Source organism: Hyla sarda, chromosome 11, assembly GCF_029499605.1.
Source record: "Hyla sarda isolate aHylSar1 chromosome 11, aHylSar1.hap1, whole genome shotgun sequence".
NCBI lineage: Eukaryota > Metazoa > Chordata > Amphibia > Anura > Hylidae > Hyla > Hyla sarda.
In genome coordinates this window covers 47038227-47182405 of record NC_079199.1, presented here as the reverse complement: position 1 = coordinate 47182405, position 144179 = coordinate 47038227, and the positions used below count along the sequence as shown (strand labels likewise).

The window sequence follows — 144179 nt, the reverse complement described above, 5'->3', positions numbered from 1 at the left end:
GCCTTGACGTGGCGAGTGGGCTTGTACTTTTTGATCAAAAATGTATACTAACAACCTGTTAGTTTCGATATTATGCTGAGAAGCAATCAGATCATTATACAAGATTGTAGATGTGCACCATGTCTGTTTTTCTACCCTAATTCAGATTTGTAAATGACTTCTATTTAAAAATCTTAATCCTTCCAGTACTTATCAGCTGTTATATGCTTCACAGGAAGTTCTTTTCTTTTTGAATTTCCTTTCTGTCTGACCACAGTGCTCTCTGCCATGTCAGGAACTGTCCAGAGCAGGATAGGTTTGCTCTGGGGTTTTGATATTACTCTGGAATGTTCCTAAAATGGACAGAGGTGTCAGCAGAGAGCACTGTGGTCAGACAGAAAGGAAATTCAAAAAGAATAGAACTTCCTGTGGAGCAAATAACAGCTGATAAGTACTGGAAGAATTAAAGAGGTATTCCAGGAAAAAACTTTTTTTTATATATCAACTGGTTCCAGAAAGTTAAACAGATTTGTAAATTACTTCTATTAAAAAATCTTAATCCTTTCAGTACTTATGAGCTTCTGAAGTTAAGGTTGTTCTTTTCTGTCTAAGTAATCTCTGATGACACGTGTCTCGGGAAACGCCCAGTTTAGAAGCAAATTACCATAGCAAACCTCTTCTAAACTGGGCGGTTCCCGAGACACGTGTCATCAGAGATTACTTAGACAGAAAAGAACAACCTAAACTTCAGAAGCTCATAAGTACTGAAAGGATTAAGATTTTTTAATAGAAGTAATTTGCAAATCTGTTTAACTTTCTCGAGCCAGTTGATATATAAAAAAAAAGTTTTTTCCTGGATAACCCCTTTAAGTTTTTTAAATAGAAGTAACTTACAAATCTGTTTAACTTTCTGTCACCAGTTGATTTCGAAAAAATGTTTTCCAGTGGAGTACCCCTGTACTGCAATATGAACAAACTTTAAAAAAAAGCCCCAAACCTGAAGTTTTCTGCTTGCTGCTCCTTGTTAATTCCACACACCTTGTCCTCACATCACAAGCATTAAAACAAGTGCATACAAGTGCAATTTTATATATATCAACTGGCTCCAGAAAGTTAGACAGATTTGTAAATTACTTCTAATAAAAAATATTAATCATTTCAGTACTTATGAGCTGCTGAAATTGAGTTGTTATTTTCTGTCTAAGTGCTCTCTGATGACACGTGTCTCGGGAACCGCCCAGTTTAGAAGCAAATTCCCATAGCAAACCTCTTCTACTCTGTGCAGTTCCCGAGACAAGCAGAGATGTCAGCAGAGAGCACTGTTTCCAGACAGAAAACAACAACTCAACTTCAGCAGCTGATAATTATTGAAAGGATTAAGATTTTTTAATAGAAGTTATTTACAAATCTGTTTAACTTTCTGAAGCCAGTTGATATTAAAAAAATAGTTTTTTTCCTGGAATACCCCTTTAAATACTGTAGCTGTAGTCATATCTATGTAGAAGAAATAAATGTGTGGCCATATTGTTTATGCGTCATGGTAACGCTTAAAGGGGTTGTAAAGGGTCTATTTTCCCCACAAGCCCCAGAATCAGTGGTACCTTTATCCTTGCACTGTTTCTGGTATTGTGGTTAAAGGGGTATTCCAGGATTTTTTTTTATTTGACTATGCTACAGGGGCTGTAAAGTTAGTGTAGTTCATAATATAGTGTCTGTACCTGTGTGTGACAGTTTTCTCACAATTCTTCTGTGATTTTCACTCCAATATTTATTTTTAACAGCATACAAAATGACTGTTGTCTCAGATTTTTCCCAGGTTGCAATGTGGCCGAGATCTGACTCACTAGTCAGCTGATGACAGGGAGCCTGTCTGCTTCAATGGGTGGAGGGATCGCTTGGTGGGAGAGAGATCAATCTGCAACTAATGCAACAGCTGTAGTCAACTCGGCAACTCACCACTGCTGCATAACGAACTTGACTTTAATCCAAGAAGTAAGTTACGTGCCTTCCTGGCACTTCTTCAAGCCAAGCAGGCCTGGTGGCTTGAAGAAGTGTCAGGAAGGCACAAAACTGCGCCATTCCACAAGTGCCCCCTGCCCCCATCCTTTCCCTCCCCAGCCATGATGTGTGTTATGACTTACTTCTTGGATTACAGTCAAGTTCGTTATGCAGCAGTGGTGAATTGCCGAGTTTCTCTTTGATTCTTTTGTTACCAATTTTATTTCTGTATATAACAATTCATTTATGTTCATGGCTCACTCTTTTTTGCTACAGGTCTCTTTACTCGGGACTCCAGCCACAAACATCCCCATATAATAGGGGGGGGGGGGGAATACTCAAAATACTAGAAGTCCAGATCCAGCAACTCTACGCTCATACAGAGCTCCCAGCCCTTCATACATAATAGAGCTAGAACTCATTTTTTAAGACATCCACCAAGACCAACAATAGTCATTTATCATGACCCCTCTGCGGTTTCCAAAGAGCTTCAGCAACTTCCACTCCAATGTCCAATCAAATGGCGATTCCAGACTTCAGTTTCTCCAATCACAATCACTTAACCTCCTTCCTCTTCTTTATCATAAACTAACCTCTTTCCTTTATAAATACTAAATGTTCAACTAAAATTAGCCTGAGAAACTGGATTACGAGACTCTGTTACTAATCTAATATTTTCCTTAATCATTTAAAGTTATGTGGCCATCCTGGAATATCCCCTTCGGTTACACTTTATTTCAACAATCTTTACCTACAGCTTCATTACAAGACAGTAACTAAATGATACATGAATTTCATACTATTATTATAGTTCATAAACATAAATCTATTTTTTTCAATATTAATTACAGTGTTTATTGTTTGCATCGACAAATCAACATGATGCCACTTCTGTGTCTTCATCTAAGTATACCAATTACGGTACTTACCTTATTTATGTCTTATACATTCAGTATGTTTCTAATGATACTTTTTTGTAACTGGTCATCAAGCAGTATTTTAGAAGCATTGCTTCCTCATAGTATTCTATTCAATTTTATATTGAAAAAATTACTCCAATTTTTGTATGTAATATTGTGCCCCCTAGGAGAACATATTTACTATTGTAAACCCGACATGTTTTGTCAGGTTGTGTTCCAGAATCGCGCCAGAAATTCTGTCTGCACCAAAATGTGCACCAAAATTGAAAAAAATAAAATAAATTAACTCTCCATTTTACTGAGAAAACCTGAAAAGGGGCCTGGCTGTCAGGGAAAGGAGGTGTGGTCCCCGACATTTTCGAAAAATCCCAACATATTTACTGAAGTTTCCACAGAAAATGTTTTGGATTTGAGCTGAGGAAAAAAGCAAAACATAGGGAAAAGTCTTGGTAAAAATGTGTACCTACCATGGAAAAACATCTGTCGGGGGAAAAAAAAACACAAATAAAATTATGTTCCACTCTTAGTAATCAGGGTCATTATGTAGCACCTTTTTGATAGGAGGAATTAATGAGTTTAAGCTAAAGGTTTTATACCTATGGATATATACAGATAATATACATATTTGTTTTCCTGTTTTTATCTGTAATGTAGTTTAGCAGAAACGTTTCAGGATATAATTCAGTACTGAAAGAGTTAAAACATATTCCAAACCAGCACATTTAAAAGGCTAAAGCTAAATCAATCAATGCGGCTTCATGGCAAATGAAATCTTCCCATCCAAATGCAGTCCAGGCTCTGCTTTCAAAGTCATGCTATCTGCCAGACAATCTGTAAGAATAGGAGTAAACTGGGAAGCTAATCTAGAGTTAATCTATGTTATTGACTGACAGCCATGTTGCAGCAGGCCCTTGTGGCTGTCATGCATTAAATGCATCACTAATCCAACAAGGTGTGGTGCCTAGACCTTTAATTGAATCACTCAGTTGTACAGGGTGGAAGCTTTCAGCTACATTAGCTTATGCAGGTTGCCATATGTACTGTAGTTGTGGCCAGTGAAGCAACACCGGAGGAAAATTCCTTCCTGGTACAAAACCACTGACGCCAAGCATGACAAATCCTCCACAACGCTAACTGCTAACTCTAAAACATGTTGACATCTATTAGTCTATATTTAATCTCATCATGCACATGTTCCAGTGATGTGACGACAATAATACTTTTGTACCTGGCACGTGTAATTCCGATTACTAAAAGTGGCATGTCTTCTGTCCAGAAACATTATGGTGCCCAGATATGGATGCGAGAATGTTTTCTTAGCATAGAAGGCTAATAAATAAGAAGATATTTATCCGACTGAAGCGGAAGCTGCCATAATAAGGTTGGGTGGCCTACAACCATGGCCCATGTGTTTTCATACACTGTAAGGTAAACTATGGAATTGGCAATGTTAACAGTCCTTCTAGTGACATAAAAAAAAGTATATACAAAACAAACTGTGCAGTATACAAATTATTTTAAGTAAAAGTATAAAGTCAAGCATCTGTTCTTTAGAGCATGAGGTGGTAATGTGGATAAGACAAAGTGACAATTGATCAAAGCCCCCCCCCCCACCCCATGACAACAAGTACTTGGGGCACATGCCTGGGATGCTCCCATAGATGCAATGCATAAAAAAAAATCTTCAGAGGAACCCTTTTACTATCGTTACATTTTGTTATGTTGAAGCCTAGTGCTAAAATGAAAAACAAAATTCAAGCCCCCCCCCCATGATTCTGCACTCCATACTCCGTAATGACAAAGAAAAGGACTGCTAGAAATCTGGGTTCACTCAATTCCTTTACTCATTACTTAATTGAAACCCCTTTGGCAGCGATTATGCCACAAGGTTTTCACTGTCTGTTTATTTGAATGGGACGTACGGTGGAAGCCATTTTCAGGTCTTTCCAAAGTTGTTCCATTGGGTCCAAGTCAGGGTTTTCCCTAAGCCGCTTCTGTGCAGTCTTGGCTGTGTTCTTAGGGTTATTGTCTTGTTGAAAGGTGAACCTTTCGCCCAGCCTGGAGTTCAGAGCACTTTTGTTATGATTCGGCAGGCTGGATGTGGATCCTCTGTGTCAGCGAGGGATTGGCGTGGACCGTGTCGGTGGACCGGTTCTAGGTTGCTACTGTTATTCACCAGAGCCCACCGCAAAGTGGGATGGTCTTGCTGCGGCGGTAGCAACCAGGTCGTATCCACCGGCAACGGCTCAACCTCTCTGACTGCTGAGAAGGCGTGGGACAGAAGGACTAGGCAGAGGCAAGGTCAGATGTAGCAGAAGGTCGGGGCAGGCAGCAAGGTTCATGGTCAATGGCGATAGCAAGAGGTCAGGAACACTGGTAAGGCAAACACTATAAACGCTTTCTCTGGCACAAGGCAACAAGATCCGGCAAGGCAGTGAAGGGGAAGTGAGGTTATATGAGCAGGGAGCAGGTGGAGGCTAATTAGACTGATTGGGCCAGGCACCAATCATTGGTGCACTGGCCCTTTAAACATTAGAGAGCTGGCGCGCGCGCGCCCTAAGGAGCGGAGCCGCGCGCCAGGACGTGACGGCCGGGGACCGGTACAGGTTAGTGACTTGGGATGCGATTCGCGAGCGGGCGCGTCCCGCTATGCGAATCGCATCCCCGCCTGCAGTGTCAGTGCAGCGCTCCCGGTCAGCGGGTCTGACCGGGACGCTGCAGAGAGAGGAACGCCGCGAGCGCTCCGGGGAGGAGCAGGGGCCCGGAGCGCTCGGCGTAACAACTTTGGATCAGGTTTCAATTATCTCTGCACTTGGCTCAATTCAGCTTTCCCTTCACCCTGACCTGTCTCCCTGTCCCAGACACTGACAAACACCCCCATAGCATAATGCTGTTTCCACCATGCTTTGCTGTAGGGGTTGTGTTGGGCAAGTGATGAGCAGTTTATCACATTTGTCTCATATGTTTATATTATGTTTGTGTAGCAACAACCACTTATTGTGTTGTGGTATTTTAGTGACATGATTAGTTCATGTTTCTTTTCATGAGTTTCTGTATTTTTGCGATGGAAGCCATGAAAAATGGCTACTTAAGCCGGAAATGAGTAGGCGTTACAAGTCTTGTGTGATAAGCATAAGGCTATCCTTCATAAAAGATAGTGCCATATATATAGACCTTCTGGAAATAACAGCAATAGGCAATAAGTTTTTCATTGGAATTTACCAGATTATTTTATTCATTTCTATTCTGCATTCAAAAAAAATAAGTGCTGGGATCTGCTTGAATATTATAGAATTCTTTTATGTATTAGTTTTTATATGTATCTCACAAAATATATTGTAAAGGTCATTACATTTGACCTTTTAACCCTTTCCCGACCCAGGACAAACTTGTATGTCCTGGGTCCTTTCCCTTTCTGTAATAGCACTGATCACTGTAGCCCCGTGCTATTAACCCTTTAGACGCGGCGTTCAAAGTTGATCCAAAGTGAAAGCTAATAAGTGCCGGTTAGCTAAGTGGGCTGTTCGGGACCGCCGCGGCAAAATTGCGTGGTCCCGAACAGCTGGAGGACACGAGGTGGGTGCCTTACCTTCCTCCTCCATGTCTGATTGCCGAATGACTACTCTGTGCCTGAGATCCAGGCATGAGCAGTCAAGCAGGTGAAACACTGATTAATGCTATGCTATGGCATAGCATTGAACAGTATGAGAGATCAATGTACTGCATGTTATAGTCCCCTATGGGAGCTATAACATTGCAAAAAAGAAGTAATTTTTTTTAAATAAAGATCATTTAACCCCTTCCCTAATAAAAATAAGAATCACCCCCCTTTTCCCATAAAAAAAAAACTGTGTAAATTAAAATGAAAATAAACATATGTGGTATTGCTGCTTGCAGAAATTTCCGAATAATAAAAATATATTATTAATTAAACTGCACGTTCAATGGCGTATGAGCAAAAAAATTCCAAAGTCCGAAATAGCGTATTTTTGGTCACTTTTTACATCATGAAGAGATGAATAAAAAGCTATCAAAAAGTCCAATGAATACAAAAATGATACCGCTAAAAACTTCAGATCATGGCGCAAAAAATTAGTCCTCATACTGCCCCGTACGTGGAAAAATAAAAAAGTTATAGGGGTCAGAAGATGACAATTTTAAACATATAAATATTCCTGCATGTAGTTACCGTATATGTCGGCGTATAAGACGACTTGGCGTATAAGACGACCCCCAACTTTTACAGTTAAAATATAGAGTTTGGGATATACTTGCCATATAAGACTACCCCTCCTACCGCGATGTACGGCACCTTGTAGTTTCCCCCACATTAGGTAGGCATCATGTTCCCCCACATTAGGTAGGCAGTATAGTTCCCCCCACATTAGATAGGCAGTATAGTTCCCCACACATTAGGTAGGCAGTATAGTTCCCCCCCACATTAAGTTGGCAGTTCCCTCACATTAAGTTGCCAGTTCCCCCGCATAAGGTTGCCAGTTCCCCCACATTAGGTTGCCAGCTCCCCCACATTAGGTCGGCAGTTCCCCCACATTAGGTCGGCAGTTCCCCCACATTAGGTCAGCAGTTCCCCCACAATAGTAGGCAGCTCCCCCACAATAGGTCGGGAGTTACCCCACATTAGGTCAGCAGTTACCCCACATTAGTAGACAGCTCCCCCACATGAGTAGCAGTTCTCCCACAATAGTAGGCAGCTCCCCCACATTTGTAGGCAGCTCCCCCCACATTTGTAGGCAGCTCCCCCCACATTAGGTCAGCAGCTCCGCCCCACATTTGTAGGCAATTCCCCCACATTAGGTCAGCATTTCCCCCACAATAGTAGGTAGTTCCCCCACAATAGTAGGAAGCTCCCCCCACATCTATAGGCAGCTGCCCCCACATTTGTAGGCAGCTCCCCACACATTTGTAGGCAGCTCCCCCCACATTTGTAGGCAGCTCCCCCCACATTAGGTCAGCAGTTCCCCCACAATAGTAGGCAGCTCCCCCACATTAGATTGGCAGCTCCCCCAACAGACATACAGCTTCCAGCCATATACAGTGTATGGCTGCAGGCTGTATGTCTGTATTGGTCTGCCCCCACAGTGTTCCGATCACCGCTCCTCCGACCCGGGTCACCATCTACTGCTATGACCTATGGACCATAGCAGTAGGTGCCGGGACCGGGGAGCAGTGGCCGGATCACTTAAGATAGCACGGCCGGTCACTCACCAGGCCCTGGTTGGCAAGTGTCCTCCTGCGGTCCTCCTGGTCCTGCGCTCCTCTGCCTCTATGGTTGTAGGCACGGGACATCACTGACGTCCCGTGCGTACAACCATAGAGACGGAGGACCGGACCGCAAGAGGACCGAAGGAGGATCGCAGGAGGACGCGCGCCGACCGGGTAATGGTAAGTGACCCGCGGAAATCCTTATGTCCCGAAAAGATTTTTCGGGACACAGGGATGTTCAGCACAGGAATACCTATGATTATCTGCCCGGGCCGGCTCCCGTGTGTGGCTGCAGGCGGGGGCCGACCAGAGCAGGTAAAAACTAATACTGTATACTAAAAACCAGGGGGCCTCCAGCTGTTGTAAAACTACAACTCCCAGCATGCCCGGACAGCCTTTGCCGTGCTGGGAGTTGTAGTTTCACAACAGCTGGAGGCACCCTGGTTTTTAGTATACAGTATTAGTTTTTACTTGCTCTGGCCGGCAGATAATCAGAAGTTTTCCTATCCCGGACCTCAATACCCGGCGTATAAGATGACCCCCGACTTTTCAGAAGAAAATTCGGGGTTAAAAAGTCGTCTTATACGCCGGGATATACGGTATGATTTTTTCCAGAAGTACCACAAAATCAAACCTGTATAAGTAGGGTATCATTTTAATTGTATGGACCTACAGAATAAGGAGAAGGTGTAATTTGTACTGAAAAATGTACTACGTAGAAACGGAAGCCCCCAAAATTCACAAAATGGTGCTTTTTCTTCAATTTTGTCAAATAGGGATTTTGTTTCCCGTTTTGCCGTAGATTTTTGGATAAAATTACTAATGTATTTACAAAGTAGAATTGGTGGCACAAAAAATAAGCCATTACATGGATTTTAAGTGCAAAATTGAAAGAGTTATGATTTTTTTAAAGGTGAGGAGGAAAAAACGAAAGTGCAAAAACGGAAAAACCCCTGGTTATGAAGGGGTTAATTATAAGGCTTTATTTGCAACAGACTTGAAACCCTCTTTAAGTTTGCCCTTTATATGTATTGCATTTACATGATGAAGTGTTATGGGTAGATGTATTTTAATGCATTTTGGTGGGATTTTTTAAGCAGATGAGGATTGGGACGAATATCACTCATTAGCAGAGTCAGGGGAGTGGAGAGTGCCATTTGCCTGTTTCTTTAGTTTTCTGTATGTCATTTATGGGGCTCTAGGGATCGTATTTTTGGATAGACAGTAAGTAGGGGATAGTGCTTAGGGGTCCGGAAGACAAATATGCCTTCAGGCTATGCTTGTTTTTATAGATGAATATCAGCAGTTAAACAATAACCTCCTCTAATAGAATTGATATTTTAGGATTTCTGAAAATACTGATAAAAGAGGTTAGTGGAGTCTAATATTTAACATACAAAGGGAACATTTGAGAGTAGATCAGGGCAGTGCATCTACTACCTGAATATGCTTGAGTACTTCTACCACCTATTAACAGTTTTCATAAAATCCAGCAATGTTCAGCCCTGAAGCACCTTGTTCAGACCTAATATTACACTAATTCAGCTGTATTTAAGCCGTATACTGTGACCTTGCCCCTAGAAATTACAACTACAAAGTAGTTACCAGGCATGTTTAACTTATATACAGGTGCCCAAAATTGGACACAATATAAATGTGGTCTGACTAGTTATGTGTACAGAGGCAAAACTATGTTCTTGACACAAGCCTCTATGCCTTTCTTCATACATCCCATGACTTTATTTGCCTTGGCTGCTGCTTTCCAGTCACTAAAGTTGAGTTTACTGTCCACCAGTACCCTAAAGTCCTTTTCGATAGTAGTTTAAAGGGGTAATCCACCCATGGACATCTTATCCCCAATTCAAAGGATAGAGGATAAGATGTCTGATCAATGGGGTCCGGCCGCTGGGACACCCACGACCTCCAGGCGGCACCACGGCATTCTGAACATTTTTGTTCAGAACACTGGGTTCCATCGGCCGTGGTCATGATATTACACCTTGTCCCCTCCATTCATGTCTATAGAAGGGGGCATGACGAGCAACCACAGCCATCACACCAACTCCCATATACATGAATCGAAGCGTGTGGCCTGACGTCATGACCGGGGCAATCCGGGGCCAGCCGAACCCAGCGTTGTAAACAAAATTGTTGACAATATTGCTCCCCCCCGCGATTAGACTTCAGACTAACATGTCCAGGGCAGAGTACCCCTTTAACCTAATGTTCTAATGTTATATTATTTAGCAGATAACTGTACATTTTGTTTCTGGCCCAGGTGCATAACCATAATTTGCCATATCTGTGTTCAATCCTCCAGCTTCCCTATATCCCTCTGTAATATTATGTCCCCTTACGTGCTACAGCAGCACAGGTGGGGTTTTCTCTACAATGATACATTGTAACAAAAATGTTGGATTTTAGCGGAGAAAAAAATCCTGCATGTCAGGATCTAAAGGAACCTCAACGTAAATGGGACCTGTTGGGAATCCATTTGTGTCCAGTAAACATAGCCTTAGGTCAACAAAAATTGTGAGGAATTGAAAAACCCAGGGACATATCTATATAAACCTTCTGCAAATAACGTCAAAAGGCAATACGTTTTTCATTGGAATTTATCAGATTATTTAATTCATTTCTATTCTGCATTCAAAAAAATAAGTGCTGGGATCTGCTTCAATATTATAGAATTCCTTTTTGCTTTGTATTAGTTTTTATATGTATCTCTCAAATTACATTGTAAAGGTCATAACATTTGACCTTTTAATTATTAAGCTTCATTTGCAACAGACTTGAAACCCTCTTATATGTATTGTAGTTACATGATGAAGTGTTATGGGTAGATGTATTTTAATGCATTTTGGTGGGATTTTTGAAGCAGATGAGGATTGGGACGAATATCACTCATTAGCAGAGTCAGGGGAGTGGAGAGTGCCATTTGCCTGTTTCTTTAGTTTTCTGTATGTCATTTATGGGGCTCTAGGGATCGTATTTTTGGATTGACAGTAAGTAGGGGATAGTGCTTAGGGGTCAGGAAGACAAATATGCCTTCAGGCTATGCTTGTTTTTATAGATGAAGATCAGCAGTTAAACAATAACCTCCTCTAATAGAATTGATATTTTAGGATTTCTGAAAATACTGATAAAAGAGGACAGTGGAGTCTAATATTTAACATACGAAGGAAACATTTGAGAGTAGATCAGGGCAGTGCATCTACTACCTGAATATGCTTGAGTACTTCTACCACCTATTAACAGTTTTCATAAAATCCAGCAATGATCAGCCCTGAAGCACCTTGTTCAGACCTAATATTACACTAATTCAGCTGTATTTAAGCCGTATACTGTGACCTTGCCCCTAGAAATTACAACTACAAAGTAGTTACCAGGCATGTTTAACTTATATACAGGTGTCCAAAATTGGACACAATATAAATGTGGTCTGACTAGTTATGTGTACAGAGGCAAAACTATGTTCTTGACACAAGCCTCTATGCCTTTCTTCATACATCCCATGACTTTATTTGCCTTGGCTGCTGCTTTCCAGTCACTAAAGTTGAGTTTACTGTCCACCAGTACCCTAAAGTCCTTTTCGATACCCTAAAGTCCTTTAGTAGTTTAAAGGGGTAATCCACCCATGGACATCTTATCCCCTATTCAAAGGCTAGAGGATAAGATGTCTGATCAATGGGGTCTGGCCGCTGGGACACCCACGGCATTCTGAACATTTTTGTTCAGAACACTGGGTCCAGTAGGCGGTGGTGGTGATATTACACCTTGCCCCCTCCATTCATGTCCATAGGAGGGGGCGTGATGAGCAACCACAGCCATCACACCCCCTACCATATACATGAATTGAAGGCGCGTGGCCTGACTTCATGACCGGGACCAGCCGAACCCAGCGTTGTAATAAACAAAATTGTTCAGAATACTGCCCAGGTGGGGTTAAGTAGCACAAACCCCCCCAAGCGCACAGTGATTTTTTCTGTCCTTCAGGACAGTGGGTCTAGCGGTGAGCACCCATCACTTTTCAGGCTATTTTTCCATAGATATATAACATTTTAGGCAGTCTGTGTTCAGAGTTGCCATGCTCTAATTTTTTTTTTAAGTGAACACACTCCACTAGGGTTGTGGGGACGTCTTTTGTGGAGAGAAGAACTCTGGAGACCTCTGGAGTTTATCTCCACTGCAGCCTTCTGGAGTTCTGAATTAACTTTTATCTCCCATTATAGGATGGATTCAAGATTAGCTAAAATACTCGTCTTTTGTGTGGACTGTATTAGGTTCTGCCAGGCAGGAGAGCCCTTTCATGGGGTCATCTTCTTCCTATTTCCCCATCTGTGCTGCTGGTAGGACATAAGAGAATCATTCATTTCTAATGATAATTCTTTTTTCTGTTCAGCAGCACACAAATATTCCAACCTAGTTTTAGTATAGTTTTTGTTATGACACAGTGAGCTGAGGGTAATCTCCCGCTTTAAGGATCTAGGGTAATTGGTTCAACTCTTTTTTGTTAGCTTGGGCTCATAAAACATTCCACCATCCTACCAGTCCACGGGTGTGTGTTTAGGGGAGCGGGTTAAAAGTATGCCCGTTGTTGGGGTATAACACAATAAACCTTTTCTTACCTGCAGCACTCCTGTGGTGGCTCCGGTCCTGCACGGGTCCCCTGAATTGATCGTCTTTCTGAGCCGCAGCGACCTGGGTGCTTTCTGGGCACCCAGGTCGCTGCTTTATTTTGTTATACCCCACACAATTGGCATACTTTTGGGGAAAAAAACTGCTGCTAATAACCCCTTAATAAACCATCTGGAACTGTCCCCCCAAACAGAGTAAGTTCATTGATCCTCACTCTCTGCTTCCGACTTCTGAGCCAGTTGCTAACCCATTTACATATATGCTCCCCTAGTCCAAGCATCCTCATTTTATGTACTAACCCTTTGTGTGGCACAGTATTAAATGCCATAAAAAAAGGGCAGGTACACAACATCCACAGCTTCACCCCATTCCAATCTATAGCTGACCTCTTCATAGAACTGGATCAGATTAGTCTGACAGGACCAATGGTGCATACACCCATGTTGGGCCTGAGTTAGAAGGTCATTTTTATTAAGATGTTCCAGAATAGCATCTCAAACCTTCAAAAATCTTACCCACAACAGATGTTAAAATTACAGATCTATCCTGTTTCTGTGTCGGGGGGTAGTTGCTGTTGGTTTTTCCAGTTTAATGTTATTGCACTTGCATCTTAGTTAAAGGGGTACTCTGCTCCTAGACATCTTATCCCTTATCCAAAGGATAGGGGATAAGATGTCAGATCGCAGGGGTACCGCTGCTAGGGATCCCCGGGATCTCGGCTGCGGCACCCCGCTATCATTACTGCACAGAGCAGACTCGTAACGTAATGACCAGAGCATCGTTACGTCGTTACGTGCGTAATGACAGAGCATCGTTACGTCATGGCTCTGCCCCCTCGTGACGTAACGGCCCGCCCCCTCAATACAAGTCTATGGGAGGGGGCGTGGTGGCCATCACACCCCCTCCCATAGACTTGTATTGAGGGGCCGGAGCATCGTTATGTCACAGCTCTGCCCCCTCGTGACGTAACGCCCCCCCATACAAGTCTATGGGAGTGGGCGTGATGGCCCCCAAGCCCCCTCCCATAGACTTGTATTGAGGGGGCAGGCTGTTACGTAATGAGGGGGCAGAGCCGTGACGTAATGATGTTCCGGCCCCTGTATCACTGGTCATTACGCACAGAGCATGTCTGCTCTGTGCAGCAATGATAGCAGGGTGCCGCAGCCGAGATCCCGGGGATCCCCAGCAGCGGGACCTCGGCGATCTGACATCTTATCCCCTATCCTTTGGATAGGGGATAAGATGTCTAGAGGCGCAGTACCCCTTTAAGTAATGTTCAGCCTTGATATTTGTCTTTGGATCCTAGAGCCTTTCTGCAGTTTGTGTCAGTTTTTTAGAATGAAGGTCTCATCAGGGATATTTTCAGGGTCCATAAAGGTCAGTGGTGTCTGGTGTTAGAATGTATGTTCAGTTATAGATTCAGGGAAAGCTATTTATGTTTTTTTTCTTGTACTTTGTCTCTGGCCATAGTCTGTCTACTTCAGTTCCTGATTGCCATCTTCATCATTCATTTTCTGTCATCTATTCAAGCTCCTATTCTTGTTATGCGTTACTTGGTTCTTCATATATTTGTTTCTGTGACTGCCTAATTGTTACATATTTGTCCTATTGTACATTTTTGGAAGAATCTGAGTACTGAGAGCCACGGATATGAGTCAGGAAAGGTGATTGCTATAGGTAGAGACCAGTTCTTTTGTCTTTTTGACCAGCAAGCATCATTGCAAGTATTCCTAATTCTCTGACCATTCATGGACATATTAGATGTTGTGGAGATTTGTCCATGTTGTTCAAGCACACTTGAAGTCCATAAGCAACTAATGGTCAAAAGAGCATTTGTCTAATGTGCTACCTATAGAGAAGAATGGGCAAAGAATGTGTGAGTTGTTCTAAAGTAACTACAGGTATTCACCCAATGTATATTATTGGCAGGGAGTCCACAAATTGTTAAAAAGTTACTGGGGTAGATTAAATAATAATCTGTACTTAAGTTATTTAAAGTGTTTAGTATGGGCCATCAATATCAGGTGGGTGGGGATCTTACTCTCAGCACCTCCCCCGAACAGCTGATTTTAATGGCTGCAGGGCTCTGGCAGCTTCTTCATTGTTTGCAAGTCACAGCTCTTTACATTTTCTAATAGTTATTACTGCTACTGCAGATCGATCCTATTTACTTAAATGGGGCAGTGCTTCGGAGAGATGCAGTACCAGGAGCAATGGCTCCAGCTGCTAAATTGGTAGAACTGTGACTGGTAAACAGAAGCCACAGTGCTTCCCAGTGCACCACAGCTTCTTCAGGTAGATGATTGGTGTCAGGAGAAGAATCCCCAATGATCTGATATAGATGACATAACCTAAGAACAAAGCATAACTCACAGGCATACTCTTTAAAGCATCCCTTTAATGACTGCCCCTGCGCAATGATTTCTGTTTAAACTTCCTGCCAACTTCTGATCCCATGACTCCCTCTCAGACACATTTGCCGGAGATCCCATACAAGTGTATGGGGCTTTTGGCAAATCTGTCTCCAGAGCCTGCTAGTATTGGAACAAGTCATGGGATCAGAAATCGTCATTAGAGGTAAGCTTTCAATGAATGTGTAGTTTTGGGGCTAGAAATGTTGTGGTGTATGGTTTAATTACTAAATAAAAGAACTGTTTAGCTTCCTACATATGCATTTTACAGCTCTCATAACTCAATTTAGTAAGCTTAATGACCTCCCTTGGTGGCAACTACAGGCATCTAGGATTTTATCAATTATAAGTAGAGATGAGCTATATATAAAGGAAGTACAGAAAAATGCGGGGGGTTCTGTATCCAAGCGCTTCTGTTAAGTAGAGTCAATTAAGTAGAGTCAGTAGGCCAATAGGTACACAGGATGTTTTTATTTAATTCGTACATAAAAAGTACAACTGGACAACGCGTTTCGGCGTGCTCTCACGCCTTCCTCAGGTCCACAATATAAATTTTGTGGCGTCCTCTGAATGGGTACCTGTGTCCTGGCGGCAACCAGTTGCAAGAGTCAGATCAATACCACAATGGTAATGATAAAAACAACAGATTAAGGTGCAAAAGATGAGCATCTCATACAGTTCGGTATATGTGGGGGGGGGGAAGAGTTATAGGGATCAGAAGATCCCCTTTAGGACAATTTAAGCATACTAATTTTAATACAAAAAGTTATCATTTTTTAAAAGTAGTAAAATAAAACAAAATCCACATAATTTGGGTATTGTTTAAATCGTATGGACATACACAATAAAGATATTGTGTATTTTTTACCGAAAAGTGCACTGCATAGAAATGGAATCCCCCGAAATTTACAAAATGAAATTTCCTTTTTTTATTTTGCCCCACAAATATTTTTTGTTTCACTGTAGATTTGTTAGTAAAATAAGTGATGTCATTACGAAGTACAATTGGTGGTGCATAAAACAAGCCCTCATATGGGTCTGTAGTTGAAAAAATGTAAAGTATTATGGCTATTAGAAGACGAGGAGGAAAAAAACTAAAGTACAAAAAGGTAATTGCCTGTGTTCTGGCCAAAACGCCTCAAACTTTGTCTTACCTGTTTACATGGATGTATATCACTTTTAAAGAAATTTAAATAAAGCTTTACATTTACCGAAGCTTCACGTTGCTGTAGATTTTTCTTGGAAACCTGCTTGGTTGAACTTTAGCAAATCCTCGGTATCCGTGCGGGTGGAGCATCAGAATGGGTGAGAGCCAGTGTGCACAGATTGTTTTGCTTATACAGTGATCCCTCAACTTACAATGGCCTCAACATACAATAGTTTCAACATACAATGGTCTTTTCTGGACCATTGTAAGTTGAAACCAGACTCATACAATGCTACAGACAGTCCAGATCTGTGAAACATGTCAATAGCCGGAAGAACCGACCAATCAGAATGGGCATTTTACTGGTAAAACCCCTGTATTACTGAAGTGCATGCACTGACTGGTGTCTGGTAGCGCCCCCTACAATACAGGGAGATACAACATGTTCTGTACATTTTACCTGTCCCAGGGTTAGCTGCTCCTTTGGACACCAGGTGAGGGCGACTCCATGTTACTTTTTTAGGACATTGTGTGTTCTGTACAGGACCCTGAAGAAGCTCCTGTCCTCTACATAGACCAGTGTTTCCCAAGTAGGGTGCCCCCAGCTGTTGCAAAACTACAACTCCCAGCATGCCCGGACAGCCTTTGGCTGTCCGGGCATGCTGGGAGTTGTAGCTTTGCAACAGCTGGAGGCTCCCTGCTTGGGAAACACTGACCTAGACCGTGATTTACGGCTCCCAGCAGCTCTTTCTTACTTTTATATGTAAGGACTTGCTTTATCTGTATTAGTTAACTATTTATTTTTCTTTAACTTTTTCCTATTTTTGGATGACATTTTGGAGGCTTCAGAACCAATTACCAGGTTTCCATAGAGTTCTGGTCTCAACATACAATGATTTCAACATACAATGGTCGTCCCAGAACCAATTAATATTGTAACTTGAGGGACCACTGTACAGATATAGTAGGGAATTGATCAGCACAGAATTTTGTGAAATGACTGATACTCTGAATGTCATGACCATAACCTGAGTATAACTACCATGGAAGCAGGGATAACTACTGCTAAAGGGCTCAGCAGACGTCAGAGTTTTGATATGGGGCCCCAAGGTTCCTTGTTACGTCCCTGATCATATATTTTTAGTTTAGCAGATATCACAAGAACATCACTGCCATATATTAGCGTTGTGTAATTTTCCGCTGGTCTCTCCTTCACATTATTCATTCCCCACGCTCAATATTTGATCTTGTTTTCATCTTTTTTCTTTAATATCCCGCTATATTTTTTCTTCCACAGTAAGAATGATTTGTTTACTCATAGAACAGTTTCCACAGGCTGACTCAATGACTGAATAGCTTTAATTTAGAAACACTTGACATCCTTGAGGAAAGCAATGACAGATGAGGGAAGACCAGCACATTAAAGGGGTACGTCAGTGGAAAACCTTTTTGTTTTAAATTAACTGATGCCAGAAAGTTAAAGGGGTACTCCGGCGCTTAGACATCTTATCCCCTATCCAAAGGATAGGGGATAAGATGCCTGATCGCGGGGGGGGGGGTTCCCGCCGCTGGGGACCCCGGTGATCTTGCACGCCGCACCCCATTAAAATCAGTCCCCGAAGCGTGTTCGCTCTGGGTCTGATTACTGTCGATCACGAGGACGGAGCATTGTGATGTCACAACTCCGCCCCCGTGTGACGTCATGGCTCCGCCCCTCAATGCAAAATTCTTAATCCTTCCAGTACTTATCAGCTTCTGTATAAGAGGAAATCATTTTCATAATTTATACAGAGGAAATTTCACATTTATACAGAAGAAATTATTTTCTTTTTGGGTTTCTTTTCTTTCACGACCACAGTGCTCTCTGCTGACACCTCTGTCCATGTCAGGAACTGTAAAGAGCAGGAAAAAATGCCGATAGCAAACATATGCTGTTCTGGACAGTTCCTAAAATGGACAGAAGTGTTAGCAGAGAGCAATATGGTTGTGACAGAAAAGAAATCCAAAAAGATTTTATAAAAATTCCTCTGTATTATACAGCAGCGGATAAGTACTGGCAGGATTAAGAATTTTTAATAGAAGTAATTTACAAATCTGTTTAACTTTCTGGCACCAGTTGATATGAAAAAAAAAGTTTCCCACCAGAGTACCCTTTTAATAGCCTATCGCTGATATCACCGCTGTCATAGGTTTGCAGGAAAATAAAACAATGGACATAAATGTTATGGACATAGAAATGATTCCCATCTAGGCCGAGCTCACAGACAGCAGTGCATAAAATCAGAGGGACAGAAGTGCATTCCATGGAAAGGCCGTAAATTATCAGCCATTAATGTAGAGGCCCAGCTGCAGCTGCGAACACTCTTGTGCGGCCATGTTTTTATAGGATCAATCTGCTGTTCTAAGGCCTGAAATAAATAATGCATAGCAGCACTCAAGTTCTGTGAAGTTCTCTTTTTAATTATGTATGGGGAATTGTTAAATAAAAAGTGACAGATTGAATTCAACTACTGAAATTCAAATAATATTTCCCTTTAATTTTAAGCTATAGTGGAAAATAGAACATTTAGAGACTTTTCTTTCTGCCAGATTGTTAAAGGGTTCACTCATACACTTAGGCTGACATTTATCATTGACTTTAGACTGGGTTTTGTGCCTAGAAAAGGCGCAAAAAAGGCACAAGCAGGGTTTATTTACGCCTTTTTTACGCCTTTTTACACCTTTCCTGATATAAACTGGGAGATTGAGATCTGTGATTCTCATAAAGGAAACAGGTTTCTGACTATAGCTAAAGACAGTTATCTGTCCCAAATGGTGCAGGGTCTGACCAGAGGGGGCGCCCTACTGGACTTAATATTAACCAACAGACCTGACAGAGTAATTAATGTGCAGGTAAAAGGACACCTAGGAAACAGTGATCATAATATAATACATTATAACTTGTTCTTCAATAAAGGAAACTCTCGAGGGGCCACAAATACAATGAACTTTAGGAAGGCAAAGTCCGATCAACTCAGAGAAGCCCTTAACAATATAAAATGGGATAATGTTCTCAAAAACAAGAATACTGACACTAAATGGGAGACTTTAAAAAAAAAAAAAAGAAAGACTAATTGCCAAAGAGAGTAAAACCAACCCAAAATGTTTTTTTTTTGGGCTGGGAAGTGGCAGATGAGGTTCAGCATGGATAAATGTAAGGTAATGCACATGGGGAGGAAAAATCCGGGCTGGGATCATGTATTAAATGGGAGAACACTTGGGACGACTGACATGGAAAAGGACTTAGGAGTCTTAGTTAATAGTAAATTTTGCTGTAGTGACCAGTGTCGGGCAGCTGCTGCCAAGGCAAGTAAAATCATGGGGTGCATCAATAGGGGAATAGATGCCCACGACAAGGAAATTATTCTACCGCTGTACAAATCACTAGTCAGACCACACATAGAATACTGTGTACAGTACTGGGCACCAGTGTACAAGAAAGATATAGTGGAGCTGGAGAGGGTTCAAAGACAGGCAACCAGAGTAATACGGGGAATGGGAGGACTACAGTACCCAGAAAGATTATCAGAATTAGGGTTATTTAGTTTAGAAAAAAGAAGGCTTAGGGGCGACCTAATAACTATGTATAAATATATCAGGGGACAGTACAGAGATCTCTCCCATGATCTATTTATACCCAGGACTGTATCTATAACAAGGGGGCATCCTCTATATCTAGAGGAAAGAAGGTTTCTACACCAGCACAGACGGGGGTTCTTTACTGTAAGAGCAGTGAGACTATGGAATTCTCTCCTGGAGGAGGTGGTCATGCTGAACTCTGTAAAAGAATTTAAAAGGGGTCTGAATGCATTTTTGGAGAATAATAACATCGCTAGTTATGTATATTAGATTCACAGGGACAGAACGTTGATCCAGGGATTTATTCTGATGCCATATTTGGAGTCGGGAAGGAATTTTTACCTCTAGTATGACTTTTTTTTTGCCTTCCTCTGGATCAACTCAGTAGGGACTCATTAGGGTTATAGGTTGAACTTGATGGACTCTTTTTTCAACCTTATGAACTATGTTACTATGTTACATTTCCTGTGTGTTAAGACGGGGACTAGAAAGTAGAAATTAACTAAACAAGGACAGCGAATGCCAAAATGGCAGCAGCAGGGGATCGCTGAAATTAGTTCTGTTTTTTTAACCCAGTGTACTCTTTTTTTTTAAATTTTATGCCACAGTCACTTTAGAACTTTCTGGGATCTATATTATCAGTTATATGGATTAACACTCAATTTTTGCCAGGATCTGATATAATAAAGAATTGGTAAAATTAATTTTTTAACAATTAGATAGAAAGATAGATAGATAGATAGAGTAGAAAACTCAGTTACTAATTCTAATACGTTTTTAAGGGAAATCTTAACTAAACACATGACCAGCTATAACTTTAGCTTTGCTGTTAAAGGGGGAATATTTATCTTTGTTCCAGGGTGGGCTTTGCCTTTCTTTACCAATGTGGTATTCATTGACAGCAAAATACATTTAACAGGGACTACAAAGGGCTGTAGTATGTTGCGCTTGTGTAAATGAATTCACTTTACATGGGCAATAATAACAAACAATGCCTGGTATAACTAAAAAGACATTTATTTTGGCAGCTGGGGACCTTCTCAGCTCTAATGGAAACAGTGCTACATTTGAGCAGCTTTACTTTCCTGATGAATCTAATCTGCTGTAAAATATTTTCTTAACATTAAATCAGTAGTTTCTTTCTTTAAGCCCAGGCTTAATGTAAGGACCTCAGAAATGACATTATGTAAATACAATGTGTGTTTTTAAGGATTTATGTAAGTCTTATAGAAAGGACTAAATGTGACATTGGTGACCCTTTCCTCTAGCTTGAAGCCATGGACTGGTATTTCTGTACCAAAATACTAAAACTCTACATAGAAAAAATAAAACATTTTTATTCACGCAACAGTACAGGCAATGGACGATAAGTTATAGTACCATCCTTACATTTTTAGTGATTTTTATGGCAAGATTGGTTTATTTGATGGTTTGTAGGGCTTATTTATCAGATAGAGTTGAAAGAAAAAGTAAGTCAACCTGTTGGAATTGTCCAGATTTATGCATGGATTATTGAAAAAAAAACTCTCTAAGTCGTAATCATTTTTTTTCCACTTGATTCCATCGGAGTCACAGAGACTTGTCAAAAGTTTTGATCGGTGGGGGTCTCAGTGCTGAGACTCCCACTGATCAGAAGAATGAGTGGTGAGAAGTGAGCAGTAGCACAATTTACACCCCGGCTAACAGGGATCTCTGGACAGCCCTGTAGACTTATAAGGGCTGCAGAATGGACATTGCTGTGAGCCAGAATTATAAAGCCGGTTTTTAGTAAGTATAAAGCAGCCTAATTTATTTATTCAGGTATGCCAAGAATATGCCAAGAATATGCCAAGAATATGCCAAGCCCCTAGTGCACTGTGTGTTCAGCTTTACAAGCATATTCCTGGTGACATTTGTATTTAAACATACAAATTATTTGTGGGTTATTAGATTGCATTTAGCTATAATTTCAAATCAACTGGTACCAGAAAGTTATACAGATTTGTAAATTACTTCTATTTAAAAATCTTAACCTCTCCAGTACTTATCAGCTGCTGTATACTACATATAAATTTGTGAAGTTCTTCCCAGTCTGACAACAGTGCTCTCTGCTGACACCACTGTCTGTGTCAGGAACTGTCCAGAGCAGGAGAGGTTTGCTATGGGGATTTGCTTCTACTCTGGACAGTTTCTGACATGGACAGAGGTGTCAGCAGAGAGCACTGTGGACAGACAAAATTACAAATTTCTCTGTAGTATATCTGGAGCATAAGGGTTAAGATTTTTAAATAGAAGTAATTTACAAATCTGTATACCTGTCTGGTACCAGTTGATTTGAAATCTTTTTTTTTCCCACTGGAGTTCCCCTTTAAGTCATATCTCATGGCCATTCCAGAACACAAAGCTTCTGTTTTGAAGTTTGCACTTTGTGATAGAAAGCCACAGTAATCCTAAGGACTTGATGTCTGGTCTGGTACACATATATAGTAGAAAATCCTGGGGAACTGGTACAGAAAAGGACTTGGACATACAAGTAGGTAAAACACTGAACTATAGAAACTAGTGCCAGGCTGTTGCTGCCAAGACAAATATAGAAAAAAGAGCATATGAGCATTTCTTTTACATGTATTTATATTACTAGACTACATGGATTGTGTGCAGATTTTTTTGGTCTCTGTGTATAAGAAAGTATGGCCTTGGGTGAACTTATATGTAAAAATACATCAAAGGCTACTTAAGCGATCTTCTTACTTTTGTACTATAATTGCCCTCTTACACATGACCAGACACCACTGAACTTTTTTGTGGACACTTTTTTTTTGTATTTTATTTTATAGAAGCCTTTTTATATATTCCTAAAACATATAAATAATATATGAAAATAGATCTGCCTTTGTAGTACTATTATTTTAGTATATGAAACCTACAGTTTTAGGTCAAAGTCTGGATGTAGTGTGAAAACTGATACAAAATTTACTTTATTTATTTTAATTTAGTTATCATTTCCCTCTCCCAGATTATAGGGTGGAATCAAACTCCTTTATACAAGGCATTATGATCCTCAATTTTCAAACTTTGGCATTAAATTCTAGAATATATTTATAACCATGCTTAAAGGGGTACTCTACTGGCCAGCATTTGGAACATGTAGTTCTGAACGCTGTGTGCGAGCTGCAGGGGTCAACCACGCCCCTTGTGATGTCAGCCACGCCCCTCAATGCAAGTCTATGGGAGGGGGCGTGATGGCTGCGTGGCCGACCCCTGTAGCATGCACGCAGCGCTCGGAACTTAATTTTCCTAGCGCTGGCCAGTGGAGTACCCCTTTAAGTCTCTACTGGCCGAATTGTAAGCTTCACCATTCTATTAAATGTGTTCATCTCTTGGAGCACTGATAGCAGGTTCTCTGGTGTGCTCCAAATTAAGATGTACTATTAAATTTAAAAAGGAGAACGAAAAGTAAAATTAATTTATTTCAGTATCTGTGCAAATTGATTGGAAGGAGCAGCATCATTCCCGCAAGTGCAATTTATTTTAGGTAAAGTAAGTGCACACCAGACAGGTTGAAGATATCAGGGATCTAATTGTCCAGAATGATTAAATTGGTTTATTCATTATTTATTCCTCAGTTTGAACCTAATGAAAGCCTCTAGTCTATTGGAGACTATAATAAGGCTAATTAAAATATTTACCTAGTAACATTGCTGATTGATAGTTATAAATCTTGAGCACTGGCTGGAAAGGATACTTGGTAGAGCAAAAACTGTGCACCTAGAGGGCTACTGATTTATTGTGCAGGTTTTATACAGTGAAACTACATAGTGGTGTGTGGTGATAGTAGTTTCACTCCTTTAAAGCTCAGACTGTGAATATATTCTTTGCAAAAGGCAAGTCCCTTTAATTCTCCTTTCCTGATTAGAAAGAACTGTAGTGCTCAGCAAAGTCGCAAATTCATGGGTGTCAATGTCTTTGTTATATTGAAAACTAGAAGAGTACCTGCAGTTGTCTGGTCTTCCTACCTAAACCTTGTGGGAGAGAAAAATCAACAATGGCGTGCTTGTCCCAATATGCCTTCCTCATATCCTGACCTCCTTTCCTGTCTTTAGGTGGGGCTGAGCTGTTATGAAGAGATTGTAGGACAAAAATAAAAGGGTCCTGGCTTTGTGGTGGCATGGCTTGTGGGAGGAGAGTGGCTGCAAGCCGGACTGACACATTCTTGACACCAAAAGAGGGATCCCTGAGCATTCCAGGGCAATAAATCTTAAATAACCTTTAAGGGGTAACTCCCTGGCGGGGAAAACTCTTACTAGAAACCCCCCATAAAATAGTAATGTTTATTATATATTGTTTAAAAAATATACCGTCCACAAACAAATGTTAAAATTGTCAGCTGTATATAAGTGGTTAATCTGGGAGAATGATTTAACTTCTCCACTCTGGGTAAGATGTGCTGTCCATTATGCACACACTATTCTTGTGTGCTAATGACTGCGCACTGGATATCGCAGCACTCAATCCCCACTAGTATGTGCCACTATGCCACTGGATTAAAACACGAACTGTTAGCCTCCCCGACGTTTCGCTGATGGATCAGCTTTGTCAAGGGCTATGAGTACCTCATAGTCAAGGGCTATAAGTAGCCTCATAGCCCTTGGCAAAGCTGATCCGTCAGCGAAAGGTCGGGGAGGCTAACAGTTCATGTTTTAATCCAGCGGCATAGTGACACATACTAGTTGGGATAGAGTGTTGCGATATCCAGTGCACAGTCATTAGCACACAAGAATAGTGTGTGCATAATAGACAGCACATCTTAGCCAGAGTGGAGAAGTTATATCATTCTCCCAGATTAACCACTTATACACCACTGATAATTTTAACATTTGTTTGTGGAGGGTATATTTTTTAAACAATATATAATAAACATAACTATTTTATGGGGGGTTTCTAGTAAGGGTTTTCCCCGCCAGGGGGTCACCCCTTAAAGGTTGTTTAAGATTTATTGCCCTGGAATGCTCAGGGAACCCTCTTTTGGTGTCAAGAATGTGTCAGTCCGGCTTGCAGCCACTCACCTCCCACAAGCCATGCCACCACAAAGCCAGGACCCTTTTATTTCTGTCCTACAATCTCTTCATACCAGTTCAGCCCCACCTAAAGACAGGAAAGGAGGTCAGGATATGAGGAAGACATATTGGGACAAGCACGTCATTGTAGATTTTTCTCTCCCACAAGGTTTAGGTAGGGTATGTTTTTTAAACACTATATAATAAACATTACTATTTTATGGGGGGTTTCTAGTAAGTTTTTCCTGCCAGGGGGTAATCCCTTAAAGGTGGTTTAGGACTGACACATTCACCCAGAGATGCGGAGCTTGTGGAGTAAGGTGTGGCTGAGCTGTGATGAAGATATTGTGGTTGAAGCACCTATGATGTGGGTGTAGCTGGCAAAAATAGTGTTTTTGGCCTTGAGCTTAAACAAAAAAAGGGCTGTAAAATTAAGGGCTGTGTCTTGTGGAAGGCGTGTCGCTTGCAAGCTGGACTGACACACTCACCAGTAGTTGCAGAGCGGAGCATGTAGAGTAAGGTACCAGAAGTCCCATAGACTTTCATGGGACTTTAAACAAACACCCTGACCCTCGCTAACAGGGGAGGGTTGGAGTTAATTTAACTATCCTATATTTTTATGTTGACATAAAACAAAAAAGTAACATGTGTACCAGCTGTTTAGAAGTGATGCTGAACAAACATACGTTTTATATATTGATTTGTTACTGAATGTCACCATGTGTCCACTAACCACATTACTTCTCTAAACCATCCAAGATGCAATCTAGATCATGGATCATTGTCTTTTCTGTTACTAATTTGTTATGGTGCTTTCTCGACGCTTGTCCGCCTAATGTGTCCAGTGCCAGTGGTCACACATGCTCAGTAGCTCAGTCAGACCACCTGGGGAACAGAATGATAACTGGCATTGTGCAGACCAATCAATAAGGATCAATGCACTAGAAAAAAACTAGTTCTCACCACAAGACACCACAACTAGAGTATAACTACAATATTTAGAAATAGGAGAATTATATTGTTATTTTAATTGAATTTTTTTTTTTTTTAGCTGATCGAAAGAGATGTTCACTATTTAAATGTTCAACAACAGTTTTAAAACGCTTGTAGTGTAAGATATTGCAATTAGGTATAGAAAAAGCTCTAGTAAATCAGGCCCAGACACAACTCAGTATGGTTTCTATATCAGTTGTCACATTTTGTTGCATATTTCGCTTGATTTAGAGCAGAGAGGTCAATGTTAGTTTTGTCTAGAGAAAGAAAAAAGTGGGCCTTTATTATTCTACCAACCAGACACATAACCATTAAATGCTGTATGTCGGCTGCTCAGGTTGGGTATACATATGTCAGGTGATAAAGCATAGTTTTCCTCCAGTATGGTTTCAGTCCAGAAATGTCATAGATTCCAGCACTGTGCCCCATTTCAAAGTATGGAGCACTGGAGGAGATGCCAGATTGTTGCAGCCAATGGGGGACATTTCCTAATCTAGTCTATTCTGGGTATGCTTATAGACCAGCGTATGTGGTAGTCTCCTGTCTATTGTGCTCCTAATTTATCAAAGGTCTCACAGCCCTTGATAAATTCTGTGCTCAGACTTCAGGGTCTACAGCTTAAACTGTCTTTAGACCTGCTCCAACATGGTCTGACATTTCAGCGTACTTTGGGCAGATGCGACTTGTCGCACAAAAGTCGCACTTGATAAATTCAGCACCAATGCATTTTCCAATGCATTTCCGTCTAAAATAGACTTGCATGCATCATGTTCTAAAAATCCTCTACAGCAAAAGTCGCAGAAAAGTCGCACATATTTAGACTGCGACTTTCTGTGCGACAAATTTAGACATGAAAAACCAGTCTAAATCGTTTCATAAATCTCCCCCAATGTTCCCATCTTGAGTGGCTTCAGATTCAAGTAACATATATGAATTAACCCTAAGTCTGCTTTTTTGGTAGCTGTGCCCATGCAACCATCCCATAATGCTATGCTCTGCCTCTATGTATAAACTGAATATAAAGCAAAGACCAGTTTATTGTCTATGTGACCACTTTGTAGCTAACGGGACCAGGGTAGTTATTGATAGAGTGGATCTGAAATATTAGACTTCTACATCCACTTTATTTAACTTCCTAGATGTCCTGGACCATTAAACATTATACTTGTCGTAATTCCAACATAGATTTCGAGTTGGGTGTGAATGGGATACATTTTTCTTTAAGTATGACAGAAAATTCTGAATGATCAACTTGGTAAACACAGCTGTTCTGACATCTAAGTAAAAGTTAAATAGTACATTATACCTTCTACTATGGCATATCAAAAACACATTTCTAGGCTTAGTTCCACTTGAGAGGAACTTTAATTTAGTGTAGATGTTTAAATGAGTTCCAGACGTTTTGGGGGCTGTGTGCAGACCCCCTAGGGGTGATAAAGACAACATTGAGAAGATGAAGGGCACGATACATTCTTCAATGTTATGTTCTATATTTTGGAAGACTTAAGGACATTGCAGTGGGTAGAGCGCTCACCAAGTGATACAAATTGTTTACATGATCATATATGATTACTAGTGTTGCTCACGAATATTCAAAATTCAAGTTTTAATTGCGAATATCGCATATTCACGAATTCACGAATATTGCGAATATAGCACTATATATTCGCAATTACGAATATTCGCTTTTTTTTCTCTCTGTTCACAGTACACATCCCAGTGATGTCTAGTGGTACGCCCCTCGCACCTGAGAGCTTTGGCTCCCGCTCCCCGCACCTCCAGCTATTGACTTGCCGTCTGCTGTATGGACATGTGGAATAAAGCATCGTTTGGCAAATACTTCTCTTTGGGTGAGTGCAGCTTATTTCAAGTCTTCTGCTTTTCATGTTTTACACATCACAGTGATCACTGCATCGCTCTCTGCTCTTCGCATATGCGCATTTTCGCGAATATTGAGCCCTCCCTTCTTTAATAGTATAGGGAACTAATGGGCTAGGGCAGTGGTCTCAAACCTGTGGACCTCCAGATGTTGCAAAACTACAACTCCAGCATGCCCGGACAGCCAACGGCTGTCCGGGCATGCTGGGGGTTGTAGTTTTGCAACATCTGGAAATCCACAGGTTGGAGACCACTGCTCTAGCCCATTCGTTCCCTATACCATTAAAGAAGGGAGGGCTTAATATCCGTGTATATGCACATATATTAGTTTTTTTTGTGCAAATACAAAAATACAACGAATATGCGAATTTCGCAAATATATGACGAATATTCATCCATATATTCGCGAAATATCGCGAATTTGAATATGGCCTTTGCCGCTCATCACTAATTATTACATATATGATCTTATGTATTCACTGGCCCAAATTTATGAAGGGAGTTTTTGGCGGTAACTGCGGTAAAGTTTTTTTGAAATAAAGTAATGCAGCCAATTTGCTAATAATTTACATGTTTCTTGTGAACTGCTCATATTAGTGATGGATGAACCATTCCTACAGACTACTACAGACACAAGTTCCAGGTTATTAGAACTGCTGTTGGGCCAGGGATTGTAGTGGTTAGTATTTTTAGACAAAACAAAGAATAAAACTGACACATAAGGAAAAGGCTAAGTTTCCACTTGGTTTTTTTTCCTGGCAGTTTTTGGAATACTGCCACTGCAGTTTTTGAGCAAAAGCCAGGAGTGTATTCAAAAGGAACAGGACATATAAGGGTGCGTTCCCACAGGGCGTATACGCACCGTATTTCATGCTGCACAAAACTTACGGCAGCAGCGGGAAATACGCTGCGTATTCCTTGCTCACTATACACACAGGGCTTTCTGGCAGCAGCCCTATGTGTGTAGTGAGTTTTGGAGGCGGAGCCGCGCGTCACAGTCACGCCGGCACACGGCCCCGCCTCCAAAACTCACTACACACATAGGGCTGTCGCCGGAAAGCCCTGTGTGTATAGTGAGCAAGGAATACGCAGCGTATTTCCCGCTGCTGCCGCAAATTTTGCGCAGGGTGAAATACGCTGCATATACGCCCTGTGGGAACGCACCCTAAAGGAAAGACTTATACGTCTCTTCCCTTATGGATCCACTTCTGACTTTGGCTCAAAATCTGCAGTGGTAGTATTCCAAAAACTGCCAGAAAAAAATACAAGTGGAAACTTAGCCAAAGATTTGCATCTCTTTCCCGGTTTGGCGACCCACCGGTTTGGCTAAAAATTCTTACCAAAATATTAACTGTGAGCCCAGCTTTGAGAGGCATTAATCTTTTAATAAATTTGGCAAAAATCACTTAAACTTTCTCTTATTTTTTTTGTCTGGCATGAGACGTGCATACTTGGTAAATGTATGTCTGCCATTGTCTTCACAACAGAAAAGGCTCAGAACTGTTCACACAATCTGTATTCCTCCACAGTGTTACTGCCACAGACCTTGACAAATCAAAGGCGACAGCTGTGTTATGTTAATCCACCCTAGAAAATCAAGCCAGTTTTAGTATTTTTTTATGTCATAGGCTTTATTTCTTTTTCTCTCTCTATCTCATTGTGTTACATTTAGTAAGATTGATCTATATATCTTCTGCTATTTCCAGACAGCAAACGTCTCTGTGAAGTTAACAGGTAAGAAAATATCTTTTCAAGCTCTGCTTTTTAAATGTCTCTTACATAAGGAAAATATTGTATGACTGGATATGTTGGCAGAGCCTGCGTCTGACTCACTGAAAACCAGATGATGACTTTTATTTTAGGAAGGTTCACCAACCCATGAACAATATATCTATGAAAGTCATTAGCTGCACATGAACAAAATGGATTTCACTTGCTGATATTTCACTTAAAAGTCCAACAGAGTTGGAGGTGGAATGAACAGCGTTTAAGGCTGGAGTGAGAGGTGCAGTTTTTGATGCTATGAGTGGACCAAAAGGAAGGAAAAGTATACAGCAATCATTGATATATTTCTTCTCTTTTGTATCCATTGCTTCACTGGGTGCCGATGGGCTGACCGAAGGTGCTCCATTACTCTGCCAAGCACCTTAGATGTCAGGATCAATAGCAACCACAGTATCTAAGGGGGGTTAAAGGTCTGGTATCTGATCCTCGCTGTCACTTTGGAAGCCCATTGGTCAATCAATACATTATGGAATACTGCTGCCATAAAGAGGGTCTGTACAATGTTTAGGTAGGTGGTGCTGGTCAAAGTAATATCTACATGAATGCCTGGACTCAAAGTTTTTTTTTTAGCAGTATGGTGTCCTAAACATCACAATATTGTAACTCATTCTGGTGCCATATCTTTCCCAGGAAAGTGATGCACGTGCACATGGCCATTCACATGATGTGAAAGAAAACGTATCTTATCAAACCAGGCCTACTTCTTCCATTGCACTACTAGCTAGTTCTAATGTTGTAGGCACTTCCAGCAGTGGACAGCGATTAGCATGGAAACTCAGCCCTATTTGTAGCAATCTACAATGCCCTGTGTGTTCTAACACTTTTTTCATCAATTTGCGCTACAATAGCTCTTCCGTTAGATTTAACCAGACATATTAGCTTTTGCTCCCTCATGCCCATCAAGTGAGCCTTGGACATCTATGACCCTTGTGCTGCTTTAAAGGGGTATTTCAGGCAAAACCTTTTTTTATATATATATATATATATATATATATCAACTGGCTCCGGAAAGTTAAACAGATTTGTAAATTACTTCTATTAAAAAATCTTAATCCTTCCAATAGTTATTAGCTTCTGAAGTTTTCTGTCTAACTGCTCAATGATGATGTCACGTCCCGGGAGCTGTGCATGATGGGAGAATATCCCCATAGGAACTGCACAGCTCCCGGGACGTGAGTCATCAGAGAACAGTTAGACAGAAAGCAACAACTCAACTTCAGAAGCTAATAACTATTGGAAGGATTAAGATTTTTTAATAGAAGTAATTTACAAATCTGTTTAACTTTCCGGAGCCAGTTGATATATATAAAAAAAAGTTTTGGCCTGGAATACCCCTTTAATGGTTGTCCTTCCTAGAGGTAATTTTGGTAGGTGTTAATCACTACATTCTGGAAACACCCCACCAAGAGCTGCCATTTTGAAAATGCTCTCACCTAGTCATCGCGCCATCACAATTTGTCCCTTGTCAAGTTCACTTAGAATCTTATACCTGCCCATTTTTCCAGCTTCCAAAACATCAATAGTAAGAACTAATCATTTATTAAATGTCTAATATATTCTACCTCTCCTATGCTCAGAGCTGTAGTTTTGCAACATCTGGAGGGAAGTTTGTAGACCACTTCTGTAGAGGGATGTAAACACCAAGCTTGTCTGTCTTAAGTGGAAAAAAATTGGTACCACTATACGGCTTATTCTCTTCTATGTATGTCACTATCCTCACTGGTTGTTGTTTTTTTCCTTCATTGCGGACAGTACAGCAAGGATTTCAAAACCTAAAATGTGTCTGTTAGCAGAGCTCTTAACCATTCTTCAGACTGTGTGTAAAGAGAGGCAGGTACACTCTGAATGGAGGGGTTTCCAAGACAACCTTATAACGCCCAGCAAGTTCCATGCACAAGTCTATTTCTAATTAATAGAACTCCACAACCTTTTACAGTATAGTGGTGTCCGACAGTTCATTACCAGAAACCCATCTGTGTTATCCTATATTTCTGAGTGCTGAAACCAATACACAATCACTTAATAATAAAAAAATCCAGTAACTTCTTTACCACTGTATCTATTCTTGAGGACAGCTGCATATCCTCAAAGTCGTATTGGTATCCAAGAGTCTTAAAGGGGTACTCCGCCCCTAAGACATCTTATCCTCTATCCAAAGGATAGAGGATAAGATGTCTGATCGTGGGGGTCCTGCCGCTGGGGACCCCAGCAATCTCTCATTCAGCACCCACCTGTCTCAGCTGCTCGAAGCAATGATCGGCCTGTGTCTGAAGCCTCATGACCACGGGGCTGGAGTATCGGGATGTACGACTCCACCCCCTTGTGACATCACACCCCGCCCCCTCAATGCAAGTCTATGGGAGGGGGCGTGACGGCATGATGCATTCCTTACATTATCTTGATGCAGCATTCAACAGCTTCCTCGTAGACTACAGGCATGTGGATGCCAGCAACTAGTGCCACTATAGGCATTGCAGGAACATCATTGTTCGGATTAAAGGAAATTTGCTGAATATCCAGTATTATTATAATCCTCCCTATAATCACTAAACTTACTTTCTAATAGGATCTAATTTCTCATTCAATACTTTGTCCTGAGTTAACTTTTGTCCTAGTCTTGACTGCCCCTTATCCCACGGCTGGCTGCTATGTTAGTTAGATTATCCAACTTCTGCCTGAAACAAGATCACAGGATTTTATTTCATCTGTGGTTTTGAACGCAGAAAGAAAATGATAGTTTACCTTGAAATGACCCCCTTGGGCTGCGTCATTATTCCATCATGACAGCACAAGGATTAATGCTTTATACCGATTGTGTCTGAACCTCCTTAGCTCGGGTAAGAGAACCACTTCTGATTCCCAGATTTTGACAGCTTGAGTTTGAGTCAAGAAGATTTTTTTTCCCACAAACTCTTCTTAGTGCATCTCATAGTTATTTAACATCTGCTTTGGGAAGTAACGGCACTAGAGAGACAAGTCAGGCTTGATCTGTGAACAGTTTTCAAAGAAGTGCCCTAGGAGAACTGGGATCAGACACGAAGCATCTTTTACAATTTCCAAACTACAGACTGACTACAGCGCTGTGTTCAAATTTTACCCTAAGAAGAAGCTATATATAATTACATCTTCTGGAAAGGGATAAGTGTTGTGCCTTACTTTGTAGAGGAGATTATACCTGGCATAACACAAGGGGTTACCTGCAAAAATCAAAGTGAATTATTCAGTGCATCTCAAATGACAGATGACAATGTTAACTCTTGGCAGACAGGCTTATGTTACATTGCAAAAATGACTGTGAGTTTATAGTATGAAGGATTGGTTGTCAGAGTAGAATATAATAGCTACACAAAAAATACCTTAGTTTAAATAAGTCCATGGAAAGGCTATCAACCACCTATGCATTAAAGTTAATGTCCACTTTTTTAAAGCGTACCTCCTATTTTCAACTATTGACATGTAAAAAGATTTGATCAGTGTGGGTCCAGGTGTTGAGACGAGGCCAGCTGAGAGTAGTAGTTTCTCTGGCAAAGTCCCTATCTGGTTATGCCACAAATGACAGAGTAACTTCTGTATTTGGGGAGGGGTCTAGCCCAATTTAAGAAGTCCTTTGACCCCGACAGGCCCAAGACCAGAAATAGGCTCGACCGTTATAGTTTGTTTTTTTTCATTGAGGGGGTCCGACTGCTGGAACACCACAATCACAACAGTTTGAGGGGCTCTCCAGCCATTGCAAAGCTACAATTCCTATTATGCCCGTGGAGCAGGGATGGGACAACAGCAGTAACGGGACATTAAGGAAAAATACACACAGATGGAGTCTTCTCTTTTGTGTTTCCTTTTCTTTATCATCTGGTCCAGATGCCGGGACTTCTTCCAGCTACATCTTCTTTCTCAAGACTTTGATGCTTATACACCATTGGCTCCTTACTTTGCCTCAGATCCTCATTCCCTATATAAAGATAATAATTATTATGACCCTGCCAGACACCGTGCCCCTGAAAATAATATTGCCACACAGTGTTTTTTCTCTTTGGCAAATTCCACCCCTAGGTAGTAGGTAGCCAGGTAGATGGCTATCTATGTAGGTAGGTAGCCAGGTAGATGGCTATCTATGTAGGTAGGTAGCCAGGTAGATAACTAGCTATGTAGGTAGGTAGGTTGGTAGCCAGGTAGGTAAACAGCCCCCCCTCCCCCGAAAGATGCTGGGATAATAAAAAATAAAAAAAAAATATATATACTCTTGTCTCACACAGCAATCTACACCACAGTACAGCCATTCTGCGTCTTCCTTCCTCCACAGTGCAGGCGCTGATAAGTGATGTCAATGGCACCTGCCCTGCGTGAAGATCATGGGTCTCCTCTAAGTGTAGGCCTCAGGTCCTGCATTTTTCAGAGCAGAGAGGCAGCTTTCACCTACATAGGCATGTACGCATACAGGTGAAACCAGCGCTTGCTTGCCTGGCATCCGGGGCAAGTGTCCTAAATTCCCCATAGTGAGCGAATGCCTGTGCCGGATAGGACCTGAGGCCGTATCTGCGCTTTGGCAGGCTAACCCATCCCCCTTTATAACTACATACAGGAATATGTAGGGGAAATTGTGTTATAGTATATCTAGCAGCCACCATGCATTACTAAGGACAGACCTATATGTTTAATCCAGAGTGGACAAATGTGCCTTGTTTGTCCGAGAAGTTTCAGCCATTCCAAAATACAAATACAGCCTATTTTCATTTGGACCCCTACATACTGCCAAGTTGTGCAGGCGTGAATAAATAAGTTAAAGAAGACCTGTGACCAACCCAAAATAATTTCGATTTTATTCCAGATTGGTGAGAACTTAAAGGGGTATTCCGGCCAAAGACATCTTATCCCCTATCCAAATACATATTAAAGGGGTACTCCGGTGCTTAGACATCTTATCCCCTATCCAAATACATATTAAATACACCAAATTTCCTACATAGAGATAAGTACATATAAAATTATGCCTGCATAAAGGTACATTATACAGTAAGCTCCTAAATGTGCCCCAGTGTCTTTACAAGGGATTTTTGTGTTTTGTAACAAACATATCTAAGCCTTGATCAACCGAATTAAATTTACATCAGATAATACATTTTTTTTACTATTTATTAATTTACCCATATATTAATAAAGTGACATCTAAGCATGCCTCAGCCTCTTGCAGCACTGCCAGCGCTGAGAACTACACATTCCCAAGAGCCCCATTTTGTTTTGCCCGTGGGCCATTACCCCCACCACCACCACTACCCACAGAGAAGTATAATAAGGCTCAATAACCATTACATGATTGGTAATGCATTACTGAGAATGTAACACACATGATGGGATTAGATATACTTGCTCATCTGCAAAATGTCCCTGGTAATTATGTTGTAAAGTTGGCATGAATGCCATACTGATGTGTAAACTCTGGATGGCATCTTCCCTCCCAATCCATCCTGGCAGTAATCACCTCTGTGGGAGACCACAGTTCATTAATTGGACTATAAGCATTCTCCCCTGACTTTCCTACCATACGGCTTCTACTTCAGATGACTAATAACACAAGGAATTGGAAGAAAGCTGATAATCCTGTAAATTAAGGAGACAAAAGGTCCCGCCCTTGGGAAATGAAACTTGTATTTTGCGATTAACCACCCCTGTTTATTAGACAAATGTATTCCCAAATCCACCAAATCAATAACAATCCCTCTACTGTACTCCATCTGGCAAAGATTACCTTCTGACAGCAGTGCTAATTCAGGGTTTAACCAGACAGGCTCAGATCTGTAGAAGTCACTTGGGACGTCCATTTTTATTTTTTTGTAGATTTCCCATGGCAAAGTCAACATGACTTTCTTATATTCATATAGATGAGGGATAGTAAGAATTATAGGAAAAGGATCACTGCTGCATCTTCACAAGACCCCCAAAAAAGACATAAATGTGTAGCTTGAAGGATAATGCGTAGACATTATAAGACAAAACACAACTGGACATTCCATGGGAATACAGAAAGCCTCTGGGGTCCTGGAAAACCCACCCTTGTCTATTCCATTTAAGGGGTATTCTGGTATTGGAAAATTATATTTAAATGAAACTATCACCCTGAAAAATATAACTTATATACATGCTTTTGATTTAAATATCTCTGAAAGGAAGTGGCCTAGAAGTTTTGAGAAGATATATCTTCCTCTGCTGTCTCTGGAGGTATAGCTGCATCTTGTTGTTGAGTTCCAGCCTAGCCCCCTGATTGATGTCATCACCTCTAACCAGACCCTACAGTCTACATCACTATTTCCCTGTCACATACACACATACCGTGGCCGTAAATGTTGACACCCTTGAAATTTTTCAAGAAAATTGAGTATTTCTCACAGAAAATGATTGCAGTAACACATGTTTTGCTATACACATGTTTCTTCCCTTTGTGTGTATTGGAACTAAACCAAAAAAGGGAGGAAAAAAGCAAATTGGACATAATGTCACACCAAACTCCAAAAATGGGCTGGACAAAATTATTGGCACCCTTTAAAAATTGTGGATAAATAAGATTGTTTCAAGCATGTGATGCTTCTTTTAAACTCACATGGGGCAAGTAACAGGTGTGGGCAATATAAAAATCACACCTGAAAGCAGAAAAAAGGAGAGAAGTTCACTTAGTCTTTGCATTGTGTGTCTGTATGTGCCACACTAAGCATGGACAACAGAAAGAGGAGAAGAGAACTGTCTGAGGACTTGAGAACCAAAATTGCGGAAAAATATCAACAATCTCAAGGTTACAAGTTCATCTCCAGAGATCTAGATTTGCCTTTGTCCACAGTGCGCAACATTATCAAGAAGTTTTCAACCCATTGTACTGTAGCTAATCTCCCTGGGTGTGGACAGAAGAGAAAAATTAATGAAAGGTGTCAACACAGGATAGTCCAGATGGTGGATAAGCAACCCCAAACAAGTTCCAAAGATGTTCAGGCTGTCCTGCAGGCCAAGGGAGCATCAGTGTCTGTGTGAACTGTCAACATTTAAATGAAATGAAACACTATGGCAGGAGACCCAGGAGGACCCCACTGCTGACAGAGACAGAAAAAAGCAAGACTACATTTAAGCCAAAATCCTTCTGGGAAAACATCTTGTGGACAGATGAGACCAAGATAGAGCTTTTTCGTAAAGCACCTCATTCTACTGTTTACTGAAAACGGAATGAGGCCTACAAAGAAAAGAACACAGTACCGACAGTGAAATATGGCGGAGTTTCAATTATGTTTTGGGGTTGTTTTGCTGCCTCTGGCACTGAGTGCCTTTAATTTGTGCAAGGCATCATGAAATCTGAGAATAACCAATGGATTTTGGGTCGCATTGTACAGCCCAGTGTCATAAAGCTGGGTTTGCATCCGAGATCTTGGGTCTTGCAACAGGACAATGACCCCAAACATATGTCAAAAAGCACCCAGAAATGGATGGCCACAAAGTGCAATGATTCCAGATCTAAATCCCATTGAACACTTGTGGAGAGATCTTAAAATTGCTGTTGGGAAAAGGCGTCTTCAAATAAGAGAGACCTGGGGCAGTTTGTAAAGGAAGAGTGGTCCAACATTCCGGCTGAGAGGTGTAAGAAGCATATTGATGGTTATAGGAAGCGACTGGTTTCAGTTATTTTTTCCAAAGGGTGTGCAACTAAATATTAAGTTAAGGGTGGCAATAATTTTGTCCAGCCCATTTTTGGAGTTTGGTGACATTATGTCCAATTTGCTTTTTTTCCTCCCTTTTTTGGTTTAGTTCCACACACAAAGGGAATAAACATGTGTATAGCAAAACATGTGTTACTGCAATCCTTTTCTGTAAGAAATAATTCATTTTCTTGAAAAATTTCAGGGGTGCCAACATTTACAGCAATGACTGTATATTTTTTTGGGGGGGACATTAAGGGAAGAATGAGGTATGTTTACAGCATGCTGTCTTGTGCTGAACAATGCCACAGGCAGAGGAGCTGACAGGGTACAAATGCAGCAGATGCTGCAAATTTACTGGCTACAGAGCAATAGTCTTTTGTGTACTGAAATGTTCTGCAACAGCTCTCGGTGGGGAACTGGCAGGGATGCTATGGGAAGGGAGTAAACAATATGGGAGGACTGTAATAAAAGCAATGAAATTGTTGTACTGAGCAACTGCTCATCCAAGAAGTAGTGGGAGGACGTTAGGGGAAAAGATTGCACACCTACAAAAGAAATAGATTTTTGGATAATGTGTTCCAGCAATACAGAGCTACAGTATTTCTTCCTATGGACGAATATTTGATCTTCATGTTGCATGTAAATTCCTCACATACATCAGATAGTGAAGTTGTTGTTTTTTTCCTCAGATTTTGAGTACAGTGACCCCTCGACCTACGATGGCCCCGACATACGATAATTTCAACATGCGATGGCCTCTCAGAGCATCAACATACGATGCTTTTGTATGTCGGGGCCATCGCATAAACGGCTATCCGGCAGCGCTGACTGTTTCAGCTGCCGCCGGATAGCCGTTTATGGTGCCCCGTGTGGTCCGCTGACCATCACTTACCTGTCCTCGGGGCTCTGGCGCTTCCTCTTCAGGATCCTCTGCATCGTCGGTGCTCTCCATCGTCGTCATCACGTCGCTGCGCACGCCGTCCCGTCATCCAATAGGAGCGTTGTGCGTAGCGACGTGATGGCGGCGATGGAGAGCGCGGATGTCGGGGAAGCAGAGGCCTTGCCTGAGCGTCGGGGACACCTCGGGGACGCGGCGACGGCGATGGAAGGCGACATCCCGGGCAGCGGTGACGGTCCGGAGCAGCGGGGACAGGTGAGTACAACTTCCTCTAACAGTGGTCTACAACCTGCGGACCTCCAGATATTGCAAAACTACAACACCCAGCATGCCCGGACAGCCAACGGCTGTCCGGGCATGCTGGGTGTTGTAGTTTTGCAACATCTGGAGGTCCGCAGGTTGTAGACCACTGTCCTATACTTTACATTGCACGGATCCCTCAATATGCGATGTTTCAACGTTTCAACAAACGATGGTCCGTTTGGAACGGATTACCATCGTATGTTGAGGGACCACTGTATAAATAAATGAATACAGTATAAATAATAATGAACATCTACAGGAATGTTTCCATAACTCCCATAGACTTGAATTACTAGCGTCCTCTCAATTCATTATCCGCCTACGTCTGGAGGCATGTACCTACCTTTTAAAACATCATAGCATGTTCCCAGAGGTGCAATGTCAACCTATCAGACATTTTTCTTACAGTTATATAAGGATATATTTTGATTTTGCACATGAAAGATAACCAAAGAGCTTTTCTAAAATAAATTCATTCAATCAATAGCATAGATTTGGGAAATCAAATTCTATTTACAATAATAGGAGTTCAAAGAGTCAGATAATGATTATGTCACCTCTTTCTGGTTGTGGGCTGTGGCTGCAGTTTCAGCTGGAAGGGGTACTCCGGAGGAAACATTTTTCAGATCAACTAGTGCCAGAAAGTTATACAGGTGTGCAAATTACATTAATTACTAGTGTTAAAAAATCATTAAAGGGTAACTCTCATAAAAATAAATTTATGCTATTGCACTCCTTATGGTAAATAAAAAATATTTCTAATATACTTTGTTTAAAAAAATTTATTTTTTTTATGCTTTATTTGTGCTTAACCCCTTAAGGACGCAGGACGTAAATGTACGTCCTGGTGAGGTGGTACTTAACGCACCAGGACGTACATTTACGTCCTATCCATAACCGCGGGCATCGGAGCGATGCCCGTGTCATGCGCGGCTGATCCCGGCTGCTGATCGCAGCCAGGGACCCGCCGGCAATGACCGACGCCCGCGAAAAATTAATTAAAAGTTTTTCATATGCAAATGTGGTATCAAAAAAAAGTACAGATCATGGCGCAAAAAATGAGCCCCCATACCGCCGCGTATACGGAAAAATAAAAAAGTTAGAGGTCATCAAAATAAAGGGATTATAAACGTACTAATTTGGTTAAAAAGTTTGTGATTTTTTTTAAGCGCAACAATAATATAAAAGTATGTAATAATGGGTATCATTTTAATTGTATTGACCCTCAGAATAAAGAATACATGTCATTTTTACCATAAATTGTACGGCGTGAAAACGAAACCTTTCTAAATTAGCAAAATTGCGTTTTTCGTTTTAATTTCCCCACAAAAATAGTGTTTTTTGGTTGCACCATACATTTTATGATATAATGAGTGATGTCATTACAAAGGACAACTGGTCGTGCAAAAAACAAGCCCTCATACTAGTCTGTGGATGAAAATATAAAAGAGTTATGATTTTTAGAAGGCGAGGAGGAAAAAATGAAAACGTAAAAATTAAATTGTCTGAGTCCTTAAGGCCAAAATGGGCTGAGTCCTTAAGGGGTTAAAGGAGTAGTCCAGTAGTGAACAAGTGGTGAACAACTTATCCCCTATCCTAAGCATAGGGGATAAGTTGCAGATCGCGGGGGGGTCCGACCGCTGGGGCCCCCCGCGATCTCCTGTACAGGGCCCCGGCAGCCCGCGCGAGCAGAGCCGGAGCACTACCTTCGGCAATCTCCGCCCCTGCTATAGCGATGTATTGAGGGGGCGTGTCAGCCGCCGCTTCGTGCGGGGGTCGACACCCGATATCTGGCCGGAGAGCCTGGCCCCCGTACAGAGAGATCGCAGGGGGCCCCAGTGGTCGGACCCCCTGCGATCTCAAACTTATCCCCTATCCTTAGGATAGGGGATACGTTTTTCATCACTGGACTACCCCTTTAAAAAAGCTCAAGAGCAAATTTTCCCCCATCTTATACACAGACTTTGGACTGAGATCCAAACACAGAAAGTGCAGCCTGGAGTGCTGAGGGGTGTGTGTCCAACCTCATCCAATCATAGCTCCTCTGACACTTAACTGCCATATGCTGTTGATTGGACACCCTCAACCCTCCAGGTTGCACTTTCTGTGTTTGGACATCGGTCCTAAATATGTGTATAAGATGGGGGGAAATGTGCTCCTGAGCCTTTTTAAGCACAAATAAAATATAGAAAACTTCATTTTTTTTAACCAAAGTATTTTAGAAATCTTTTTTATTTACCATAAGAAGTGCAAGACCAAAATTTTATTTTAATGAGAGTGCCCATTTAATCCTTATGTAGTTCTTCCCAGTCTGACAACAGTGCTCTCTGCTGCCACCTCTGTCCGTGTCAGAAACTGTCTGAAGCAGGAGAGGTTCACTATGGGGATTTGCTCATGCTCTGGACAGTTCTTGACATGCAGCAGAAAGCACTGCGGTCAGACAGAACAGAACAACTCAACGTCCTCTGTAGTATACAGCAGCTGATAAGTCTTGGAAGGATTAAGATTTTTAAACAGAAGTAATTTACAAATCTGTATAGCTTTTTGGCACCAGTTGATTAGAATTTTTTCCTCTTGCCTTTCCTTGCAATTGGAAGAAGTGTTACTGGCTACTGAGCATGTGTGGAGCTGTACTGCGGCTGCTGCTGCTATTATCTTATAGCAATGGAGTCAGCCTCCCAAACGGGACTTCATTAGTCACATTTCTTACATTGAGGAGCTGGCCACCAATAGCAGGATTATGTGATGACTAGATGCAATGTATTCACTTCCAGATAAACACCAGCAGCCCCTACATCATGTGACTGAGTTAAAAAAAAACTTTTAAATTACATGCTAATGCCCTGAAAGTTATTGGTACCATTGATGACATAGGCTATAATAATGCCTGCTGATCGCCCATTGTAAGAACATAGCCTGTTATAAATAGCGGTATATGTTCCTCGGATAGCAACAGCTTATAAATTGCTATCCCAGATATTTTATTATCAAATTGCTTCCGTTTTTAAAAGAAAAGCTTTTTTTAATGGTAATAAAAATAATTTATGGAATTGTCATTTATGTATTTCTCTACTACATTTATTAAAGGAGTACTCCAGGATGGGAAAATTGCCCGTCATACTCCAGGCAATAAAAATATAAAGAGGTACATATCTTCTTTCGCTCCTCCAGTAACCCGCTCCGGCCTCTGCCGCGATCCTCTTTTCTGGTCGCCGGTGGTCGGCGAGTCATACTGCATTCAGCCAATCACCGGCCTCAGCAAATTCCCGCCTTGGCCGGCGAAAGGCTGAGCGGCAGTGTGACGTTTTTGGCCTTGGCACCTGCTGCCGGGACCAAAAACGTCCCACTGACACTCAATCTATCGCCGGCCGAGGCGGGACTTTGCTGAGGCCGGTGATTGGCTGAGTGCAGTATGACTCGCCGATTACGGCAACCAGGAAGAGGATTGCGGCGGAGGCCGGAGCGGATTACTTGAGGCAGCGAGGGAGCGACGGAAGGTATGTACCTCTTTATTTTTTTACTGCTGGCAGTATGACGGGCAATTTTTCCATCACGGAGTACTCCTTTAAAGGACTTCAAGTGGAAATATTTTTTTAAGCATAATGTATAGACATTTGCCTCTAAGAAAATCCTATTTTAATTATCTGTGAAAGTTCAGTGATTCACTCATTTGAGGCCGTTTCTCCTAGAACTTCAGCATCTCTCTAGTATCTTTTATACAGCTCTCCAGAGACCACATGATGCTCAGTATCTTTGCAATTAAGTTCTGCTGTAGCATGCAGTACTCGAGCACTTACAGGCACGTGTTAACACATCTTCTGCTGAGGCTCACACAAAGGTACTTCAACTGCTGCTCAGATTACAGGATAGTTGTTTATCATGCCAGACATCTTATTTAGGCCCACTACAACATGGAAACATCCACTGTTACTTGCATCATAAGTAGGGATGTCCTGATACCACTTTTTTAAGACTGTTACAGGGTTTTTTGTCATTATTTTTTAGTCCTCATAGGGAACTATTACAAGCAATCTGTTGATTGCATACACTGATCAATACTATGCTATAGAATAGCAGTCATCAGTATTACCGACACTCCCTTACTACTGTCTGCTATGGCTGGCTGCAGTGTAGGAGTGCCGATCGGATGGCACAGAGCACAGTAAGGGACCTTCTGCTGTTCTCTCAGATGACCGGGACATCGCAATATCACTTAGCTAACTGGCAGTTCATTTCAGTTCGTTAGCATGCACAGGGCACCTCCATGATGCATGCTGGCGGGGATCCAGCCGGCAGGTACCGGATCAGGTATTGGGGACATTTGCATGAGTATAAAGTTGTCGTGCTGATGTCCAGTATCGGTCCTCATACCGATACCAGTTTTAGTATCGGAACATCCCTAAATAAGTTTTGATGTCTTCTTTGTACATATAGGGTTTGTCTTTGTCTTCTTTGTTGTTATAGTGGCCCTGTATTTTATGTCAGTGCTTAGGTCCAACCTGAGACTCAATCTCAACTCCTTAGCATGTCAGCTTGTGGACTTAAGCATAACAAGTGAAATGGCTAAGTATATATAAGCTTGCCTATTTTCCTGCTTTACAACACACATACATATTCTGTGACTAAGGTTAGGTTTTACTCAGGGCCACTTATTACAACAATATATGTCCCTGTCCACCAAGTAAAAGGAGTGTCAGTGTGCATGCTCGACCGCAGTTCCATTCATCCTCTATGGGATTACTAAATTTGACTATGTTAGGAAGTCTCATTGAAAGTAATAGGAGCAGTGAATGACCATGCATCTTGCCAGTCTATTCACTTGGGACAATTGACCCCTGTTATCGTCATCAGTCGATATACCAGCAGTTGTACAGGATTAGTGAAAACACGTATATTTGTTTCCCACCAATGTTTAGTAGAGAGGGGAGGGGGGCTGCATCCTATGGCCACATGATGAGGAGGAGTTTGAATGGAGCACTAGTCCTGAATGAGACGTGCTTTATTCTATGTCTATGGGATTCACAGACAAAACTAAAAACAGGGCTTGGCTGTTTCCACCTGCCCCATAAACATATTTATAGTGTGTATATAAAATATTTTTTCACTTAAAAGTCAAATTATTAGTTTCTAAATGTAAACCTATTTTATACAAATGGCACTTTACATTGTCAGGTGATCATTATAAAAAGACGCTGGTACTTTAGGTGAACTATTCAGTACATAAGCATGCTGATCAGGGACAATCCAGTACTGGGGTCAAAGGTTAATTTTAAAGGAAAGCTCAGATTTCATTGAGTCCTTTAGGAGCTGGTGTGATAGCTGCTGAAGGGAAGAAGGGAAAAAATCCTACCAAAAAAAAATCATATACTGAAGATTTACATCAATGGATAAGACTTTTTTTTTTTTTCTTCAACTTCAAAGAACTGTATAGCCAAGCTTAGCTTTTATAGTGTTCTGTCATTGTTCCAGCTGACAAGACTTCTTTTTGTGAACAGCATTACATCAATAGGGTCCTTTATTATAAGAAAGAAAAGAAGGGTTGAATTCAGGCACCTTGACGTAATCCTTTCTTGTTTGGGAGCTGCATCTAATGGACACAGTCTTCCCTCATTTCCAGTAATCAGTCATCTTATTAGAAGCTTGGCTTTTCTGGATGATGTCACCAGGATTTGGTCAATAGGTACTAAAACATTGCCCACGCTCCATGCATTGAGTGATCACATGGCAGGCCAGCAAGAGAGGTTGATATGGAATTGCAGACAAGCATCCACACGTGGTACTTTGGTGGAGGTGAACATGTGTATCAACTATTCATAAGAACTGGTGTTGATGTCTAATTACCTAAAAGATCCATTATTATTATTGTGCAAAATATCAATGCTAAATGTAAATGTGCTGAAAGGTGCTGGAGGCTTATATGATAAAACTACTCTCTTAGCTTTTCAGCAATGGTCTTTTATCCAAGCTATTACAGTATCCTGTGAAACCATACAGCTGCGTACCTAATTGTCTTGCAAACCTAAATTCAGTATGTTAGCAAGCAATAGGAAGATGGGAGTATGACTACATGAAAAGACTGATGTTAGAGACACATAGATCTGTACAGGTGCTGTGGACACAAAACAGTAGGGACATTTTAATGAGGACTATTTTCAAAGTTGATTCTTTTTTTTCTTCTATTATTGTTGCATTGGTTCTATAAAAATGATAAACTGACACTTTTCAGAAGCATCCTCCTTATTGTCACAGACAGCAGGACAGTAAATGATGGTAGATAAGATGAAATCAGGCTATTCACAATAGATAGGGCAAGATGAGCATCATGGGCCTCATGCTGAGGATTTTGATGGGCCTTCAAGTGGCCGCAATGCCATTTGTGGGTCACAGTGCAACTCAATTTACTTTCATTATGTGCAACACTGTATGGTATACAGTGTTACATAGGTAGGGAGCTGTCCACCACCCCCCACCCTCTGCTGTAAAATTATACATTTGAATGGACTAGCAACACTCAGGGCCCCTGAACCAAATAAAGCAATGTTCCCCTGCGATACTCTACCCCTGTCCCCACCTTTGCCCCACCCCTATTCCACCCAAACCCAACTCTAATAAATACACTTATCTATCTATGTAAATATGTATGTTTGTGTGTGTAACATAATAATTTTCCATGATCAATAATACCAGTATACAAGGAGGAAATATTATCATCATACATATTCCAAAGCCAGTGTACCAGGACCAATGTTACCAATAATAACAGTATACATGAAATAAATTATACCACCACACAGATTATATAATACAACAATACTGAGTAAAAATGACCATACACAAAATAACAATACCAATAGTACCAGTATACAAAAAAAAAGGGACAAATAATACTGGTGCACCAGAAAATCACTATTCATTACACAATGACTGACTAATGCACCATACTGTTACTAAATAAAACCACTGTACACAGACTGGTATTTCCCCATACCAGTGTTTCCCAACCAGGGTGCCTCCAGGTGTTGCAAAACTACAACTCCCAGCATGCCTGGACAGCCAAAGGTAACATCTGGAGACACCCTTGTAGGGAAACACTGCCCAATGCAGTGCCCATATAGAGGTAAATACCAGGTGCAAACAGAATCTGTATACATTATAAGTAATTATATACAGGACCATATAGAGGTAGATATCAGCTGTACACAGGATCTGTATACCATATAAATTATTATATACTGAACCATATGGAGATATATACCAGCTGTACACAGGATCTGTATACCATTAAAAAGTGATTAGATACTGGACAATAAAGAAGTAATTACCAGTTGTACACAGAATCTGTACATCGTATAGATGATTATATACAGGACCATATAGATGTAGATACCAGCTGTATACAGAATCTAAATACAAGAATCATATAAGTCATTAAAGTTACATCTTGGAAGGCATAGAAAATGTATTTTCTGATCAGTCGTCCTTTTTCCTTTTCTTCTCCATCCAGCTTAAACCGCCATGACAACCTCTTCCAGCCAAAACTTATCTCTTCGGCATCTGCAGGACAAAAACGTTAGACTCCGTATTTTCCAGTGCTCTCCCTACCTGTACATATTCTCCCCATCTATAGGCCCCGAATTGTAATATTGCCCCTCTTAGTGTCACGCACAGTAAAAGTGGGTATGTAAGTTGCCAGATCGGTAGGTTGCTATGTATCTAGCTAGGTAGGTTGGTAGCCAGGTAGGTAGATATCTAGGTGGGCTACTACCTAGTTAGGTATCCAGGTAGGTATGTAGCTAGGAAAGTGACCAGGTAGATTAGTAGCTAGATGGATAGCTATTTAGGTAGGTTATTACCTAGCTAAGTAGATAGCTAGTTAGGTAGATAGCTAAGTAAGTAGCTAGTTAGGCAGGTAGGTAGCAAGCTACGCAGGCTGACAGCCAGGTAGGTTTGTAGATAGATAACCAGGCAGATGGGTAGCTAGCAAGGTAGGTAGACAGCCAGGTAAGTAGGTAGCTGTCCAGGTGGGTAGGTATCATATAAGAAAAAACTGAAAAAAGGGAATTTGCACCCCTAGTGAAGGACATTACAGACCAGATGAGGGTGGTAATAAGGTTAAACTCACCAAGTTCGGTTGCGCTTAGAGCGCAACACCTCCAATAACATTCTAAAATCAGTATGTCTCCAGATCCGCAGCCACGGTCCTCTGGTAGCAGCCTTGCTGTTCAAGCTTGAGGCAGTAGGAAAAGTAGTGGAAAATTGGACTGGTCCTGGCACTGGCACTCTGGATATGAAAAGGACTAGGAACACCATTGTATTCTTTTAAGTTGATTTTATTTTACAAACACATATGCAACACGTTTCTGGTCCGAAACAGGCCATTCGTCAGGCAAGGAGTCTTGCCAGAAGAAGGGTCCGTTTTGGACCATAAACGCATTGCATATGTGTTTGTAAAATAAAATCAACTTAAAGGAATACAACGGTGTTCCTAGTCCTTTTCATATCCAGAGTGCCAGCACCAGGATCGGTCCAATTTTCCACTACTTTCCCTACTGTAGGTGGGTAGGTAGGCAGACAGCCAAGTAGGTAGCTAGCTATCCAGACAGCCAGGTAGGATGCTTGCATGAGTGGATAGGTAGGCAAACAGCCAGCTTGGTAGGTAAGTAGGTAGATCGTCAGGTGGGTAGGTAGAGGGCCAGGTTGGTGGCTATCTAGGTAGGTTGTTACTCAGCTAGGTCAATAGCTAGTCAGTTAAGTAGCTAGCTAGGAAGGTAGACAGCCAGGTAGGTAGCCACAAAATTAGGTAGATAGATGGCTAGGTGGGTAGCTAGCTAGGTAGGTTGACAGCTAGGTACGTAGGTAGATTGGGAGGTAGACAACCAGGTGGGTGGGAGGGTAGGTAGACATCCAGGTTGGTAAGTAGGCAGGAAGACAGCCAGGCGGGTGGGTAGGTAGGCGGATAGGTAGACAGCCAGGTGGGAAGCAGACAGTCAGGTGGGTAAGTAGGTAGACTGCCAGGTGGGTAGGTGATTGGATAGGTAGGTAGACAGCTAGGTAGGTAAGTAGGTAGAAAGTCAGGTGGGTAAATAGGTAGACAGCCGAGTAGGTAGGTAGCTAGGTAGGTCGTTACTCAGTCAGGAAGATAGCTAGTTAGGTAGCTAGCTAGGTAGATAGACAGCCAGGTAGGTAGGTAGACAGCCACATCACTCATCGGCACCTAAATCAGAGTAAAGTTTAGGACTTGCTCTGATTGACAGGCAGCTTTCAACTGTATGCGCACATACATTTTATTTTGGCACTCACCTGGGGATCCGAGACAAGTAGCAGGCAAGTAGGTAGCTAGCTAGGTAGACAGCCAGGTTGGGGGGGGGGCTGTTTGGATAGGTAGGTAGATATCCAGCTAGGTGGGTAAGTAAGTAAACAGCCAGGTGGGTAGTGTAATGTCCATTTATCTGTATTTTGTAATTTCTGCTTTGGGTCCTGTTCAGACATTAGGTATGTGTCTAAACAGTTTCTGTGTTAATTCTCCCTGGGATGGTAATAGTTAACCTTCTTGACTTCAGCAATGGGAGGTGTTGTTCTGTGCTGGTGATTAGACTTGTATTCAGGCCATGTTGGCATGATGTTCACTATGTCTGTCTGTGCACATATCCTGAGTTTTAACTATGGTTATCTGTCCTGTTTCATGTATAGATTTTAGCCTGCTTTGTTTTAGTTCATTTGTCGGGTTTTGATATTCTTGTATGTTCGTTCTGCATTTGCATTCACACTGTGCATTTTGTCAGTCCTGTTTTGACCTTGTTTGATCCTGCTACTCCAAGGATAGAATCCTGTTCTGAGCCTTGTGCTAATCTGTCTATCTAGGAGGGAGTTAGTCTTTGTCTGTAGTTAGGATTTTTTGTTTCCTCCTAGGCCAGTATCCTGATCACTCAGTGGAGAGTGCCCGCTGGCTAGGGGACTATTTGGCTTTGATATTGTTGTCCCTCCATGCTTGGAGTGGGGTGTCTATTGTGTTCCTTGTTCTTAGTCCAGTGTGAACAGTGCTCTTGATTTCCTGACCCATTTAGTGTTCTGACATTCAGTTAGCCTGTTCATCCTCTGCATCTCCTTGTTTTGTCTGCTGTAAACTTATCTCCATATCTAGTCTTGTTCATATAATCATATCTGCTATTTATCTTAATTCCGGTTTCTGAACAGTATGTTAGTATGCTATATCCTGCATTGTTTGTATTTTATATATCTGTGTGTTGGTTCCGTTATGTTCCTGACTTGTTTCCCGACATGTACAGTTGGTTTGCTTTGTTTGACTTGTACGCCCATGCACTTTAGCGCAAGGAAGGGACAGGCTCCAAGTTGTTGATCCATCATTTAGGGGGGATGGGCAAGTAGGCAGGGAGAGTGGTTTATAGTGACAGCTTTAGGGCTCACTTCTCCCTGCCCCCCCCCACCCCATGACAAATCTGTTAGAAAAAAATGATTCAGTATCTGCCTGTAATCAGTAAACAAAATCTAGCTGATGCATTCACTTTACCCTGTGAAGGAACTAGGGCATACCTGTACGTCCTGGGTCCTCTCCCTTTTTATAGCGCAGGGCCATGGCGTCCCTTTCTATAATGGCCGGGACCCGTGGCTAGTAACGCGCAGCACTGATCGCGGTGCCACACGATATTCACCCTTTAGACGCGGTGTTCATAGTTGATCGCCACGTCTAAAGTGAAACTAAACTACCCCTGGCTAGCTCAGGGGGCTGTTCGAGACCACCGCGATGAAATTGCGGTGTCCCGAACAGCTGCGGGACACGAGGAGGGTCCTCTTACCTGCATCCTGGTGTCCGATTGTCGAATGACTGCTCAGTGCCTGAGATCCAGGCATGAGTAATCAAGTGGCAGAATTATCGATCAATGGTTTCCTACGAGAAACCACTGGTCAATGTAAAAGATCAGTGTGTGCAGTGTTATAGCCAACTATGGGAGCTATAACAATGAAAAAAACAAGTGGGAAAAAAAAAGTTAATAAAGATCATTTTACCCTTCCCTAATAAAAGTTTGAATCTCACCCCTTTTCCCATTTAAAAAAAAACAAACAGTGTAAATAAAAATAAACATATGTGGTATTGCTGCATGTGGAAATGTACGAATTATAAAAATATCGTTAACTAAACCGCACGGTCAATGGCATTCGCGCAAAAAAATTCAAAAGTCCAAAATAGCGTATATTCGGTCACTTTTTATATCATGAAAAAATGAATAAAAATCAAATAAAAAGTCCGATCAATACAAAAATGGTACCGCTAAAAACTTCAGATGGCGCAAAAAATGAGCCCTCATACCGTCCCGTACGTGAAAAAATTTAAAACTTATAAATTTAAAATCCATATTGTGAAAAAAAGAAGCATGACATGTCGCTTCATGATGCAGCACCCTTGTTGGGAACTTTTGTGTACTGTGGCTAATCCATGTCCAAATCCACAGCAATGATGCTGGAAAAGCATGAGAACAAAAAAAATAAAATTAAAAAAAGGGTCTACCTCAGATTTCTGCTGCAGTTTTTTTTTTCAAGTTTTTATCCTTAGACTCTGCACTCCAGTCTGTCCTGTACAAAACTGATTTAGGCTTTCAGAATTCATATTGCCAGTTCATCACTGCAACACAGCTGAACCAGTAATGATGTAGTGAAGATTTCTAGAACTTTTATCACATAATGGTTCCCTATGCCTTAGAGCTGGGTGGTATGACCAAATATGTGTATCACGGTATTTTAGTAATTTATGGCAGTTCCAAGGTATATAACGGTATTTCTTTCACCCCCCCCTCCAAATAATGTGACCCGCGAGCGCTGTTCTGCTCCCCCCCAAATCATGTTACCCGCCAGCTCTGTTCTGCTCCCCCCCTCAAATGATGTTACCCGCCAGCAATGTTCTGCTCCCCCCCAAATGATGTTACCCGCCAGCGCTGTACTGCTTCCCCCCCCAAATGATGTTACCCACCAGCGCTGTTCTGCTCCCCCCCCCCCCCAAATCATGTTACCCGCCAGCGCTGTTCTGCTCCCCTCCAAAAAATTATCAGCCCAGCGGGGTACTACTCACATATGTTACCCGCAAACACTGCCCTCCTTCTCTTTGTTGCGGGCCGCTGGCGCTGGAACTCAATACTGTACGCCAGTGTTCTCCAACCTGCGGACCTCCAGATGTTGCAAAACTACAACTCCCAGCATGCCCGGACAGCCAACGTCTGGGAGTTGTAGTTTTGCAACAGCTGGAGGGCCGCAGGTTGGAGACCACTGCTGTATGCTGTATCCCTATGCTCAGGCTGCAAAAGATAAAGAAAATAAACTTTAACTTACCTACGTCGGCCTCACGCTGTTCCTTGGGACTGGAGCGTCGGACAGCCGTCAGCCTATCACCGGCCGCAGCGATGTCCCGCCTCGGCCAGTGATGGGCTGAGCCCACTGTCATGTAAGGAGCTCTGGATATACAGGTGAAGGAAAAACCAGGTAGATAGCGCAAACCACTTCCAACATCAGATCAAGGTTCAATTGTTCTTTATTGTAGCCAAAAAAACAACGCGTTTCGATGTCCTAGCCTCTTCAGGTAACAGGCTTACATACCTGAAGAAGAGGCTAGGACCTGGAAACGCGTTGTTTTTTGGCTACAATAAAGAACAATCGAACCTTGATCCGATGTTGGAAGTGGTTTGCGCTATCTACCTGGTTTTTCCTTCACCTGTATATCCATTATTCCATCGGCTGGAGTCGCATCCACGCTGACACCGGAGAAGCAGCACCACCTATTATTCTACGCCATCATAGTAGTTGTGACTTTTTCACAACTCATCCAGGTGAGCACTTTGACTTATAATTGTCTGTGCCCACCGCCTTGTATCAGAGATACTGTCCCATGGGAAGCTCTGCCTCTTTTATTTTATAGAAACATGTAAGGAACTCTGACCGGCTTCTTACAAGACAGTGCGTTTAACCTATCAATGGCCGGGGCGGGTGACATATGTGAGTAGTACCCCGCTGGGCTGATAATAAATTGGGGGGGAGCAGAACAGCGCTGGCGGGTAACATATGATTAGTTCCCGGATGTGTGGACAGTGCAGCGCTGGGCTGATAATTCATTCCCAAGGGGGAGGGGCCCAACCGGTATTGCGGTATGGGAAAAATTCATATCGTGCAGCACAAAAATTTCGGTATTCGGTATGAACTGGTATACCGCCCAGCCCTACTATGCCTTATGTTTTAATCATTACTCTGCTGAATGTAAAAAAGTAAAAAAATAGTTAATCTGCTGACTGCTAATAATTATGCATAAAGGAATACAGTAAGTAAGGGTATGTTCACACATGCATATTTTTGTTGCAGATCTGCTGCAGATTTTACTGTTTGTTTACTTTATTGGGTAGCCAAATCTACTACAGCAAATCTGCAGCAGAAAATACATGTGTGAACGTACCATAATAAGGTAATATCTGTAGAGTTCAGAATACTCATATAAATGTTGTGAAGCCTGTGGAGATGATGGGGAGGCCTGCACAGGTTTACCCCACCCATGAATTAACTCCCTTCCTATATAAAAGTAAAAAAAAAAAATAAAAAAAAAAAGGATAACATTTCAGTGCCTGTGTTCCACACCTATATATGTCAAGTAAAAATTATTTTTGGACATGTGCAGATAGGATAGTCTCTGCATCTAATGTGAGGAGATGATGGTTAGGACAATAGAAACAGAGTGTAACAAAAATCAACAGTACCGTGATCTGTCTCATAAGGTCTGTGATGTCTTCCTTCATATCACTGTAGGATAATAGGTTGAACTTAAAGGGGTACTCTACTGAAAAAAAAATTGTAAATCAACAGATTTGTAAATTACTTATATTTAAAAATCTTAATAATTCCAGTACTTATCAGCTGCTGTATGCTCCACAGGAAGTTCTTTTCTTTTAGAATTTCCTTTTTGTCTGACCACAGTCCTCTCTGCTGACACCTCTGTCCATGCCAGGAACTATCCAGAGCAGAATAGGTATGCTATGGGGATTTGCTCCTACTCTGGACAGTTCTTAAAATGGACAGAGGTGTCAGCAGAGAGCACTGCGGTCAGACAGAAAGGAAATTCAAAAAGAAAAGAACTTCCTGTGGAAAATACAGCAGCTGATAAGTACTAAAAGGATTAAGATTTTTAAATAGAAGTAATGTACAAATCAGTTTAACTTTCTGGCACCAGTTGATTTAGAAAAAAATGTTTTCCACCAGAGTACCCCTTTAAAGGGGAGTAATGAGTAATTGTTATGTTAAATTCTGCCCAGGGCATGTAATAAACGGAAAAATCCTCACGCCCCTACCACCAATTACATGAAGTCTTGTCCCACTCCCAGGATCATATCAAATCAGGATATCACAAGCGACTGAATGGCTAAGCAGATAATTCCCAATGCCGATTCCGGAAGTGCTCCTGAGTGGGGCCATACAGTGGGCAAGCAGGGAAGGTAGGTGTAGGTTTTCTTTTCTTTTTGCCACCTGTCTGAGCAGATTTATACATGACAATTACTCCTTACCAAATCACCTCCTTTATTCGACCCATATCTTTATACGAGCACAGTGCTATAGAATCAGTGATTCCTTCCTCAGGTAAGTATTTTTAGAATATATTAATAATTATGTAAAAGTGTGAATTTCTCAGTTGTATATTGATCCAGTCTGATTACTTCATCAGGAGAGAAAATTTTCTTTTTAAAGTCAGATTGGTAATGCCTTATGTGTTTCCTACCTTGTTCTGGACCAATAGGGGGAAGCAGACTATTAACTTGCTCCTTGCTCCTCTGCGCCTACCCGCCTGCGTGATATACCGTTGATGTAATAAAGTCTTCTGCTATCAAGACCTCCGCGTGAGTGCATCCTTTAATTTCTGTCTTATTGATGAGACTTTTAACTTACCAATATCTCTCCAGTTCAGCTACATTTCATCCCCACCCTTGGTTGATCTTGATGGACATTATGTCTTTTTTCAACCGTATTAAGGCTGGGTTCACACCACCTTTTTGCAATACAGTTTTTTTTTTCAGGTTTTTGATAAAAAAAACGGATTCCTCAAAACCTGACTAAACTGTATCAAAACGTGTGTACAAAGTTTTATCTGTACACGGTTGAAAACCGTATACGGTTTGAAAAGTGATGTCCGGTTGCATCCGTTTTTCAAGAAAAAAAACGGATACGTTTTGAATTTTCACTCCCTTATGAATAAACTTTCACTTGTTTGATTGAAATTCCAAGAAAAAAAACTGTGCAAAGTCAAAAACCGTATGGTAAAAACTGGATGGAACTGTACACACATACAGTTCTGTACGGTTCCCATTGACTCCCATGTTAAATAAAAACCGTATACGGGTCAATACGGTTTTTCACCTGGACCAAAAACCGTGGTAGGCCACGGTTTTCTGTCCAGAAAAAAAAAAGTAAAAAACCATGTGGTGTGAAAAACGGAGACAACCATATGCAATATGGTGAATATGGTTTTGAATGGAAAGTCTATGGGCGCGGTTTTCTGTACAGTTGCATACGTTTTTTTGTTTTTTTTTAAACATATCCAAAAACTGTATAGAAAATCGTGGTGTGAACCCACCCTAATAGATGGCAGTGGGTAGCAAGCTTTTTTCCGTATGGAGTTCTCTTTCATATTTTTCCCCAATACACCATCGCACAGCCTTATAAGTCTTTATACACCAGTTTGGCTGTCTTTTAAAGAGACATTTAACCCCTCAGACCCACATCACAACCTTTTCAGATTGCCAGCCAACACCCTGCTGTGTACTGACAAGAGGCAAGAACCCTGAAACGGCCGCCTATAGTTGGGTAACTTTTCCATCTGGAGGAGATTCTGTCTTGGCTAATAATCCCCAGTCATGTTTCAAGGATCTTTAAGTTCCAAACATTGAGTCAGAGAGCTGCTTTGCATATTTCCCGAATGGAGCATTGCATGGATTATAAATCTCTACATGCCAGTTTAGTATTCTCTAAAGGGAGATGCACTTTCCCCTCAGTTCCTCCATACTAACTATGTAGTAGTTTCCCTTTTCCTTAAGGGTTGCTTCATAAAAATAATTCCTTTAAAAAAAAAAAAAAGCCATGATTAGCTGATTTCCACAGGTCAAGTTTCTCTTACCTCAACGGTGATCTGGCCAGCCCCAGGGGAAATGAAGCCTGACATGCCAGTGATTCGAATAAATGGGCATCCATGTTATTCATAGATGCTCTGTGTCTTGGCACCTGGAGGATTCCTGAGCAACCTGCCCAATGACTTTTAAATGCTTATTGGGCTATGGCTAAGTTCACACGTCGTAAATTGTACAACATATTTTATTCTACATGTGCATTTTCATCCGTAATCAGCTAAAATATAGGCTTTTTTATGGACTTTTTTTTCCAGATTACGGCAGAAAGTGCGCACGTAAAATAACATACGTCAGTACATTTTACAATTTGTAAACTTAGCCTTAGAGCCAGGGATTGACTTGATGGAGAAAATGATTTATCCCCTAACCTTTCTGAAATTTAGATTAGAAATCACCTAAAGCTATAGATGTAAAAGTGTGAGATCAATATGTCTGCTTCCCAGTAACCAATAGGTTAAAATCGTCCAGGCTTTGCAAACATGAAGATTAAAGTAATTATCCAAATCAACACATATCTGGGGTGCAAAATACACTTTTTGTTGTTTTTCTCCCTCTCAAATTTTTAATGAGCGCACGTGCGGCAGACGGAGGGGGTTACTCTGGTTTTTCCACCTCCCTCCAATTTGGCTCGCTTGAGTAGTGTTAATTACAAGTGCCCTCCTAATCTCCCGCTCATCACAATTAATTTTACTTCCAGATTAGCAGAAAAGTCTTCTTAAAAATCTTGCTTTTGAGATGCCAAAGAACAAATTGCTCCCGTCCGCTTCAAGCGTATATCAAAGTCTTTGATATCTTGAGCTAAAATGGTATTAATCTCAGCAATCAACAATTTTATGGGCAGCACTTTTTGCAATATATAAGTTGAGAGCCATGGATTAGTTTCTGAATATGTCGTTCTTCTCCGAGGCAATGAGTCTGTTCATCATTCTCCTGGATAATAATTCCTCGGCTGTCATTTTACAGGACGAGTTGACCTTTCAAGACTTAATTACACTTTTTTTCTAATATAATTGTCCCCATCAATTTAATCCAAGAATTATATGAAAAATACTATTGTTCTGCTGTGCCAAGTGGGTATGAATAGGGTAATAAAGAACGGTGTCACTAACAGGACAGCTCAGAGAAGTGTAAATTACAGCACTTAATCCTCTCATTTTATATATGGAGCTAATGTTTGCGAACAAAGCTTCTATAATGATAGCACTACTTCTGCTAAAGGTGGCAAAGAAAACCTACAACTTGTTACTCAAGTGGGAACTTTTGTTCCACCCATAGCACTTTGCTGGGAAATTTTTGTTCCTAGCTACTCAACCCATTTCTACGTAAGAGGATACCTTACCTCTAAAGCAGGGATTTATAGCCTGTGGCTCTACAGATGTTGCAAAAATAAAGTCTCAGCATGTCATAAGAGCTGCAAGCTGTTGAAACATGCTGGGAGTTGTACTTTTCATAGATGGAGATGAATTTATATAGGACATAATTCCCCAATCGGCGGGTAGAACTCTTTTTTATCTTTTATATGGGAACTGCAGAATGAGGCAGAGACAGACAGACAGAGAAGCTGTAGCAAATTGTAGTGCGTGTTATATCTCATCCTAATGCTGGATTTAAAGCTTAACACTGCTCTATCATGTCCTCCATGCTGCTGATGTTCCTGAGGGCGTGCTAGAAAGATATAGGGAACCAGTTTCCCTTCTTCTGCGTGTTCAGTGTATGGGAGACATAATAGGAGCTAGTCTATACCCACATGAAATATACCATATGTAAGTCATATAATGGCACTACTCTTAAAAGAGTAGTCTAGTGAAAAATAGCTTATCCCATATCCAAGGATAGGGGATTAGTTATAGATGCCGGAGGATCTGAGCGCTGGGACCCCCCATGATCTCCTGCACTGGGCCCCGGCAGTTTGCCAGATGCTGATGTCCGACCCCCGCAGGAAGCCGCGGCCGACACACCCCCTCCATGTATCTCTATGGGGTACATGGAGTGGTGTGTCGGCCAGCGCTCCGTGCGGGGGTCAGCACGACCCCTTTCCAGCCGACTGCCAGGACCCCTTACAGGAGATCGTGGGGGGTCCCTGCGCTCAAACCTCCCACGATCTATAACTTATCCCCTATCCTTGGATAGAGGATAAGTTATTTTTCACCAGACAAATCCTTTAATGTAAACAAACATGACGACTTTGTAGAAAGGCAAGTAACCATTTAAGCACAGAGCAGGGTGATCTGGTCATGACTGTCCCAGGCAGACAGACATAATGATCACCATGTCTAATACCTATGGCATTCACATGACAAAATCTGTCTGGAACTGACATGTAACAAATCCCATTGCGTTAGTAACAGTGGCACTGCTACAGATAAAGAGAACATCAGATAATAGGTTAGAGTATTGCTCATTATGCAATTTACAAATATTCAATAGGTCAAGCCATGTGTGAACAGTGGATTATTGTTTTCCAATTCTCTAAAATGCTATACCCGGAAGCCTCAGACTAATATCCAACATCTACAGTTTTAAATGTGCCCTAAAGACACATCTCTTCAAGCAGGATAAAGACGTTCCCCAACTGCTCTCCCCCTACTATAACTTTGCCCCCTATTGAGACCTCTGGGTCCTGGAGACATCAAAAGTGCAATATTCAGCAGCAACCCCCCCATGCTTTATGCACTTTATACATTCAAAATTTAGTGGATGACTGGTTAACCCACCTTTATGTAACCTACCGTATTTATAAAACATGGCTGGAGCACAGCGTCTATAAAGCACTTTATTCCTTTTTGTCTCAACCCCATCTCTTATAGATTGTAAGCTCTCGAAAGCAGGACCCTCTTGTTTGAATATTTTGTGCGCAATATTGTAATATTGTGATGTCTGATACTTGTCTTTATTTCTACCCCCAAAATTGTAAATTCTGCTGAATCAGTTGGCGCTATATAAATAATAACTATTATTATTATAATATGGGAATTGCACTATAATACAACTCCCAATACATTATCTAAATACAGATAAGCTTTGAATACAAAAACATTTTTACAGTAAAGAAAAGAAATCCCTTTTACATTGTAACATCCAGTATAATTTGTATTTTGAGCACCAGGACTTCTTATCCCAAATAAGAGGTTGTGACAATAAGACAGGTACAGCTGCTAAATAGGCAGCACTACTTCAGGGCCCAGGAGGTGGAAATAGATGGACAGACCCAGTGCCGTGCTATTGCTAATTCCAGATTTTACTTCTTACTTACTTTTCAGTAAGGCATGTACATCTTCACAGATTAAGTAATAGTGAACAAAGTCTTAAAATGTTGACAGTGTATGTGGCGGTAAAGGTAGCCTGGAAGAGTCCCCCTTTTTTATTTTCCTATGGGACCATTTCAGTGTCTGGCATCCTGGTGGAGGAAGGCCTACCGTATTTTTCGCCTTATAGGACGCACCGGTATATAAGAAGGACTCAATTTTAAAGGTGCAAAATCTAGAAAAAAAAGATTCTGAACCCAACAGTGATCTTCAACCTGCGGACCTCCAGATGTTGCAAAACTACAACTCCCAGCATGCCTGGACAGCTGTCCAGGCATGCTGGGAGTTGTAGTTTTGCAACATTTGGAGGTCCGCAGGTTGAAGACCACTGGATAGGAGGTAATACTCACGTGTCCCCGCTGCTCCAGACCCGTCACCGCTGCCCTGGATGTCGCTCCATCGCTGTCGCCGCGTCCCCATGGTGTCCCCGACGCTCCGGACGTCTTCTTCCCCGGGATCCACGCTCTCCGAAGCCGTCATCATGTCACCGTCATCATGTCGCTACGCACGCTACTCCTATTGGATGACGGGACGGTTTGCGCGATGACGTGATGATGTAGAAGGAGAGCGCTGGCCATGCAGGGGATCCCGGCACAGAGCAGACACCAAGGAGGCAGGTAAGGTCCCTCCCGGTGTCCTGCAAGCTGTTCGGGACACCATGATTTCACCGCGGTGGTCCCAAACAGCTTGACTGAGTAGCCAGGTTAGTGTCACTTTCCCTTCAGACGCGGCGGTCAGCTTTGATCACCGCGTCTGAAGGGTTAATACAGGGCATCACCCCGATCGGTGATGTCCTGTATTGGCCGCGGGTCCAGGCCGTTGATGGCCGCAGGGACCGCCGCCATAGGTGTGTGTATTCGCCGTATAAGACGCACCAACTTTCCCCCCCCCCCACTTTTGGGGAAGAAAAAGTTCGTCTTATACGGTGAAAAATATGGTAACTGCCGACTTTTCTCAGTGGAATAAAATATTAAGGATTCTAGTACCTAAGCAACTGAAGACCTATAACTTTCTCTCTCAACCCCATGCAAGTACCCAGGGATGTACCTAGAATTAATTGGGCCCCATAGCAAAATTTAGAATTGCCCCTCCCTCTCAAGTACCTGGGACTGTTGTCAGGTGAAGGTCCGAGCTGAACACCAGTAGTAAAGATACAGAGCAGTTTCATCCAGTACCACTTGAGAAAAATGATGCACTCACAGACTTAGTTTTAGTCCTTAGTTTTCTTTTATTCGTAATCCATATTTGCAGTTTTCAGGGAAGATTGTGCAGGGTAGTGAAGGGAAGTTACAGGCAGGGGACATTCACTGGGACAAGGCAATTATGCATTATAAAGTAGGCAGTTTGTATCATTATAAAGTTTGCTAACTGGTTTATCTAGATACATGAAGATTTATAGACATCTCCGCTTATATCTGAACTGCTAATATTCCCCCTGCGATTCAAAGGCAGGTGCACAGAAACCTCCAGAGATGCAGCAAGATTCAGAACTGCTTTGAGAAATGATTCCTATAAAGCTCCAGAACAACAAAACCATAGCTATCTGCAGAGAATCGCTTACAGTGATCATATTCTTTGAACTGAGACATAAAATTCGCAACATCCTGCATTTTCTTACATCTTCAGCTGGCAATGAAGTGCTTTATGGTACAATATATGCCTTCTGTCAGGACATGAATTTGATCCCTACAATGTCAACCATAATTTCCTGATGATCTCCGTAATCACTTCTCATGTACCACTAGGACAATGGGTTTGTGTCTAAACAGGAAGCCACCTGCTTGTATAATAACTGATTTTTGATTTGGCTGATGGGCTATAATGATACGGACCAGAATACATGCAGCTGGGTCATACCAACGATAGCTTCGGTCATTACACTTAAAGGGGTCTTCCTGCCAAAAACGCTCATCACGAGTCCTGCGTCCATTCAGCTATGTGGACCTGAAGAATATAGTCCCTTACTGGACTTTGCTTTCTTTGTCAGGACCATATAGTTGAGTGAGTGGTAGCATGCATGTAAAACATTCACCTTCATTCAAATGGGGGGACATGGAAGGCTCACATCCACACTGACCACACACTTATCACCTATCAGCCAAGCATGCATGACATTTCAGTAGGAAGAGATAGAAACCAGGGATGAAGCTTGGGAAAGTAGTATACGGGCAAGTCATGTGCACTGGCTACTAGATGTGTGTGGAAGGGGGTTGTGGGGGGGGGGGGGGGGGACAACAGCAAGCCACTCTGCTTTGGCCACGTATCAACATAGCAGTATCTTTGCCTTGACAAAAGTGCCTAGTGCCTAGCTGTAACTAAATCAACCAGACACTGCACTGCTCATCTTTGAAGAAAATGGATGGGACAATTTCTATCCTTGTTTCCCTTTCATAACCCATCAGACCAGAGCTAATTGACGAATTTGTAGAGCTATTTACATCAAAACTTAAGTATTTGTTAGTAGAAAAACCAAACCTACTACATTAGTGACCATCCTGGAACCCTAAACAAATTTGAACATCAACTGGACTCTTGAAATCAATTCAGACGTCAGACCAGATTCCTAAAATGTATATAGACCACAGACCAGACTGATAAGATCAATTCAGCTTAATGACTGCAGAATTAGTGGGGGGCAAACTCAGTCTCCGAGTAACAGCAGTACATAATAATCCGTAAACCTCTGAAAGTAATATTGTATCTTAGGGGGAAAAAAATGATCAATGACGGGTCTGTTTACTGTCTACATTGACGCGCCCACAATATTCAGACACTTGTAGAGTATTTTGTAGTACTCTAATTAATATCTGTTTACATACTCAAACTTTCATTGCAAGAATCTGGTTTGAGCTGATAGTCGCTTCTATCAGAGAAAGCTTCCCAGTATGTGGGTTCAAGGGCGGAAAGATAATCCTCTTTCATCAAACATTACACATTCACAAGTAGACACCTCGCAGTCAAAGGTATCATGTAGTCTTTGAAGTTCTAAAAATGAGATTTGGACTCCTTAGGAGACACGCATTAATTACCGCTGTGTATTCAGACGGAACAACCTCCTGGGGTTTCTTTTGGAAGATTTGATAAACCTTTTAGGAGGAAAAAAAAAAGTCAAATACCAGATCCTGTAGCAGAGATATTCATATCAAATGAACAGCTATTTGGCAGACTTTTCATTTGGATACAATTTCTGCATTTTACGTATGATGCTGGATGATTTCGTGTTACGGATTCTTATTGTAGTGGTACAACAATTTTCTTTTTGGCTCTGGAGCTGCACCTGATCTCCTTAAGAATGCTGCCAAACGACTTGTGTGTGTACAAAATCTGTCATGTAAAGAAAAATAAAAATCAATTACATTCAAACAATGCACATACAGATGTAGCAGAGCTGAGTCATATGGACTCCTGAAGATATCACCTCTGGGATTATTTGAGAGTTTAAGACTACTAATAAATGTAAATTTTAATGTAAAACTGAGTCTGTAAAAATAGGCATTAGAGTTGAGAAACTGTACATTAAGATTTGCCGAACCTGAATCTAATAAATCGGATGCAGATTTATTTAGTATCCCACTGTTTACCTTGGCCGAGCCACTCACCCCCTCTCTCTTCGCCATCCTAGATTCCCTGCCAGGCAGTGCCTACATAGACTGCTACACCGGTTCTCTGGTGCCTGGACAATATTGTAGCTTGTCTACTAGTAGCGGTATATGCTTGTTACCTGACTCTCCCTCTGTCTGATCTTGCTATACCTTGCTGATTCTCCTGTGCAAGACCTGGACTGTTGACCATGCCTGGGTTTTCATCAAACCTGCACCACTTGGCTGCATCTGAGCTTCTCAGCTCTGCTGTCCTATGCACGCAGCTCATCTATAACACCTACTCAGCTCTGATATGTTGTATTCTGCTGTTCTGCACTACTGCCATGTACAGCATCTGCTCCCAAGTTTTGCCCAAAGTAAAACCTGTAGGTAGCACAGCGTGTCCACCCCTGTTCGGTGTTACATTTCATCTTGTAAAATTCTGGACTGCCTCATTCCTGACCTGTCCAGAGAATAAGAAAACTTGGAAAGTGTGACGACTTAATGGATTTGATAAAAATTTGGGTTCAGCAAATCTCACTGTAGATTCACTCCAATATAATAGGCATCCGTCTATGTATATCAATGTTCTAAACAAGACAAAATGATGGATGCCCCTAGCTGAAGACTACATCTGCTTAAGTCATTTGATGACCCCTGATTTCCCCTTGGATTCTGCTCGTGTAATGTGACTTTTGGCTCCCAAGCCCTTAAGTTGTTGCATTGATTTTAGAATTAGTCTTTATCCTTGAGCATTAGCCACTTTGTAATGTGGCATAGACCAGTGCATACATTGATATAATGCATATACCCCTCAGCCTACTTCACCTCATTAATGTTCCCTGTATTGATACTAAAATCGACAACATAATCAAGACTAAAACTAATCTGGTGATGTATTTCTAATTGTCTCAATTACGCAACTTACATGAGCCGCCACATCCATAAAAAGAGGCCTTGAAAAATCCAATTTAATTCTACAAGATCTGCAACCACCTGGTGACCATAAACATTAGTTGTGTTTGATCAGAAGCCAAATTCAATAATCCATCAGATGCTCAATAACATCATCTTGTGGAACTGAAATAGAGGGAAGGTGTTAATGTGAATGTCTACCATACTGCATTTTTCAGTCTAAATTTGTCAAAAATCCTGAGCTGCTTAGCTTCATAAAAAATAGCTATATAGTTTTTAGTTATTTTTGTTGTTGTTTTTATTTTTAACCTGTTTTTCCCTTTACACAACCAGGTAGCTAAGGATGTGTTCAGATGCTGCCCAGTATATGTACATGAAGTATTAAAAACACCATCTGCATCAGGGCTCAAGTCCTTCAGGAACATATGGGAACTGAGTTCCTGCACTTTTTTCACAGTACAAACACTGTTCCCATTAGCAGGAGTCCTGCAGGACCGGCCCTTGAGTGGAAATATTTAGTTCCCACACTTTTTTCCCTGATCCGCATTTAGTGCAGAGTAAACATGTTGCTGTTTTTTATAGTGGATTCTACTTCATGCTCCATGGGAAAGAAATATGCAAAGTAGTTAATTTTCCTGAAGGAAAATAGCAGCGCTACTTACTGGAGGTAGCTTCCCTCACAATCAATGTCTGACTGTAGGATATATGTTTAAATTTTTGCGCCGATGTCCGAGCCCAAGGCTTGTAGTGCTGGCGATGCTGATCAATACGATACTCACGGCGTCCAGATTCCCCCAGCCGTTCTGCCGCAATTTGCCTTTTTCTTTTTATGCAAATGAGGGGCTTGGGGCATGGACAGAGGTCCGAACAGAGCTAGGGGCACTCTGACGTAATTTTCGCCGGGCGGGCGCTCCACCCGGCTCATCAATATTTATAACCCCCCTCCCTGCTCTTGCACCCCATGTTAGTGTACAGGACATGCGCCTCTTCCCTCCCTGCTCTTGTGCTCAGTGTTAGTTTATGGGGCACCCAGGAAGCGGCGCATGCGCCGTACACTAACACGGGACGCAAGAGCAGGGAGAGGGGGTTATGAATATTGATGTGCCGGGAGGAGCGCCCGCACGGCAAAAATGACGTCAGTGTGCCCCTAGCTCGATTCGGAGCTCCGCCCATGCCCCAAGGCCCTCAGTTGCATAAAAAGAAAAAGGCAAATTGCGTCGGAACGGCTGGGCGAATCTGGACGCCGAGAATATTGTTTTGATCAGCATCACCCACACGACAAGCCTTTGTAAAGGTGAGGTGCAAGTGATACTGCTGACAGATTTCCTTTAATGGGTAGGAAAATACGCAGCAGCAAATATTCTGAAAAATACGGCAAAATATGGCACATCTGACCCTACCCTTAAGCGTTTCAGCCACATGACCCACATCAATGCAGCTGAAAATAAACAGGCTGATGAAAAAAATGTAGTGAATTTAAAAACAAAAGTATGAGACAATTGGTGCATGCAAACAAAGTATAAAATCCACATTGTCTACACAGGAAGTTTTGTTGCATTTGACATCGATAGAGTAAATGTGATCACTTGCTCTGTACATTTATGAGATTGATAGCATACATAATTTATTTGCAAGGACTCAGTATGACATTGTGAAGCTTTCACTTAGTTCTTGTTTCATCCTGGGATTTCTCATTAAATGTGGAAACTGTATGATTGTAAACAGCTATATACACAGTGAGCAGCAGCAGGGCAAGTGATCACTGGGGGAAAGGAAAATATAATACACAAGCCGCAGATATCCAGACATATGGCAATAAAGTGCTCAGAGGTCACTTGTTGACCTTGAACAATTTTCTGCTGACAGGAGGCACAAAGACAAAGCTGTTCTCAGGAGATCTGTGAGTTAAAAGGTACCTCCATCACATATAAAATTACCCATGTTACACTATAAAGTAAATAATACATAAGTACACCAGGAAGAAAACAATATTGTGAACAGACATTGATGAGATTCACCCTGTTCACACAGTGATTGCTCTATGCCATCGATCAATGGTGGCAACCACTTTAATTAAAACGAATGTCAGATTCTGCAGCCTTGTACACAGAGTGCCCTTACTTATCTTGGTCCTTCACTGTAGTGGGTGTTACGATGTAATTTCCCAATCTCAGGAACCTGCTCTCACACATGCAATAGAGGAAATTGAGTTATATATTTAGGATGCTAGAGCCTAAAGTGCATGGAGAAAGTAATTAGATTATATATATATATATATATATATATATATATATATATATATATATACACACACTGTATGCTCCATGTGTGCATGGCAAAGACCCTAGAGATGCCAATGTGCCCAATCATATACATCCTCTTCTATATACTCATACTCTGTACATACACATGAAATAAAAGTTGACAACAGACTAATGGCGATGCAGGGCAGAGGCTCGTGAGGTCACGTCCCCTCAATGCAAGTCTATGGGGGCGTGCCATCCCTCCTATAGACTTGCATTGAGAGGCGTGGCTGTGATGTCACGAGCGGGGAGCAGCCGTGATGTCAGGAGCCTCTGGCGCTCCACCGCTGCACCCGGTGCTTGAAATGAATGCCGGGTGCAGCAGAGAGATCGCGGGGTCCCCAGCGGCGGGACCCCACAATCAGACATCATATCGCCTATCCTTTGGATAGAGGATAAGATGTCTTGGGGCGGAGTACCCCTTTAAGCTCACTGTGATTTAAAAAGCATACATCTATGGGATTCATACAAATGATCCCATAGATTGATCAGCCACATTCTCTCCTATCAAAGTCCAATGTGTATGGGCAGCTTTAGAGCATGTGGATGTCATGATCTGCTCTTCTCTGGCAGGCCCTGTTCACTGATGAACATTCAGGTTTACACCATGGCTACTGGCTTTTCCTAAACTACCTGTTTCAGAAAATACTTGTCTTCCCTATAAAATAACAATTCTAGTGTGATGTCCCAGTACAGGATATAGTCCCGTACAGTACTTGGGCCCTGTCAGGTTGAGTCCCTCTGTATCCTAGGGGCTCTCCTGCAGTGTCCCCCCATAGTAATATATATTATGTATAGTGTTATGTGTGTTATGTATAAAAGACCTTTAAAGGGGTAGTCCAGTGGTGAAAAACTTATCCCCTATCCTAAGGATAGGGGATAAGTTTGAGATCGCGGGGGTCCGACCGCTGGGGCCCCCTGCGATCTCTCTGTACGGGGCCCCGGCTCTCCGCCGAGATAGCGGGTGTCGACCCCCGCACGAAGCGGCGGCCGACACGCCCCCTCAATACATCTCTATGGCAGAGCCGGAGATTGCCGAAGGCAGCGCTTCGGCTCTGCCATAGAGTTGTAATGAGGGGGCGTGTCGGCCGCCGCCTCGTGCGGAGGTCGACACGCCCCCTTCCAGCGGGCTGTCGGGGCTCCGTACAGGAGATCGCAGGGGGCCCCAGCGGTCGGACCCCCCGCGATCTGCAACTTATCCCCTATCCTTATGATAGGGGATAAGTTGCTCACCACTGAATCACCACTGGACTACTCCTTTAAGGACCTTTGAGTTAGTCACATGATGATGTGTTCATATGATGTGTTTGTTACCCAGAGAGCACCAGCTAACCAGGTGACCTGCAGCTTGACCTATGGGCTTCTGGCTCAGCCCCCCTTTATAAGAGGGGCAGCCATTACAATCTCTCTCTTGTGATTCACTTCCTACTAAGGAACAGTAAAGACCAGATGTCTCAGAGCTAGTGTCCAGCACATCTGGAGGCCTCAAGACTACCTACAGCCACATGCCAATAAGTCAAGTCTTCTATGTCTGCTGTCACTATCTACAGTTAAGTCAAGTCTATAGTCAAGTCTATTATAGTCAGTGTAGCTGTCCTCAAGTCTGTCAAAGTCACTACAAGTCCCAGCAAGCTGCGAGGTCCTTCTGTGTTACTGGCCACCTCTCTGGGATCCTGGCCTAGCTGTAAAAACTGTTACCATCTGTCTATGTCAGTAAAGCTACCCTTAAGCCTAACCTGGTCTCGGACAATTATTGCCCTGCCTAACCTTGGGATCGCAGTACTACCGTTCGGGTGGTTAACAGGAAAACCACGCCCTGGTGTCACGAACATTTAGGGGTTTATAACACCTCCCCCTGGACTACAACATCTGCCCCATACACCTCACCTTTACACCCCGAGACACCACAAAACTTTGGCGTCACGAAACGCATGTGTGCCTTAACCATAAAGCAGCAATTCCTCCCCCTAGTCAGGGTCTGAAATGTGTCCGCAGTTGCGAAAAAGTTTGCACCAGAAAAGTGTACGGGACTTTGTTACTGAGATGTGTATTTACCATGGCGCTGAAAAAGTAGAGGGGGAGGTGAAGAAAACTGTGCTGTTTATTGTGAGAAAGTCTGCAAAAGTTAATTGAAAATGTGCAAAGTCAGGGCCGGAGCCATGTTACGCGCCAAAATGTCTCCCGTACCTGAAAGGGTTAATCTGATGGCCAAAGGTTCCATCCAGAGCCAGTGTCATGCCCCTGGGCGTGGAGATCATGTTGCCGTGTCCAGTCCGAGGTTGAACTTGGCAGGTCCACCCCCTTGTTTCCAGGGGGGCGGACAAAGAAGATGCACCGCTGAGTCGCTTCCGGTCCCAGGCCCCGATGATGACCTCCTTCCGGACGGCGGCCATCTTGTCCAGTATAAGAAGCGATGCAGAGTCTGACTTCTTCAGTTCACTGGAAGCGCTGGCTGGGAGTGAGAAGATGGCGTAGTCGCTGCAAGTCACGTGTGTCGGGAGTCCCAAGATGTACCCGGCTCTGGTCAAGTACCCGCTGCTGTGCAGACTCTGCCAACACCAACGCTGGCGAAATGTAAGTCACTGGTACCGGGGGGGCCCCTGTATACATCCTGTAGTGCCCCGCAGCGCCCCTGAAGATTTGCAGCATAAGGGGAAAGGACTATATGCGGGGTCCCAACCAATACTGACAAGGCCGATACAGCCCCCCAGCAAGTCTCTTAAAGGTCCAGGTAGCCACACAGACCACAGATGGCTACATTCTCTGTCTCTGCTGTGTTGGAGTCACAAAGAAGCGCAACAATCAGGGAAAAAGGACACCCCCTGCCCAGCATCAACAAGTCTATCAGATTTGTAAAAAGATGATGGAAATCATGACCTGAGAGGTGCAAACAAAAGACCTGAAGGAAGTTGTTAACACACTGATTCCAAGCATCCTAGGCCAAGGCCTGACAACCTATCTATCCTCTCCATGACATCTATTCAAAGTTAAACTTAAATTTGCCTAAAGGCCTGACCCGGCCCACTCTTGAAGCCACAGAGCCTCAGGCACCAACAGAAGTACCTCGGACTACTCCAGCAGTTGCGGAGGTTTGGCCGGACCAACAGGCACCCACAGTTTATCCCCCAGTGGCACAAGCTTCTGCGGTGAAAGTGGTGATCACTGTCAGTCCAACTATCACTAACTCCCGTTTGTCCCATGTTTCATGGAACACTTATGTTGACCCCATGCAGGGAGCCCAGTCTCGCAACCCTAGGTTCATATTCCAACCTAAGGCCCAGTCCGACAGGGAGGCTGGGAAAGAAAGTTGGCAAAGTAACTCATGTACAGTTAATTCACCAGACTTGGTTGTATGGCTAATTTATTTGTGTGTGCAAGCACAAACTTTTGTTGTTTCAGGTTCTACAGTAACGTTCAAGCACTCTGCCTGACAGAGTCGTCAAGAAAGGTTTTTGCAGTTACCAAGCTAGTAAGTGTTGTGCCCGGTTTCGGCCAAGAGACTCCTTAGGTACAGGAGAATTGACCTGAGCTCTTCGTTAATGAACTCTATAGTGTACACTGCTGAGCAATGCATGGACAGTCGTGTAAATATTCCAAAGTAATATATTTTTGTTGCTAATGTGTACAAGAAAAAAAAAACAAAGTGTTACGGTCTTGTACTGAAATGGTCATGCATTATAACTGCTATGGTCTAACAAAATGTACATAAGTTGTTGTACACCAGAAGTCATAGTGTACAGTATTAATTTTTTTTTTTTATGCCTGGTAGTTTTCTTTCAGGGGTTGTCCTAAATCAATCAGGAGAAGCAACATTTCACCCCTTCACCAGCACCAAGTACAGTAAACAGTAAAGTAGTGTACTACACAGTCATCAGTACACATAAAGTACACCTAAAGTCATGTACACATAAAAGTCATGTACAGTAGGACTGTAACACTCACAACCACACAGTCCATATAAATGTCATGTTTCAAATCACATAATGAAAGTCAAAGGTATCAGAATGTCAAATGTTATATTCAAAAATGTCTAGCATAAGAAAATGTTTAGCATAAAAATAACTAGTTTTCTGGGGAGAAGTGTGTAATGCCAAGGGACCACAGTAGCCAAGGCATTGGGCATAGAGCCTCCGGCAACCCAATCTGCCAAATGTTTTGTCATGTACAGTCAGGCCCATAAATATTGGGACATCAACACAAATCTATACAACTCAATACACCACCACATTGGATTTGAAATGAAATGAACAAGATGTGCTTTAACTCCAGACTGTCAGCTTTAATTTGAGGGTATTTACATCCAAATTAGGGGAACGGTGTAGGAATTACAACAGTTTGCATATGTGCCTCCCACTTGATAAGGGACCAAAAGTAATGGGACAATTGGCTTCTCAGCTGTTCCATGTCCAGGTGTGTGTTATTCCCTCATTATCTCATTTACAATGAGAAGATAAAAGGTGCAGAGTTCATTTCAAGTGTGCTATTTGCATTTGGAATATGTTGCTGTCAAATCTCAAGATGAGATCCAAAGAGCTGTCACTATCAGTGAAGCAAGCAATCATTAGGCTGAAAAAAAAAAAAAAAAAACATCAGAGATATAGCCAAAACATTTTTGGAACATTCTTTTAAAAAAAAAACGGTTGAAACATTCTTAAATTTTTTTTGAAACATTCATAAAAAGCACCGGTGAGCTCAGCAACACCAAAAGACCCGGAAGACCAAGGAAAACAATTGTGGAGGATGACCGGAGAATTCTTTCCCTGGGGATGAAAAACCCCTTCACAACAGTTGGTCAGATCAAGAACACTCTCCAGGAGGTAGGCGTATGTGTGTCAAAGTCAACAATCAAAAGAAGACTTCACCAGAGTGAATACAGAGGGTTCACCACAAGATGGAAACCATTGGTGAGCCTCAAAAACAGGAAGGCCAGATTAGAGTTTGTCAAGCAACATCTAAAAAAGCCTTCACAGTTCTGAAACAACATCCTATGGACAGATGAGACCAAGATCAACTTGTACCAGAGTGATGGGAAAAGATGTGTATGGAGAAGGAAAGGAACTGCTCATGATCCTAAGCATACCACCTCATCAGAGAAGCATGGTGGAGGTAGTGTCATAGCGTGGGCATGTATGTTTGCCAATAAAACTGGTTCTCTTGTATTTATTGATGATGTGACTGCTGACAAAAGCAGCAGGATGAATTCTGAAGTGTTTCGGGCAATATTATCTGCTCATATTCTGCAAAATGCTTCAGAACTCATTGGATGTAGCTACACAGTACAGATGAACTATGACCCAAAGCATACGGCAAAAGCAACCAAAGAGTTTTTTAAGGGAAATAAGTGGAATGTTATGCAATGACCAAGTCAATCACCTGACCTGAATCCGATTGAGCATGCATTTCACTTTCTGAAGACAAAACTGAAGGGAAAATGCCTCAAGAACAAGCATGAACCGAAGACAGTTGCAGTAGGGCCTCTACTGCAACTGTCTTCAGTTCATGCTTGTTCTTGGGGCTTGGCAGAGCATCACCAGGGATGAAACCCAGCATCTGGGGATGTCTATGCGTTCCAGAGATGGCCGGAGCCAGGTAAGGGGACCTCCGGCCGCCATGCTGGATGATCGGATCGCTGCGGCAGCGCTACAGGCGATCCGATCATCCAATCAAAGTACCGCAATGCCGCAGATGCCGTGATCTGTATTGATCATGGCATCTGAGGGGTTAATGGCGGACATCCGCGCGATCGCGGACGTCAGCCATTACTGGCGGGTCCCCGGCTGCTGCTAGCAGCCGGAACCTGCCGTGTATGGCGCCAGCACCCTTCCGATGCTCACGGTCATACACAGGACTTAAATGTACGTCCTGGTGCAGGAAGTCCCGCCAAACCAGGACATACATTTACGTCCGTGGTTGTTAAGGGGTTAAGGGCACAGAGTTTTTCCGTTTTTGCATTTTCATTTTTTCCTCATCACCTTCTAAAAATCATAACGCTTTAAATTTTGCACATAAAATTCCATATTATGGCTTATTTTTTGCACCACCAATTCTAATTTGCAGTGAAATTAGTTATTTTACCAAAGAATCCACGGCGAAAGGGAAAAAAAATTAATTGTGCCACATAATTGAATAAAAAAACGACATTTTGTAACTTTTGGGGCTTCCGCTTCTACGCAGTGCATTTTTTCGGTAAAAATGACACTTTATATTTATTCTGTAGGTCCATACGGTTAAAATGATACCCTACTTATATAGGTTGGATATTGTTGCACTTCTGAAAAAAATCATAAGTACATGCAGGAAAATTTATACATTAAAAATTTTCACCTTCTAACCCCTATAACGCTTTTATTTTTCTGTGTATGGGCTGGTATGAGGGCTAATTTTTTTGCGCCGTGTTCAGAAGTTTTTATCGGTACCATATTTGTATTGATCAAACTTTTTGATCACTTTTTATAAATGTTTTCATGATTTAAAAAGTTACCAAAAATACGCTATTTTGGAATTTGGAATTTCTTTGCGCGTACGCCATTGACCGTACGGTTTTATTAATGATATATTTTTATAGTTCGGACATTTATGCACGCGGCGATACCACATATGTTTATTTTTATTTACACAGTTTTTTTATGGGAAAAGGGGGGTGATTCAAACTTTTATTAGGGAAGGGGTTAAATGACCTTTATTAACTTTTTTTTTCACTTTGTTTTGCATATAGGGGGCTATAACACTGCACACACATAGCTTTGCATGGATCAGCGTTATAGGGGGTTGATTGCTCAAGCCTGTAACTCAGGCTTGGAGCAATCAAACGCAGATCGGACGCAATGGAGCAAGGTAAGGGGACCTCCGCTCGCGTCCTAGCTGATCTGGACATTGCGATTTTATCGTGATAGTCCCGATCAGCCTGACTGAGCACGCGGGAAGCTTTTGCTTTCATTTTAGACGCAGCGATCAAAGTCTAAAGGGTTAATAGCGTGCGGCACAACGATCGGTGCCACGCGCTCGGTTCCATTAGCCCAGGGTCCCCGCCAGGACCGACCCGGTATGATGCGACCCGGTATGTTTTAAATACTAGGACCGGGGGTAGGGCGTACGCCCTACGTCCTTAAGAGGTTAAGCTCACTCTTGCATAAGAATTTCCATGTTTAAAGCTCAGATCTACGAATTATTTTAATGTTTTAATTAAGAAAAGGTAGGAATGTTTTATTATTATGATCGCACCTTCAGGGCTGATCTGACACAGGTTGCCCCCGCCCAGGTGGGGGGTGCCAGATCACTCTTGGCGCTGTTTATACTCTTATAAATACTGGAGAATGTTTTAAATGTGTATGCAAGCTTTTATACCTGATGCTGCCTCGAAAAGCGTTGTATGTAGCCTAATAAAGAAGAATTTTTCTCCACATTACTGTCTGAGAGTGGATTGCACCATCACCCGTTTTTTTGCTGAAGACTATTTGCTCATAGTAATATATATTATGTATAGTGTTATGTGTGTTATGTATAAAGGACCTTTAACCCCTTAAGGACCAAGGACGTACCGGTACGTCCTTGGTCCAGCTTCCGTGATATAACGTGGGGTTACACGGTAACCCCGCATCATATTACGGCGGGCCCGGCGTCATAGTGAAGCCGGGACCCGCCGCTAATAGCGCGCAGCGCCGATCGCGCGCTATTAAACCTTTAGCCGCGCGCTCAGAGCTGATCCGCGCGGCTAGAAGTGAAAGTAAAAGCTGCCGCTGGGACCTATAACACTGCAAAAAAAAAGTGGAAAAAAAAGTGAATGAATATCCCCTATTAAAAGTTTGAATCACCCCCCTTTTCCCATAAAAAAAAACACAGTGTAAATAAAAATAAAAATAAACATATGTGGTATCACCGCGTGCGGAAATGTCCGAATTATAAAAATATATAATTAATTAAACCGCTCGGTCAATGGCGTACGCGCAAAAAAATTCCAAAGTCCAAAATAGTGCATTTTTGGTCACTTTTTATATCATTTAAAAATGAATAAAAAGCGATCAATAAGTCCTAACAATGCAAAAATGATACCATTAAAAACTTGAGATCACGACGCAAAAAATCAGCCTTCATACCGCCCTATACACGGAAAAATAAAAAAGTTATAGGGGTCAGAAGATGACAATATTAAACGTATTCATTTTCCTGCATGTAGTTATGATTTTTTCCAGAAGTACGACAAAATCAAACCTATATAAGTAGGGTATCATTTTAATCATATGGACCTACAGAATAAAGATAAGGTGTCATTTTTACCGAAAAATGTACTACGTAGAAACGGAAGCCCCCAAAAGTTACAAAACAGCATTTTTTTTTCAATTTTGTCGCACAATGTTTTTTTTTCCGTTTCACCGTAGACTTTTGGGCAAAATGACTGACGTCATTACAAAGTAGAATTGGTGGCGCAAAAAATAAGCCATCATATGGATTTTTAGGTGCAAAATTGAAAGAGTTATGATTTTTTAAATGCAAGGAGCAAAAAACGAAAATGCAAAAACGGAAAACCCCCGGTCCTTATAGGGTTAAGGGGTACTACGGCCCTGAGACATCTTATCCTGTATTCACCACCCACCTGTCCCCAGCGGCGGGACCCCCGCGGTGAGACATCGTAGGGCTGGAGTACCCCTTTAAGGCCAAAATTAGCTGTGTCCTTAAGAGGTTAAAGTATATAAAACTAAATTCTGTAATTTAGATTTCATTCAGTCAAAAGGAAAAATATAAGTTGAGATCAATGTAATGCAGATCAGAGATAATCTTATAGATTCTTGTTTTGTGCTGCATAGTATTCTAGACATTTGCATTGTTCTTACAATTATCCATGCTTGTAGAACAACAAGCCATCCAGGTGCTGTCAAAAACTGAAAGCCTGAAAATATAGAGAGAAAAAAATCTTCTCGGATTAAGACCTAAAACAGAGCACATGGGCTTTGATGGGGTTTGTTACTTACAGATGTGTTTAATAAGTTTGTCAAAACACAAATCAAGGAAGAAAAGCCTTTCAGACCCAGGCAAGAAGGAAGCGCTGATTAAAAGGATCGCCGGAAAGATAAAAGGAGGGAAGATAAGATGCTTTATTTTCATGTCAAAGAACCAAAACTTCAAAAATAAAGCATGCAACACAATAGCAGCAGCTCTGAGAATAGAATGTGAAATGCGAGAGGTTCCTGATTCAGACACACATCTCCAAGCAAAACCATCAAGACAACTTCCTTGCCAAATGTGAAAATAAACAGAAGTTTTGGTTATTTAATAGTAATAGACAGAAATGACAACAAACTAAACATGTGACTTGTTAAGTGCTTCATAGGAGTCAACCGTAAACAGGAAGCAACGTATTTCACTGCTCAGAACTGGTTGAATGAGATTTGGCTCATTGCTTGTTCACTTATAAATCAGGGTTTGTTCACAAATATGTCTCCTTTGAAAATGTGTTTTGCCGCTTATCAACATGGTATCCTCATTGCCTGGATGAAGACTAAAACTATTGAATGGGGGTTAATCTACGTCCAAAACTACAACAAAACTTCAGACTATAGAATGACAAAAAATCCACTGAAGGAATCCAAGGGTGTGCCTTAGATTTACTTTATTTTCCATCGGACAATTTGGTGACTGATCCATCTCTTTTACAAGTCATGGCGGTAAATGTTGGCTCCCCTTAAATTTTTCTAGAAAATGAAGTATTTCTCACAGAAAAGGATTTCAGTAACACATGTTTTGCTATACACATGTTTATTCCCTTTGTGTGTATTGGAACTAAACCAAAAAGTGGAGGAATAAAAGCAAATTGGACATAATGTCACACCAAACTCCAAAAATGGTCTGGACAAAATTATTGGCACCCTTTCAAAATTGTGGAAAAATAAGATTGTTTGCAACAACAATAAGAAGTTTGCAACCCATGGTACTGTAGCTAATTTCCCTGGGTGTGGACGGAAGAGAAACATTTAAGAAAGGTGTCAACCCAGGATAGTCTGGATGGTAGTTAAGCAGCCCCAAACAAGTTCCAAAGATATTCAAGCTGATCTGCAGGCTCAGGGAGCATCAGTGTCAGCGCAAACTATTCGTCGACATTAAAATGAAATGAAACGCTATGGCAGAAGACCCAGGAAAATGTCTTGCGGACAGAAGAGACCAAGATAGAGTGTTTGGTAAAGCACATCATTCTACTATTTACCAAAAACGGAATGAGACCTACAAAGAAAAGAACACAGTACCTACAATGAAATATGGTGGAGGTTCAATTATGTTTTGGGGTTGTTTTTCTGCCTCTGGCACTGGGTGCCTTGAATGTGTGCAAGGCATCGTGAAATCTGAGGAGTACCAACGGATTTTGGGTCACACTGTACAGCCCAGTGTCAGAAAGCTGGGTTTGCATCCGAGATCTTGGGTCTTCCAGCAGTACATTGACACCAAACATACATCAAAAAGCAACCAAAAATGGACGGCAACAAAGTGCTGGAGAGTTCTGAGGTGGCCAGCAATGAGTCCAGATTTAAATCCAATTGAACACCTGTGGAGAGATCTTAAAATTGCTGTTGAGAAAAGGAAAAGCTTTGGCATCATGATCAGGATACGGGTTTGTGTCTTTAACTATTCAACCACCAGGACACCTGCAACGAGATACGGGTGTATACCATTGCCGCAAAAGCCACTAGTCCTCCCCCTATTCAGAAATGTGCTTAGAGAAGGTCCAGAATTGTTGCATACTGTGACCGAAATTGTGCCCAAAAGTGTACGGGACATTGTCTGTTAAATTGTGCTTTGCAGGGGCGCTGAAAAAAGTAAGGGGGAGGTGAAGAATATTGTATTGCTGCCATGTGTAAAATTCGGGCAGATGCCATGTGCTCCATTACAAATTGTACCTGCAAGGTTTAAGGAGGAACCCGAGAAACGCACGAAAATGTCCTGCTCTGGTCAGTGTCCTGCCCCTGGGAATGGACATCATCTAGTCGTTTCCATGCCAAGGTGGAACCGCTTGTATTTGCTTGTTGTTGCCTGGGTACCGGAAGTCAGCGTTGCACCGATGACGTCCTTCCTGCCATCCATCATTTTCTCTAAGCCTCTTATAAAAGAGACCAAACGGCCAGCGCTCTTCAGTCCGGAGATAGCAGAAAGGAGTACAGACATGGCGGAGCCCTGGAGCACATGGAGAGAGCAGTAAGATGGCGCTAGTGGGGCAGAAATTTGCTGCGGCCGCAGCGCAATAATTTCAAGACTTGGCTGATCTTTTGCAACGGTTGTCCCTTGGGACCAAGGAGGCCAACAACCTGCCCCCGCTTCCAGAGGATGACGAATGGCCAGCCACCTCGCCAGGGGGATCATCAGAACCTTCAGGAGCATCACCAGTGCGGCTTTCCCCTCACCATAGGACCTGGGGATCTTGGGCAGAAATCGCAACAAAGGAGTCAAAAGTAAGTACTCCGGCTGAGGCCACATTTTCTACCCCCTCTTCTACTTCCAGCCCAGAGAGAGAGCCCCAGGCCCAGAAGCCTACTGAAGTTACTGCACTCCCGCAGTCACCCCCTCTACCCAGATGGTTGTTCGGCAATGAGCCTGCACTAATCTGATATATGAGGGAGCACGTCCTTCCCCTGCCAGGGAAGCCACATCCCCCAGTCCCTACAGCTCAGGCCGAAAGGGCCCGCAGAGAAGCAGAAGTTGCAGCCATAGTAGAGGAACTGAGGGCAAAACATAGAGAAAAGTATGGGCCCAAGCGGCTGCCCAAAGAAAAGTAGCAAGAGCAGCAGTAAGATACAAAAAGATTAGAGGCCCTCTACATTCGCAAATTAGATTACCCCCGAGAGGGTGAGCCACCCCTGGAGCACCGACATGCCACAGTTATCATATTTGACCAAGTTAGGGGGTTTGGCACCCTCCAGGACTGCAGACATGGGAGCACCATACTTGCAAACCGGAGAGCTGTCCAGCGAGATTATCTTCCCCCAGCTCTCCGTTCATTGGAGCAAGGTGAAATTGCAGAGTACACTCCGGTGAGGAGCCTACGAGAATGGGCCGCAGCCATCACAAGGCCAAAGAACCCCACTCAGCTGCCATTCATCTACTTTTCTTCAAACGACTGGGATGCAGATCCTTTTGGGCTGAGACCAAAGAAATTAACATATGTCGCCATTGAGGAAGAAGTCTACCTGCCCAAGGCGCCTGCTATGGTTCCCAGGTTCCTCAAGAGATCCAGCTCTTCATCTTCCTTTACAGAAAATGTTCACAGGCCTACTCTCCCTGAGGAGGTGTGGCCTGATCAGCAGGCACCAACTGATGTGCCTAGGCCTACTCCAGTCACAGAGGTGTGGCCTGATCCAGAGGCACCAACCCATGTGCCTCGGCCTACTCAAAATGTCAAAGAGGTTTGGCCGGATCAACAGGCACCTACAATTTCCCCAGTGGCGCAAGCTGCGGCTCTGAGTGTAGTGGTCATTGTCAGTCCGACTATTGCTCAGTCAAGATTAACCCATGTGCCGTGGAACACTCATGTTAACCCCATGGAGGGGTCCAGTCTCGCTCTCCTAGATTTATCTCTCAACCAAGGAAGCCTACAGATAGGCGAGACTGGGAAAATAAAAGAGTGCCCATCTAAAGTTTTGTCTACAATGACTGTACCTCTTGAGGGTAAATGACTAACTGTTCTGTCCACGAGTGCATACTTATTGTTGCAGTTTATCCTGCAACGTTTATGTAAGTCTTGTGCTTGGCTATGGCCGTGATTCTAACCAGAGACTCCATAATGTATTGGGATTACTGAGCCATACGTGAACTTTAATGTAATATATTTTGTGCACCATTTTGCACTCCAGGATATCAGGTGGATCTAACATGACCATATCAGTTATTGGGTTAGCTGTACTTAACCCTTATGTCTATAGGTAATATAAATTATGCCTAGTAAAATGTAATAAAGTGTAAATGGTTTACTGTACACGTGTACAGAGTTGTATAAAGGTGTTCTAGTGATACCACATAGGTGTTGTCCCAGCTCCATTGGGGGAGACGAAAAAACCACCTTCACACTAACGCCTAACACATCCAGATATCTAGACTGACTCAAATAGTTACACATAAATTCAGTATACATAAAACAAAAGTAATTTCCAGTCATAGACTTCAGTCCAATATACATTTGGGACTGTAGCATTCTTATATCAGTCCACACCACTGTTAGTCACTAAAATGTCATATAACCAATGTCATTTCTTCTTGTCTTTGCATGTCAGGGTACATTACTGGCCAGAAGGTATTCCTGTAGCTAACCAAATGCCCGTACAAAAGTAAAGTAACAGAATGTCAAATGTTATCTAGTGTAAGTGTGTAATGCCGATAGACCCTAGCAGCCAAGACATTGGGCAGAAAGCCTCAGGCAACCCAATCCGCAACCAGTGTCTAACACCAAGAAGAAATAGTGGTATAATTTTATGTCGAACAGCAAAAATAAACAGTGGTATAATGTCTAATAACTTTGTGATATAATGTCAAAGTTTATGTATAAACATTGCTGTGACCATGCATACCAAGTCTAATAGTCAGTCAAATGTCAGTCATAGTCAGATATATCATAGTCCCGACAGGGACGGTGGCGACAGGTATCCATTATGGGTAAGTGAGGAACTTTATTTACTTTGGGCATGTTATTCATATCATCAGTTAAAATGTAATAGAGCAGGCAGCTCTCATACACATATATTGGGGCATTCTGACCCCTATTCACTCTTTGTTGAATAAGAGCCATTGATATCATATCATTTCCTTGACCTCACTATATATAGATCCATTGTGATTACAACGATTGCTATACCTGATCCACCTATGTTTATTGGTTGTATCTGATCACATCTCATTTTGTATTGCTTTATACATACACATCTGGCATTCTATCTTTATTGCATTTTGTCACAAGTGTGTGACGTTTTTAACTTTTTGGATATACTAATAAAAAATTAGTATACAAAAAAAAATTTTGCATATTTTTCAGTAGCAATTGCTCTCAGTTTCAGTCCTTTTTTGTCTATTAGACATCAGTGTTTCCCAACCAGGGTGCCTCCAGTGGTTGCAAAACTACAACTCCCAGCATGCCATGACAGCCTTCGGCTGTCAGGCTCTATTAGACATCAGTGCATGTACTATGTGCGTATATTACTGTACATGTACTATGTGAGTATATTACCGTGCATGTACTATGTGCGTATATTACCGTGCATGTACTATGTGCGTATATTACTGTGCATGTACTATATGCGTATATTCCTGTGCATGTACTATGTGCGTATATTACTGTGCATGTACTATGTGAGTATATTACCGTGCATGTACTATGTGCGTATATTACCGTGCATGTACTATGTGCGTATATTACTGTGCATGTACTATGTGCGTATATTCCTGTGCATGTACTATGTGCATATATTCCTGTGCATGTACTATGTGTGTATATTCCTGTGCATGTACTATGTGCGTATATTGCTCTGCATGTACTATGTGCGTATATTACTGTGCATGTACTATGTGCGTATATTCCTGTGCATGTACTATGTGCATATATTCCTGTGCATGTACTATGTGTGTATATTCCTGTGCATGTACTATGTGCGTATATTGCTCTGCATGTACTATGTGCGTATATTGCTCTGCATGTACTATGTGTATATGACGAAGGTCAGCGTGCCGAAACGCGCGTTGGATTGGCGGCACCCCGGTCCCTGCAGTTCTCCAGCAATTTCTATATTTGTTGTGGGTATCTTGCATAGTATAACCTTTATTATTATATACTTCAAATCTGGTGTATAGGTTGTCTATACATCTCAACATACAGCACCTTATTGACTCGCACTTTTGCACCTTTTATACTGTTTGTATATATGTTACTATTACTTAGAATGGTGCCTGTATTTATATGTACTGTTTGATTACGGATTTATGTGGAATACCCCCATACTACCATCTTTCCTGCAGGGTATCCGGTGGTGCAGTGTTTTGTGATGCATTGTCTTCCTCTTTATGTGTGTATCTAATTTTAGTGCATACCAATAAAATTTGTTTTAACTTTTTCATCAAAGTGACTCTTTTTGGGGCTTTCTTGCTTTCTTCTTGTTATGTACTATGTGCGTAGATTACCGTGCATGTACTATGTGCGAATATTTCCATGCATGTACTATGTGCGTATATTTCCGTGCATGTACTGTGTGCCTATATTACTGTGCATGTACTATGTGCATACATTTCCGTGCATGTACTATGTGCGTATATTTCCGTGCAGGTACTATGTGCCTATATTACTGTGCATGTACTATGTGAATATATTTCCATGCATGTACTATGTGCGTATATTACCGTGCATGTACTATGTGTATATTCCTGTGCATGTACTATGTGCGTATATTACCGTGCATGTACTATTTGTATATTACCGTGCATGTACTATGTGCGTATATTACTGTGCATGTACTATGTGCGTATATTACTGTGCATGTACTATGTGCGTATATTTCCGTGCATGTACTATGTGCCTATATTACTGTGCATGTACTATGTGAATATATTTCCATGCATGTACTATGTGCGTATATTTCCGTGCATGTACTATGTGCCTATATTACTGTGCATGTACTATGTGCATATATTTCCGTGCATGTACTATGTGTATATTACTGTGCATGTACTATGTGCGTATATTCCTGTGCATGTACTATGTGCGTATATTACCGTGCATGTACTATGTGCGTATATTCCTGTGCATGTACTATGTGCGTATATTACCGTGCATGTACTATTTGTATATTACCGTGCATGTACTATGTGCGTATATTACTGTGCATGTACTATGTGCGTATATTACTGTACATATACTATGTGTATATTGCTGTGCATGTACTATGTGCGTATATTACTGTACATATACTATGTGTATATTGCTGTGCATGTACTATGTGCGTATATTACCGTGCATGTACTATTTGTATATTACCGTGCATGTACTATGTGCGTATATTACTGTGCATGTACTATGTGCGTATATTACTGTGCATGTACTATGTGCGTATATTTCCGTGCATGTACTATGTGCCTATATTACTGTGCATGTACTATGTGAATATATTTCCATGCATGTACTATGTGCGTATATTTCCGTGCATGTACTATGTGCCTATATTACTGTGCATGTACTATGTGCATATATTTCCGTGCATGTACTATGTGCGTATATTACCGTGCATGTACTATGTGTATATTACTGTGCATGTACTATGTGCGTATATTCCTGTGCATGTACTATGTGCGTATATTACCGTGCATGTACTATGTGTATATTACTGTGCATGTACTATGTGCGTATATTACTGTGCATGTACTATTTGTATATTACCGTGCATGTACTATGTGCATATATTACTGTGCATGTACTATGTGTATATTCCTGTGCATGTACTATGTGCGTATATTACCGTGCATGTACTATTTGTATATTACCGTGCATGTACTATGAGCGTATATAACTGTGCATGTACTATGTGCGTATATTACTGTACATATACTATGTGTATATTGCTGTGCATGTACTATGTGCGTATATTACTGTACATATACTATGTGTATATTGCTGTGCATGTACTATGTGCGTATATTACCGTGCATGTACTAAGTGCGCATATTACCGTGCATGTACTATGCGTATATTACTGTGCATGTACTATGTGTATATTACTGTGCATGTACTATGTGTATATTACTGTGCATGTACTATGTGTATATTGCTGTGCATGTACTATGTGCGTATATTACTGTGCATGTACTATGTGCGTATATTACTGTGCATGTCCTCTGTGCGTATATTACTGTGCATGTACTATGTGCGTATATTACTGTGCATGTACTATGTGCGTATATTACCGTGCATGTACTATGTGCGTATATTACCGTGCATGTACTATGTGCGTATATTACCGTGCATGTACTATGTGCGCATATTACCGTGCATGCACTATGCGTATATTACTGTGCATGTACTATGTGTATATTGCTGTGCATGTACTATGTGCGTATATTGCTGTGCATGTATTATGTGCGTATATTACTGTGCATGTACTCTGTGCGTATATTACTGTGCATGTACTATGTGCGTATATTACTGTGCATGTACTATGTGCATATATTACTGTGCATGTACTATGTGCGTATATTACTGTGCATGTACTATGTGCGTATATTACTGTGCATGTACTATGTGCGTATATTACTGTGCATGTGCTATGTGCGTATATTACTGTGCATGTGCTATGTGTATATAACTGTGCATGTACTATGTGTATATTACTGTGCATGTACTATGTGTATATTACTGTGCATGTACTATGTGTATATTACTGTGCATGTACTATGTGCATATATTACTGTGCATGTACTATGTGCGTATATTACTGTGCATGTACTATGTGTATATAACTGTGCATGTACTATGTGTATATTACTGTGCATGTACTATGTGTATATTACTGTGCATGTACTATGTGTATATTACTGTGCAAGAATGTGTGTATATTACTGTGCATGTACTATGTATGTATATTACTGTGCATGTACTATGTGTGTATATTACTGTGCATGTACTATGTGTGTATATTACTGTGCATGTACTATGTGCGTATATTACTGTGCATGTACTATGTGCGTATATTACTGTGCATGTGCTATGTGCGTATATTACTGTGCATGTGCTATGTGTATATAACTGTGCATGTACTATGTGTATATTACTGTGCATGTACTATGTGTATATTACTGTGCATGTACTATGTGTATATTACTGTGCATGTACTATGTGCATATATTACTGTGCATGTACTATGTGCGTATATTACTGTGCATGTACTATGTGTATATAACTGTGCATGTACTATGTGTATATTACTGTGCATGTACTATGTGTATATTACTGTGCATGTACTATGTGTATATTACTGTGCAAGAATGTGTGTATATTACTGTGCATGTACTATGTATGTATATTACTGTGCATGTACTATGTGTGTATATTACTGTGCATGTACTATGTGTGTATATTACTGTGCATGTACTATGTGCGTATATTACTGTGCATGTACTATGTGTATATTACTGTGCATGTACTATGTGTGTATATTACTGTGCATGTACTGTGTGTATATTACTGTGCATGTACTATGTGTATATTACTGTGCATGTACTGTGTGTATATTACTGTGCATGTACTATGTGTGTATATTACTGTGCATGTACTGTGTGTATATTACTGTGCATGTACTATGTGTGTATATTACTGTGCATGTACTATGTTTGTATATTACTGTGCATGTACTATGTGCATATATTACTGTGCATGTACTATGTGCGTATATTACTGTGCATGTACTATGTGTATATAACTGTGCATGTACTATGTGTATATTACTGTGCATGTACTATGTGTATATTACTGTGCATGTACTATGTGTATATTACTGTGCAAGAATGTGTGTATATTACTGTGCATGTACTATGTATGTATATTACTGTGCATGTACTATGTGTGTATATTACTGTGCATGTACTATGTGTGTATATTACTGTGCATGTACTATGTGCGTATATTACTGTGCATGTACTATGTGTATATTACTGTGCATGTACTATGTGTGTATATTACTGTGCATGTACTATGTGTGTATATTACTGTGCATGTACTGTGTGTATATTACTGTGCATGTACTATGTGTGTATATTACTGTGCATGTACTATGTTTGTATATTACTGTGCATGTACTATGTGTATATTACTGTGCATGTACTATGTGTGTATATTACTGTGCATGTACTATGTGTGTATATTACTGTGCATGTACTGTGTGTGTATATTACTGTGCATGTACTATGTTTGTATATTACTGTGCATGTATTATGTGTATATTACTGTGCATGTACTATGTGTGCATATTGTGTACTGTGTACAATGGTAGTCAGATCGATTGTGTGTTTTACACTGCATGAAATCCTGTCTTTCTGCCTGGTGCGAACCTAGGCAGCACAAAACCAAAATACACCACTGCCATACATTATAATTTACACCATAAAATAATGACAAAAAGTTTCCATTAAAATAATTCTTACCTTGTTCTTGCTCTGGAAGAATTTGTGCTGAAGCTGATGCTCCCCAGATTATTCTCAGTTATCCAGTTGCCATTTCTCTTGTGTCATAAATTGAACATTCAGTAACAGACATGGACAATATGGCGGCAGCCTTCCCTCTGATAATTTTATTATTCATGGCTTTATTTCATTTATGAAGACCGAGGATAAGGTCACCCCGCATTTATAATGATGTGCAACAGATACCAGGAGCCAGCATTACTTACCAGAATTGTGCAGCGCATTTACTCAACATTGCAGAAAGGGAAGACGTGTAACCTTCAGACAAATGAGCGAAGATCTATTTACCAGAAAAACATCACTCTACATATTTACCATCTATTTACAAAATAGAGGAAAATTATGTTCATAAGATCAGAGAGAAGATAATGGGAAAGGATTATTTCTATTAAGGGTCGGGTCACACATGCCGGATTTGGCTGTTTATTTTCTGCAGCTGATTTTGCTATCCATTGACTTCAATCGGTAGGAAAATACGCTGCATCAAAATACGGTACGTGTGACCTACCCTAATAAAAATATTATAACAACATCAGAGACTGGACAATGGTAACCAACAAGACACAATTTTATATCCAATGGCGTGTGGCTACATCAGTCTAGTATACTATAGGAACGGACAGTCAGATAAGTAATTGTGACTACGAGTCCTCAGGGATAGTGGCCATGTTGCTTCTACTACATCACTCCCTAATTACCACCACAACCAGCCTTAGCTTGATTGGTGCCCTTTCAGTTGATGCACCCCTATAAAGGTTTACAGTATAGTGTCCATATTGATTGGTGCCCTTTCAGTTGATGCACCCCTATAAAGGTTTACAGTATAGTGTCCATATTGATTGGTGCCCTTTCAGTTGATGCACCCCTATAAAGGTTTACAGTATAGTGTCCATGTTGACTGGTGCCCTTTCAGTTGATGCACCCCTATACATTTTAACAGTATAGTGTCCATATAAAACTGTGCAAAAAAACTTAAAGGGTATTCAGGGATTGGAAAGTACAGTGGTCCCTCAATATACGATGGTAATCCATTCCAAATGGACCATCGTTTGTTGAAACCATCGTATGTTGAGGGATCCGTGCAATGTAATGTATAGGACAGTGGTCTAAAACCTGCGGACCTCCAGATGTTGCAAAACTACAACACCCAGCATGCTAACTCTATTAGATGAAGTTGTACTCACCTGTCCCCGCCGCTCCGGACCGTCACCGCTCATCACCGCTGCCCTGGATGTTGCCATCCATTGCTGTCGCCGCGTCCCCGACACTCCGGCAAGGCCTCTGCTTCCCCGGCATCCTCGCTCTCCGTCGTCGCTACGCACGCCGCTCCTATTGGATGACAGGACAGCGTGCGCAGTGACGTGATGACGACGATGGAGAGCGCCGACCATGCTGGGGATCCCGAAGAGGACGTGCCAGAGCCCCGAGGACAGGTAAGTGATCGTCAGCGGACCACACGTGGCACCGTAAACGGCTATCCGGTGGCAGCTGAAGCAGTCTGCCGTATAGCCGTTTATGCGATGGCCCCGACATACAAAAGCCTACTGATACTGCCTTCAACATGCGATGGCCTCTGAGAGGCCATCGTATGTTGAAATGATTGTATGTCAGGGCCATCGTAGGTCGAGGAGTCACTGTATCTAAATAAGACTATCACCCCAAGATATAGCACTTATTAATACAGTGTTATCGGAAACTGTATCGGCTCCGTAGGTTTTTGTGTGATTCTCCCGAGAGGAAGTTGTGTAGTTCTATCATTGTAAGTGTGGTATTGACTCAGCAGCTTCCCAGCTTTTCTCTCTCTCTCTACCAAGACAAAACATCATACTCTGCTGTCTTAGGAGGCTTGGCTGGTTCCAGCCCGCCTTGAGTGATGTTATGACCTCTGACCTGCCCCTACAGCCTACATCACTGTTACGCCGAGCGCTCCGGGTCCCCGCTCCTCCCCGGAGCGCTCGCTTCACTCTCCCCGCGGCAGCGCTCCGGTCACGTCCTCTGACCCGGGGCGCTGCGATTCCGCTGCCAGCCGGGATGCGATTCGCGATGCGGGTAGCGCCCGCTCGCGATGCGCACCCCGGCTCCCCTACCTGACTCGCTCTCCGTCTGTTCTGTCCCGGCGCGCGCGGCCCCGCTCCCTAGGGCGCGCGCGCGCCGGGTCTCTGCGATTTAAAGGGCCACTGCGCCGCTGATTGGCGCAGTGGTCCCAATTAGTGTGTTCACCTGTGCACTTCCCTATATCACCTCACTTCCCCTGCACTCCCTTGCCGGATCTTGTTGCCTTAGTGCCAGTGAAAGCGTTCCTTGTGTGTTCCTTGCCTGTGTTTCCAGACCTTCTGCCGTTGCCCCTGACTACGATCCTTGCTGCCTGCCCCGACCTTCTGCTACGTCCGACCTTGCTTTTGCCTACTCCCTTGTACCGCGCCTATCTTCAGCAGCCAGAGAGGTGAGCCGTTGCTAGTGGATACGACCTGGTCACTACCGCCGCAGCAAGACCATCCCGCTTTGCGGCGGGCTCTGGTGAAAACCAGTAGTGGCTTAGAACCGGTCCACTAGCACGGTCCACGCCAATCCCTCTCTGGCACAGAGGATCCACTACCTGCCAGCCGGCATCGTGACAGTAGATCCGGCCATGGATCCCGCTGAAGTTCCTCTGCCAGTTGTCGCTGACCTCACCACGGTGGTCGCCCAGCAGTCACAACAGATAGCGCAACAAGGCCAACAGCTGTCTCAACTGACCGTTATGCTACAACAGTTACTACCACAGCTTCAGCAGTCATCTCCTCCGCCAGCTCCTGCACCTCCTCCGCAGCGAGTGGCCGCTCCTGGGATACGCTTATCCTTGCCGGATAAATTTGATGGGGACTCTAAGTTTTGCCGTGGCTTTCTTTCCCAATGTTCCCTGCATCTGGAGATGATGTCGGACCTGTTTCCCACTGAAAGGTCTAAGGTGGCTTTCGTAGTCAGCCTTCTGTCCGGAAAAGCCCTGTCATGGGCCACACCGCTCTGGGACCGCAATGACCCCGTCACTGCCTCTGTACACTCCTTCTTCTCGGAAATCCGAAGTGTCTTTGAGGAACCTGCCCGAGCCTCTTCTGCTGAGACTGCCCTGTTGAACCTGGTCCAGGGTAATTCTTCCGTTGGCGAGTATGCCGTACAATTCCGTACTCTTGCTTCAGAATTGTCCTGGAATAATGAGGCCCTCTGCGCGACCTTCAAAAAAAGGCCTATCCAGCAACATTAAAGATGTTCTGGCCGCACGAGAAATTCCTGCTAATCTACATGAACTTATTCACCTAGCCACTCGCATTGACATGCGTTTTTCCGAAAGGCGTCAGGAACTCCGCCAAGATATGGACTCTGTTCACACGAGGCGTTTCTTCTCCTCGGCTCCTCTCTCCTCTGGTCCCCTGCAATCTGTTCCTGTGCCTCCCGCCGTGGAGGCTATGCAGGTCGACCGGTCTCGCCTGACACCTCAAGAGAGGACACGACGCCGTATGGAGAACCTCTGCCTGTACTGTGCTAGTACCGAACACTTCCTGAGAGATTGTCCTATCCGTCCTCCTCGCCTGGAAAGACGTACGCTGACTCCGCACAATGGTGAGACAGTCCTTGATGTCTACTCTGCTTCTCCACGTCTTACTGTGCCTGTGCGGATGTCTGCCTCTGCCTTCTCCTTCTCTACAGTGGCCTTCTTGGACTCAGGATCTGCAGGAAATTTTATTTTGGCCTCTCTCGTCAACAGGTTCAACATCCCGGTGACCAGTCTCGCCAGACCCCTCTACATCAATTGTGTAAATAATGAAAGATTGGACTGTACCATACGTTTCCGCACGGAGCCCCTTCTTATGAGCATCGGATCTCATCATGAGAGGATTGAACTTTTGGTCCTCCCCAATTGCACCTCGGAAATTCTCCTTGGACTTCCCTGGCTTCAACTTCATTCCCCTACCCTGGATTGGTCCACTGGGGAGATCAAGAGTTGGGGGTCCTCTTGTTCCAAGAACTGTCTAAAACCGGTTCCCAGTAACCCTTGCCGTAACTCTGTGGTTCCTCCAGTAACCGGTCTCCCTAAGGCCTATATGGACTTCGCGGATGTTTTCTGCAAAAAACAAGCTGAGACTCTACCTCCTCACAGGCCTTATGATTGCCCTATCGACCTCCTCCCGGGCACTACTCCACCCCGGGGCAGAATTTATCCTCTCTCTGCCCCAGAGACTCTTGCCATGTCCGAATACGTCCAGGAGAATCTAAAAAAGGGCTTTATCCGTAAATCCTCCTCTCCTGCCGGAGCCGGATTTTTCTTTGTGTCCAAAAAAGATGGCTCCCTACGTCCTTGCATTGACTACCGCGGTCTTAATAAAATCACGGTTAAGAACCGCTACCCCTTACCCCTCATCTCTGAACTCTTTGATCGCCTCCAAGGTGCCCACATCTTCACTAAATTGGACTTAAGAGGCGCCTATAACCTCATCCGCATCAGAGAGGGGGACGAGTGGAAAACGGCATTTAACACCAGAGATGGACACTTTGAGTATCTGGTCATGCCCTTTGGACTGTGCAACGCCCCTGCCGTCTTCCAAGACTTTGTCAATGAAATTTTTCGTGATTTGTTATACTCCTGTGTTGTTGTATATCTGGACGATATCCTAATTTTTTCTGCCAATCTAGAAGAACACCGCCAGCATGTCCGTATGGTTCTTCAGAGACTTCGTGACAACCAACTCTATGCCAAAATTGAGAAATGTCTGTTTGAATGCCAATCTCTTCCTTTTCTAGGATATTTGGTCTCTGGCCAGGGACTACAGATGGATCCAGACAAACTCTCTGCCGTCTTAGATTGGCCACGCCCCTCCGGACTCCGTGCTATCCAACGCTTTTTGGGGTTCGCCAATTATTACAGGCAATTTATTCCACATTTTTCTACCATTGTGGCTCCTATCGTGGCTTTAACCAAAAAAAATGCTGATCCCAAGTCCTGGCCTCCTCAAGCAGAAGACGCCTTTAAACGACTCAAGTCTGCCTTTTCTTCGGCTCCCGTCCTCTCCAGACCTGACCCTTCCAAACCCTTCCTATTGGAGGTTGATGCCTCCTCAGTGGGAGCTGGAGCTGTTCTTCTACAAAAAAATTCTTCCGGGCATGCTGTCACTTGTGGTTTTTTCTCTAGGACCTTCTCTCCAGCGGAGAGGAACTACTCCATCGGGGATCGAGAGCTTCTAGCCATCAAATTAGCACTTGAGGAATGGAGGCATCTGCTGGAGGGATCAAGTTCTCCTGTTATTATCTACACCGACCACAAGAACCTCTCCTACCTCCAGTCTGCCCAACGGCTGAATCCTCGCCAGGCCCGGTGGTCTCTGTTCTTTGCCCGATTTAATTTTGAGATTCACTTTCGTCCTGCCGATAAGAACATTAGGGCCGATGCTCTCTCTCGTTCCTCGGATGCCTCAGAAGTTGAACTCTCTCCGCAACACATCATTCCACCTGACTGCCTGATCTCCACTTCTCCTGCCTCCATCAGGCAGACTCCTCCAGGAAAGACCTTTGTTTCTCCTCGCCAACGCCTCGGAATCCTCAAATGGGGTCACTCCTCCCATCTCGCAGGTCATGCGGGTATCAAGAAATCTGTGCAACTCATCTCCCGCTTCTATTGGTGGCCGACTCTGGAGACGGATGTTGTGGACTTTGTGCGAGCCTGCACTATCTGTGCCCGGGATAAGACTCCTCGCCAGAAGCCCGCTGGTTTTCTTCATCCTCTGCCTGTCCCCGAACAGCCTTGGTCTCTGATTGGTATGGATTTTATTACTGATTTACCCCCTTCCCGTGGCAACACTGTTATTTGGGTGGTCGTTGATCGATTCTCCAAAATGGCACATTTCATCCCTCTTCCTGGTCTTCCTTCTGCGCCTCAGTTGGCTAAACAATTTTTTGTACACATTTTTCGTCTTCACGGGTTGCCTACGCAGATTGTCTCGGATAGAGGCGTCCAATTCGTGTCTAAATTCTGGAGGGCTCTCTGTAAACAACTCAAGATTAAATTAAATTTTTCTTCTGCATATCATCCCCAGTCCAATGGACAAGTAGAAAGGATTAACCAGATCTTGGGTGATTATTTGCGACATTTTGTTTCCTCCCGCCAGGATGACTGGGCAGATCTCCTCCCATGGGCCGAATTCTCGTATAACTTCAGGGTCTCTGAGTCTTCCTCCAAATCCCCATTTTTCGTGGTGTACGGCCGTCACCCTCTTCCCCCCCTCCCTACTCCCTTGCCCTCTGGTCTGCCCGCTGTGGATGAAATTTCTCGTGACCTTTCCATCATATGGAGAGAGACCCAAAATTCTCTCTTACAGGCTTCATCACGCATGAAGAAGTTCGCGGATAAGAAAAGAAGAGCTCCCCCCGTTTTTTCCCCTGGAGACAAGGTATGGCTCTCCGCTAAATATGTCCGCTTCCGTGTCCCTAGCTACAAGTTGGGACCACGCTATCTTGGTCCTTTCAAAATTTTGTGTCAAATTAATCCTGTCTCTTATAAACTTCTTCTTCCTCCCTCTCTTCGTATCCCTAATGCCTTTCACGTCTCTCTTCTCAAACCACTCATCCTCAACCGTTTTTCTCCCAAATCTGTTCCTCCCACTCCTGTTTCTGGCTCCTCGGACATCTTCTCGGTCAAAGAAATTTTAGCTGCCAAAAAGGTCAGAGGGAAAAATTTTTTTTTAGTGGACTGGGAGGGTTGTGGTCCTGAAGAGAGATCCTGGGAACCTGAGGACAACATCCTAGACAAAAGTCTGCTCCTCAGGTTCTCAGGCTCCAAGAAGAGGGGGAGACCCAAGGGGGGGGGTACTGTTACGCCGAGCGCTCCGGGTCCCCGCTCCTCCCCGGAGCGCTCGCTTCACTCTCCCCGCGGCAGCGCTCCGGTCACGTCCTCTGACCCGGGGCGCTGCGATTCCGCTGCCAGCCGGGATGCGATTCGCGATGCGGGTAGCGCCCGCTCGCGATGCGCACCCCGGCTCCCCTACCTGACTCGCTCTCCGTCTGTTCTGTCCCGGCGCGCGCGGCCCCGCTCCCTAGGGCGCGCGCGCGCCGGGTCTCTGCGATTTAAAGGGCCACTGCGCCGCTGATTGGCGCAGTGGTCCCAATTAGTGTGTTCACCTGTGCACTTCCCTATATCACCTCACTTCCCCTGCACTCCCTTGCCGGATCTTGTTGCCTTAGTGCCAGTGAAAGCGTTCCTTGTGTGTTCCTTGCCTGTGTTTCCAGACCTTCTGCCGTTGCCCCTGACTACGATCCTTGCTGCCTGCCCCGACCTTCTGCTACGTCCGACCTTGCTTTTGCCTACTCCCTTGTACCGCGCCTATCTTCAGCAGCCAGAGAGGTGAGCCGTTGCTAGTGGATACGACCTGGTCACTACCGCCGCAGCAAGACCATCCCGCTTTGCGGCGGGCTCTGGTGAAAACCAGTAGTGGCTTAGAACCGGTCCACTAGCACGGTCCACGCCAATCCCTCTCTGGCACAGAGGATCCACTACCTGCCAGCCGGCATCGTGACAATCACCATCTCCCTGTCACACACACAATTGTGAAATTTAGGGAAGAATGAGGTAAGTTTATGTCACAGGCAGAGGAGGGCAATAGATAGCAGGTGCTGCAACATTACTCACCCGGAGATGGGACTGGCTGGACCTCTGTGGGAAGTAGGCCGGGTGGAAGACTGTGATGAGGACTGTGTGAGCTAAGGGAAAGCTATACAGTGTAGCGCTGAGCATTTTGGTGTAATTTTTGTGGTTTTAGAACTGGGGCAGACAGAAAAGCAATGCTAAATGCTTTTGCAACATTTTCATATTTTTGTTTTTTTACACCAGACATTTGCCTAAACAATGCTTCCCAAATTACTAAACTAGAATATAGCAGCCGGCTTTCCATAGTTTTAGGCACAAAAAGTTGAATCAGTGATGCAAGCTCTACATCACCCCAACCACCAGATCTGGTTACAACCCCCACAGTAGTGACAGGAGAGGCACCCTGTGTAAAAGCCACCTACCACTATGTATACCTATGGGTAAAAAGAAAATTACCATCTTGACACATTGCATAACTCCCACATATCCATTAGGTCCTATTCACGCTATTCAATTTTAATGGGATCCATCAAGATTTCCGATAGATGTCCGTGTTTTTTGCAAGTTTTTGTGGAGGAAAAACTGGCCATGCAGGTATTTTTTTCTCCGCCACAGTCCTGTCATTTTAGCGGAATCAGCAAACAGAGCTCCAGAACGAAGCTCCGAATGCTGATGTGAACATAGTCTAAGCTGTTTCCATAACTTGGGAGTTGCAAAAACAGAACAGCTCACTGTCCTACTCTGTTTATGCATCTTCTAATAACTTTTATGGGAATTCTTTTAAGTCAACAACACAGCTCATTTGGCTCTTTGCAGCTTCCTGACAAGCGTTAGCCGCCACATCAGGCCAGACAGGGTCTGGGGCCCTAGTTCTTAAGACAGGTGCAGATCTCTATCTATCAGGCATTTATGACATTCATATATCCAGATGGGATTACCTCCTTTGAAGGTGCTCTGGTGACATTTTCTTATTAAGGGTGTATTCACATGTAAATATTTCATGTGCAGGTTTTAAAGCTGCAGATCTGATGCTGTGGTTGTGCCCTCAAGATGGCGTACCTAAAGCATATACTTTCCTTAAAGGGGTACTCCACCCCTATACATCTTATCTCCTATCCAAAGGATAGGGGATAAGATGTTTGATCGCACAACCACAGCCATCACCTCCTTTTCCATAGACATGAATGGAAGGGTCGTGACGTCACAACCACACCCGCCTGAGTCAGAGATTGTAGGGGGTCTGTGCAGCCGACCTCCCACAATCAGACATCTTATCCTCTATCCTTTGGATAGGGAATAAGATGTCTAGGGGAGAAGTTCTCCTTTTACCCGTCCAGGACACAGAGCGTACAGATACGCTGTGTCGTCCTTGAACTTAAGGACCCAGGGCATACCTGTACGCCCTGGACATTTCCGTTCACCGTCTGTAACCAGGCGGTGAATGTAACGGGATGCCTGCTGGCTATTGCCGCAAATCACTGGTCATCTCAGATTGCAATTTGTGGCGATTCTGGGTCAATCAGGTCACCAAGATGGCACCAATCACCCTTGGCCAGCAGAAGTGAGGTGGCACTGGTGCCACCTCACGATTGGCGTGATTAGTCCAGTCGACCAATAGCGCATTCTGCTGAGTGATTGGAAGTGTGTGGGTTCACCTGTGTGGCAGCGGTATCCCGAGCGGCGGTGGTCTGAGCGGCGGCAGTCCCAGCGGTACATTGGCGGAGGGATCCAACAGCAGGAGCTAAGCGCTGTTTGCCTCCTGCTGTTGCTTAGCAACAACTCCCAAAGGGCATGCTGGGAGTTGTAGTTATGCAACAGCTGGAGACACATTTTTTCTATGAAAAAGTGTGCCTACAGCTATTGCATAACTACAACTCCCACCATGCATGGACAGCCAAAGGGCATGCTGGGAGTAGTAGTTTGCCTCCAGCTGTTGCATAACTACAACTCCCAGCATGCCCTTCGGCTGTTAGTGCATGCTGAGAGTTGTGCTGAGTGTTTTGCAACAGCTGAAGGCACACTGGTTGCGAAACACTGAGAGTTTGTTACCTAACAGTGTTTCGCAACCAATGTGCCTCCAGCTGTTGCAAAACTACAACTCCCAGCATGCACTGACAGACCGTACATGCTGAGTTAAGTAACAAACTCTCAGTGTTTTGCAACCAGTGTGCCTCCAGCTGTTGCATAACTACAACCCCCAGCATGTACGGTCTGTCAGTGCATTCTGGTTGTTGTAATTCTTCAACAGCTGGAGGTTTGCTGCAGCTCAAACTTGCTGTGAACTCCCGCCCATGTGAATGTACCCAAAAAACACTACATTACAGTACACAAAATAAAGAGTAAAAACACTATATATACACCTACCCCCCTATAAAAATTAAAAACATCTCGTACAGCACTGTTTCCAAAACGGAGCCTCCAGCTGTTGCAAAACAACAACTCCCAGTGTTGCCGGACAGCCAATGACTTCCCAGGCATGCTGGGAGTTTTGCAACAGCTGAAGTCACCCTGTTTGGGAAACACTGCCGTAGGGTAATTTGGGTATCGGAGGCAAGTGTAATTCTTGCATCCGGGTCCACCCCTATGCAAATCCCTAATTAAGGCCTCAAATGCGCAGGCACGAGCCCTGTCGTATTTCAAGGCAACAGTTTAGGGCCACATATGGGGTATTTCTTTACTCAGGAGAAATTTGGGGGGCTTTTTCTCCTTTTAACCCCTTAAGGACGCAGCCCTTTTTCACCTTAAGGACTGAGCCCTTTTTCGCAATTCTGACCACCGTCACTTTACGAATTAATAACGCGAAAACACTTTTACCGAATATTCTGATTCTGAGACATATTCTACTTTATTTTGGTGGGAAATTTTCGGCATTACTTGCATCCTTTTTTGGTGAAAAATCTCAAAATTTCATGAAAATTTTGCATTTTTCTAACTTTGAAGCTCTCTAATTGTAAGGAAAATGGATATTCACAATACATTTTATTTTTCTTCACAAATACAATATGTCCACTTTATGTTGGCATCATAAAATGGACATATTTTTGCTTTTTGAAAAAATTTGAGGGCTTCAAAGTAGAGCAGCAATTTTCAAAAAAATTCATGAAAATTGCTAAATCTGAAGGGACAGATGTTACAGAACTACAACTCCCAGCATGCCTGGGCAGTCCAGACATGCTGAGAGTTGTAGTTTGGCAACATCTGGAGGGCTACCGTTTGGGCACCACTGTGGTCTCCAAACTGTGACCCTCCAGATGTTGCCAAAATACAGCCTTTGGCTGTATGGGCATGCTGGGAGTTGCAGTTTGGCCTTCCTAGTGGTTGCCACAGTAAAGAGCGTTTTACTTTCACTTTCAATTCACCCCCCTCCCACCCCCACCGTCGATTCCCACCCTGATCCAGTATCCAGCAGTCTCCAGCAAAGATCCCGGGTCCCCAGGCATCTACTCCTGCAGGTACGGCCTCCTTCTTCTTCCCACAATCCCCTCGACATCCAGGGGTGGGCAGAACGGGGGGTTGCCATGGCAACCCCCTGTCCTGCGCTGCCATTGGTCAGAACTCTGTTCTGACTAATGGCATGGGATAGGAGGAGATCGCAGCTCTGCGACCTCACTCCTATCCCTTAGGCTGATCGGGGCTGTCGCTGACAACTCCGATCAGCCCTATTTTCCGGGTGATCGGGTCACCAGAGACCCGACCAGCCCGGCATTGGAGAAAATCGCATGTCTGAATTGACATGCGATTTTCTCCGATCGCCGACATGGGGTGGTCTCAGGACCCCCCTGGGCGATGTGACGGGGTGCCTGCTGAATGATTTCAGCAGGCATCCCGATCCGGTCCCCAACCAGCTAGCGGCGGGGACCGGAATTCCCACGGGCGTATCCATACGCCCTGTGTCCTTAAGGACTCGGGATGCAGGGCGTATGGATACGCCCTGTGTCCTGAAGAGGTTAATCCTTATGAAAAGGTTAAGTTGGGATCTACACCAGCATGTTTTTGTAAAAAAAAAAAAAAATGTTTACACTAACATGCTGGTGTTGCCCCATACTTTTCATTTTCACAAGAGGTAAAAGGATGTAGATGTGGATGTAAAATGCTCTGCGGGCACACAACAGGGCACAGAAGTGAAAGAGCGCCATGCACATTTGAGGTGATTTGCACAGGGGTGGCTGAAAGTTATATTGGTTCTGACATAAACGCGAAAAAAAAAAAAAACATTTTGGAAAGTACACCCCTCAAGGAACGTAACAAGGGGTATAGTGAGCCTAATACCCCACAGGTGTTTGACTAATTTTCGTTACAGTTGGACGTGAAAATGAAAAATGTTTAATTTTCACTAAAATGCTGGTGTTACCACAAATATTTCATTTTCACAAGGGGTAATAGGAAAAAAGCCTCCAAATTTTCATAACACCATTTCATCTGAGAAATACCCCATATGTGGATGTAAAGTGCTATGCGGGCGCACACTACAGGGCTCAGAAGAGAAGGAGCGCCATTGGGATTTTGGAGAGAGAATTTGGCTGGAATTGAAGGCCATGTGCTTAACAAAGCCCCCATGTTGCCAGAACCCCCCCCCCCCCCCAAACACACACATGTGACCCCATTTTGGAAACTAAACCTCTCACGAAATGTAATAAGGGGTGCAGTGAGCATTTATACCCCACAGGTGTCTGACAGATTTTTTTTGAACAGTGGTGCATGAAAATGAATAATTTTATTTTTCATTTGCACAGCCCACTGTTCCAAAGATCTGTCAAGCGCCAGTGGGGTGTGAATGTTCACTGCACCCCTTATTACATTCCATGAGGGGTGTAGTTTCCGAAATAGGGTCACGTGTGGAGGGGTCCACTGTTCTGGTAGCATGGGGGCTTTTTAAAAGCACATGGCCCCCAACCTTCATTCCAACCAAATTCTCTCTCCAAAAGCCCAATGGCGCTCCTTCTCTTCTGAGCCCTGTAGTACACCTGCATAGCACTTTGTACCCCTTGATACGTTCCTTGAGGGGTTTAGTTTCCCCAAAGCCCCTCAAATTCCCTTCAAAACTGAACTGGTCCCTGAAAAATTCTGATTTTAAAATTTGTGAAAAATTGGAAAATTGCTTCTAAACTTTGAAGCCCTCTAATGTCTTCAAAAAGTAAAAACATGTCAACTTTATGATGCAAATATAAACTACACATATTGTATATGTGAATCAACATATCATTTACTTGGCATGTCCATTTTCCTTATAAGCAGAGAGCGAGTGACAGAGGTCAGATTTGCAAAAAAAATGCTCTGGTTCTTAAAGGGGTTATCCAGGAAAAAACTTAAATATAGATCAACTGGCTCCAGAAAGTTAAACAGATTTTTAAAATTACTTCTTTTAAAAAATCTTAATCCTTTCAGTACTTATGAGTTGATGAAGTTGAGTTGTTCTTTTCTGTCTAAGTGGTCTCTGATGACACGTGTCTCGGGAACCGCCCAGTTTAGAAGCAAATCCCCATAGCAAACCTCTTCTAAACTGGGCGTCTCCCGAGACACGTGTCATCAGAGAGCACTTAGACAGAAAAGAACAACTTCATCAACTCATAAGTACTGAAAGGATTAAAAAAAATTTTAAAGAAGTAATTTAAAAAATCTGTTTAACTTTCTGGAGCCAGTTGATATATATAAAAAAAGTTTTTTCCTGGATAACCCCTTTAAGGTCATAATGGGCTTGGTCCTTAACCTCTTGGGGACGCAGGGCGCATACATATACATATGTACGCCCTGAGCCCGGTCCCTGTGTTTAAAACGTGATCACGCCGTTCACACCGGGTCGGTCCCGGCTGCTATTCATAGCCGGGACCCTGGGCTAACAGCGCGCGGCACCGATCGTTGTGCCGCGCGCTATTAACTCTTCAGACGCGGTGGTCAAAGTTGACCGCCGCATCTGAAAGTGAAAGTAAACGCTTCCCGGCAGCTCAGTTGGGCTGATCGGGACATCGCGATAAAATCACGATGTTCCGATCAGCTCGGACGCAGGCGGAGGTCTTCTTACCTGTCTCCGCGGTGTCGGATTGGGGTTTGATTGCTCCAAGCCTGAGCTACAGGCTTGAGCAATTGAGCCCCTATCTCACTGATCCGTGCAAAGCTATGGCTCTGCAGGGATCAGCATAGGAGATCAGTGTGTGCAGTGTTATAGGTCCCTATGGGAGCTATAACACTGCCAAAAAAAAGTGAATAAAAAAAAAAGTTAACAAAGGTCATTTAACCCCTTCCCTAATAAAAGTTTGAATCACCCCCCTTTTCGCATAAAAAAAACTGTGTAAATAAAAATAAACATATGTGGTATCGCCGCGTGCGGAAATGTCCGAACTATAAAAATATATAATTAATTAAATTGCACGGTCAATGGCGTACGCGCAAAAAAATTGCAAAGTCCAAAATAGCATATTTTTAGTCACTTTTTACATCATGAAAAAATGAATAAAAAGCGATCAAAAAGTGCGATCAATAGAAAAATGGTACCGCTAAAAACTTCAGAACACGCGCAAAAAAATTAGCCCTCATACCGGCCTGTATGCAGAAAAATAAAAAAGTTATAGGGGTTAGAAGATGAGAATTTTTAACATAGAAATTTTCCTGCATGTAGTTATGATTTTTTTTCCGAAGTACGACAATATCCAACCTATATAAGTAGGGTATAATTTTAACCGTATGGACTTGCAGAATAAAGATAAGGTGTCATTTTTGCCGAAAAATGCACTGCGTAGAAACGGAAGCCTACAAAAGTTACAAAATGACATTTGTTTCTTCAATTTTGTCACACAATGAATTTTTTTTTCTGTTTCGCCGTGGATTTTTGGGTAAAATGACTGTCACTGCAAAGTAGAATTGGTGGCGCAAAAAATAAGCCATCGTATGGAATTTTATGTGCAAAATTTTAAGCGTTATGATTTTTAGAAGGTGATGAGGAAAAAATGAAAATGGAAAAACGCTGAGTCCTTAAGGTAAAAATAGGCCGAGTCCCTAAGGGGTTAAAGGAAATACAGTTGTTGTCATAATTATTGTCTAGACCAGTGTCTAGACCAGGCTTGCTGGGAGTTTTAGTTTTGAAACATCTGCAGTGCCATAGGTTGGGGAACACTGTTCTAGATTACAGCCCAATATTCTTTTACTTCTATTTTCTTGCACACGAAGGCTGAGCCGCCGCCTGTCTGAAACGTTTGCCTAATCTGCGCACATATTGCTGCTCTGAGCTGAAGTGGGAAATCACACCTCCAATTCTAAATATTTGTATCATTCAGAGAGAATCATTTGCTCCAGTGCACTTTCATCATGCGCGGCCCCACACAGATCCCATTCCTGACAGTACAGCTGATTGAATTGAAGAAATAAAACTCCCACTTTTCTAAAGAGAGGTTTCTGGTGTTACTGGAATGATGGGATTTGTTCTGACAGATGGGAAAGAAATTAATGTGTTTACATGTACACAATGAATGTCATGGCTGAGACATGAAAAGACCAATCACAGGGTTAAACGTGCAGCATTGCAGTAGAGTGAGCGGCACACATGAAAGGGACGGGCTGTTAAACAGATGGACACAGGATACATCATAGCATCTCCCATTACATAGGAATTTCGTTCGCCTATTCGTTCTTCCCAATTATGCTAAAACGTAATCTAAAGACTAAAATAAAGATATGTAACAAGAAAAGGTGTATACTGGTTGTTACTAAGTCATGTAACAAGATGCATAAAAATGTGAAACTGCTTAAAGGGGTACTCCGCCCCTGGACATCTTACCCCTATCCGCTGAGACCCCCTGCGATCTACAGGCGGCACCCTGGCGTCCTGAACATTTTTGTTCAGAATGCTGGGTTCAGGCAGCCTTGGTCGTGGCCACGCCCCCTCCATGTCTATGAAGTGCCAACCGGAGATTACAGGGGGTCGGAGCGGCCAAACCCCTTTGGATAGGGTATAAGATGTCCAGGGGAGGAGTACCACTTTAAGCATTTTCACACCTTTTGGCACATTTTTGTGCGGAGACCCCCTGCAATCAGACATCTTATCTATGTTCAGGGACGGAGAATCCCTTTAAAAATATGCAGGCTAACTAGTGATTTATACATAGGCAAAACCATGTCCCTGTCACAAGCCTCTATCCCTCTCTTGATACATCCCATTATTTTGTTAGCCTTGGCAGCAGGCCTACTGGCACTGATCACTAAAGTATCACTTAGCCAGTTGCTAACCCAGTTACATACACTGCTCAAGAAACATAAAGGGAACACTTAAACAACACAATGTAACTCAGGAAGCAACACTGATTGACAATCAATTTCACATGCTGTTGTACAAATGGAAGACAACTGGTGGAAATTATAGGCAATTAGCAAGACACCTAAATAAAGGAGTGGTTCTGCAGGTGGTGACCACAGACCACTTCTCAGTTCCTATGCTTCCTGGCTGATGTTTTGGTCACTTTTGAATGCTGGCGGTGCTTTCACTCTAGTGGTAGCATGAGACACAGTCTATAACCCACACAAGTGGCTTAGATAGTGCAGCTCATACAGGATGGCACATCAATGCGAGCTATGGCAAGAAGGTTTGCTGTGTCTATCGGCATAGTGTCCAAGGAATGGAGGTGCTATCAGGAGACAGGCCAGTATCAGGAGACATGGAGGAGGCCGCAGGAGGGAAAAAACCCAGCAGCAGGACCGCTACCTCCACCTTTGTGCAAGGAGGAGCAGGAGGAGCACTGCCAGAGCCCTGTAAAATGACCTCCAGCAGGCCACAAATGTGCATGTGTCCACTCAAACTGTGAGAAACAGAGTCCATGAGGGTGGTATGAAGGCCCAACATCCACAGGTGGGGGTTGTGCTTGCAGCCCAACACTGTGCAGGACGTTTGGTATTTGCCAGAGAAAACCAAGATTGGCAAATTCGCCACTGGCGCCCTGTGCTCTTCACAGATTAAAGCAGGTTCACACTACCACGTGACAAAGTCTTGAGATGGCATGGAGAACGTTCTGCTGCCTGCAACATCCTCCAGCATGACCGGTTTGGCGGTGGGTCAGTAATGGTGTGGGGTGGCATTTCTTTCGGGGCCGCACAGCCCTCCATGTGCTTGCCAGAGGTAGCCTGACTGCCATTAGGTACCAAGATGAGATCCTCAGGCCCCTTGTGAGACCATATGCTGGTGGGGTTGGCCCTGGGTTCCTCCTAATGCAAGACAATGCTAGACCTCATGTGGATGGAGCATGTCAGCAGTTCCTGCAAGAGGAAGGCATTGATGCTATGGACTGGCCCGCCAGTTCCCCAGACCTGAATCCGATTGAGCACATCTGGGACATCATGTCTCGCTCCATCAACCAACACCACGTTGAACCACAGTCTGTCCAGGAGTTGGCGGATGGTTTAGTCCAGGTCGGGGAGGACATCTTTCAGGAGACCATCCGCCACTTCCTCAGGATCATGCCCAGGCGTTGTAGGAAGGTCATACGGGCACGTGGAGGCCTCACACACTACTGAGCCTCATTTTGACTTGTCTTAAGGACATTACATCAAAGTTGGATCAGCCTGTAGTGTGGTTTTCCAATTAGATTTTGAGTGTGACTCCATATCCAGACCTCCATGGGTTGATAAATTTGATTTCCATTGATAATTTTTGTGTGATTTTGTCATCAGCACATTCCACTATGTAAACTATTCATACGATTAATTCATTCATTCAGATCTAGGATGTGTTATCTTAGCGTTCCCTTTTTTGAGCAGTGTATATCCTCCCCAAGTACCAGTATTCTCATTTTATGTACTAACCTTTTGTGTGGTACAGTATCAAATGCCTTAGAAAAGGTCCAAATATACAACATCCAAAGCTTCACCCTGATCCAATCTATAACTGACCTCGTCGTAGAAGCTGATCAGATTAGTCTGACAGGACCGATCCCGCATAAACCCATGTTGGTGCTGGGTTAGAAGCTTATTTTCATTAAGATACTCCAGAAAAGTATCTCTAAGGAAACATTAAAAAAATTTTTTACCCACAACAAATGTTAAACTTACAGGCCTTTAGTTCCCAGGATGCCTTTTTGACCCCTTTTTGAATATTGGTACCACATTTGCTAAGTGCCAGTCCTGTGGAACAATCCCTGTCATTATAGAATCTTAAAATATAAGGAATAAAGGGCTGTCTAGCACAGTACTGATATCCTGCAAAACTCTTAAATGAATGCCTTCTGGGCCCAGTGATTTGTGTGTTTTAATGATAATAAGGCAGTGCTGTACTTCTTGTTAGGTTAAAAGGATGAGATTTGCTTGAGAATTTCCATTATCACTTCTCTTGTCATCTGGCATTGGATTTTCCTGTGTAAATACAGAAGGCATTTGTGGTACCAGAAGAAGAAAAGAAGGCGTTTAGTAGATGTGCCTTTTCCTCATCCTCCTCCACCATTACACACAGATAATTTTTTAGGGATGTAGGGGTCCCCACAATGCACAAACAGGATTTCAACTGTAGGTACTTATTATATGTAATATTGATTTTCATGTGTTTTATTGACTTGGAGTTGTACTTTTGATTACAATAGCACAGATTTGATGTCAATAACTATTTACATAGGTAGTACTCTGATCATTTTTGGGCATTAGTGCAATACTATTGATAAGTATTTTAAATCCTGCAGCCTCCTTTTTTGCCTGACTACCATCTGGATACTTTTTAGGGGGTTTATGCATTTTACAGAGTGTAAAGGGAGATTTTTTTTATAAATATATATATATATATATATATATATATATACATATATATATATATATATATATATATATATGTGATTATTGTTATAGGTGTAGCATTTGTATGATATATATTTCTTAGGGAGCTAATGTTGTCAGTTTTAAGCTTCTTATAATTTATGTAGGTTTTGCGTTCTTTTGACTTTCTATGGCAGTCGTTCTCTAAGTTGCATTTTTTTGCTAATTTTGTCTCTTTTTTTTTTTTTTAAAACCAAATTTATTATTTTCCTTATAACTTAATGTTTTCCTACTGCCTTCTTGTTTCAGTAGTATGAATGCTTTCCTCTTATCATTTCTCATTATCCCTAACTGTTTTGGAAACCATCTCGCTATTACCCCCACTCAGCTCCCATAACAAGCTTTCTAGACTGGGAATGGGTACAGGAAGTGCATGTTTCCCTAGGTGTTAAACTTTGGGCTAATGCCGGTGTGAGATGGAAATTTGAGACCTGTGCAGACTTGCGACCGCTCCTCCCCTCAGCTCTCCAAAGGTTGTGTGGAGCGAAGGCAGAGCAGATGACGCAGGTCTGAACGGGAGAAAGAAGCCACGCCCCAAGCCAAGCCCCCTCATCTCCCCCTCCCGGAGGATGCAGGTCTGCATGGGAGAAAGAAGCCAGAGCAGGGGAGAGAGGACATACATGGCTCCTCACCTCCCCTCCCTAATGATTTCTGTGTGTGAAGGGGGACATACTGCACAGGCTGGGTATAAGGGGGGGGGGGGGACATCACAGACTGGGGATGATTCCTTTATTCATACTGCACGAAAGCTGGGGTAAAGGGGGACATACTGTACGCATCTCCACTCCCCCTGCTCTGCTTTCGGAGGATGCAGGTCTGCATGGGAGAAAGAAGACAGAGCAGGGGAGGATGACAAAGTGCATGGGCCAGGGATTTGTGATAGCCTGGGGGAGTAGGGTATATGGGACCTAGCTGTGCGGTGACTAAAGGGTGTCTGATTAACCCTTGCTATTCGTGACGCCAGGGTGAGGGCTCCTCTGTAATGCTTGTCCTACCGGCACCCTTCCCAAGAGTGATTGAGAGGTATAGAATAATGGAATGTCCACAACCAGAGAGTTTGCTGAAAACAGTTGGAACTTTTACTGCAGATTTTATGCAATTTCACAACAGGAACAGTCTCTACAAATGCAAATTCTCTTGGAGATTGACAAAGGTTGGGACCTTAAGCAATTTTGAGTCTTTAGATTGATATGCGCTGTTCCACTGGATTTAGGGGAATTAGTTGCGGTCCAGTGGTCACGCTAGCTTTAGCAGGGATTAGATTAGAACTCATGGTTTAGGTTCTGCTGAGGCCGTTAGGCAGAGTGTGTCTTTGAATGTTGTGCAGATCCGTCCTGCTAGTCCGGCATCCACAAGAGCAGCAACCCAAGAGAGCAATAATTGGCTACAGCTCCCTTATATGAGCAGGGGCTGGACTAGTGCTAATTGGTCCAATACTGATGTCAATCACCTTCACACAGGATTATGGGTAACATGTGACCCAAGGACCTTGAAAGGTCCTCTAACATACCATAGAGGATTTAACATGGTCACATGACCGAAGCTCCTGCGACACTAGACAAGGTAAGCTTACTTTACATTATACAGGGTGGGCCATTTATATGGATATACCTTAATAAAATGGGAATGGTTGGTGATATTAACTTCCTGTTTGTGGCACATTAGTATATGTGAGGGGGGAAACTTTTCAAGATGGGTGGTGACCATAACGGCCATTTTGAAGTCGAACATTTTGAATCCAACTTTTGTTTTTTCAATAGGAAGAGGGTCATGTGACACATCTTTTTGGGAATTTCAAAAGAAAAACAATGATGTGCTTGGTTTTAACGTAACTTTATTTCTGACCACTTATAAAATGTGTTCAATGTGCTGCCCATTGTGTTGGATTGTCAATGCAACCCTCTTCTCCCACTTCTCCCACTCTTCACACACTGATAGCAACACCGCTATCAGTGTGATGTGAGCAGCGGTGGAGGTCCCTTACCGATTGCGGGGGGCGATCCTCCTCTAGGTGTGGCGGGCGGCAATCGTGCTGTTGACTGGAGCCAGGAGGGGAGTAGTTGCCTAGCAACATCTGGAGGGCCACAGTTTTGAGATCACTGTGCAGTGGTTTCTAAATTGTGGCCATCCAGATCTTGCATAACTACAACTCCCAGCATGCACAGACCATACATGCTGGGAGTTGTAATTTTGCAACAGCTGGAGTCACACTGGTGGGGAAGCACTGAGTTAGGTTCTGTTACCTAACTGGGTGTGTCCTCACCAGTGTGCCTCCAACTGTGGCAAAACTACAACTCCCAGCATGCACTGATAGCCAAAGGGCATGCTGGGAGTTGTAGATATGCAACAGCTGGAGGCACACAAATACAACTTTCAGCATGCCCAGACAGCCATTTGCTGTTTGTGCATGCTGGGAGTTGTAGTTATGCAAGATCTGGATGGCCACAATTTAGAGACCACTCCAGAGTGATCTCAAAACTGTGGCCTTTCAGATGTTGCTAGGCAACTACTCACCTCCTGGCTCCCGTCAAAAGCACGATCGCTGCCTGCCACACCTAGAGGAGGATCGCCGCCCGCTGCCTGGACTACTGTGGGTGGGCAGAGCGGGGGAACTGAATTTTAACCAGCCCCGATCACCCTTATTTTCCAGGTCACTGGAGACCCATATGACCCGGAATCGCCGCAAATCTCCGATCTGAATTGACCAACATGGGGGGGGGGCATCCTGTTCCGTGCAGGGAGGGGGATATGAGGGAGGCATGGCTTCTTTCTCCCATGCAGACCTGCGTCCTTTGCTCTGCCTTCGCTCCACCAAGCTCTAGCTTCGGAAATCTTTGGAGAGCTGAGGGGAGGAGCGGTCGCAAGTCTGCACAGGTCACAAATTTCCACCTCACACCGGACATCACAGATCAGGGTGATATTCCGCATTAACTCATTAAACGCCATGATCAATGTTGATCGTGGCATCTAAAAAGTAAAAAATCCAATCCTGGCAGCTTAGCTGAGCTCATAGGGACTCATAGCTCTGAGGACAGTGGGAGGGCCCTTACCTGCCTCCTCACCATCTGTTTGGAACTCTAGTGCTGTAGGAAGCCATTGCAGCCTGGAGCAATGGAGCACCGATAACACCGATCACGGAAAAAATTAAAGCATTATTGGCTTCAGACAATTTTAAGCATTGTAATTTTTGTGCAAAAATTTATACTTTTTGAAAAGTAGTAAAACCTAAATAAATTTGGTATTGTCGTATTTGTATGGACCTACAAAAGTACAGAAAGTAGGTCGAAAATTTCGAAATGGCATGTTTTTTTTTTTTGTTTTGTTTTCTTTCAAATTTGCCCCACAAATATTTATTTTTTGTTTCACCAAAATGAGTGGTGGTAAAATGAGTGATGTCATTAGTAAGTACAATTGGTGGGGCAAAAAACAAGCCTCATATGGGTCTGTAGGTGAAAATTTAAAGCGTTGTGGCTATTAGAATGCGAGGAGGAAAAAAGTGCAAAAAAGAAAAATCCCTGCGTACTTAAAGGGGTACTCCGGTAGAAAAACTTTTTTTTTTTCATCAACTGGTGCCAGAAAGTTAAACAGATTTGTAAATTACTTCTATAAAAAAAATCTTAATCCTTCCAGTGCTTATTAGCTGCTGAATACTACAGAAGAAATTATTTTCTTTTTGGAACATAGAGTTCTCTGCTGACATCTCTGTCCATTTTTAGGAACTGTCCAGAGCAGCATATGTTTGCTATGGGGATTTTCTCCTACTCTGAACAGTTCTTAAAATGGATATGTCAGCAGAGAGCACTGTGCTCGTGATGTCAGCAGAGAGTTCTCTGTTCCAAAAAGAAAAGAATTTCCACTGTAGTATTCAGCAGCTGATATATACTGGAAGGATTAAGATTTTTTAATAGAAGTAATTTACAAATCTGTTAAAATTTCTGGCACCAGTTGATTTAAAAAAAAAAAAAAAAAAGTTTTCCACCGGAGTACCCCTGTAAGAGGTTAATGGTTTTGTAGCCCCACTAGAAGACATCATCTTAAAGGATAAATAAAAACTTATTATGTTGCGGTCACTATTATAAAGATGACCCCCTACCTCTACATCAGATGTTATGTCTGGCCTATTGGTTAGTATCATTTCCAGAAGTGACCCTCCTCTTGTTGGGTCCTGCACTAGTTGGGAAAGGTAATTGTTGCCAGAAACCTGTTTCCTTTGCTGGACCTGCAAGTTATAGCTTCCCAGTCTATATTAGGGTAGTTAAAGTCCCTCATATTAATAACTTCTCTCTTGTTTGCTGCCTTAACTATTGGTCTTAAAGGGGTACTCTGGCCCTAAGACATCTTATAAGATGTCTCACCGCGGGGGTCCTGCCGCTGGGGACCCCCGGCAATCTTGCATTCAGCACCCACTTTTTTTAGCTGCACGCCGCGCTGCCAGCTCACAAACTGCCTGGTGCCGACCACGGGGCCGGAGTATCGTGACATCACAACTCTGCCCCCGTGTGATTTCACCCCCCGCCCCAGCTATGCAAGTCTATGGGAGGGGGCATGACGGATAAGATGTCTTAGGGCCAGAGTATCCTTTTAAAGGAGTACTCCGGTGGAAAACATTTTTTTTTTCTAATCAACTGGTGGCAGAAAGTTAAACAGATTTGTAAATTATATATATATATATATATATATATATATATATATATATATATATATATATATATATACAAAACATAATTCTTCCAGTACTTATCAGCTGCTGCTACCAAATCTGGCTATGTGTTCCTAGCCCAGTTTAGGGACTGTCACCCTTTTGGGCAGATTGTCCAAGTAGGTAAAGACTTTTGGCAGATTGTCCAAGTGGTTGGGGCAAGATCCAGGTCAGCACTGCTCCCTACCTTAGAAGTTACAGCTGTATTATGTCCATGCATTTGATACTGTGCAATAAAACTACGTGTGAACTGTTAAGTGTTTTCCTGTGGAATTCCTTTATCCTAAAAGTAAAATTGAGGCTCTTAGAGCACTTCAGAATTTGTGAAGCGGAATTTGTGAACGGAATATCCGCTTGGAAATTTCTGCCTGAAGAATGGCGTTGCTTATTCTTCAGGTGGAAATACTCGCGGAACACTACTGGAGATTGCAGTGTCCGCACGGTCCTAGTGCTGACTGATTCAGTTGGAGCTGGCCGCACTCGGAATCTTATAAAACTTATAAAAAGTTAACTTATAAAAGTTAAGGAGGAAAAAATGAAAGTGCAAAAACAGAAAAATGCTCTGTCCTTAAGGGGTTAATCAATTTATTAATACACTTCCAGGAGGAATAACAGAGGAATGCCACTCCAGATGCACAACCCTCGATTCCCTTAGAGATTTGCACAGAAGGAGCAAAGTCTGAAGGTCAGCACTCTAAAGGAAGAAAATTTTGACCCCTGGCCTTTGAGGTATCTTTCCTTAGAATTCTCACAGCAAAGTGGGTATTTTATGGTGAATCCAAGGATTTTTTTTCTTTTAATATATATGTCAGGAGAGCAAGGTTTAAGTAAAGGTGTGTGTACATTTCTTCTGATTATATGGTGGGATACTCGCAGAACAGTATGCCAGTTTATACCGTGGCATACTGGCACAGAGTCCATTAGGTTTGATGTCCAAAACATAAACCACTATTGACTACATTTGGCCCAACTACAAGTGTATACTGTCATTTGGATGCACTTCTGAGTCCCACAAAAATACAGTAAAAGCTCGGAAATGGACTAAAGGTAGCCACTTGGATGTCATGTGTGGTTTATGGGCCTGGCACAGGTATGCTGCGGTATCTGGCACACTGGCAGAATAGTATGCCAAGCATACCCCGAAGTAGAGCACTTAACAAGTGTGAACCCGGCCTATTAAGTGCTAAGTTATAAAACCTAGGGGGAGATTTAGGAACTATAATTTACCGTGTGACGTCACGCCTCGTCCCCTCAATGCAAGTCTATGGGAGGCCGTCACGCCACCTCCCATAGACTTGCAGTGAGGGGACGGGGCGTGACGTCACATGGAGGCGGAGTCATTACATCACGGACTTCCATTCCCGTGGGTCGCGACCCAGACCCTCCAGCGCTTCCGGACAAGAAACAGGTGGGTGCCACATGCTACATTGCGGGGGTCCCCCCACGATCAGACATCTTATCCCCTATCCTTTGGATAGGGGATAAGATGTCTAGGGGTGGAGTACCCCTTTAAGGTAGGGCCAGGACTTGTGGCCATGATACGGGCACAAAAATATACCCGTATAATGCTATGCAAATCCAACCTGAAACTGTTTGTAAAAAATGTGCTACATTTATAAATGATAGGCACCTTGCCTTTTGGCACTAAATAGTAGGGCAGACGATTGAGGCAGGTGTACTGTACTTCATGGACTAAATAGGCGTCTTACTTTTAGCTTAATAAATCCACATATCTTGTCCCCTCTACTTGCATCAAGCAATACAAAAGGAAAATGCCCAACAGTATAAGCTTTGTGGTAAGCAGCACGCTCTAGGACATAAACCCATACTACAATGCACCATCTCACAATTATAGGATATGGATGTTAGAGACAGGGAGGTGGCACTAGTCATGCATGTATCTATTTATACTGCTTTTCCAACAAATAATGCAGATAAATTACCCACATGTTCATGTTCTTATAACCGTCCCTCAATGATGCTGTTATTACTTTATCAATCCATCAATAGGGACCATTAAATCACACACAGTCAATCCCAATTTATATTAATATAGATGTATCCTGACATCCGCCTAATTCAAAAGCCATTTCATGACCAGAGGACCTAGGATTCATCTTGCACCATATATTTGTGCTGACTGCAAGTGGTAACAGAAAATGTTGGCAAACAGCTGCATCTGTGTAAGAAAAAAGGCCAAAATTAAAACAACTATTGAGAATGAGAGATTCTCAGTATATACTCGAGTATAAGCCGAATTTTTTCAGCGCGATTTTTCGTGGTGAAAACGCCCCCCTCGGCTTATACTCGAGTGAACTCTCCGCTTGTCAATCCCTTCTCAGTGCTCTTCAACCGGCGGACCTCCAGATGTTGCAAAACTACAACTCCCAGCATGCCCGGACAGCGGCCTTCGTCATCATCCAGACCCCCCTTTAGTTTTCTACTCACCTACCCTCGGTGGGAAGGAAGGGTGAGCTGGTCCGGGCCATCTATGCTGCAGGGACCGTCCGGTGGGGAGGGTTAGTCGTTCCGGGCTGTCCATTTTCACTGGGAGGCCCTCTTCTCCGCTCCGGGCCGGCCCCGGCCTAGTGACGTTGCCTTGAGGACGACGCAGAGGGACGTCCGTGCGCAGCAGAGGGACGTCCGTGCGCAGCAGAGGTCCCTGCGCATGAACGTCCCTGTGCGTCGTCAAGGCAACATCACTAGTCCGGGCTGGCCCGGAGAAGAGGGCCTCCCGGTGAAAATGGACAGCCCGGAACGACTAACCCTCCCCACCGGACAGTCCCTGCAGCATAGATGGCCCAGACCAGCTCACCCTTCCTTCCCACCGAGGGTAGGTGTGTAGAAAACTAAAAGGGGGGTCTGGATGATGATGATGATGATGAAGGCCGCAGTGGTCTTCAACCTGCGGACCTCCAGATGTTTCAAAACTACAACCCCCAGCATGCCCGGACAGCCATGCTGGGAGTTGTAGTTTTGCAACATCTGGAGGTCTGCAGGTTGAAGACCACTGAGATTGACAGGCGGTGATGATGAAGGGAGGGGGATGATGACAGGGTGATGATGACGGGGGTGATGATGACGGGGGTGATGATGACAGGGTGAGGATGACAGGGTGATGATGACGGGGTGATGATGACGGGGGTGATGATGACAGGGTGATGATGAAAGGGTGATGATGACGGGGGTGTTAATGACGGGGGTCTGGATGATGACATGGGGGGATGATGTATTTCCCACCCTCGGCTTATAGTCGAGTCAATAACTTTTTTTTCCTGGGTTTTTGGGGTGAAATTAGGGGCCTCGGCTTATATTCGGGTCGGCTTATATACAGAGTATATACGGTAATAGTTTTCTTGCTACCTGGTTACCTCATCATGGCCTCATTTGATGACAGTGCAGAGAACACAGAGAACTGCTGAGCTAGAGTATATAACCCTTTAATTACCAGAACTGGGAGACTTTTTTTTAATAGATGGCCCATCCTGAGAATAGGCCATCATATCTGATCAGTTGGGTCTGAAACCCACACCCGGTGAAGTGAGCTGTATATGTAGTTTAGTGGCCATGCTGGGTTACTGCAGCTCAGCTCCTATTCAACTGAAGTGAATACCTGTGTACCCTGACATTTATCTGTCAAAACCAGCAGTAACCTATTTCAGGAAATTGTGCTGAAGTAGCTGTTTGTTGGGAGTGGCTCTAGATGTACATTGTGCGTCCTTGGTCGCTCATGACCCAGTGGTTTACAGCAGTCTCCTCCAGAATTGGCTTTTAATTCCATGGCAATCTGCCACAAACCGTAAATGCCATCCTATTCACTACTTGATTTCACTGGAAGGTTGCACATGTTTACAGGGAAGGGGTACTCCGGTGGAAAACCTTTTTTTTTTTTTTTTTTCAACTGGGGACAGAAAGTTAAACAGATTTGTAAATTACTCCTATTAAAAAATCTTAATCCTTCCAGTACTTATTAGCTGCTGAATACTACAGAGGAAATTCTTTTCTTTTTGCAGCACAGTGCTCTCTGCTGACATCTCTGTCCATTTTAAGAACTGTCCGGAGTAGGAGAAAATCCCCATAGAAAACATATGCTCCTTTGGCTGCTTTCCTAAAATGAGCAATAAATGGAGGAAAAAAGCGTAGGTAGCGCCGGGTGCGGTGTAGGTCTTTAGCCGGTGTAGGTGGGGGTAGCGTATTCCTTGCCGGTGGTGGTAGCTTGGTATGCAGACCAGCAGTGTGTGAACGGAGCCCAGAGGAGAGTCCGTAGAGTAATGCAGAAGTATAGGAGATAAAAAAGCTGCAATGGCGCTCCCAAGGAAATAACCCAAGTCGTGGGTATTAATGCTAAATAATTTATTCTTACAGCATAAGAAATCAAAGAAAATAATAAATAAATACAAAGCAAGACACTTTTTCGGGAGTCACAGCTCCCTTTTTCAATTCAAGGTGGTTGCTGTATGGCAAGGTAACAGGTATACGTGTTTAAATACATGAAAAAATGGCGCCAAAACCAGGTGAGCTGGTGACGTCATGTTGGGTAGATGCCGGGGCCAGGTAAGAGCCGGGCATAAAGACCTAAATAATAAAAAATATTCAAATAAGGGGCATGAAAACCACATAAAACATTTAAAAAATCATAGGTATAGTCTTTTACAGGAGTATTCGGAAGTTCAAACAGAACCGCGAGAAATGTCAGTGGTGGCGATCAATCAGGAAGCTGTCGGCGTCCGTGGGACCAATCAGGGGGCAGTAGGAGGAGGCTGTCATCGCTGTGCAGGGTTGCCGCTGTGGGGAATGAATGGAGACGAGCCTCTTGAAGCTGATTGGCCCCTTGCTGCGAGAGGTGAGGAGGTGGCCAATCAGGAGCGAGCCGTACTACGCTGTGTACAGTTACAATGTCATATGGGAACATAGGCCGTATGGGGATAAGTCCAAAGATAGTGGGCGGGATGCTGACTGGCTGTCCGAGATCTTAGACGAGCCAATCAGAGGAGTGACGTATAAGTTCGGGTTGCAAGTCTTTGTTGCTGGTGGCGGTAGAATAAAGTTAAAAAAATGTCAGCCAATCGCTGTAGGATCGGTCCAGGTGGCGGCCAATCAGATTGAAGACGTGTATATCCTCTACGGGAGATTCCTGGAGGCATCGGCGGCAAATCCATTTTGAATAATATGACCAATAGCTGCTGGGCAGGTCCCGGCGGCGACCAATCATGAAGAAGGATGTGTTGTAGTGCTGTCAGGATGCCGGTGTCAGACTTTATTATCGTCCGGGCGGGCTGTCATCTAATCTCGAAGTCCAGAGCACACTCGGAACTTGTCATGGAGGAGCTGGAAACCTGTAAGGGAGTAAAGAGGTAGACGGGGAAGGGAGAGACAGGAGGTATTGGCGGCGGCTTGCTGTAAGCTTGTCCCTCAGTGAGGAGGCATCTGGTACGGCTGTGAGGAAGCATCTGGTACGGCTGTCATCGAGGTTCCGGAACACACTTGGAACCTGTCATGGAGGAGCTGTAAACCTATAGGGGAGTAAAGCGGTAGAAGGGGAGGGGAGAGACAGGGGGTTTTGTAAACTTTATTTTGAAAACTTTATTCTACCGCCACCAGCGACAAAGACTTGCAACCCGGACTTATACGTCACTTCTCTGATTGGCTCGTCTAAGATCTCAGACAGCCAATCAGCACTGTGGTCATGATGTCAGCAGAGAGCACTGTGTTCCATAAAGAAAATAATTTCCTCTGTAGTATTCAGCAGCTAATAAGTAGTGGAAGGATCAAGATTTTTTTAATAGAAGTAATTTACAAATCTGTTTAACTTTCTGGCACCTATTGATTTAACCCCTTAAGGACCGGGGTTTTTTCCATTTTTGCACTTTCGTTTTTTGCTCCTTGCCTTTAAAAAATCTTAACGCTTAAAATTTTGCACCTAAAAATCCATATGATGGCTTATTTTTTGTGCCACCAATTCTACTTTGTAATGACGTCAGTCATTTTGCCCAAAAATCTACGGTGAAACGGAAAAAAAATCATTGTGAGACAAAATTTTTAAAAAAAGCAGTTTTGTAACTTTTGGGGGCTTCCGTTTCTACGTAGTACATTTTTCAGTAAAAATTACACCTTATCTTTATTCTGTAGGTCCATACGATTAAAATGATACCCTACTTATATAGGTTTGATTTTGTCGTACTTCTGGAAAAAATCATAACTACATGCAGGAAAATTTATACGTTTAAAATTGTCATCTTCTGACCCCTATAACTTTTTTATTTTTCAGTGTATGGGGTGGTATGAGGGCTCATTTTTTGCGCCGTGATCTGAAGTTTTTAATGGTACCATTTTTGCATTGATAGGACTTATTGATCGCTTTTTATTCATTTTTTCATGATATAAAAAGTGACCAAAAATGCACTATTTTTTTGCACGTACGCCATTGACCGAGCGGTTTAATTAAAGATATATTTTTATAATTCGGACATTTCCACACGCGGTGATACCATATATGTTTTTTTTTTTTTATTTACACTGTGTTTTATTTTATTGGAAAAGGGGGGTGATTCAAACTTTTAATAGGGGAGGGGTTAAATGATATTCATTCACTTTTCTTTTGCAGTGTTATAGCTCCCATAGGGACCTATAACACTGCACACACTGATCTTTTACATTGACAACTGGTTTCTCATAGGAAACCAGGGATCGATGATTCTACCGCTTGACTGCTCATGCCTGGATCTCAGGCACTGAGCAGTCATTCCGCGATCGGACAGCGAGGAGGCAGGTAGGGTCCCTCCTGCTGTCCTGTAAGCTGTTCGGGATGCCCCGATTTCGCCGCGGCTATCCCGAACAGCTCCCTGAGCTAACCGGCACTTTTTACTTTCACTTTTAGCCGCGTGGCTCAGCTTTGAGCGCGCGACTAAAGGGTTAATAGCACGCGGCACCGTGATCAGTGTGGCGCGCTATTAGCGGCGGGTCCCGGCTTCACTATGACGCCGGGCCCGCCGTGATATGATGCGGGGTCACCGTGGGACCTCGCGTTATACCACGGGAGCGGGACCAAGGACGTACTCATACATCCTTGGTCCTTAAGGGGTTAAAAAAAAAACAACTGTTTTATACTGGAGTACCCCCTTAATCCTCCAATTCCGCTACAGAACTTCCACAGTGTGAACTGAGCAGCAGAATCCCATTGCAGTCAATTAGTCTTCTACAAGAGGAATCTGTGCAGAAATCAGTGTGAATGAGCCTAATATTTAGCCATTTTTCCAGCTTCCCACACTTCAAAAAGTGAAGTTCACTTGCTGCCTAATATATCCCACCCCTTGACAGGTGGCATTAAACAATCAAAACCATTCACGTCAACCTGTCAGTGGTTTTAATATCATGTCTGATCACTGTATCTAGATGTATAAAATATAATGTAGATCAGAGGGCACAGTTATTGATTAGCACACCTGCCAAGTATTACAAAGCACAGTCTTATACGTGTTCAAAGGCCGAAGCTGGTGATACTGTCGGGGTGCTAAGTTACGAAAAAATAGAAGTAAAAACCAATACTTAGAAAGAGGCGAACTTGCACTCACCGTCCATGTAGTCCATTCTCTTATGGGAACTCAGTGCGGCAGGGAGACATAAGATAAGAGCGCTCAGAGGCTAACAGCCGTTATCGCACACAGCTGTGTGCTTCTTCCGGCCTCCTCGAAGGCCGGAAGAAGCACACAGCTGTGTGCGAAAACGGCAGTTAGCCTCTTTTCAGAGGCTAACAGCCGTTTTTGCACACAGTTGTGTGCTTCTTCTGGCCTCTGAGGAGACCGGTAGATACACACAGCTGTGTGCGATAACGGCTGTTAGCCTCTGAGAAGAGGCTAACTGCCGTTTTCGCACACAGCTGTGTGCTTCTTCCGGCCTCCTCTGAGGCCAGAAGAAGCACACAGCTGTGTGTGAAAAAGTCTGTTAGCCTCTGATCGCTCTCATCTTATGCCTCCCTGCCGCATGGAGTTCCCGTAAGAGAATGGACTACATGGATGGTGAGTGCAAGTTCGCCTCTTTATAGATATATATTCCAGATTTCGCTGTTAAGGCACCAGTAAGCGGGCCATGTGCTGCATGTATAGATGTGTATTAATAACATCATTCCCAATTAGCTATTCCTTGCAGCAGAAATCCTCCTAAGCTATAAATCCTCATTAAGTGATCATCGTGTGATGGAGGCTTCTTTATATTCATCAACAACTGCAGAGATTGGCAACAAAATGATCTTGCATCTTAACTGAGTCATTTTAAAAGGAAATGTTAAGTATGCCTGGGAATATGTGAGCGACTGTTGTATAGAGGAGCCCACGTATCGCTGTAGAATTTAGAGAGATGATTCAAGGTCAGCAATCACCAGAGATAAAGATACCATCAATCTCTGCTCACCGGAAATTCTCCGACACATCACACAAGGATTCCTTAGAACTTGGTAAAAATATATTGTTAACTATACCACTAAAAGTGACTGTTCAGACCAGGATGGGTGGATTTGTTTGTCATATATGGCATTTGTATCCACACACAGTACAGGGTGTATGCCTCGCTGTTATGCATTAGTACATCTTTTCCCCAACCTGTGGCTCTCCAGCTGTTGCAAAACTACAACTCCCAGCATGCTCAGATATACCCTTGTACCCTATGGATATATAGGGTACTGGGCTATGTATAGCTGGTACGCCATGGTGTATATATATATATATATTTACTTTAGGCTGCGTTCCCACATGGCGTATACACAGCGTATTTTACGCTGTGCAAAATTTACGGCAGCAGCGGGAAATACGCTGCGTATTCCTTGCTCACTATACACACAGGGATTTCCGGCGTCAGCCCTATGTGTGCAGTGGGCCCACAGCCCCACCTCCAAAACTCACTACACGCATAGGGCTGCCGCCGGAAAGCCCTGTGTGTATAGTGAGCAAAGAATACGCAGCGTATTTCCCGCTGCTGGCGTAAATTTTGCGCAGCGTGAAATACGCTGCGTATACGCCAGGTGGCTGTCCAGTTGATGCAGACCTACAACTCCAAGCATGTCTGGACAGCCAGATTGGGGATATGTACCCTGAGTACAGGGTAGATTAGGAAACATAACTGTCTGCTACAGAAACATTTGGCCAATAATTATCTTACAGCAGGTAAAAAGTCACCATTTTTCTCATTAAAAGAGATAATATCCCATGCTGAAAAATCTTCTGCCATTATGTCGCTCCAGTTCTTCCGTCTTGTCTTCTTCCTAGTTTCCTGTGGGCAACGCATTGGCGATTGGATGAGCGGCAGTGTGATTGAGTGTATTGAGTTCCGGGGCCATTCTTGACAGAAATCTACTGCCCTCTACAAGGACTAAGATGATGAAACGAGGGTGGGCATTTCAGCAAGACAATGGGGGAGACTTATTAATACCTTTCCAGAGGAAAAGATCGCTTCTTTCATTTTGCAAAGAGAGCTGATCGGTTGCAATGGGCAACACAGCAACTTTTCCTCTGGACAGGTTTTGATGAATCTTCCCCAATTATCCCAAACACACAGCCAAGGAAACTCTCAGATGGTTTAACCTCTTCAGGACATAGGGCGTATGGATACGCCCTGAATCCCGAGTCCTTAAGGACCGAGGGCGTATCCATACGCCCGTGGGAATTCCGGCCCCCACCGCTAGCCGGTTGGGGACCGGAGCCGGATGCCTGCTGAAATCGTTCAGCAGGCATCCCGGCATATCGCCCAGGGGGGTCATTATGCCCCCCCATGTCGGCGATCGCCGCAGATCGCTGGACAATTCAGTCCAGCGATCTGCGGCGATTCCGGGTCAATCGGGTCTCCGGTGACCCGGTGACCCGGAATTACTGGCTGTTCGGGGCCGTCTCTGACGGCCCCGAACAGCCAGAGCCTGCAGGGGTGAGGTGGCACTGGTGCCACCTCACGATCGCCCTGATTCGTCGGCCGGATTACCGGCCGACCAATCAGGGCGCCTGCTGCGGGTGTCACTCCCGCACCCACTCCGCCCCTCTTCCGGAGGACGTGAGCGGGTGCGGGAAGACGACCCCCGGTGCTGGGGACCCCGATCCCCGGCGCCCCTGTTGGGATCGGGGCCCCAGGAGCAGCTGCGGCGGCGGGACTGACCTGCAGCGTCTGGATCGTTGGAGGTGAGTGACAGCCTCCTGCTGTTGCTTAGCAACAGCTCCCAGCATGCAAAAAGGGCATGCTGGGAGCTGTAGTTATGCAACAGCAGGAGGCAGACCACCACAACTCCCAGCATTCCCTTATGGGCATGCTGGGACTTATGGTTTTGCAACAGCTGGAGGCACATTCTTTCTATGGAAAAGTGTACCTTCAGCTGTTGTATAACTACAACTCCCAGCTTGCACAAACAGCTAAAGTGCATGCTGGGAGTTGTAGTGGTGCATCTGCTGGTTGCATAACTACAACTCCCAGCATGCCCGTTGGCTGTCGGTGACTGCTGAGAGTTGTAGTTTTGCAACAGCTGAAGGCACACTGATTGTGAAACTCAGAGTTTTTTTTTACCTAACTCAGTGTTTCACGACCGGTGTGCCTCCAGCTGTTGCAAACTACAACTCTCAGCAGTCACCGTACACCATGCACCGTACATGCTGGGAGTTGTAGTTTTGCAACAGCTGGAGGCACACTGGTTGTGAAACACTGAGTTAGGTCACAAACTCCGTGATACATAACCAGTGTGCCTACAGTTGTTGCAAAACTGCAACTCTCAGCAGTCACCGACAGCCAACGGGCATGCTGGGAGTTGTAGTTATGCAACAGCTGGATGTCCCCCCCCCCAATGTGAACGTACAGGGTACACTCACATGGGCGGAGGCTTACAGTAAGTATCCGGCTGCAAATTTGAGCTGCCGCAAACTTTCTGCTGCAGCTCAAATTGCCAGCGAGAAACTACTGTGAACCCCCGCCCGTGTGACTGTACCCTAAAAACACTACACTACACTAACACAAAAAATAAAATAAAAAGTAAAAAACACTACATATACACATACCCCTACACAGCCCCCCTCCCCTCCCCAATAAAAATGAAAAACGTCTGGTACACCACTGTTTCCAGAACGGAGCCTCCAGCTGTTGCAAAACAACTCCCAGTATTGTCGGACAGCCGTTGACTGTCCAGGCATGCTGGGAGTTTTGCAACAGCTGGAGGCACCCTGTTTGGGAATCACTGGCGTAGAATACCCCTATGTCCACCCCTATGCAATCCCTAATTTAGGCCTCAAATGCGCATGGCGCTCTCACTTTGGAGCCCTGTCGTATTTCAAGGCAAGAGTTTAGGGTCACATATGGGGTATCGCCGTACTCGGGAGAAATTGTGTTACAAATTTTGGGGGGTATTTTCTGCTTTTACCCTTTTTAAAAATGTTAAATTTTTGGGAAAACAAGCATTTTAGGTAAAAAAAAAAAAATTTTTTTTACATATGCAAAAGTCGTGAAACACCTGTGGGGTATAAAGGTTCACTTAACCCCTTGTTACGTTCCCCGAGGGGTCTAGTTTCCAAAATGGTATGCCATGTGTTTTTTTTTTGCTATTCTGGCACCATAGGGGCTTCCTAAATGCGGCATGCCCCCAGAGCAAAATTTGCGTTCAAAAAGCCAAATGTGACTCCTTCTCTTCTGAGACCTGTAGTGCGCCAGCAGAGCACTTTTCACCCCCATATGGGGTGTTTTCTGAATCGGGAGAAATTGGGCTTCAAATTTTTAGGGGTATTTTCTGCTATTACCCTTTTTAAAAATAAAATTTTTTTGGGAAAACAAGCATTTTAGGCAAAATTTTTTATTTATTTTTTTACATTTGCAAAAGTCGTGAAACACCTGTGGGGTATTAAGGTTCACTTTATCCCATGTTACATTCCCCGAGGGGTCTAGTTTCCAAAATGGTATGCCATGTGGGGTTTTTTTGCTGTTCTGGCACCATAAGGGCTTCCTAAAGGTAACATGCCCCCCAAAAACCATTTCAGAAAAACGTACTCTCCAAAATCCCCTTGTCGCTCCTTCCCTTCTGAGCCCTCTACTGCGCCCGCCGAACACTTTACATAGACATATGAGGTATGTGCTTACTTGAGAGGAATTGGGCTACAAATACAAGTAAAAATTTTGTCCTTCTACCCCTTGTAAAAATTCAAAAATTGGGTCTACAAGAACATGCGAGTGTAAAAAATGAAGATTGTGAATTTTCTCCTTCACTTTGCTGCTATTCGTGTGAAACACCTAAAGGGTTAAAACGCTGACTGAATGTCATTTTGAATACTTTGGGGGGTGTAGTTTTTATAATGGGGTCATTTATGGGGTATTTCTAATATGAAGACCCTTAAAATCCACTTCAAACCTGAACTGGTCCCTGAAAAATACTGAGTTTGAAAATTTTGTGAAAAATCGGAAAATTGCTGCTGACCGTTGAAGCCCTCTGGTGTCTTCCAAAAGTAAAAACTCATCAATTTTATGATGCAAATATAAAGTAGACATATTGTATATGTGAACCAAAAAAAAATTTATTCGTAATATCCATTTTCCTTACAAGCAGAAAGCTTCAAAGTTAGAAAAATGCGAAATTTTCAAATTTTTCATCAAATTTACGGATTTTTCACCAAAAAAGGATGCAAGTATCGATAAAAATTTACCACTATGTTAAAGTAGAATATGTCACGAAAAAACAATCTCGGAATCAGAATGATAACTAAAAGCATTCCAGAGTTATTAATGTTTAAAGTGACAGTGGTCAGATGTGCAAAAAACGCTCCGGTCCTTAAGGCCAAAATGGGCTCCGTCCTGAAGGGGTTAAAGAATGAAAATAAAGCTGCTAGAATGGCACATCCAATCACCCGACTTAAAGGGTTACTCCGGTGGAAACCTTTTATTTTTTTTTATTTTTTTTTTTTAAATCAACTGGGGCCAGAAAGTTAAACAGATTTTTAAATTACTTCTATAAAAAAAATCTTAATTCTTCCAGTACTTATTAGCAGCTTTATACTACAGAGGAAATTCTTTCATTTTTGGATTTCTTTTCTGTCACTACCACAGTGCTCTCTGCTGACACCTCTGCCCATGTCAGGAACTGTCCAGAGCAGGAGAAAATCCCCATAGCAAACCTCTCCTGCTCTGGACAGTTCCTAAAATGGACAGAGGTGTCAGCAGAGAGGACTGTGGTCATGACAGAAAAGAAATCCAAAAATAAAAGAATTTCCTTTCCTCTGTAGTATACAGCTGCTAATAAGTACTAGAAGGATTACAAATTTTTTATAGAAGTAATTTACAAATCTGTTTAACTTTCTGGGACCATTTGGTTTAAAAAATAAATAAATAAATAAATAAAGGTTTCCACCGGAGTATTCCTTTAAAATATATGGAAAGAACTGAAGATTAAGATTCATAGAAGAGGCCCATGGAACCTTCAAGATTTGTAGACTGTTTGACAGGCATTTATCAAGCGATTTAGTTAATTTTCTTTTACTAAAAATGTCGCAAAAATGTCACACCTGGGACTACGCGATTTTTCGTGCGACATTTTGACTGGAAAGCGAGAAAAGCAAGTTTTCTAAAACCTAACTATGAAGTAATAATTTTAAAATGGACTACGGGTAGTCTGGTATTTATTAACTGCGACAGTCGCAACTGCGCAAAAAAAAGTCGCAACAAGGTTAAAAATTGACTAAATTTACTCCAGCTCAAACATGGAGCAGAAAAAGCTACTACCAAAGTAAAAAAGAAAAAAATGCTTACGTGAAAGAAAATGATCAACAGGCTGAAACCAGTTGATAAATAAGTCACACATATGCAAAAAAAAAAGTTAAGAAAAAGTACTAAAAAAAGGAATACATAAGCAAACATTGATAAATGTCCCTCTTTGTGAGTAAGAATACTAGAGACTAGGAAGTAAGCGCTCCATAGAATAATATTGTTGGACCCAGGGGGCTAAATATATATATATATATATATATATATATATATATATATTAGAACTGCTCACCCTGGGTGGTTGTGTAAGCACATACACAACAATGGGATAGGTATGTAGAAAAAGATCGTCTGCTGCCCTCCGGAGTATAAGTGGTAGTAGGTAATTGGCTTCAAAGGAACCCGGCTCATGGCGCTGATCGACCAGATAGGAAGATATGCTTAAAAGAGATTTATTGTCCAGAATGCAACACGTTTCGCTGCGCATGCTTCCTCAGGCATCCTGAGGAGTTGAACTTGCATTCCCCGATGCCTGAGGAAGCTGCGCATGTGCAGCGAAATGCGTTGCATTCTGGTCAATAAATCCTCTTTTAAGCATATCTTCCTGTCTGGTCGATCAGCGCCGTGAGCCGGGTTCCTTTGAAGCCAATTCCCTAGTATTGTAAGAATAGGCCAAAATCACACCAGCGTAAATGCACACCAGAATAAACTAATGGCTTCTTAGAGTAATGACTGGGTACAGTGTACCGAAATAACCCATCTTTTTGGCTTGTGGATCCATGCATTCTAATCAGACAGCCATAAGTGCGAAGCGAAGTGAGTCATTCCGGGCGGAAACAAGTAAAAATGTTAGTGTTCCTCCAACCCTCTAAGAAAACATTATTTATTAGCAGCTTCTTTTTGTCAGAAGCCCTTCCTTCGTACTATTATTTACCCGTCCTCAGCTGCCAGCTCCACAATAATGTAATTTGCCAGCCATCAGCGTTGTTTGTCTTTAGGATAGAAAGAGGGCAAGATGTTAAAATGCTTTCAGGCCCAGAAACTTGCAGAGAGCAGTGCCCCAGAAGTGGAAAATATATCTTGATTAGAATAATTATACCGGGGCTGTTCTTCGGTTCGATACAAACTCTGAGATGAATTATCAGCTAATTTCTCCATGACCGAAATGATCACAGGCTGAATTAGAATGAGATGCCGCCTTGTATTAAGGCATACAAATCAACATGCCTCTTGTCAATGAGCGACAAAAGTAGCTTATTGTAGGCACAAAAGCCATAAACAACACAAGTAGAGCGGGGATTTCTCAGAGGTAGAAAATAATGACAGAATAAATGTTTATGAGGCACATTCTGTCACCGGAGTCTCTCACCACGCAACCCAGACGGGGAACAACTAAATTAAACTGGCACCTAAAAGACAAGTTGATATAATTTTCACAGATTCCTGCTAAAGAAAATTGTAGCTTAAAGGTAAATCCGTCATTCTGAGCAGACAATTAAAATAATGTTTTGTTTACACAATGATTTTAGTGTCTTTAAAGGAGTCCTGCCATGTATGATTAGCCTTAAATACAGAGAAACTACCACAATTCTGCTGCTGGCACATGTGGAAGAAGTGGAGTTGGGAAGTATAATAACCACTGTCACAGAGGCATTATGGGAATAGGGAGGCAAGAGCCCAGAGTATGCCATACATATCCCACAAATTCTACAGGTAAAAATGTGCAGAGTCTTAAAGGGTTGTCCACATTGGTAAGTTTTATTTGTGGCTAAAATGGTCCCCTTCTGATAAGAAAATAATCTATATCTATATTATAAAGAAAAATTGAGGGAACCGGCACTGTACAATAGGACTTAAAGTCCAGATCGGGTGCTCAGCCTTCGCAGGTTCAAACTCCAAACCCTTCTTAAACAACTCCAAAAAAGGAAAGCGGCACTCCAATGGCAGAAAAAAGGTGTATTTATTCACCCATCAAGTCAAATGCAACGTTTCAGCCTCACAATGAAGCCTTTCTCAAGCAGTGTATTAGTGTTACATCACTTCCTTAAATATCATTAATCATAGTGACATCATCACCTCATTTACATTAATTAAATATTAAACATCCATATACAAAATAGAAAAGTACATTTATGCTATCATGTGCATCATAAAACCATATTTGACATCTATGCAAATCATAGCCAAGTGTTGATCTATAGAAAACAGTGTTTAAATACAAAAGTGCATTATGTAAACATAACATCACGTCAGCCGAGAGGGTGGTCCCTCACCTTCATAGCCATGTGTTCACCTCCTGATTCGCTGCTTCATCATCGGGTCCTCTGTTTGTAAATAACTCTACTGCGCAAAACCGGAAGGGCATCGCGTCACTCACGCGCGTTTCCCCTTCACTGACTTCACATACTTAATGCGCAGGACCGGAAATGTATAACTTGACATGCATCCTTGTTACTTTCTAAGTGTTTCTCTCATCCGGCTTACTGTGTTGCCCCGGCGCATGCGCACACACCGGAGACCACAGAATCAGACATCTTGAAGTCGGGCTATATAGAGAAAACAAAGGGCCAATGCCGTATCTTCAATATTCGTTCAGTGGCCATTTTACTAAGGGGCACACTGCCCTCACATTCATTCCACCATATGTCAAAGATTGGCATCGGCTCTAAGTCATATCAATACCACTAGGGATAGAATTGGACACACTGAAAATGTACCCCATCAGCCCGACATTCACCGGTGTGTGGCACCTAATCTCAATGGGAAATACGTGTGGGGTATGAAAAGTATCGGGGCACTCAGATTAGGGAATAATGGAGATGACATAGAACATATAGGAATCAATGAGAGGACAAAAGTAGTTCCATGGTTACCCTAAGTTAATTACCTTGATCAATAGATTATATCAGTTGTATTATTCATCAACAAATGTATATATCCACAGTACCCTATATGTCCCAAGTGTATGCTGAAACAGTCACACACTTATAGGACGGGTATGATCGTCAATACACGATTTATAATCGTATATAGCCCGACCCTGTGTATATCATGTACTTAATAATCGGTCATTTGGGACATCCCGTCCACATATGTGACCATCTAATTGCATACCATCGGGTGTTCAAGGGCTATATCCAAGCTTGGATATAGCCCTTGAACACCCGATGGTATGCAATTAGATGGTCACATATGTGGACGGGATGTCCCAAATGACCGATTATTAAGTACATGATATACACAGGGTCGGGCTATATACGATTATAAATCGTGTATTGACGATCATACCCGTCCTATAAGTGTGTGACTGTTTCAGCATACACTTGGGACATATAGGGTACTGTGGATATATACATTTGTTGATGAATAATACAACTGATATAATCTATTGATCAAGGTAATTAACTTAGGGTAACCATGGAACTACTTTTGTCCTCTCATTGATTCCTATATGTTCTATGTCATCTCCATTATTCCCTAATCTGAGTGCCCCGATACTTTTCATACCCCACACGTATTTCCCATTGAGATTAGGTGCCACACACCGGTGAATGTCGGGCTGATGGGGTACATTTTCAGTGTGTCCAATTCTATCCCTAGTGGTATTGATATGACTTAGAGCCGATGCCAATCTTTGACATATGGTGGAATGAATGTGAGGGCAGTGTGCCCCTTAGTAAAATGGCCACTGAACGAATATTGAAGATACGGCATTGGCCCTTTGTTTTCTCTATATAGCCCGACTTCAAGATGTCTGATTCTGTGGTCTCCGGTGTGTGCGCATGCGCCGGGGCAACACAGTAAGCCGGATGAGAGAAACACTTAGAAAGTAACAAGGATGCATGTCAAGTTATACATTTCCGGTCCTGCGCATTAAGTATGTGAAGTCAGTGAAGGGGAAACGCGCGTGAGTGACGCGATGCCCTTCCGGTTTTGCGCAGTAGAGTTATTTACAAACAGAGGACCCGATGATGAAGCAGCGAATCAGGAGGTGAACACATGGCTATGAAGGTGAGGGACCACCCTCTCGGCTGACGTGATGTTATGTTTACATAATGCACTTTTGTATTTAAACACTGTTTTCTATAGATCAACACTTGGCTATGATTTGCATAGATGTCAAATATGGTTTTATGATGCACATGATAGCATAAATGTACTTTTCTATTTTGTATATGGATGTTTAATATTTAATTAATGTAAATGAGGTGATGATGTCACTATGATTAATGATATTTAAGGAAGTGATGTAACACTAATACACTGCTTGAGAAAGGCTTCATTGTGAGGCTGAAACGTTGCATTTGACTTGATGGGTGAATAAATACACCTTTTTTCTGCCATTGGAGTGCCGCTTTCCTTTTTTGGAGTTATATCTATATTATATATATAGGTCAATGTGTGTGTGTGTATGTATGTATGTATGTTCCAGCATCACGTCCAAACGGCTAAAGAAATTAAGATGAAACTTGGCACACATGTTACTTATAAGTCAACAACAACAACAAACATAGGATAGGATAATTTAACCCTTACCCACCCCCATTTGCCAGGGTCGGGGTTTTTGTTTGAAGTCCAATACAAGTCTATGGGAAATATATGTTACTGCATAACTTCCAAACAGCTGGAGATATTTCGATAATACTTGGTCACATGTTACTTATATGTCCACTTAAAATATAGGATATTTAATTTAACCCTTAACTACCCCCATTTGTGAGGGTCAGGGTTTTTGTTTAAAGTCCCATGCAAATCAATGGGAAATGTATGTTCCCACATAACTTCCATACGGCTGGAGATATTTCAATACCTGGTACACATATTACGGGTCGGGATAGGACGACGGGATATGAGGACGGGATAGGAGGTCGGGATACGAGGTCGGGATACGAGGTCAAGATATGAGGAGGGGAAAGGAGGACAGGATAGGAGGTCGAGATAGCAGGTCGAGATAGGTCGGGATAGGAGGTCGGGATAGGAGGTCAAGATAGGAGGACGGGATATGAGGACGGGATAGGAGGTCGAGATAGGAGGACGGGATAGGAGAACGGGATAGGAGGTCGGTAGGGATGTCCTGATACCATTTTTTTTAAGACCGAGTACGAGTACTGATACTTTAATTCTAGTACTCGCCGATACCAAGTACGAGTACTTTTATTTTAAAGGGAATCTAACGCCAGGGTGACCCGGTTTCTGGTGCTGCTTACCGTATGATATGTGGGTTCCTTGTTGTGTACAATGGAGGCGGCTGCTGTAGTATGAGCCAAGATTTCTCTCTTCTCCATTGGGCAGAACAGGGAATTTGCATTGGCGGCGAGCAGCAGTAGAAACCAGGTCACCTGCTGTAAGATTGCCTTTAATAGTAGGTAGTAGCCCCTAGTAGGTAGTATGGATAAATGCAGACATTAGTAGCAGCCCCCCTGTAGACCGCAGCCGCACCCCTGTACACCGCAGCCTCCCCCCTTGTAGACAGTGCCCCCTTGTAAACAGAGCCCCCTTGTAAACAGCAGCAGACCCCCCCTTGTAGACAGTGTCTCCTTGTAAACAGCAGCCCCCCCCCCTTGTAGACAGTGCCCCCTTGTAAACAGCAGCAGACCCCCCCTTGTAGACAGTGCCTCCTTGTAAACAGCAGCAGCCCCCTTGTAAACAGCAGCAGCCCCCCTTGTAGACAGTGCCCCCTTGTAAACAGCAGCCCCCCCCCCTTGTAGACAGTGCCCCCTTGTAAACAGCAGACCCCCCCCCCTTGTAGAGAGTGCACCCTGTAAACAGCAGCACCCCCCTTGTAGAGAGTGCCCCCTTGTAAACAGCAGCAGCCCCCCCTTGTAGACAGTGCCCCCTTGTAAACAGCAGCAGCCCCCCCTTGTAGACAGTGCCCCCTTGTAAACAGCAGCAGCAACCCCCCTGTAGACAGTGCCCCCTTGTAAACAGCAGCCCCCCCTTGTAGACAGTGCCCCCTTGTAAACAGCAGCAGCCCCCCTTGTAAACAGTGCCCCCTTGTAAACAGCAGCAGCAGCCCCCCCTTGTAGACAGTGCCCCCTTGTAAACAGCAGCAGCAGCCCCCCCTTGTAGACAGTGCCCCCTTGTAAACAGCAGTAGCCCCCCCCCCCCTTGTAGACAGTGCCCCCTTGTAAACAGCAGCAGCAGCCCCCCTTGTAAATCGCAGCAGCCCCCCCCTTGTAGACAGTGCCTCCTTGTAAACAGCAGCAGACCCCCCCCCTTGTAGACAGTGCCTCCTTGTAAACAGCAGCACCCCCTTGTAGACAATGCCCCCTTGTAAACAGCAGCAGCCCCCCCCTTTTAGACAGTGCCCCCTTGTAAACAGCAGCAGCCCCCCTTTTAGACAGTGCCCCCTTGTAAACAGCAGCAGCCCCCCCCCCTTGTAGACAGTGCCCCCTTCTAAACAGTAGCAGCCCCCCCTTGTAGACAGTGCCCCCTTGTAAACAGTAGCAGCCCCCCTTGTAGACAGTGTCCCTTTGTACACAGCAGCAGCCCCTCCCTTGTAGACAGTGCCCCCTTGTAGAGTGCCCCCTTGTAAACAGCAGCAGCCCCCCTTTTAGACAGTACCCCCTTGTAAACAGAAGCAGCCCCCCCCTTGTAGACAGTGCTCCCTTGTAAACAGCAGCCCCCCCCCCCCTTGTTGACAGCGTCCCTTTGTAAACAGCAGTGCCCCCACGGTAGTTGCTCACCTGCAGTTGCCGCCCCGCATCCCTGTTCTGCCGTCTGTATCATAGCCTCCTATGGAGGAGCATGTGACATATACGTCACTCCTCCTTCCTCCGTAGCGTTACGCTGGGCGCAGGGGAAGAGGTGGAGTGACGTGTGTGTGTGACATGTTCCTCCATAGGACGCCATGATGCGGATGTCAGAACAGGGATGCGGAAGGCAGAACGGGGATGCGGACGGCAGAACGGGGATGCGGACGGCAGAACGGGGATGCGGACGGCAGAACGGGGATGCGGACGGCAGAAAGAGGATGCGGACGGCAGAACGGGGATGCGGACGGCAGAACGGGGATGCGGACGGCAGAACGGGGATGCGGACGGCAGAACGGGGCAGCGGACGGCAGAACGGGGCAGCAGCCGCCGTGCAGCAGGTTTCGGCCTTGGTATCAGGGACATAAAACAAGTCCCTGATACCATGAAAATGCCAGGTATTGACCCCGATACTAATATCGGTATCGGGACATCCCTAGAGGTCAGGATAGGAGGTTGAGATAGGAGGACAGGATAGTAGGTCGAGATAGGAGGTCGGGATAAGAGGACGGCATAGGAGGTCGAGATAGGAGGACAGGATAGGAGGATGTGATAGGGGTTGGGATATGACAACAACATATGAGGACGGGATATGAAGTCAAAAGCTTCCTCTGTTGATTTTCGTCCACAACAAGGATTAGGAAGGAAAAACCGTACAATGCCGGGTACTCAGCTAGTAGATTGTATAATTACTAGACCCCCCCTCCCCCACTGATCTGTTGTAATTTGAGGGTGTAGTTGTCAGCAATTGCTCATTTGTACAAATGCTCCACTACAGGTGAAATGGAGTATTACATAGTTCTTAACCCTATTAATGGGCATTTTTCTGTTGACATACCCATGTCGGGACTTATTTTATGTTGGACAAGTTGTTATTTTTTTTTTTTTGAAGGGGTGGGGGGGGGGAGAGGTGCAAATAGAATATATTTTGTGAAACATTACACAAAATGGACTTTGATCAGCAGTCTCCCAAATGCTCACATAGTACACTGTACTACTGCTGTAGTGCAGTAAAGCATCCTGTCAACCAAAAGCTGATACATGACCTATCCAGCCATGCCAGTAGAATAGATGTGTAGGCTCACATTCACGAGATTGTGTTGCCTGTGTGCCAATGGGGTTGACAGATGCCCAGAAACCACTTAGATGCGGTGTTCAAATTGTGATTACAGCATCTAAAGGGTTAAACTACAAGGATTATAGGTTTCTTTGCTTCTGGTAGCTAGAACAGGAGCTATGCTGTCATGCAACAGCTGAGCTATTGCAATATTTGGTACAAGAGACCATTGCTGGGCTACTTCTGCTCTGCAAAACACATTGCAGTCATTAAGGGGTTGATTAAAGGGATATTCTGAAAAAAGTATTGCTAATTTAAAATGTGCAAAGGATTGGGGGAGGAAAAAAAAGAAACCTGTACTTACCTGCTACAGATGGCAGTACCTGTTGTCAGCTCTTTCTGTCAATCACTGTCTGCAGTAGGGACTGGCTGAGCCGTGTATTGTATATGTCGGGATTGAGAACAGGAATCTCTGACAACAGGGACTGCCATCGGCAGCAGGTGACTACAGGGTTAATTATACTGGTATTGCAGCTCAGTGTCATTCAAGTAAATGGCAGTTGAACTGCAATATTAGATACAGCCCAAGGACCAATGTGGCACTGTCTCTGGAAAATAAGACTATGGGGAGATTTATCACAACCTGTGTAGAGGAAAAGTTGCTGAGTTGCCCATAGCAACCAATCAGATTCTTTCTTTCATTTTTCAGAAATGAAAGAAGTAATCTGATTGGTTGCTATGGGCAACTCAGCAACTTTTCCTCTACACAGGTTGTGATAAATCTCCCCTCATTTTCTTTCTAATCCTGACAACTCCTTGAAGGGTGGGGTTCACACCACGATTTTCTAGACAGTTTCTAGATACGTTTTTTTTTTTTTTAAACGTATGCAACCATATAGCAAACCGTGGCCATAGACTTTCCATTCAAAACCGTGTGCACCATATTGCATACGGTTGTCTCCGTTTTTCACATCACATGTTTTTTTACTTTTTTCTCTGGACAGAAAACTGTGGCCTACCACGGTTTTTGGTCCAGGTGAAAAACCGTATTGACCCGTATACGTTTTTTTTTTTAACATGGGAGTCAATGGGAACCGTACAGAACTGTATGTGTGCACGGTTCCATCCAGTTTTTACCATACGGTTTTTGACTTTGAACAGTTTTTTTTTCTTGGAATTTCAATCAAACAAGTGAAACTTTATTCATAATGGAGTGAAAAGTTCAAAACGTATAAGTTTTTTTCTTAAAAAACGGATGCAACCGGACATCACTTTTCAAACCGTATACGGTTTTCAACCGTATACAGATAAAACTTTGTACACACGTTTTGATACAGTTTAGTCAGGTTTTGAGGAATCCGTTTTTTTTAAATCAAAAACCTGAAAAAAAACTGTATTGCAAAAACTCAGAATTTTCTAATAGAGGTTTGGAATTGGGTTTTGAATGGAGGAGCAGTGCACATGCTCAGACCGCCGCTCTATTCAAACAGGGACTCTTGGGACCCCCCCAATCAGACATTCTGTACATACGTTGTCATTATGGGAATACAGGCAGTGCTGGGGACACAGTTTCTAACACTTCTTCAGGTAAGATCGGTGCAACCGTTTCTGGAGATATTTGTTGCTAATATGGTAATTTCTTAAGTGTAAAGGAGGCGGCTGCTGCAGGATGAGCAATGCTTTCTCCCACCCGCTCCAGCCAATAACTCAGTCCCTTGCCTCTGATTTGCTGAATGGGCTGTTACTGAAGCCCGTCTCCAAGGATGGGCACCAGAGGGGGCGCCAAGGACGGGTGAGTAGACAGCCCCTGTACAGGAGATCATGGTCATACCTCCCGTAATCAGAGTATCCCCTTAAAGTGTCCCTGTCATTAGAAAAAACTTTTAACTTGTCAAAAGATTTCATCAGGCGGGGTCTGGGTGTTGAAACCCCCACCAATCTGTAAAATGAGCGGGGCAAAGCGCATGGTTTTGCGCACCATTCAGCGGCTTGCAGCCTTTTCATTCTTCGTTCACAAGACGACTAATAATGCAACAGAACAGATATCTGCGAGTTGGGAAGTGAAGCACGTAACCACAAACTTCTCCAGGACCATTTTAAAGATTGGTGAACATCTGGACCCTGACTTATCAAAACGTTTGACATGTTAAAAGTTTGATTATAATGACGGGGACACTTTAAATTACAGTAGAGCCCCATGGTTCCTGTTGCAACCATTAAAAAACTGCCTCAGAACATGTTCACATGTTAAACACATGTTTTTTTTTCACATTAAAAGGTTTATTAATTTTTGAATATAAACAAAGACAGACAAACATAAACCACAACATAGTGTCAGTTCACACACCACTCAAGTATTGCTCAACAGGGTACAGCTTGGGTAGTGCAGGATCCACAGCAAAATACAGTAATAACTGTTTATTTAGACATAGTGAATACAGGGATGTAAGCAAATGAGTAGCCACAAAGGAAATTTAGAAATAGAGAAGGAGGAAGCTTAATAAAGAAAAAGAAATGCAGCGAAGACCAATTTCATTAAATAGGTGCCCGCGCAGAACGGACGAAGAAAGGGACAAGTACAGCAGCAGACTACACTGACTAGAGACAAAGGGAAAGACTCCAAGGGAGGAGAAGGGGAAAGATCACCACCCTTACAGGTCTCCCCGAGTCTGAGAGGGAAAGGTACGCTGAAGATTACTGAAAGGACTGCCATTCCAGCCATAGCTTATTATAAATGTCAATTTCTGTAGAGGCCACAGCAATTAATTCCTCCATGGAGAGGAGCAATCTCAGCCAACCATTCCTCAATAAAGGGGGAGTCTGGCAATTTCCACTTCCGTAGGATAACCATCTTGGCTGCCTGCAGCAAGTGACGTATCAATGGAGTGTATTCAGAAGTTTTTTCGAACTGTAATTCCCGTAACCGACCAGATTGTGTCCAGGACAGTGGCCCATTAAGACATGTAGAGACGGGCAAGCTCACCATACATGAGTCATAGTGCCTACAGATTTTCCGCATCGCCAACAGGTCTCCGGGACTGTGGGTTACCAACAGTGAAGATGAGCCGGGACTTTATACCATCCTAACTCAACTTTATTATTGGTCTCCTGTACTTTGCAGACTAAAACTAATTTGTGAGTAAGATAGAAGCATTTTTTGTCATTAAGTCACAGTGAATTGTTTACGCAGTTTCTCCTACCAGGCCACACAGAATGGAGACTGGTTGGTGGAAGAACCAGAGAGCAGAAACCAATAGAGAATAACAATGGTATGTGGAGGGGTGGGGAAGTGAGACAAAGGTGTTTTTAAGAGGTCAAGTTACTATGTAATTTATGGCTTCAGTCAACCGACGCATAAATGTGTTGCAGTTGGGTGTATTCATACAAACCCTTAGAGCGTGGGGTTCCATAAGGGCATAGAGAAGTGAAGGGTTTCAGGCCATCAGTGGCAAGAACATGTGTGTTGGAGAGGAATGGCCTAAGTACCTCCCAGGAAGCCCCAGGTGGTAAGTCCCGGAGGAAAATCCGGGTGGTCAGTGAAAAGGCAAAGAGGGCCAGCTGGGTCGACCATGGAGCTACGTGTAGCAGAGACGCTAAGGCTGAGAACGTCTGAGCCAACAGGAACGACAGTTGCGAAAAGGAAGCTGGAGGTGGAGGCCACAGCCAAGGAAGCACAGACAAGAAGTGCAGATAAATATTGTTAGCAATGCGCACTGAGATTTTAGAAGCAGAGTTATGGAAACATTTAAGGCCTCAGACGTTTTGTTTTGTTTTTTAAATCTTCCACTGATTAAAATAAATAAATAAATAAATAAAATAAAAAAAATTTGTCCCATTCTTCTCTGAGTCTCCCACTTAAATCATTGGGAGCTTTAGCACAGACCGCAGTGTAAGCGCCTCACAACAGCCATACCAAGTCACAAGTCTATTGAGAGTTTGCTGTGTTCCTCTCTTACTGTTTTCAATCCAATCTGTCACATTCCAACACGTTAATAAAATAAAGCAATTGTGTGTTAATAAAATGTTCCCTTTGCTTTAGTCCTAAACATTTTCAGTAGCTGGCAAAAAATGCTGCTAGGAATAATTCACAACCTGCCAGCTCTACCTCCCCAGCATTCATACAGTCCCAATTGCTTTATTTAGGAACACGGCTGTTATGGCTGAGTGCGGTATATGCACTCCCCTCAGCTGCTATATGAGGAAGCTCTGAGACAACCACGTGACCACAATATACTGCGCTCTGATACAAGCCCACGGGATATTTACTAGGGTCATGAGCTGGATACTTCCCAGACAAACACCAGCAGCCAGGTGTTTCCTGCCCCCTCCTTTCCAAGGCATTGTTCATGAGCACAAGTCAACAGAAATTATGCTTTACAACCCGACATGGGCTGCAGGATTTGTATGGATGATATATCACTGCAGATAGTTTAATAAAGAATAAGGGGCTGTCTAAATAATAATGACCAGATACCTCTAAAGGAGAAGTTTAATAGGATACTAAAGGCCAACAATCTTATGTGTTTGGAGGCCTCCTGACTCTTCCCAAACAAATTTCACAAACACAAAGCAGAGGCGCTCCTTGTGGAGAATCACACGTGCTAATGTCGGACAGGGACGGGAGTACAGGTGGTCTCTTACCTGCACCGGTTGTGTACCAACATACACAACAATGGTTAGCACATGTTAGACGGTGAAGGAGACTTGGTTGTCCGTCTGCAGTTTTCCCATGTAAACTTGTGTGATGCAATGAACTTCGTGGGTGGCAGAGAATTCTCTGGCGTTGACCAGAACAAAGAGGCTTCAGGTACGTAGGTTCATATAAAAAAGCTTTATTCAGCCAAGATGCAACGCGTTTCACTGCGCAAGCGCAGCTTCCTCAGGCATCTGATGCCTGAGGAAGCTGCGCTTGCGCAGTGAAACGCATTGCATCTTGGCTGAATAAAGCTTTTTTTATCTGAACCTACGTACCTGAAGCCTCTTTGTTCCGGTCAGTGCCAGAGAATTCCATGCCACCCACGAAGTTCATTGCATCATACAAACAAATGTCAGGATTGGTCTTGTCGATTATCAATGCCTAATCCTACTGTTCTCCTTTGATGCATGCCGACACCAGGTGTGTCTGGCTGAACCTACTCCCTACTGCCCATCTAAATATGTGAATGCTTGGTCAAGCATGCATGTGTATTGCAGGGGTATCAGAAGGAATAGCTTGGCCAAATGAGTGTTTGGCCAACAGCTATTGAAGGTGTATGGGCACTTAGTACTGCTCAAGATTCCATCTTTATCACCCAAGGGTGTGCATACATGGGGCAAACCCATTCAGTTGCTATGAGCAACTCATTCTTATAGGCCTGAATGAACCTACACAGGCCTCCCCCTCCCCTCTATTCATAACAATGCTGGGAAATGTAAGCTTTCTCATCTACAAGGAATGGGAAACAAGCACAAGAATACGATATGGTTTAATAGCATAAACTGAATATGACTGCTTCTCGTCTATCTGCATTTTGTGCATACTAGCGTGTTTTTATATTTTCTATATGAATCTGTGCTATATTATCAACATGATATAGTGATATGATCAAAGCTTTCAGTCACTATATAGTAGGAAAGCAGGTGTTAATCAGACTTTGTTATTATCTAAAAATAGGTGGACTGGTCTAGGAATAGGAAAACCACTCCTGCACTAGTTTTGGCTGCCAAAAATAGAAACAAAACATTTTGGAGCAATCAAACAAGAGCTTTCTGGCCAGCATACAAGAACATTTGTCACAAACAAAAGATTTTAAAGGGACACTATAACCTGAAAGTCATATCTTTGATTTATTATATGGTGCTTACTTTAAAAAAAAAAACATTGTTATGCTTATCCATGTAAATGTAATTAAGAGACCGGTGCAAAAAGAAGCAACTCACTTTACAGCCTACAGTGAAATTTAACTGAATCACTTATTATTGGTGTGTGGGAAGCCTCCCCCTTTGCACTAAGCCATGCCCACTTGGTGAGTGTGGCGCAAAGTGGGAGAAGTTACAAAATTGGATTTGCGCAAACAATTTTTACTTTGATGCCTGGCACCAGGCTTAGACATTGGTAAATCCCCCTCTATGTCTGCATCTAGCCTTTTGTGTTTAAATACAGAGATAGAAGTAAAGTCCAAGAAACCAACTTGGCTACTAAGTTTCTCTGAGAAGGCAGACAAGAATGGCTGGTAAGCCAATTTCCAGAATGTAGGTCATTTACACTGTGACTAACACTGATAAGAAGTTGTTGCTTCTGGGTGAGAAAGTAAAGCCCAACTCCTATCAAGTCTGTCATGCCACATTAAACTGTAATTCCCGGGAGATATCTCTCAAACCTTTTAGCTGCCTGTACAAGGCCAGAACGCGCCTATAAGGCATCTGTCTTGGTTCTGAACACTCAGTTACCAGAGAGAATTGGTCACAGGAATTTAATTTGGTATGGAATATTTCAAAGAAATTAGCTGATATTTTTCCTAGAACATTTTATGGCCAGTTTATACAGAAATATTAAAGAGCGATAGAGCAGAGGATTAATATATTAATTTCTGCTCTATGGTTACAGAATTTTATTCGGTCATATAAGTTATTGGTTCAGCAGTGGTTAGAAACCCAAACCATCAGACAATACATGAGTTAAATACAGCAAATCCTGTAGTATAATATTCTAGAAAGAAAAAGAAGATTTGAATACAAAAGTTATGAATATACTGGGAGAGGATGCAATATTGCAAAAAGGTTGTCCAGAATTCGAGAGATTCACATTTTCCCCCCCCAGAAACACTGCTATTCCTATCCATGGGATGTGTCTGGTATTACAGCATTCACTTCAGTGGTGCTGTGCCGAAATACCAGATTTAACCCATGGATAAGGGTGCCGCAGTTTGTGGACAAACAATTTTTAATGGTTTCAGCAAATAAAAGTTTTTCACGCAATAATCTTCTCATGGCTTTCACATTTTACAGCACCCACACCAATGGGTTATTAAAGGGGTACTCCACCCCTAGACATCTTATCCCCCATCCAAAGGATAGGGGATAAGATGTCTGATCACGGGGGTCCTGCCGCTGGGGACCCCCGCATTCTACCATGCGGCACCCACCTGTAATGGCTTCCAGAACCGCTGGAGGCCCTTAGGCTAATACCATCCCGACCACAGGGACGTAAGATTGTGACGTCACACCCCGCCCTCAATGCAAGTCTATGGGAGGGGGCGTGGCAGCTTTCACGCCCCCTCCCATAGACTTGCATTGAGGGGGCGGGTGTGACGTCACACGGGGCGGAGTCGTGACGTCACGATCTTACGTCCCCGTGGTCGGGATGGTATTAGCCCTAGGGCCTCCAGCAGTTTCGGAAGCCGTTACAGGTGGGTGCTGCATGGTAGAATGCGGGGATCCACAGCGGCGGGACCCCCGCCATCAGACATCTTATCCCCTATCCTTTGGATAGGGAATAAGATGTCTAGGGGCGGAGTACCCCTTTAAAGAGGTATTCCAGGATTTTTATTTTTTATTTGACTATGCTACAGAAGCTGTAAAGTTAGTGTGGTTCATAATATAGGCCCTGATTTACTAAGAGTGGAGTGTAGTTTTCTTTGTTGCCTTTTTTCCCCCCCAACAGATATTTTTCCATGGTATTTACTAATGTTTCCACATTTTTTTTTAACACATTTTCTGTGGAAACCTTAGTAAATTTATTGGGATTTTTCTAAAATGTTGTGACATGCCCCCTTTTTGACAACCACACCCCCTTCCCCCATTGACCACACCCCTTTCCGGGTTCTCTGAGTAAAACAGAGAGTTGGTCAGGGTTTTTTTTTTTTTTTTTTTACTATTCTGGCACAGACAGATTTTCTGGCGCACAACCAGACAAAACAGGTGGGGTCTACAATAGTAAATCAGGGCCATAGTGTCTGTACCTGTGTTTCATGGTGGTCTTACAATTCTTCTTAGATTTTTGCCCCAAGGTTCATTTTTAACGGCATATAAAATGAGTGTTGTCTCAGGTTTCCCAGGTTGCAGTGTGGCCCCAGACATTACATCACTAGTCAGGTAATCACAGGGAGCCTGTCTTTGCTTCAATGGGTGGGGCAACCGTTGGGTAGGAAGGAGATCATTCTGCAGTGAATTGTAGATTTGCAACAGCTGGAAGCACCCTGGTCAGAAAACACTGGTCTATAGCATTGAAGGGAGCACAGGTGTGTTTCATTAGTTGGGGTGGCTGAAATGTGGGAGGGAGAAAAGTGACCTCACACTTACAAACAAGGAATTATGGGATTTGTAGTTTGAGGAAACCAACTTTTACAGGAAATAGCCATTTCACGAAAGGATAGCATCAGCTTTATGGTAATCTCACAACATAGCCATTTAGCCCTAAGACAAGCGCAGATCCACTAGCCCCAAGATAAGCTGACAGGTGGGTACTAAAATCACCTTTAGTGGATAACCCATTAAATTCTCATTAAAGAGACATAGTGGTGTATGAGAATTATGTTCTGGCAATGATTCATGGAAAAAAAATATTGCAAATTACTAGCCAAACCAGTCTCTCCTGGTTGGTTAGAGAGATGCCTTAACCCCTTAAGGACCAAGCCCATTTTCACCTTAAGAACCAGATCTCTGACCAGTGTCACTTTAAGCATTAATAACTCTGGGATACTTTTACTTTTCATTCTGATACAGAGAATGTTTTTTCATGACATATTCTACTTTAACATAGTGGTAAATTTTCTGCGTTACTTGCATCCTTTCTTGGTGGAAAATCCCAAAATTTGATGAAAAATGTGAAAATTTAGTTTTTTTTTTTTTTTTTTTACTTTGAAACTCTCTGTTTATAAGGAAATTAGACATACCAAATAAATTATATCTTGATTCACATATACAATATGTCTACTTTATGTTTGCATCATAAAGTTGACATGTTTTTACTTTTGGAAGACATCAGAGGGCTTCAAAGTTCAGCAGCAATTTTCCAATTTTTCACAAAATGTTCAAAATCAGAATTTTTCAGGGACCAGGGAAGTTTTGAGGTGGATATGAAGGGCCTTAATATTAGAAATACCCCATACATGACCCCATTATAAAAACTGCATCCCCCAAAGTATTCAAAATGACATTCAGAAAGAGTGTTAACCCTTTAGGTTAACCCATGTTCTTGTAGACCCAGTTTTTGAAATTTTACAAGGGGTAAAAGGGGAAAAAGATCCGCAAAATGTGTAACCCAATTTCTCTCGAGTAAGGAAATACCTCATATGTGTATGTCAAGTGTTCTGCATGTGCACTACAAGGCTCAAAAGGGAAAGAGCGACAATGGGATTTTGGAGAGTGACTTTTTCTGACATGGTTTTTGGGGGGCATGTCACATTTAGGAAGCCCCTATGGTGCCAGAACAGCAAAAAAAAAAAAAAAAAAAAAAAAAAAACACTGCACAGGTGCTTCATGACTTTTTGTTAAAGTTGGATGTGTAAATGATTTTTTTTTTCCACTAAAATGCTGGTTTTCCCCCAAATTTTACATTTTTATAAGGGGTAATAGGAGAAAATTCCCCCCAAATTTTATAACCCCATTTCTTCTGTGTATGGAAATACCCCATGTGTGGATGTCAAGTGCACTGTGGGCGCACTACAATGCTCAGAAGAGAAGGAGTCACATTTGGCTTTTGGAAAGCAAATTTTGCTGAAATGGTTTATGGGGGGCATGCCGCATTTAGGAAGCCCCATGGTGCCAGAACAGCAAAAAAAAAAAAAAAACACATGGCATACTATTTTGGAAACTACATCCCTCAAGGAACATAATAAGGGTAACAGTGAGCCTCCACACCCCACAGGTGTTTCACGACTTTTCGATAAATTTGGATGAGTAAATAATTTATTTATTTTTTTCACTAAAATGCTGGTTTTCCCCCAAATTTTACATTTTTACAAGGGGTAATAGGAGAAAATGCCCCCCCCCCCCCAAATGTGTAACCCCATCTCTTCTAAGTATGGAAATACCCCATGTGTGGATGTTAAGTGCACTGCGGGCGCACTTCATTGCTCAGAAGAGAAGGAGTCACATTTGACTTTTGGAAAGCAGAGTTTGCTGAAATGGTTTTCGGGGGGCATGACGCATTTAGGAAGCCCCTATGGTGCATATTTTTTATTTTCACAAGTGGTAGTAGGAGAAAATGTCACCGCAAATTTGTAAATACATTTGTAAATGCATATTAGGACCTAAACTACTCGGAAGAGAAGGAGCGCATTCAGGGGCCTTGGGCATTTACATAGCTGCTTATGGAGCCAGAACAGCGGGACCCCCCTCAAGGAGCGTTACATGGGGTACACAAAGTTACTAAAGCGGGGTATGGTGGGCCGTAAAATGATAAAATAGGTTATGTTCCCAGAATGATGACCCAGAGCATAGCCAAAACTAAAAAATATGCCCACCCCAAACCCTTTACTCTGAATCATCATTCTGGGAATGTGATGTGTGTGGCCGTCCCTAACCTGTTGCTTCAAATGCGCACACCACTCAGGTGGAGAGAGATTTACGCATTTGAGGCAACATAAAAAAGTCCCAGATGATAGTGACTCAGTGACCCATGACCCAGAGAAAAAATACCCCCAGAGGTCTTCATTTTTTTTTTTTTTTATAAAAGAGTTTTTTTCAGGTCAAATTAGTGGTTTATGGGGTTAAAATTTGGAATGTCAATATTACAAAAACCTCTTTATGCTATGTGTTCACAATAAAACATAACTTTTATTAAATAGTACTAATATAAACTGGTGAGAAAATACACACTTAAAAACACAACCCTATATGTGTCTAGTTGCATCATTCAAATCTGCATCTATTCCACTGGTATCCCCAGTTGAAGTCTGAGAGCACCAATTATTAAATGGTGGTTGTACAGTCACCACTTATTTATTGGCTATATGTACCGCTGATTGGGGATCATTATTAATTGTAGCTCTCATAAGAACTGTGGGTCACCAATCGCCAACCTGCTGTGCACTGCAGGTGCGATTAACCAGCGTGTATGGCTCACTGCCTTTTTGATGTATTATATGCTGACTGACATGTTGCATTACATGATAGGAGACGCAATAGAGTTGCAATTAAAATGTGATACTGTAACACCCCGACATGTTTCGCCACTACATGTGGCTTTATCAAGGAGGACAACTGACCGCATGGAATGTACTCTAGACTTAGGTCAAATTATGGAAAATTAAAATGAAAAGGGAAAATTTTGTACTGCATGGAAGTGTGATACTCCTTGAAGAAGTTTTTAATGCAGAGGCCCGGATGAACGGGGCAAGTGTCACACTGAGTGGTGGTGTCCTTCCGTATCCCCCTCCCTTGACACATATTGCAATTTTTCTAGGATTGCCCCTTCTTTCCAAGGTGGGGGACCTCACCTGCAAAGTTCTGGCCTGGGACAATCCTGGCACCTATATTTCCAGTTCCTTGGGAACTCCAGCCTGCTCTTTCCCATTTGCCACAGATCAGAACTTTTAGAACTTTTTCTTGGAACTGGAGGAATGTCCCTGTGTTGCCAGTATACTGGCACAGTACAATAGAGTTGTACATGGCAACCTGTACCAAGTAGACTGCAACTTTTTTGTACCATACCCGTGTTTTCCGCATGGCCATGTATGGCTTGAGGACTTGATCAGAGAGATCAACTCCCCCCATATACTGATTGTAGCCCAGAATACAGTCAGGCTTGAGGACCGTTGTTGTGGTACCTCTCACAGGGACAGGTGAGCTGCCATTACCATGAATTGTGGTCAGCATAAGGACATCCCTCTTATCCTTATACCTAACCAGCAACAGGTTTTCATGGGTAAGAGCACGGGACTCACCCTTGGGCATAGGTGTCTGAACAAAATTTAGAGGGAGGCCTCTCTGGTTCTTCCGCATGGTCCCACAAGCGGACGTGAATCTGGCGGCAAGGGATGTGAACAAAGGGATGCTGGTATAAAAGTTGTCCATGTACACGTGGTAATCCTTATCTAGCAATGGGTGTACAAGGTCCCAAATGAGTTTCCCGCTAACACCCAGAGTGTGGGGACATTCTGGGGGTTCAATATGGGAATCTCATCCCTCATATACTCTAAACTTGCAAGTGTACCCGGAGGTACTGTCACAAAGTTTGTAGAGTTTCACATCATACCGCGCCCGCTTCGAGGGAATATACTGGCGGAATACGAGTCTCCCCTTAAAACTGATAAGAGACTCATCAACCGAGAGCTCCCTGAGGGGTACATAGGCCTCCCAAAATTTGGCCCCAAAGTGATCGATGACCGGCCTCACTAGTAAAGCCGGTCATAGGCGGGATCACATCGGGGGTGGAGGGACATGCCACATTATCAGCGTAATGCAGGCATTTCCGAATGGCCTCGCACCGCCCTCGTGCAATTGCAATACCGCAAAGTTAGGTCTGGTAGAGGATGTCCCCGCTCCGGTACTGCCTGATACTTGTTTTTTTTTTACCAGGCCCATATGCAGCACGAGGCCCCAAAATGTCCTCATTTCGGCTGCATCGATGGCGTACCATCCATTGGACTTAGGCAAAAACGAATCAGGGTGGTGGTCAATGAATTGTTGGGTGGTGGCGGGGTGTGTGCGTGGGTTGGGGGGGGGGCGGCGAAGTGTGTAGTATGTGTGTTTGGTGTAACTTATTTATAACGGTGTGTGATTATAAATCACACACCATTATAAAAATTTAAAAAAACGCTGCGGCCAAAAATTTTTATAAATGGGGGCCAAATTCAGCACCCTAAAACCCTAATAGGGTCCGGGTTGCCCTGCAAAGTATGTAGCTGTCCCTTTACTATGAATCTCCCCCTGAACTATACAGTACTCATTCAGCCCTGAGGGCCACAGATCTTCACAGAGGGGGGGTCACTGGCTCTTTCTCTCAGTTCTGCCCACTGACTGAACGTGGTGGGCAAGCAGAGCTGAGAGAAGGGGACATTAACCCCACCTCTTCCGGCTGCTATTGGTAGCAGTGCTCCTGGGGAGGTGACGGGATCGCCACCTCCCCCTAGCTACAGGTGGTGATTGGCAGTGTATAGTACAACGCTGATCACCTTCTAATTCCGGGTCATCGGGTCACGCGTGACCCGTATGACCGGAATCGCAGCAGATCCTTTTTCTTTGGGTGCAGATTCTGGTTCACCTAGTATGAGATCATTAGAGCAAAATTACAGCATGATAAGTACTACAATGTTTCTAAATACTTAAAGGGACAAGGGAACCTCTTGTCTTTTTTTTTTACAGCACTTGTGCATGATAGTCATTTTTCGAAATACTTCTATGCAAAAGATATTTCTATGCTTCCCGCTCTGTCTCCACGGCACTCCCCACCAGTGCGAGACCCATTGTAATGTGATTGTATGGCGCTGGGTCTCAGGTCAGGGGGCGGGTTGCTTTGGAGGTGGTGCGAGAAGCGTTGTCTCCTTTTGTATAGTTATGTACAGTGGGAAGCACGGCACCTCTGTTCAGGTATTTACCCACTGAATTTAAAATGAATGTCATTTAGGAAAAAGTATGATTTCATTTTTCAGAGGATTGACATTATTTATCATTTTTTGTTAGATGAAATGCATTTAATATGCTTTATTTATTAAAATTGTAATTCCCTTAAGGTCAGAATAGCAGTGTCACGGTCAAAACTGGGAAACATAGTGCAGCAACAATGGGCCACTTATAATGTTTTTATCTGCCATAATACTGTATACACGCATTGCTATGGAGCGTGGCTCTAGTCATTTAGCCTGTGGCATTATTATCCTGTTTTAGCACTTCCATATAATGTTAATGTTCGGATAAAAGACTCTCAGTATCTAATAGCTGTGGAGATTATGGCCATTATGATATTCCAAGCATTAAGAGAGAGAGAGAGACTTTTATCCTGTCCAACAACTCCCAGACCCTGACACCGAGGAGCGTCATCTATCAATGTTCATGCCGGTTCTTTTCCTCCTTCTTTTATGACATATCATCCTTCATGTCTCACTTGCAGAGATTTGGAGGATGTGAAAAGACTTCTTGGCAGTTAAGCACAATGTAACAGATGTAAGTGTTTAGCCTGTCAAGAACAGTGACTTACAGCCTGGGAGACAATGCTTCATTACTACAGAGGACAGATTGCTAGTCGATTTCTGAAGCCAAAAAAAAAAAAATAACTAGAAACCCCTGTCTATTGGCTTTGGAAGCCCCAGACGAGCCCTTTCATCTATTACTGCTTAACACCACATTAGATGATCACTACATATGTAACATCCGCAGATACATGTAAAAAGGCTGTAACCAGTGCTTGTTACACTCTTCCGGTAGAGGAGAAACACTGTCTGCCATGTCTGCAAAGTTTCCTAAGCATTGGTAAGGGACAACAGGCAAAGACAACAACATTAAAGGGGTACTCCGCCCCTAGACTTCTTATCCCCTATCCGAAGCATAGGGGATAAAATGTCTGATGGTGGGGGTCCTGCCGCTGGGCCCCCCCGCAATCTCTCCTGCAGTACCCCCGATCACCAGCTTCACGGAGCGAATAATGCTCCGTGGCTGATGACGGGCGATACAGGGGCCGGAGTATCATGACTTCACAGACCCGCCCCCTCTCATAGGCTTGCATTGAGGGGGCGTGCCCTCACGATACTCCAGCCCCTGTATCGTCCGTCATGAGCCATGGAGCATTCTTCGCTCCGTGCAGCTGGTGATCGGGGGTGCTGCAGGAGAGATCACGGTGGTCCCCAGCGGTGGGACCCCCGCGATCAGACATTTGATCCCCTATCAATTGGATAGGGGATAAAATGTCTAGGGGTGGAGTACCCCTTTAACATTACCATAAATATGGCTGCCCATAACCAAGAATGCTTAGAGTGTACTTCTCATACTGTCCATCCAAGTTTAGCTATTGAGGGATCTTTGGACCATTCAGACCATTGGACTCATAGTTATGATAACATTATTATGATCATTACCAATTGGAGTGTGATATGGGCTACACATTGACTTTGGATGCACAGTCTACAGATGATAAATGTATTCACTCACACAGAAAACAAATGGAAGAGTATTTTGCCCACCAAAGGCCTCATGCACACAGAATTCTATACGTCCCATAAAGCAATGCCTCCACATACCTGGCATCTGCCACAACTTTTTCTATTAGGATGAATTCACACATTAGATTTGTTGAAAAAGTTTCTACTGTTCTATTCATCTTAAATATCCCCAAATAAATAGATGTGACTGATTTTCAGTCTTGGAAATTTCTCCAACAATTTTGCCACCTGTGAACTCCGGTGGAAAACATTTTTTTTTGTAGGTCAACTGGTCCCAGAAAGTTAAACAGATTTGTAAATTACTTCTATTAAAAATTCTTAATCCTTCCATTACTTATCAGCCGCTGTATACTACAGAGGAAATTCTTTTCTTTTTGAATTTCTTTTCTGTCAGTCCACAGTGCTCTCTGCTGACACCTCTGTTTATGTCAGGAAATGTCCAGAGCAAGAGAGGTTTACTATGGGGATTTGCTCCTACTCTGGACAGTTCCTAAAATTGACAGAGGTATCAGTAGAGAGCACTTATGGTCAGGCAGAAAGGAAATTC

At 43.1% G+C, this 144179-nt stretch overlaps 1 long non-coding RNA gene across 1 annotated transcript; it reads left to right on the top strand.

Annotated features, from left to right (window-relative positions):
• Positions 1-46001: 46001 nt before the first annotated feature.
• LOC130294850 (uncharacterized) lies at positions 46002-107819 on the top strand. The gene is made up of 3 exons (XR_008848640.1): positions 46002-46069; positions 53280-53379; positions 107646-107819. It is a non-coding gene; the product is annotated as an uncharacterized LOC130294850 (long non-coding RNA).
• The last annotated feature ends 36360 nt before the right edge of the window (positions 107820-144179 follow it).